Source organism: Elephas maximus, chromosome 13 (assembly GCF_024166365.1).
Source record: "Elephas maximus indicus isolate mEleMax1 chromosome 13, mEleMax1 primary haplotype, whole genome shotgun sequence".
NCBI classification, from domain to species: domain Eukaryota; kingdom Metazoa; phylum Chordata; class Mammalia; order Proboscidea; family Elephantidae; genus Elephas; species Elephas maximus.
In genome coordinates this window covers 65,041,003-65,185,181 of record NC_064831.1, presented here as the reverse complement: position 1 = coordinate 65,185,181, position 144,179 = coordinate 65,041,003, and the positions used below count along the sequence as shown (strand labels likewise).

Below are 144,179 nucleotides of genomic sequence, written 5' to 3'. Positions count from 1 at the left end.
AACCAGGATTCCCAATTTTTTCCTTTGTTGGCTCAATCTTTATACAAATATTTAACAGTCTCTGAGCCGGATTCATTCCAAATTGCACCAGAAGATCGAGAGGCCATAGTTCAATTAAAAGAAGCTTTAATGAACATGCCTGCTGTAGGTTTTCTTAATCACTACCTAGATTTTACCTTATTTGTACACGAAGTATCTGGAAATGTTTTAGGCGTACTCATTCAAAACCATGGAGGGCAACGCAGACCTATAGGTTATTACATCCTGCAGCTTGACCTGTAGCCAGAGGATACCTTCCCTGCCTTAGGGCTGTGTTTGCTACTGACAAACCAGCGGAAGCCATATCAGATGTGGTGCTGGGAAACTTTTTAGATGTCTATGTTCCCCATGGAAGCCCTGGTGGCATAGTGGTTAAGAGCTACAGGTGCTAACCAAAAGGTTGGCAGCTCAAATCCACCAGGCGCTCCTTGGAAGCTCTATGGAGCGGTTCTACTCCGTCCCATAGGGTTCCTAGGAGTTGGAATCAAATCGACAGCAGCGGATTTTTAAAATATTTTTTTTGGTTTATGTGCCCCATACTGTGTCTGCCTTGCTTAATTCTGCCTTGACACATCTTTCTGCCAGTGGGCTCACGTCCTTTAAAGTTCTCCTCCTTGCTGCATCTAACATTAGACTACACTGTGTAGCCTGTTTAAATCCAGCTACTTTTCTCTCCACAACTAATGAGAATAACTATCCTACACATTATTGTCTACACTTGACTGAGCAACTTTTAACCACCCGGGAAGACTTAAAAAAGGAGACCCCTTTAACTAATGCTGATTTAGTTTTATTTGTGTATAGTTCCTATTTAAAACATAATCACACTAGTCCTCACTATCAAGCTGGATACACTGTTATGACTTCTACTGAAGTCCTTGAAAGTCACATTCTCCCTGAAGCCACTTCAACCCAACTAGCCGAATTAATTGCCCTCACTAGAGCTTGTAGAATTGCTTCAGACAAATCTGTTAATATTTCTAAAGACAGTAGATATAGCCTTGGAATTGTACATGATTACATCACTCTATGAAAACAAAGAATTTTTAACCTCTTCTGGACATGCCATTAAAAAATGGAGCTTTAGTAGTGGACCTTCTAGAAACTCTATTACTCTCCTTTGAAACTGCTGTGATAGGTAGATAGGTAGATTAGATAGATAGATAGACAGACAGACAGACAGATAAACAGATAGATATAACCAAACCCATTGCCGTCGAGTCGATTCCAACTCATTGCAACCCTATAGGACAGAGCAGAACTGCCCCATAGGGTTTCCAAGAAGGACCTGGTGGATTAGAACTGCAAACCTTCTGGTTAGCAGTCAAACTCTTAACCACTACACCACCAGGGTTTCCACATATGTACATAGAGAGAGAGAGAGCACAAGAGAGATATATCTCAAGGAAATGGCTCACACTTTGTAGAGGCTGGTAAGTCCCAAGTCTGTGAGTCAGGCATCAGACTGGAGGTTTCTCCTGACTCATACAGCTGTAGGGTCTGAAGAACCCAAGATCAGCGGGTTAGGGGTAGGCTGCTGGTTCACAGGCTGCAGAGGATGACGAATCCCATGTTCAGCAGACAATACAGTTGGTTGCTGACTCAAGTCCCCAAAACCAGAGATCAGATAATGAACTGAATGCAGGATCCAGAGAAAGCAAGCAAACTTTTTCAGAACGTCCATATATATATTCGGTGCAGGCCACACCCCCGAGGAAACTTCCCTTACAACTAATTGGCTGATCATATCAGATTACAGCATGGAGGTGATTACATTATGTTACTCATAGTAGATTACAAAACAGATAATTACATCAGATCACAAAATGGAGGATAATTACATAATACCAAGAATGTGGCCTAGCCAAGTTGACACATAACATTAACTATCACAGTCTAGCCCTTGTCAACTTGGCACCTGTACACATCTCTTTAAACCACACATAATCTCTAAATAAAGATAAATTCATTCCCCCACGTCTGTCATAATGCTCCTTAGAAGCAAGGATGGCGAGACTGCGTCTTACATACTTCGGACATGTTGTCAGGAGGGATCAGTCCCTGGAAAAGAAGATTATGCTTGGTAAAGTATCGGGCCAGCAGAAAAGAGTAAGACCCTCTATGAGGTGGATTGACACAGTGGCTGCAACGATAAGCTCAAGCATAACAACGACTGTAATAATGGCGCAGGACCGGGCAGTGTTTTGTTCTGTTGTGCATGGGGTCACTATGAGTTGGAGCTGACTCAGTGGCACCTAACAACATAAGTTCATACTTCCACCTAACATGACACAATTAGCATGCGTAAAACTGAACATGCACTAGCCCCATTTACATCTTATACAGAGGGAAAGAAACAAAAAATATTTGAGCTATGTATACACACACACTATATATAATTATAGGCACACATACATGTATAAAAAATAATGAAGAAAGACTCATAACAATTACAGTCCTCCTTTCTCCAACATGGTCATAGCTGGTATTTAGAACTACCTTCTTCCACCACCCATTCTGTATTTCCTTTACCTTTAGCAAGCACCTCAGCTGGTTGTGGTTCTTTGCTTGGTGGAATAACCAAAACCTTAATTCCTGAAGGGTCTGGGCCATTAGTATTCATGTCAGAATTGGATTGCTGTAGTTTTCCACTGACTTTAATCACAGGTCATGGTAGTACTAGAAACATCCTTAGTGATCTCCTGTATTCCAGACATACTCTTCTTTACCTCCATTACGCAACACCAACCAGATTTCCCCTTGGTAATCAAGATCAATCACAATGGGCAATATGGTAACTCCCTTCTTTGCCTGTTGATCCAGAGGCATGAGGAGCTGAAAGTAGCCGGGAAGCATTATTAACCTCCAGTGCAATGAAATCCACATTGTGTCTCCAGGTAGAAGCATTCCTCCCTTTGGAACTAAGATCTCTAGACTCACAGAGCATTGGGTCGTGGAGATAGGATACAAAAATTTTGCAAGTGAGTCACTAGGGGTAATAGTGAGCGGTGCCACTCCTAATTCCACCCCTTGTTTCCTGGAACCATGAATTCTGGATATAGTAGAAACAGTACAATACATTAGACACTGGTTTAGAGCATATAGAGCCTCCTGGAGAACACGGCCACAACCCTGCAAAGTATTGACACCTAGTTGGTGCCACAATTGTGTCTTTAGAAGGCCAACGCATTGTTTTATCAAGCCAGCTGCTTCAGGATGATGGGGAACATGGTAAGACCACTGAATTAGATGACCATGGGCCCATTACCACATTTCATTTGCTGTGAAGTGAGTTCCTTTGTTGAGGCAGTGCTGTGTGGGATGCCATGAGGGTGGATAAAGGATTCTCTAAGTTCGCAGATGGTAGTTTGGCAGAACATTGCCTTCACGGAAGGTAAATCCATATCCCATATCCAAAATTGCTCTCCCAGTAAGAACAAAAAGCTGCACTTTCCATGATGGAAGTGGTCCAATGTAATCAACCTGCCACCAGGTTGTGGCTGAATGCCTTCAGGAATGGTGCCATATCAGGGAATCAGTGTTGGTCTCTGCCGCGGGCAGATTGGGCACTCAGCAGTGGCTGTAGCCAAGTCACCTTGGTGAGTGGGAGTCCATGTTGCCCAGTCCATGCATAATCTCCATCCCTGCCACCACAGCCACTTTGTCCTTGAGACTTCTACTTTACCAAGCATGATATCCTTCTCCAGGAACTGTACCTCCTGGTAACATGTCCAAAGTATGTGAGACAATGTCTTGCCATCCTTGCTTCAAGGAACACTCTGGCGGTATTTCTTTGAAGGCAGACTTGTTTCTTCTGGCAGCCCATGGTATATTCAATATTCTTCGCCAACACCGTGATTCAAAGGCATCAATTTTTCTTTGGTCTTCCTTATCCATTGTCCAGCTTTTGCATGCATATAAGGCAAGTAAAAATACCATAGCTTGGGTCAGGCACACCCTAGTCCTCGAAGTGACATCTTTGCTTTTTAACAGATTAAAAGCAATGTGTTGTTTGATTTCTTGAATGCTGCTTCCATAGGCATTGATTGTGGATCCAAGTGAAATGAAATCCTTGACAACTTCAATATTTTCTCCATTAATCATGATGCTGCTTATTGGTCCAGCAGTGAAGATTTTTGTTTTCTTTATGTTGAGGTATAATCCATAGTGGAGGCTGTGGTCTTGGATCTTCATCAGTAAGTGCTTCAAGTCCTCTTCAATTTCAGCAGGCAAGGTTGTGTCATCTGCATATCGCAGGTTGTTAATGAGTCTCCCACCAGTCCTGATGCCACATTCTTCTTCATATAGTCCAGCTTCTCAGATTATTTGCTTAGCATACAGACTGAATAGGTACTGAAAGGATACAATCCTGATGCATACTGTCTTAGTTATCTAGTGCTGCTATAACAGCAAAATCACAAGTGGATGGCTTTAACAATGAGAAATTTATTTTCTCACAGTCTAGTAGGTTACAAGTCCAAATTCAGGGTGTCAACTCCAGGGGACGGCTTTTTCTCTCTGTCAGCTCTGGAGGAAGATTCCTTGTCATCAATCTTCCCCTGGTCAAGGAGCTTCTCAGGCACAGGGACCCCAGATCCAAAGGACGCGCTCTGCTCCCCATGTTGCTTTCTTGGTGTTATGAGGTCCCCAACTCTCTGCTTGTTTCTCTTTCCCTTTATCTCTTGAGAGATAAAAGGTGATGCAGGCCACACCCCAGGGAAACTCCCTTTATGCTGGATCAGGGATGTGGCCTGAGCAAGGGTGCTACATCCCACCTTAATCCTCTTTAACCACAGGCAGAGGTTATGATTTAAAATCACAAAATGGAGGACAACCACAGAATACTGGGAATCATGGCCTAACCAAGTTGACACACATTTTTGGGGGGACATAATTCAATCCATGACACACACCTTTCTTGATTTTAAACCATGCAGTATCCTCTTGCTCTGTCCAAGTGACTGCCTCTTGGTGTGCACACAGGTTCTGCATGAGAACAATTCAGTGTTCTGGAATTTCCATTCTTTGCAATGTTATCTATAATTTGTTATGATCCACACAGTTGAATGCCTTTGCATAGTCAATAAAACACAGATAAACATCTTTCTGGTATTCTCTGCTTTCAGCCAGGACCCATCTGACATCAGCAACGATATCCCTCATTCCGCGCCCTCTTCCGAACCTGGCTTGAATTTCTGGCAGTTCCCTGTCAATGTACTGTTGAAGCTTCTTTTGAATGATCTTCAGCAAAATTTTACTTGATATTAATGATATTGTTTGATAATTTCCACACTCTGTTGGATCACTTTTCTTTGGAATGGGTATAAATATGGATTTCTTCCAGTTGGTTGGGCAAGTAGCTGTCTTCCAAATTTCTTCGTATACACGAGTGAGCACCTCCAGCACTACATCCACTTGTTTAAACATCTCAATTGCTATTCCATCAATTCCTGAAGCCTAGTTTTTCACCAATGCCTTCAGTGCAGGTTGGACTTCTTCCTTCATCTTGATCATATGCTACCTCCTGAAATGGTTGAACATCAACCAATGTTTTTTGGTATAGTGACTCTGTGTATTCCTTTGGTATGTATGTATGTGTGTATGTATGTATATATATATATATATATATAAACCCACTGCAATATATGTATATGTACATGTACATGTATATGTATATATAAAACCCATTGCCAAAAAGTTGATCCTGACTCATAGCGACCCTATAGGACAAGAGTAGAACTGCCCCATAGAGTTTCCAAGGAGCGGCTGGTGGATTCAAACCGCCAACCCTTTGGTTAGCAGCTGAGCTCTTAATCACTGCACCACCAGGACTCCATGTATATATATAGAGAGAGACAAAGGGAGGGAAGAAAATGGCTTATGAGGTTGTAGAGTCTGGCAAGTCCCAAGTCCTTGGGTCAGGTCAAGATTGAGACTTCTGACTCACATGGCTGCAGGGACTGACGAATCCAAAATCAGCAGGTAAAGACGGCAGACTGCTGGCTCACAGGCTGTGGGGGCTGATGAATCCCAAGATCAACAGACAATATGGCAGTCTGCCAGCTCAAATCCCAAGAACTGGAGGTCAGATGATGACGAGCTGGATGCAGCGAGCTCTTCCAGAACGTATATATAGATAGATACATACATACACATGCATACACACATAGTGGGTACAGGCCACACCCCTGAGGAAACTCCCCTTACAACTGATTGGCTGATCAAATCAGATGACATCATGGAGGTGATTACATTATGTTACTTATACAAACAAAAACAAAAAAACAAACCTATTGCTGTTGAGTCGATTTCGACTCATAGCAACCCTATAGGACAGAGTGGAACTTCCCTATAGGGTTTCCAAGGAGGAGCTGGTAGGTGGGCTCGAATTGTTCATCTTTTGGTTAGCAGCTGTAGCTCTTAACCACTGCGCCACCAGGGTTTCCCAAAGTTACTTACAGGAGATCACAAAATGGAGGATAATTACATAATACTGACAATCATGGCCTACCCAACATTAACCATCACACCAACCAAAAGGAGTATCCCAAACTGGAAAAATTTGGGGAAATAATCTTGCTGATAAAGCAGTCAAAGAAGCTCTTAAGTTATTTCTGCACTTACCATAAATAAAGGGTCTCCCCAAATTTGTCTATTGATAACTCTAACCTTCATGAGTTAAGAAAAACTTTTAAAACACCAACAATTAGCCCAAAGAGACAAAATTAAGGATGGAAAAAGGCCATCTGTTACCAAGGTTCTACCACTAAATTGTGGACTGGGCCTAAAAGGAAAACTGCCTTACCCAATTTCCTGCATGTTCCTATGATATGAGCCTTACATGAAGATTCCCATATGGGGCAAGATAAAATGATTGAGATCTTAAAAAGTCTTCGTGGAGAAAATTTTTCAAGGCTGCTGAACTTGTCACCTTTTGCCCTATTTGTCCTCACTACAATCCTGGAAAATACCTTAAAGTCCTACCTGGACAATACACTTTACCTTCTGAGCCTGTGCTTGAATGGCAGCTAGATTTTATTCAGCTTCCACCCTCGAATGGTTATATACATGTATTAGTAACGATTTGTAGATTTTCACATTGGGTACAAGAAGCCTTCCCCTGCCATTGTGCTACTGCAGCCTTTGTAGCAAAGAAACTTTTTGAAAAAAATCATACCCACCTGGGGAGCACCAAAAACTCTCTGTAGTGATCGGGGGATTCATTTCATCAGTCAAGTCATCCAAGAACTGTGTCGAGTTTTTCTCATTTATCAAAGACTACATTGTCCCTATCATCCTCAGTCTTCTTATCTAGTAGAAAGAACTAATGGAATAAAAAAAGACCCAAATAGCAAAGCTTTGTGAAACTTTAAATTTACCCTAGACTAAGGTTCTTCCCTTAGCTCTTTTAAATCTGAGGACCACACCATTTGGATCTCACAAACATATCCCTAGGAAATAATTACTGGAAGACCCATGGTCCTTCCTTATGTTACCTGCACTGACCCTAACATTGTTCAACCTGAATTACTGAAGTATTTGCTAGTCCTCAACCCAATATCCTAAAGAATATCTTTCACACGTTAGAGAAGCCTTTGATGAGCAGAAATTAGACTCCTGAAGTCTGCCTAAAATTGCCCCAAGAGAATATGTATATTGAAAGAGACATCAAATAAAAGACTCATTAGAACCTCACTGGAAGGGACTATACTTTGTCCTCCTCATCAATCCGCGTGCAGCCAAATTAGAGGGAATAAAACTTTGGATCCATCTGTCACAGTTAAAAAAGGCTAAGACTCCCCTCTGGATTAGCCAACCAACTGGAGAACTGAAGTTTACATTTAAACGTCCCTGTCTTTTAGTGGCTAGGAGCAGATGACATTTGAGGAAGATGGCTGACCCAAGACCCTGGACTAGGTCTGAAAATGTATTTCTTTATCTTTTTTTTTTTCTTTTTACCTTTGCTACAGTCATGCCTTTACTAATGTTTTCCTAGATTAGGCAGATGTTTATGGTCACCATTTCAAAAGGTTTAATCTTTTGACATGTGGTGCCCTCTCAACCTCAGACAGTCTAGCCTCTGGTGATGGGTCTCTCCACTACACGGATCTGATTGGATTGCTCTTGATCTATAGATACCAGAACAGAGAAATAGTTCAATTAGGAAATCACTATTACTAGATTTTCCACTGATAAATGGCCTCTTTTCAGATCGGAACAAAACCTAGGCCGTAACTTAACCTTCAGTCTTAACACAACCCTTACTTTACACTAAATAAAATAACCCAAGAAGAACTAGCTAAAAAAAAAAAAAAAAAAGGATCTTCCAAATCCACAAACAATACTCCTCATATTGTAGGTCCGTATCAATAAATGTGACACAGATTTATCTGGTTAACTCCCTAAGTGGGGAAGCTAAGTCAGGTTGCTCCCTTTTTGTGGGAACAATCTAACCACACCCATATGAATAACCCAGCTGAACCCAGCTGTCACAAGACCTATGGGATGGCTTCCAGTGTCTGAATGTGCATCAATTATAACCTTATAAGCTACTGACTGGTTTACCACCAACTGGATACGATGCTCAGGTATCTATTGGGTAGCCCCTACTGGCATTTTTTAGGTATGTGGAACCAACCTTTGACCCTGGCTCCTGCCAGGTTGGACTGGAAGATACACTCTTGGCCTGAGCTAGACTTAAGGTCGTATTTTAACAGAACTCCCTTTACTAGATAATGTACCCATATACTAAGAGCTTGATGGTCTCAATCAGTGTTTCACTGGCTTGATCATTTAGTGGCTGTATTTGTACCTCACTGTTGGAGCTGTGGTGAATGGTGGGGGTCCTTCCCATCAGTTCTGATTTATGATCAAGTCCCTCCAGCTTCTCCAGACCACCTTCTCTTAGCCCTTCTCCAGAGTCTGTTCTGTCTGTTTCACCTCATACTCTCTGGGAGGCAGCGAGCTCCCCACTACAGGAAGGGTACAAGCCAAAGCTAGAGGCCTGCCTATCAGGGGCACAGTAAGTGTAGGGGTGGAAGCAGTCCTAGAAGAGGTGGGAGGATAGATGGGGGAGGCAGCAGTTTGGGACCACCCCAAAGCCTGGGAGGTGAGGCTTGGAACCATCAGCCATGCTCTGTTGTCTGCTTTGTTTTTACCCTCTTCTGAAAAGAACTAAGGAAATGCTTCTTGAAAGTAATGTCCCGCCTGCCAGCTGCCAGAGTGGTATTTGCCCAGTAAGCTCAGTCCTCCCAGATATGCAGGGATGCGGAAGGCCTAGCCTAGCCTAGAATAATTGGAGAGTACCCCCCACAACACACACACACCCCAGTTCCGGTCCAGCATCATCCCAAACACACTTGATTTATCCCCCTCCTATCTACAATGACCTACACACGTACCTTCTCCCCCACTATCCCCACCCAATCTCTATAAGATATCAGTGGGCAGGGGCACGTTCTCCTTCAGCTAGACTTCCTGAGGACCACAAATAGTGACGGAGGCTGTCCAAGGATCAAGCATTGTCTTAGGCTAGGTTCTCTAGAGAAGCAAAATCACTAAAGTGTATAAATATAGATAGAGAGAGATTTACATCACGGAAATGGCTCATGCAGTTGTAGAGACTGGGATGTCCCAAGTCCATGGGTCAGGATAAAGGTGTCTCCTGATGCACGTAGCTGCAGTGGCTGATGAACCCAAGATCAGCAGGCTCTTGCTCATAGGCTGCAAAGATCGACAAATCCCAAGATAGGCAGGCAGGACCGCAGGTAAGCTGCTAGCTCAAGTCCCGAGAACCAAAGGTCAGATGAACAGGAGCCAGCTGCAGGATGTCAGAGTCAGCAAAAGCCCAGGAGCCTGGCCGGAATGTCCACTTACATTTGATACAAGCCACACACCCAAGGAAACTTCCTTGCAACTGACTGGCTACTCACAGCAGATCCCGTGGCAGAGGTGATCACATTATACCAAATCTCATTATGGCAGTGATCACAACATCATACTACTGCCAAACCACTGAGAATCATGGCCCAGCCAAGTTGACACACAACCTTAACCATCACAGGCATGATGAAGCTATCTGTAGAGTGAAGGGGCAGGCAGAGAGGACCCAAGACACAGGTTTAGATGGCTGAGATAAGGGGAAGGTCACTCCAGGCCCTACCAGGTACTGAAGCCTGATGCATGGAGATGGCAGAAAGAGGGCTCACTACCCCTCAACCCCTCAATACGTACACACACAGACACACAGATACACGCAGCTGCAGGGTCCTTTATCTGCTTTGTTTCTCTTGGTGCTCACAATAGCCTGTGAAGCAGGGATCATTGTTCCCTTTCATGACTAATTCCTATCAGAGCCTGGGGTTTAACTGCCCTGCCTTAGCCTGGTGTTTTATAGCCACCCAGAGTTCTCTGAGAAAGGCCAGGTAATTCCCCAGGGAGGCCATGGTGGGATGGAGTTCAACTCAGAATTATGAGTTTCACACTCTCATTTGGTCCCAATCATTTGATTTCTGTGGGAAGGCTACTCTGGGGTTCACCCAGAATGGCTTTCAGTTCCTCTGGAGAGCGAGGATCTCCAATTCTCATTCTGAGGGGTCAAAGGCCAGGGCAGGGGTAAGGCAGACATGGACCTGGCTTCCCAAGCTAGCTCAAGGATAGACTCAGGACCCATAGCTTTTGCGACATATTTGGTGAGATTTCAGACCCTGGAGGCCAGAACACCCCCAGTAGGGTTGGGGCTAGGATGAGGCCAGCCAGAGGCCTAGGGTGCAAACTTTAATGAGGCACTTACCCTCAGGGTCATGCAAGTGTATAGCTGGCACCTGACGGTGAGTGCCTTCTTAAACATTTTCCGCCCTGGGCCCCTTGCTGGCCTCAGCCTAGCCCTGTCCCTGTCCCTGGCTTCCCTGGAGAAACATTGAGGAAGCCAGTCCTCCCCTCCTGGCAGGCCTGCTGGAGTAGTGCTCCTTGGAGGCAGAATTCAGGAGTTCCCAATTGACCTAGTACAGAGAGGGGAGGCACCAAGCAAACACAAGCAAAATGTTATGCAAATCAGGCTGCGTGGGGTTTGCATGGGGTGTGGGTAGGGAAAGGAGCCCTGGTGGCGCAGTGGTTAAGTGTTTGGCTACTAAACCAGAGGCTGGTGATTCAAATCCACCATTGGCTCCAAAGGAGAAAGATGTGGCAGTCTGTTTTTCATAAAGATTACAGCCTTGGAAACTCTATGGGGTAGTTCTGCTCTCTCGTATAGGGTCACTACGAGTTGGAATCAACTAGACAGCAACGAGTTTTTTGGTTTTGGGGGTAGACAGGCAGCCAGACTGCAGGGTGGGGCACTCTGCACCCACTGACCTGCTGCACAAAGGGAAAACTGACTGTGGAAACTGCATGTATGTGTGTGTGTGTGTCCCAAAATGGACAGAGGATCCAGAACCTTCTGAGCAGGCTGATTTTGCTGATTGCTTGGGCCACCCACAGTGCCCCCTCCTGCCCTCCTTCCAGGCCAACCTAGTTTCTCTTTCAAGAAGCCCACAGTACTTTCCTCTCAAGTGATCTCTTGCCTTGGTCTCCACCATCAGAGGGGACTTTGGGGAACAGGATTGGGAGAAGTCAGAGAGGGGAGAGCTGTGTTGTCTTCTGCAATTCCTTTACCCCACGTGCTGGGAGTAATGTGGGCAAGACAGAGAAGCACTCTGGCCCCCAAGCCTCACTTCCAAAGGAAGTCTTCCCCGACTTACCCTCTCCATCCCCACCCCAACCCACCTAGATACTTAGCACATGCCCAGGGAAGATGGACCTGACTGGGTGTGGCCTGGGGCCTCCAGAGCTGTTTCTCTGGGTGATCCTAGCTGTCCTGCCTCTCCTATCAGAATGTCTCCCTAATCAGTGGCGATACCTTAGAATGTGTCCCCCATCAATCAGTGGCCCCCTCTAACCAGCCCTGAGAGACCAGGGCTGAGTCTCCCTCTCAGGCTGGGGCCCCAGGCCAGGGCTGAGGATCCTCTTTAGACCGGGTCCCCCTGCCCTCGCCCCCACCAGCCTGGGAGGAAGTTCATAGGGACCACATTAAGGGGGCCCACAGAAGACCTGTGGAGATATAACCCCACACACATACTCAAGTCTCCTCAGCCACAGCCACTCCCCACCCCGCCCCGCCCCCTCAGGACACCACAGGGGAAAGAAGAGTTAAGCATTTTTAAGAAGTATCCAGGAGGCCCTGAGAAAGACGATGGCCCGGTAGCTGTTGTCAGGGGCTCCAGGGAGCCTGGCCCAGACCTGTGGAGGGGGTGGGGGAGAAGCAGTACCAGTGACTGTCTCACAGGCCTCTGGGTCACGTGCTCTGAGTGCGAGTCCCCTTTCTTGAGGACATATATCTGAAACAAGGAAGCGGAATTCATTACTTGCACGAAAAAGGGAACTCTACTTACAGAGACGGAATCTGAGCAGCAGAAGTGGCTTATATAGGGCACGGAGAGCATGTGTTCAGCAATTGGCTGATTTTCAAAGTCGGCCTGATTGCAGATTGGCTGACTTTCAGAAGTGGAATCACTGGCGTAAGACTGATGCTGATTGGCTGACTTTCAGAAGCATGGTCACTTGGAATGAGGCGGTTGCTGATTGGCTAGCTTTCAGAAGTTGAGGGTACTGAAAGAAAGCTGCCAGTAGGCCAGGTTTCAACTATGTGCGTTAGTAACTTGTTCATGGCTTGGGATTTGGCCCTGAACAGTCTCTTCCTTTTTTGAATTTAGAGAATAGAAACGTTTTATTTCCACCTTCCCCCACCACGTCTGACCTCTTCCCCTCTCTGACCAACCAGGCACTGACCATCTGTGCCCTAACTCCAGTTCTGAATTGTCCAAAAGTCAGTCTGCCCCACCCTGGTCATTTGTTCCTTCAACCCTTTCTTGGGTGTCCACTATGGAGATCAAAACTCTGGAAGACAGAGCAGGGCCTTCCCTTCTGAGGCTGGACACAGCCTCCTCGGGTAACTCAGCCCAGAGCTGGAAACCCAGAGAATGTTCCAGAAATATGTGTTGGGGTCAGTGGTCCATTGTACCTCACACTGGTAGCTCCAAGGCACCCCAGCTGTGGATCTGACTTCCATTAGTGACTGGTCATGTGGAGCCCCAGACCCTGCTGCGTGAGCATTCAGCTGAGGAAGGAGAGATTTGAGGAGCCCTGGTGGTGCAATGGCTAAGCATTCGGCTGCTAACTGAAAGGTCAACGGTTCAAACCCACCAGCCACTATGTGGGAGAAAGATGTGGCAGTCTGCTTCCATATAGATTATGGCATTGGAAACCCTATGGGGCAGTTCTATTCTGTCCTATAGGGTCGCTATGAATCAGAATCGACTTGGCAGCAACGGGTTTGATTTGGTTGGGCCCCTGTAGGAGGGGTGACAGTTCACAGCACAGCACAGTATTACCTGTTGCACCCTCAGATCAACCAGTGGCCCTGAGGCCTGGGTCCCAGAGCCAATGAGGCGGCTGTCCAGAGGGTGCTCCTTTGGAATCTCAGTCTGACGCAGGAATCCAGGTGGGCACCAATGGTTTGCTTCCCCTGAATTTTTTATGGACTCTTTGCTTCATTCCAAAGAGGATTGGAACATAAGCATTATTGAAACATAAGACTGGAACCATGTCAGTCCTCCTCACGACCACATCTGCTGCTTGAATGGATGAATGAATGAGTGAATGAAAGGCTGTAAGAGATTGCATGGTGCATTTGACAGAACTGGTATAAGCTATACCCTGCCTTTCCTGGCCTCTGTAAAATCTGTCCTCAACACACACTCCTCAGGGTGTGGACTGCCCACAGCTCACCAGTCCCTCACCTCTGGGACCCACATGGCACTTGGTTGTTGTTGTGTGCCCTTGAGTTAATTCCAACGCACAGCGACCCTATATGACAGAGTAGAACTGCCCCATGGAGTCTCCTAGGCTGTAATCTTTATGGTAGTAGACTGCCAGGTCTTTTCTCCTGAGGAGCAACTGGTGGGCTCAAACCGCCAAACTTTCAGTTAGCAGCTGAGCGCTTAACCAGTTGTGCCACCTGTAAAAAAAACCCATTACCATGGAGTCCATTCTGACTCATAACGACCCTACAGGACAGAGTAGAACTGCCCCATAGGGTTTCCACAGAGCGGCTGATGAATTCGAACTGCCAACCTTTTGGCTAGCAGTCAAGCTCTTTAACCGCTGCGCCACCAGGGTTCCTTAAGACCCATTGCCATTGAGTTGATGCTGGCTTATAGTGACCCATAGGACAGAGTAAAACTGCCCCATAGGGTTTCCAAAGAGCAGCTGGTGGATTCAAACTGCCAACCTTTTGGCTAGCAGTCAAGCTCTTTAACTGCTGCGCCACCAGGGTTCCTTAAGACCCATTGCCATCGAGTTGATGCCGACTTATAGTGACCCACAGGACAGAGTAGAACTGCCCCATAGGGTTTCCACAGAGTGGCTGGTGAATTCGAACTGCCAACCTTTTGGCTAGCAGTCAAGCTCTTTAACCGCTGCGCCACCAGGGTTCCTTAAGACCCATTGCCATTGAGTTGATGCCGACTTATAGCGACCCACGGGACAGAGTAGAACTGCCCCATAGGGTTTCCAAGGGGGTAATCTTTACAGAAGTAGACTGCCACATCTTTCTTCTGCACCACCAGTGGCTAAGAGATCTGCTGCTAACTGAAAGGTCAGCGGTTTGAACCCACCCAGCAGCTCCACAGGAGAAAAGATCTGGTGACCTGCTCCAGTAAAGGTTTACAGCCTAGAAAACCCTATGGAGCAGTTGTACTCTGTTACATGGGGTACCTATGAGTCGAAAATAGACTCGATGGTACCCAACAATAACAACCTTTGGGAAAAACAAAATACATTGGTTTGGGCCTTAAGTCAGATAAACATATTTATATTTGGCTTTGGTCAGGCTGGTTTTGGCCTTTGGCCACTGGTCAGGAGAGTGGGGGTGGGGATGGAGAGACTGTCTTGGTCCCAAAGCATGAGAAATGGGTTGGAGCCCAGCTCTGGCCAGGATCATGTAGAGAATTGGGTCAGGCCTTCCTCCATCTGGCTGTTTATTTCAACACAGTTACTAGGCACCTGCTATGTGCTAAGCCCAGTCCTCAAGAGGCTCAGAGTCAAGTGGGGAGACAGATAAATGGGTAAACGCCCACAGTATCAAGTGATTAGGGATGTTAGGGAGGGAAGCACAGTGAGAGCCCAGGGTAGGCACCAGACTCAGCTTAGGGTGGAGGGTGACTTGGGGACAGGATTGGCTACTAAATTTGTACGGCCCAGTGCAAAATGAAAATGCAAGACCTCTTATTCAAATTTCAAGGCAGCAACAGCACAGCATTAAACCAAGGGCAGGGCCTTTCAGAGCACAGGGCCTATGGGACCACACAGGTCTCACACCAAGCTTGCCCTGTTGAAGGAGGCATGCCTGTGCTGAGTCTGAGGGCTGAGTGTGACTGTGCAGGGGAAGAGAAAGGGGAAATGGCCCGATGTGCGTGAGGACCTGGCAGCCCTGTGGAAGTCCCAGAGTCTCGGTTTCCTCAAGTTGGGGTCTTAATACCTGCCCAGGGGCTGATGCACCCAGGACGAAGTTGTCCCCAGTCCTCAGGGATCACAAGAAGCTGCCAACTCTCCTTTCTTGGCAGAGGGTAGGGGCAGGAATAGGGGCACACAATCATTTAAATCTGACCTTATAGCCTTCATACAGTCCTTGGGTGGTGCACTTAATGCACTTGGCTGCAAACTGAAAGGCTGAAGGTTTGAGTCCACCTAGAGGCACCTCGGAAGAAAGACCTGGCAACCTACTTCCCCAAAATCAGCCACTGAAAACCCTATGGAGCACAGTTCTACTCTGACACACATGCGGTCACCATGAGTCAGAGTCAACTTGATGGTAAATGCTTTGGTTTTCTGGTATAGCCTTCGTACTCATTGGGAGCCTAAACACCCTCTCTTTTTAAGAGATATGGAAGTTGCTTTTTTGTGATATAAATGGCAAAAAAAATAAACATAAAAGTGAGTGAATTGTACATTTTAAAACAGTAAATTTTATGTCATGTATGTTTCATCATAATTTATTTAAAAAAAAAGTTTATCATGGTTAAAAACAAAAAGTCTATGTTGGTTTTCCTGATTAAAAAGAAGAAAGTGGCTGCTCCATGAACTCCCCAAATCTAGGCTCCATAGGCCCTCCATGTTGATGTTATATGTCCCTGGAGAAGCCACGAGTGACACCCAGCCAGTCTGGCTGAGAGCCGAGGTGGGCACAGGGCAGGCAAGTTCCAGGACTTGGAAGGCCAAGGCCCTGTCTCAGCCTCTTTCCCCCTCCAGCTCTCTGGTCTCTGCAGGATGGGAGCCCCTGAACGGGCAGCTTTGAAACCCAGCAAGAAGATAACAGGAGACAGAGAAACTAAAGACTCCCTTGATAACCCACCGGGAAGCCAACACAGAACAAAACAGAGAGATAAGGAGCAGGCTGCCTCTCTCAAGGCCAGACAGTTTTAAAAGAGACTACTTGGGGTAGACATTGGGCTTAAAGACTGCGCAGCAGATAAAGAGATCCCTCGATGGGGAGCTAGAGAGATAAATGAGGCTCAGCAAGTTGGTTTGGTGGTCTCCAGCCAGACGGGGCTCCCAGGCTGGACACCTCCTGCCGTCTGAGTTCTGGCTCCATTTGTAGGGCCAAGGCTAGGCTCTCTTGTCTTCTGGCTCCCTGGGCTTGTGTCTGCTTCCCCAGTTAGCCTAAGAACTGGCTAAAGGACCAGGTTCACCATACAGCTTTATTTTAAATAAAGCTGTTTCACTTTTTTTTTTTTTTCCAACAAAGGTAAGCAGGCTATGTTTCTAGGAAACTCCCAATCATGTGTCTTTGAGCCAAGAAGGGCCTTTGAAGCAGTGTGGTATAACGGAAGCAGCCTGGCCTTGGCTTCAGATGACACTGGGCACAAATGTCAGCCATGGAACCCTGGCCAAGTGACTTACCTTCTGTGAGCCTCAGTGTTCTCATCTGGGCAATGAAGATAAAGAGCAGGGCTGGGTGAGGACCAAGAGATAATGGATATAAAGGGCTCAGCCTGTACCACCCTTAAACTGTGGCAACAGGGCCCCTGCCTGGGCCCTGATGCTGTAGAGAGGCTCACTCTGGTCGGCCTCTACCTGCTCCTCACCCCACTGGGTGAGGAGCCTACAGGACCAAGGGTTGAGCCCACTTGGAACCCATGCCCCCCTTCTAGACTACACTCTGGGTCCCTTGCCCACAAGGCCCTATGCCCACTTCCCCAACCTGAGATGGCCTCTGCCCCAAATTGTCTTCCTGAGGGCAGCAGGATGTGCACTTCTAGGTTCAAGGGGTGGCTGATGATGGTACTTTGTACAAGAGGACATGGTGACAATAGAGAGAGTTTGGACAGATGATCTGGGGTCTAGTCCACATGCATAAACACAAGGCCGCGTGTAGTGCAGAATGGAGCCCATGGCGGGAAAGGTTCCAGTTACCATTGCATAACAAACCACCTCAAAACTCAGTGGTGTAAAACAACAATTATTTTATTACTATCTCTCATAGTTTTGAGGATTGACTGAGATCAGCTGGGTGATTGTCTTTTGGAGTCTCGTACGTGGTTGTTGGAGCCTTGGCGGCGCAGTGGCTAAAAGCTTAGCTACTAACCAAAGCGTCGGCAGTTTGAATCCACCAGGCATTCCCTGGAAACCCTGTGGGACAGCTCTACTCTGTCCTATAGGGTTGCTATACATCAGAATCAACTCAACAGCAAGAGTTTTTGTTTTTTTTTTTCTTATGTGGTTGTAGTCAGATGGTGGTTAGGGTTAAAGTCAATCCGAAAGTTCCTCACCAAATGCCCTCTATGGACAGAACACTTCCACCTATGCTGCTGTCTTCGTGTGGCCTGGGATTTCTCATAGCATGGAGGCTGGGTTTCCAAGAGCAAGAGTGCCAAAAAGAATCAGGCAGAAGCTGCATTGCCTACTGAGACCCAGTCTCAGAAGTCATGTATCATCATTTCTGCTGTAGCCACAAAAAAAAAAAAAAAAAAAACCCACTGCCGTCGAGTCAATTCCAACTTATAGCGACCCTACAGGACAGAGTAGAACTGCCCGGTAGAGTTTCCAAGGAGCGGCTGGCCTGCCCAAATTAAAGGGAAGGCAACATAGACTCCAACCCTCAATGGAAAAGTGTGAACGTACATTGTAAGAAGAGTATCAAAAAACAAAACCAAACCCATTGCTGTCAAGTTGATCCCAACTCATAACAACCCTACAGATCAGAGTAGGGCAGCCCCATAGGGTTTCCAAGGAACGGCTGGTGGATTCAAACTTCTGACCTTTCGGTTAGCAGTCAAGCTCTTAAGCACTGTGCCACAGAAGGGTATAGGAGATGAGATATATTGTGGGGAAATATACAATCTGCCACAGAAGAGAAGGGGAGACCGCACATATGCATCCTTCTGAAGTCCTGCAAATGATAGGGGTATTAGTGGTCTTGTGACACCCAGTCCCCTCTAAGTATTCACACTGATGGGAAATCCTTCTGCTTAAAGCAGACGTCCAGCCCAGGAGGCTGTAGCCAGCCTCTGAACTGACCTAATAGCAAGGGCTAGAGCATGGGCTAGGATCACAGTGAGTAAGCCTGAGAGGGAAGGGATGTTTGAATTACCCCTGAGAGCTTTTTCTGGCACAGGGCTCACCAGGAAGCCCCAGTGTTTCCCCCTCCAGGGGGGAAATCTGCCACGTGGCCACAAGGCCTCCTTTCCTAATGGGGGCCCAAAGCTCTAGGTTCTACACTTGACTCAGTCATCGTGTGATCTTGGGAAAGTCACCTCTCTCTGGGTCTTAGTTTATCTGTGAATTGGGAGGATGGGGCTAGAAGGATTGGTCCTAAAACCTCTGCCTACTCCCCTATACCCAGCAAGAATAATTGCATTGCCTCAGATAAGCCCCAGCTCTCCAGTTACCTTCCTGGGAACACAGGGCCATTTTCAAATACTCCCATCCCTACCTCGCCTGGTCTGTATGCTTGATGGGGGCAAATTGGTTCTGGTTTTGATCTCCACTGTTTCCCCCAATGAAGGCCCAATAATGGGAGATGTTCAGGGCACCTGATTTCACAGTCTGGGATGGGGGACTAGGGAGGTTTTACCTGGGTCTTAGGTCTATCTCTACCCAGCCTCCCCTAGGGACTGCCCGACAGCTGGGGCCACCTCATCCAAACTGTCTCCCCTGTAGCCCCTTTCTCAGGGAGAAACCTGGGGTGTGGAGAAGGGGAGAGTAGATCTGACTCATTCAACCAGATGGTTCAGAAAGCGGCATCTTCAGTTTATGTGGGAATGCTGGGAATGCCAGCTGCGAAGGAGGGAAAGGTACCCAAAGTTATGGATAGTCAGCCTTGAAGTTGACTTTGCCTGGTATCCATCCCAGCCCAGTTTGTCTTTTCCCACTGACTCTATGTATGCAGCTTTGGTCTCCAGAGTCATTTCAGTGAGCTGTTTATGCTTCCCTGGAGGTAGTAAGGACTGGATCCACATAAGAAGCGAAAAGGGGCTTCCCTTGCTTAAGGCTGTAAATAGTAATGGCCTGCCTAGGGTTACTAGATTTAGCAAATGAAAATACAAGATTACCGGTTAAGTTTGAATTTCAGAATAAACAATGAATAGTTTTTTTAGTATAGTACTTCCCATGCAATATTTGGGGCATACCTACATAAAAAATTACTTGTTGTTTATCTGAAATTCAATTTTAACTAATCATCCTGTATTTTATCTGGCACCCCTAGGCCTACCCTATTACAGGACCAACCCCTGATTCCCCTACCCCAAAGTATAGAGAAAGCCAGGACCTTGGTAACAGAAGGGACTGGTATTCCTCTGTGTTACCTTCTTTCTCCCCAGTGCCTGCCTCCCATCCTCACTGCGACTGCTACCTGGAAATCCTATGGCAAATTCAGCCCCAGGAGGATGCTTGGCTGATTGTACCACATCCTATTTCACTTGTCAATCCTACAGCCAATCACTGAACACTGTGGTGCCAGCCTTGTCTTGGGAGTAGTCAGGGGAGATGACTGTGGGTCTGGGGCTTAAAGGAAGGGATGATTTAAAAGGATTTATTTGTTGGAGTAGATAAACAAAGAAGCAATACAGTACAGAAGATCAGCTGGTCTCAAAGGGTGGTCCATAGACCCTGGAAGCCCTCAAGATCCTTTCAGGAGATATGTGAGGTCAAAACTATTTTCACATTAACACAGACATTATTGGCCTTTTTTACTGTGTTACAATTTGACCAATTCTTCATAAGCAATGGTGGGTACAACTGTTGGTGTCTTAGCACAAATTAAGGCAATAACACCAAACTGTATGATCGTCATTGTAGTCTTCACTGCCGTGTACTTGCGGTTTAAAAAAATGTGACTTGAAAGTTGAAAATTTCTGAACTTAAAAATAGAAAAACAACCTTGAAGTTAACTTTGACCTTGTATGCCATCATTAAAAAAAATATTTACTTAATCTTTGTAAGCTAGCCTTGAGACATAAATCATAAATAATCTCCCTAATCTCTAACCTTGAATATGCACCATTCGACTAATCTCTAACCCTGGAGAGAAGATGTAACATACTAGTCTTTGATGTCACACTGGCCCTTATTGTGTGAGGCCAAGGTGAAAAATTCATATATGAGCATGGGCTGTCTACTCATTCGATGATTGAAGGCAGAAACAGAGTATGCGTGATTGCAAAAACTGGGGAAAAGGGAGTCTTGATGCCAAAAAGCTTGAGAATCACTGCAAAACAAAGTGCAAAGTAAGTCTCCATCCCACCCAAGAACCCTAGCCTATAGTTTGTTTCTCTCTAAAGACAACCACTGTGGCCAATGTCTTAACCTATCCTTCCAGAGCTATGCTACGCCTTTATACCCAAAAAGTATTAACTAGTCTGTATCTGTTTGTTTTTTTTTTTTCAGGTAATGCATCTTTTTTTTTTTTTTAATGCATCTTGGGAAATGGTCCATATTAGCACATATACAGCTGCTGCATTCTTTTTAATGGTTGCACTGTACGCCCACTATATGCATGCAATGTAACTTATTAAACCATTCCTCTTTTGCTGAACATTTGGGTCATTTCTAATTTTTTACTAATTCAAACAGCGATGTACTAAACATCCCTGAAAGAGTTTTAAGCAGGTAAATGATATAACCAGTTCTGCTTGTTCAACAAATCACTCTGACAACACTAAAAGCACAAAGACAAAATAGATAAATTGAACTTCATCAAAATAAAAAAACTTTGTTCAGCAAAGGGCTTTAACAGCAAAGTGAAGAGACAACCTACAGACTGGGAAAAAATTGGGGAACCATATATCAGACAAGGGTTTAATATCCAGAATATATAAAGAACTCCTACAACTTAACAACAAGAAGAAAAATAATTCAATCAAAAACTGGGCAAAGTATCTGAATATATATTTCACCAAAGATATCCAAATGACCAATAAGCACATGAAAAGGTGCTCAACATCATTAGCCATTTCCAAAACCAAAAAACCAAACCCATTGTCATCAAGTTGATTTTGAATCATAACGACTCTATAGGACAGAGTAGAACCGTCCCATAGGATTTCCAAGGCTGTAATCTTTACGGAAGCAGACTGCCACATCTGTCTCCCTTAGAGTAGTTGGTGGGTTGAAACCACTGACCTTTCAGTTAGAAGCCGAGCACTTAATCACTGCACCACTAGGGCTCCTTTCATTAGCCATTAAACCAAAAAAAAAAAACCAAACCCATTGCCATCGAGTGAATTCTGACTCATAGTGACCTTATAGGAAAAAGTAGAACTGCCCCATAGGGTTTCCAAGGTGTACCTGGTGGATTCGAACTGCCAACCTTTTGGTTAGCAGCTGTAGCTCTTAACCACTATGCCACCAGGGAGATACAAATCAAAAACACAATGAAATGCCAATTCATATTCACTAGGATGACAATTATGGTTTGAATTTTGTCCCCCCAAAATATGTGTTGGATTCTTAACCCCCATACATGTAGATAGGAGCCCTGGTGGCCCAATGGGTAAACGCTTGGCTGCTAACTGATAGGTTGATGGTTTGAACCCACCCAGTGGCTCTGAGGGAGAAAGACTTGGAGATCTGCTTCTGTAAAGATTACAGCCAAGAAAATCTTATGGGGGCAGTTCCAAGCTGTCAAATGTGGTCACTATGAGCCAAAATCTACTCAGCACCTAAAAACAATAACAACATACATTCGCTGTGATCCTATTTGAGAATAAGATTTTCTTTGTTATGTTAACAAGGCCATATCAGTACAGAGTAGGTCTTAAGCCAACCACTTTTGAGATATAAAAGGAGCATATTAGGCACAGAAGCAAGGACAAATGGGGGAAGATTGATGCCAGTAGACATCACCAAGGACCAGAGATAAGGGAAGCTGAAAAGAGACAAGATCTTCTCCCAGAGCCAACAGACAGAGAAAGCCTTCACCTAAAGCTGGAGCCCTGAATTTGGACTTCTAGCCTCCTAAACTGTGAGGAAATAAATTTTCTGTTGCTAAAGCCACCCACTTGTGGTATTACTATAAGTATGTCTGCTATAGCAGCACTAAGAAACTAAAGCAATGACTAAGATAAAAAACAAAACGAAACTGAAAACAACAAATGTTGGCAAGGATGTGGAGAAATTGGAACTGTTTTCCATCGCTGTTGGAAATGCAAAATGGTACAGTCAGTTTCCCCAGAAGTTAAACATGGAGTTACCACATGACAGAGCAATTCCACTCCTAGGTATACAGCCAAGAAGCTTGAAAGCAACAACATAAATAGGCACATACACACCAGTGTTCACTGCAGCACTATTAGCAATAACCAAAAGGTGGAAAAGACGGATAAACAAAATGTGGAACACTACTCAGCCAGAAAGAGAAGTGAAGCCCTGATACATGCTACAACATGGATGAAACCTGAAAACATTATACTGAGACAATCAATCACAAAAGGACATATGTTGTATGATTTCACTTATACGATATACAGTACCTAAGTTTTCCACTTTGATGAAGTCCAATTTGTCTATTTTCTCTTCTGTTACTTTGTGCTTTTGATGTCATATCTAAGAATCCATTGTCAAAAACAAGGTCTGTATGTTTTTTTCTAAGAGTTTTATAGGTTTAGTTCTTATATTTAGGTTATTGATCTATTTTGAGTTAATTTTTGTATATGGTGTGAGGTACAGCTCCAGCTTCATTCTTTTGCATGTAGACATAGAGCTGCTCTAGAACTATTTGTTAAAGAGGCTATTCTTTCCTCCACTGAATGGACTTGGTACCCTTGTCAAAAGTTAATTGGCCATGGATGTATGAGTTTATCTCTGGATTCTGAATTCTACTCCATTAGTCTATACATTTAACTTTATACCAGTACCAGACTGTGTTGATTATTGTAGCTTTATAGTACTTTTTAAAACCAGGAAGTGTGAGTCCTCCTACTTTGTTCTTTTTCAAGATTGTTTTGGCTGTTTGGGTTCCCTTGCAATTCCATATGAATTTAAGGATCGGCTTTTCTATTTCTGCAAACAAGGCTGTGGGAACTTCGGTAGGGGCTGCGTTGAATTTGTAGATTGCTTTTTTGGGTAGTTCCTGAGTCCTTTGACACAACCCTGGTAGTGTCTCATGGCATCCTGTTTTATGGTATAACAGGATGTTTTAGGACTCATCCACTATATTTTCTGTCCCAGACCTTGAGTTATACACTTTCCAGAGGCATTTTTGCATTAACAGCGCATGGTGGTGAATCGAATGTCATGGGTGGTGGGAGGTAGGGTGACTCCCAGTTTTATGACTTGCAGAGCCATTTGCTGAGAGAGAAGGAGCAGGTTTGGTGTTGACACTGAGGCTGAGACACCTGGTGAAGAGGCTCTGTAGTGCCACTTGTGACTCCTCCCCTCCATCCTGCTTTAGTTACACATTTATTGGTCTGTGATCATTAAAATGCCAGATCTGTAGGGGCCACAAGAGAAGTGATTCTTGCTTCTGAGAGCTCAAGGTCCAGGTGGAGAGATAAGCTTCCTTTTCCCTAAATGACAACGGCATGTTCCTGGAAGAACGAAGTGGTCACAAAAGACTTGGACAGTGCTAGGGTAGGATAGACGCCTCTGGCCATCCTGTGGTGCCTTGGGAATATTAGCGATTCAGCCCCAGTACACAGGAAGGATGGTGGTTGTCACTGCAGGTGGCCGTGGAGCAGCTGGGGGCAATGGTACTACCAAGGCCCCAGCCATATGGGTCAACACAAGTCAGCACATGGTTGACAACACAAGTCAACACAGCTATATGGGCCAATAAAGCCAGGGTCACTTTCCTCCCTTGGTGCCTGTGCATGAGAAAGCGCCTGCCTTTTCCAAACACAGGTTGGGCCTAAAGAGGAATGTGTGTCCTCTTGCTGTAGTCTGCTCGACCTGGTGATTTACCGCACTCCCCGCCACCCTCCTCCCCAGACATACACCTGTACATTCACTGAGGGAACACAAAGCACGTGTACTCAAATTAATAAACACATTTATACACATGATCATGCACAGGTGCCCATTAACATACACACACAGAAGTAGTGCAGAAGAGGAGAATTAGTCCCACACTGAGGGGGAGACCTCTGTTTGAATCTGGAGCCTTTTACTAGGCCACTGGTCTTTGGACCTTAATTCACTATCTGTTAAACAAGATGTTGGCTTTAATACCCCTGACTCCAAGGGCCTCGCCCACGATGTCAATAAGGGTCTATGGTTTTAAATGTACACACACACTCATAGGAACTCTGGGGACCTCTCCCCAAAAGCCAGAGGATTGTTCTAGCCATCCTCTAACTTCCCCAGAGTCTTCAAGGGCTTTACATTTTCCCCTGCACACATATTTCACCTAGATGGATGAATCCCCAACCCTCAGGTAGAAACTTGCTTTTTACCTTGACTATATCAGCTCAAGGGGGGCACTGGTGGTTCAGTGGTAGAATTCTCACCTTCCACGTGGGAGGCCCAGGTTCAATTTCCAGCCAATGAACCTCATGCGTGGCCACCACCTGTTAGTGGAGGCTTGTATGTTGTTATGATGCTGAACAGGTTCTGCTGGAGCTTCTAGACGAAGATGGATTAGGAAGAAAAGCCAGGAGATCTACTTCTGAAAATCAGCCAATGAAAATCCTATGGATCACAATGGTCCTATCCCCAACTGATCGTGGGGACGGTGCAAGTTGGGTAGCATTTCCTTCCATTGTGTATGGGGTCACCATGAGCTGGGGGTCTACTCACTGCAGCTACCAACAATATCAGCCCAAAGAGAGTGAAATGTTTACCGATGTGGGCCCTCAAGTGGGGTGTAGGGGCAGCTGGCTCTGTAACTCTTCCCCTAGGCCTGGATTCCCCACCACTTCTGCAGAGCTCCAGCATGGACAGTAACCAGTCTACAAGGCTGGTGGATTCACGATTTGCCTGTGGATTTGGGATTTTCCAGCCCTGGTCTTCAAAGGCGCATACAAGTTTCTTAGGTGGATAAGAATGGTCTGGGGTGCCATCTGGCTCCCTTGAGTTTAGCTTGCCTACACCCAGTCAGCTACCAAGGGACCTTGAAGCTTCTAGGGGCTAAGCTGTCCTCTAGCTTGAATGTATATTTTAGGAGAAGTACTAAAGGGAGAAGAAGAGGCTTTTTCATAGAGACACTGTGTAGCAAAGTTGGGGACTTATGGACTAAATCCTGGCTCAACAACTTTAATACCATGTGACTTTGGGCAACCTCTCTAGGCCTCAGTTTCCTCATCTGTAAAATGGGAACCAGAGTGACTACCCTTAGGATGGTTGTGAGGATTCACTGAGATAATGCCTATAAAGCACTCAGCACACTGCCTGATGCACAGTAGATACCTTAGTTTCCTAGTGCTACTCTAACAGAAATACCATAAGTGGGTAGCTTTAAAGAACAAAAAATTATTTTCTCACTGTTCAGGAGGCTAGAAATACGAATTCAGGATACCGGCTATAGGGGAAGACTCTCTCTGTTGGCTCTGAGGAAAGATTCTTGTCTCTTTCAGCTTCTGTTGCCTTGGCATTCCTTGGTGATCTTCAGGTGGCATCTGTCTCACCCCACCCCAGATCTGTTTGTGCTTGCCCCTGTGTGTCTAATCTGCTCTTTTTATAACCCAGAGGTGATTAGGTTTAGGACACACCCTACACTGATATGGCCTCATTAACATAACTAAGAAAACCCTACTCCCAAACAGGACTATATCCACAAGCACTAAAAAAAAACAAGCCAAACCCATTGCAGTCTAGTAGATTCCAACTCATAGAGACTCTAAAGGACAGAGTAGAACTGTTCCATAGGGTTTCCAAGGAGTAGGTGGTGGATTCTAACTGACGACCTTTTGGTTAGCAGCTGAACGATTATCCACTCCTCCACAGGTGTAGTGGTTGGGATTTCAACGTATATTTTGGAGGGACACGATTCAGTCCATAACGGTAGGTGTTCGAAAACTCATAGCTGTTGTTATTAACATCCTTGACTGAAAAGTTTTTCAAAATAGGGCACAAAGGTGAATTCTGGAAACTCCAGAATGGTATGCAACACTCAGCAAATTTTGAAAGTAACATTAAGTACACATATAAGCATTTTGAAAATAATGATCATTTACTTCTGTTTCTGGCAGTATGCAAACTAGTTGAGTAAAGAAATCCCTGCCAGTAGAGAGTACTTAAATGCTGAATAAAATATCAAAAACTTGTATATTAAAGTACAGGTGAGCTGGGGATAAGTAAGGGAAAGAGTCAGAAGCCAGAATAACAAGAGATCCCACTGAGTTAAGTCTGCCTTAGAGCTCACATTCCCCTGAGGGCCTGGGTTATAAAGGGTCAGGATGTCACATACCTCCTGGGCACCACTTCAGTCCTTTCAGCCCCACTTCTGATTTCAGTCACTGCTGAGATGACTGGTTTCCTGTGAACTTCAACCAGCCTCATGCAGATGCTTCCTTGTCTTGGACACCTCTTATTTCCTGTCTGAGAGATGGGATGCTCTCAGGAACTTCTTGAACCTTCACACGTATGTAATCCATAAGTTTAAGGGAGTCAATGTTTGTGTGACCACTCTTTTTTAAAAAAAAAAAATTATTTTATTTAAGAATATACAAATCGTATTTTTGAACAGGGTTTTCTTTGTTATGCTAATGAAGCCATGTCAGTGTATGGCGTGTCCTAAACCTAATCACCTCTGAGTTATAAAAAGAACAGATTAGACACAGGAGCAAGCACAAATGGGGGCCGGGGTGGAGTGAGATAGACGCCATGTGAAGATCACCACGTTGTATATTCTCAATATACAATATATTCTCAACAAGTTGTTGAGAATAGACACAACAGAACATACACCAATTGAACAATTTCTACACGTACAATTCAGTGACATCAATTACCATCTTCAAATTGTGCAACCCTTCTCACCCTCTTTTTCTGAATTGTTCCTCCCCCATTAATATAAACTCTTCGTCCTCTAAGTTCCCTATCTACTCTTGTGAGTTACTGTTGTCAATTTGATCCCAATATGGATAGTTATTTAAAAGAGCATCATGCTCAAGGGAGACATTATTTACTAATTAAGTTAAATTATTGTTTGATTTAAAAGACTTCAGGGGATAGTTTTGATTTAAGATTTAAAGATTATCTCAGGGCAATAGTTTCAGGGGTTCATCCAGCCTCAATGGCTCCAGAAAGTATGAATTCCATGAGAACTTAAAATTCTCTTCCCCATTTTCTGTGGGACCACTCTTGACCAACAAGTGACAGAAGAAAATAAATGCTTCTCCCTTTCATTTCCCAGCTTATAAGCCTCCTTAGAAAATCCTGTGAGAATCAGGCAACTATCAGACTTTCCCTTGATAAGGCAACTTTGTACTGGCTTTTCCTCTTTCTTTGTTTCACCCTTTGCATTCCTCAACACTGCTCCCTGGGATCACTTCCCAAATTAACTACTTACACATAACCCTTTCCAGAAGCTCTGCCTTTAGAGGAACCAAGACAAAACAAGAAAGAGGATAAAATGCCTGACACTTGGGCCTGGGAGGGAGGTTATAAACGAGATCCCATCACAGATCTGAGATTCCCCAAAAGGCAATACCCTAGGGAAGAAATTGGGCAGGGGGGGCGAACATCCTGCAGAAGACTTTCTTATATTAACTTAGCTGTTGGTGGAGTAGGAACACAGGAAAAAAGAAATCTCTGCTCGGATTCCTAACACAAGTCAATATTTATGCAGAGGAAAGCCCAAAATCATTGGAATTGAAAAAAACCTCAAGCCCAAATTTCATTTAAAAGTGGTTCTGAGTTTGAAGCGCCCCTAGGCACCTGACAGAGTAAAAGATAAATCTCTGGAAAAACATATACATATATATATTATTCATTTATTGAGCTTTAAATGAAAGTTTACAAATTGAGTCAGTCTCTCACACATAAATTTATATACACCTTGGTATATACTCCTAGTTGCTTTCCCCCTAATTAGACAGCACACTCCTCTCTGCTCTCTATTTTCGTGTCCATTCGGCCAGCTTCTGACCCCCTCTGCCCTCTCATTTCCCCTCCAGACAGGAGCTGCCCACATAGTCTCATGTGTCTGCTTGATCCAAGAAACTCACTTCTCACCAGTATCATTTTCTATCCCATAGTCCAATCCCTGTCTGAAGAGTTAACTTTGGGAACGGTTCCTGTCTTGGGCTAACAGAAGGTCTGGGAACCATGACCTCTGGGGTCCTTCCGGTCTCAGTCAGACCATTAAGTCTGGTGTTTTTACGAGAATCTGGGGTCTGCATCCCACTGCTCTCCTGCTCCCTTAGCGGTTCTCTGTTGTGTTTCCTGTCAGGGCAGTCATCAGTTGTAGCCAGGCACCATCTAGTTCTTATGGTCTCAGGATGATGCAGACTCTGGTTTATGTGGCCCTTTCTGTCTCTTGGGCTCATAATTACCTGGTGTCTTTGGTGTTCTTCATTCTCCTTTGCTCCAGGTGGGTTAAGACAAATTGATGCATCTTAGATGGCTGCTTGCTAGCATTTAAGACCCCAGACACCACTCTCCAAAGTGGGATGCAGAATCTTATTAGATTTTATTATGCCAATTGACCTAGATGTCCCCTGAAACCAAGGTCCCCAAACTCCCGCCCCTGCTACTCTGGGCTTCGAAGTGTTTGGTTTATTCAGGAAACTTCTTTGCTTTTGGTTTAGTCCAGTTGTGTGGAAGAACATATTTTAAACACAAATCTCAAAAGAATTCCCACAAAGAATTCCAAAGAACATGAGCTCCTAATAAAAAACAATGAGGACACAAACCACATATAGCATATGTTTACATATACCACAATCCATAAAAAAAAATCCCACAGACTCATGAGAACACAAACCACAATGAGCAAGAGTCAGTAGAAACAACAAATTGCAGGGTGAGACCCACAAATACTGCATAAAATGGAATTTTAAGACACAGAATAGGAAATGAGCATTTTATTATGTTTAAAGAAGTTAAGAAAAATATTGAAAACATGTTGACAGATTAAGAAACTAACAAAATGAACTAGACATATTTGAAGATGAACAAGCTAAAATTTCTAGAAAGTAAAACTGTAGTAATTAAAATTGAAAACTCAAAGGACAAGTTAAAAGGCAGAATAGACAAAGTTGAAGAAAGAATTAGTAAACTGAAATATAAAGTTTAAGAAATTACCAATAATTCAACAGAGTGTTAAAAGGATGTAAAATATGAAAGAAAAGTTAAGAGACATGAAAGAAATTCAACATTCATTTGTGATAAAACTCAGCAAATGAAGAATTAGAGGGGCTCCCTCAGTCCAATGGAGGACATCCACACCTACACAAAAAAACCTATAACTACTCTCATACTTTATGTAAAAGACGGTATGCTTTCCCTCTGAGTTCAGGAACAAGAAAGAACGGCTCCTGCTGCTCCTATTCAACATTTTACTGGAGGTCCTAACCAGTGCAATAAGTCAAGAAAAAGAAATAGAAGGCATACAGATTGCAAAGGAAGAAGTAAAATTGTTTCTATTAGGAGACAATATGTTTATGAAGAAAATTGCAAAGAATCTACAAAAAATGATATAAGTGAGGCCAAACAATATTATATATATTTCACTTATATAAAGAGAAAAAGGCAAAAAAAAAAAAAGATACTATATCTAATAACTGAGTTTAACATGGTTACAGGATACTAGGTCAATATACAAAAATAAATTGTATGCCTATATATTAGCAATGAACAATTATAATGTAAATTTAAAAAGTAGCACCACTTAAAATAGCATAAAAAACATGAAATACTTAGGTATAAATCTAACAAAATATGTGCAAGATAGGTATGCTGAAAACAACAAAACTTTGATGAGAAAAATCAAAGGCGAGCTAAAAAAATGTTTATGGATTTTAAAAATCAATATCATTAAGAGGTCAATTCTCCTCAAGTGGAGCTATGGATTTAATGCAATCCCAATCAAAATCCCAGAAGGATTTTCACAGAAATTAATAAACTGATTCTAAAATATTTACAGAAATGCAAAGGAACTCGAGTATCCAAAACAATTTTGGAAAAAAAAGAACAAAGTTGGAAAACTCACACTGTTTGATTTCAAGATTTACCACAAAGTTACAATATTCAAAGACAGTATAGTATTGACAAAAGGAGAGACATACAGATTATTAAAAGAACTGAGAGTCCAGAATTAGGCCCACACATTTTTTATTGATTTTTGACAAAGATGTCGAGTCAGCTCAATGAAGCAATAGTGTTTTCAACAAATTGTGCTGGAAAAATTGGACATTCATATTCAAAAAATGAACCTCAATCCATGTGTCACAACATATTAAAAAATTACCTCAAAATGGATCATAAGCAGAATTGTAAAAGCTAAAACTATAAAACTTCCAAAAGGAAACACAGGAGCAATATATTTTTTTTTTTATATTTATTTATTGTGCTTTAGGTGAAAGTTTACAAATCAAGTCAGTCTCCCATACAAAAAGCCATACACACCCTGCCGCACACTCCCAGATGCTCTCCCCTTAACAAGAAAGCAAATTCCTCCTCTCCACCCTGTATTCCCCATGTCCATTCAGCCAGCTCCTGTACCCCTCTTCCTTCACATCTTGCCACCAGACAGGAGTCGCCCGCATAGTCTCATGTGTCTACTTGAGCCATGAAGTTCACTCCTCACCAGCATCGTCTATCTTATAGGCCAGGTCAATCCCTGTCTGTAGAGTTGGTTTCAGGAATGGTTCCAATCTTGGGCTATCCAAGGGTTCGGGGGCCATGACTATCAGGGTCCCTCCAGTCTCAGTCAGACCATTAAGCCTGGTCTTTTTCCGAGAATTTAAGATCTGCATCCCACTGTTCTCCTGCTCCATCAGGGATTCTCTGTTGTGTTTCCTGTCAGGGCAGTGATCGGTGGTAGCCAGGCACCATCTAGTTCTTCGGGTCTCAGGCTGATGGAGTCTGTGGTTTATGTGGCCCTTTCTGTCTCTTGGGCTCGTATTTACCTTATGTCTTTGGTCTTCTTCATTTTCCTTTGCTCTAGGTGGGTTGAGTCCAATTGATGCATCTTAGATGGCTGCTTGCTAGTGTTTAAGACCCCAGATCCTGCTTACCAAAGTGGAATGCAGACCGTTTTCTTAACACATTTTGTTATGCCAATTGACCTAGATGTTCCCTGAAACCATGGTCTCCAGACCCCCATCCCTGTTACTCCGGCCTTCGAAGCTTTTGATTGTATTGAGGAAATTGCTTTTGGTTTAGTCCAGGTGTACTGACTATCCCTGTGTTATGTGTTGCCCTTCCCTGTACCTAAAAAAGTTTTTGTCTACTATCTAGCTAGTACATATCCCTCTCCCTCCCCCCCAACCCTCATAACATCAAAGAATATTTTCTTCTGCGTTTAAACTTATAATAGTGTCTTATAACAGTGTTATAATAGTTCTTATAATAGTGGTCTCATACAATATTTGTCCTTTTGCAATTGACTAATTTCACTCAGCATAATGCCTTCCAGATTCCATCATGTTATGAAATGTTTCACAGATTCATCATTGTTCTTAATCATTGTGTAGTATTCCATTGAGTGAACATACCATAATTTATTTATCCATTCATCTATTGATGGGCACCTTGGTTGCTTCCAACTTTTTGCTATTGTAAACAGTGCTGCAATGAACACGGGTGTGTGTATATCTATCTGTTCATGTGAAGGCTCTTATTTCTTTAGGGTATATTCCAAGGAGTGGAATTTCTGGGTCATATGCTACGGCTGCTAACCAAAAGGTTGGCAGTTCAAATTCACCAGGTGCTTCTTGGAAACTCTGTGGGGCAGTTCTACTCTGTCCTGTAGGGTCACTATGAGTCGAAATCAACTCGATGGCAGTGGATTTTTGGTTTTTTTGGTATGATGGTTCTATTTCTAGCTTTTTAGGGAAGCACCAAATCGATTTCCAAAGTGGCTGTGCTATTTTACATTCCCACCATCAGTGTATAAGTGTTCCAGTCTCTCCACAATCTTTCTAACATTTATTATTTTGTGCTTTTTGGATTAATGCCAGCCAGCCTTGTTGGGGTGAGATGGAATTTCATTGTAGGTTTGATTTGCATTTCTCTAATAGCTAATGATCGTTAGCCTGTTAGCAGCCTGAATGGCCTCTTTGGTAAAGTGTCCGTTCATATCCTTTGCCCACTTTTTAATTGGGTTATTTGCCTTTTGGTTGTTGAGTTTTTGCAGTATCATATAGATTTTAGAGATCAGACTCTGATCAGAAATGTCATAGCTAAAAACTGTTTCCCAATCTGTAGGTAATCTTTTTACTCTTTTGGTGAAGTCTTTGGATGAGCATAGGTGAGAAAAATCTTTTTCACTTGGAATTAGGCAAAGATTTTTTACATACAGCACAATCCATAAAAGAAAAAACCCATAAACTGTATTTTATAAAAATTTAAAAGTTTTATTCTTCAAAAGATTTACAAAACCAGTTCAGTTCTTCTGACCCAAACTACACAGAGTTAGATCAAGTTTCACAGATTAAGGGCACAAACCTCTACAGAACTATCCCCACTTCAAACACCAGACACAAGTTTGGGAGTTCCGAGCCCATCCATACTTCTGACCAATCTGGCTACAAATTTAGGGGTTCCTGCTACTCCTGCAGGTTCAATAATTTACTAGAACAACTCACAGAACTCAGGAGAGTGATAGATTTATAATCACAGTGGCATGGCAAAAGAGGATACAAATTAGAAGAGACATATAAGGCAAGGCCTGAGAGAATCCCAGACTCAAAGCTTCCAAGTCTTCTTCCTGTGAAGTCAGGATGGGTCACTCTCCTGGCACATCAATGTACTGTCAATCAAGGAAGCTCACTGGAGCTTCAGGGTCTAGAGTTTTTTTAGGATTTCATTATGTAGGCATAATTGATTGAATTATTGGCCACATGATTGAACTCAATCTCCAGCTACCTTCCCTCCTTAGAAATCAGGCTGATATCATGTAGTGGGGCTTTCTGGCATGGCCAGCCCCTACTCTGAGTCATACTGTTATGGATTAAATTATGTTCTTCAAAAAGACATGCTGAAGCTCTAACTCCTGTGCTTGTGAATGTGACCCTCTTTGGAAATACGGTATTTGAAGATGTTATCAGTAAGGTTAACACAAGGTCATACTGGAGTAGGGTGGGTCTTAATTGTTTATGATTGGTGTCCTTATAAAAGAGAAGATATAGAGAGAAGGAGACAGAGGAAGGATGTCATGTGACACTGTCACTGCAAGTCAAGGAGTGCCTGGAGATAAAAGAAGCTAGGAGAGCAGTATGGAACAGTTTCTCTCTCAGAGTCCTCAGCAGGAATCAACACAGCTGATACCCTGATTTGGACTTCTAGCCTCCGGACTGTGAGATAATAAATTCCTGTTCTTATAAGCCACCCCATGCGTGGAGTTTTGTTACACCAGTCCTAGAAAACTAATACATACCTCATTAGCATAAATTATCAGATGCGGTCTGGTGCATTCCATGAATAACAAAGATGCTCCAATCACTTGGGAAATTCCAAGGGTTTAGAGGGTACATTCCAGGAACCAGGCACAAAGGCCAAATTCTTTGAGTAAAGCTAATTCTTTCTCCTACAACACTGTTAAGGAGATGAAAAGGTAAGCCACAGCCTGGGAGAAAATATTTGCAATACAGGCAGTACTTGGTTAGGAACCAAATCTGTTCCTAAGTCCATCTTTAAGTCCAATTTGTAGGTAAATCAGAACAGGTACATACGGTTCTTATTTAGGATCAGTTGGTCAAATGTTTATCTTAGTATGTAGTATATATTTTACCTCTCTATGCATATAAAACATAGAAAATTCTTTTTTATGCATATAAAACACTTAAGAAACACTTCCAAATACACTAAAATATCTTAAACATAATAAAGTACATAATAATAATACAGTAATAATAAAAGTAAGCACATACGGTACTGTACTGAAGAGAATTTGTATGTGTATGTGTGTGGGTATACAGTACTGTAAAAAAAATAAACAGCCTTGAAAACAGTTTAGATAGAAAAAATAAAGACAAAAGATCATGATTAAATGTTAACACTCTTGTTCCACTGACGTCACCTTAAAAGGACTGAACCAACACCTACTCACAACAAATTCTTCATCACAATCACCTTCATTTGCTGCACATGCAGCTTTTAAATCAATGAAAAGCCTCCAATCCAAGTCTTTTCTTGCACTAAAGTAAGGCTAATAGTCATATTATGCTGATTTTGATCGTCTAACCAAATTATCAAGAGCCTTTCCATTTCAGTAATTAAACCACTGCATTGTTTAGTAATAATTGTTCAGTAATAATTGTAGCTTTCATGGCGGCAGAGCCTTTCACCTGCTCCATTATTCTCACTTTATCCTTTAAAACTGTCCCGAATGGTGTTGGACTGCAGCCTAAGGCTTTTCTAATGACTGATGGCGTTTCACCTCTTTCCGACTGCTTTATTATTTCCATTTTATTTTCAATCGTGATTGTTTTCCTTTTCTTGGATGAATCACCAGCACTTACATCAGACCTACACTTTAGAGCATGGTTACAATGGAAAATTTAAGCCAAATTCGAAGTGACACACTGAACACAGTGTTAATAGCAACGTGATCGGACTTAAAAGGCAGATGGTGTTGTTTCTTGAGATGAACCGCTGAAGCTGAGCAGTAATTTCATGAGCATCACAAAGTAGTGCATGCGTTCATTATTAAAAACCATTGTATTTAACTCAAAATTTTTATACAATGAGCTTTATGGCAGTCCATTCTTCGAGTCGCCTGTAAGTCGGATGTTCTTAACCCAGGGACTTACTGTACACATATCTGACAAAAGACTGGTATCCAGAATACATAAAGAGCTTTCAAAACAATAAGAGGAGGGGGGATCTCTGGCTGTAGTGGCATGAAGACATTGGTAAATTCTCTCCCCGAAAAATAAATTTTTCAAAAAACAACCTTTGTAGGGCTCTGGAAATTAACCAAAAGCAAACAACAAATTGAGAAGAATTTATTCGTGAAAAATGTCTAGAATTTCAGGTAAGAAAAGCGGAATTCTGCAGCCTTATTTACTAGGGCTGTACCCATTGACCCCAGCATGGTCATTGAGAATGACAGTTTTACCAAGGTTGGGGGCAGATGGCCATGAATAACAGAAGATTTGCTTCTAGAGGGGACATATTTGAATTGAGGTAGAGAGAGAAAATTTAAGCAGGCAGCATTGTCAGTAAAATTAGGAAACAAACAGGGAAAACCTGCAGCTTTGCTAGCATGGTTGGGTGAGCAGAATACCAGCTAGAAATATAATGGGGAAGAGTCAGGAAATTAGAGAATAATACAAGGGCTAGATCAGCTCTCCATACATGCCTGACTGACTAAGAAAGTATGCACATGCACAGGGGAGAGCCTGAGTGGAAAGTGAAAGCCAAGGTGGTCATGAGAACTAGATGAACTTTCAACGTGTGCTACAACACACATACACACACACATAAACACGTCAATCAAAACAGAGTGGAAACCTTCTTCACAAGTTCAAGGTGTTTGAGCACAACCTTCGTCCAAATCATTGGCTGACACTAAGCTATGCAGACTCAGGGGCAATCCTAGGAAGCCAGGATAAAAAATAAAAATAAGAAAAGAAGGAAGGGAGAAAGAAAAGAAGGAGGAGAGGGAGGAAAGAGCAGAGATCTCAGTGGATGTACGTCACAGGGGAGACAGAATCTGCAGTTTAAGTCCAGGCAAATTATAAAAATATAACAAAACAACAAAACTTCAGGAAAAATAAAATCAGAACCCAGAGTTTCTATAAATTATTATCAATTAAAAATTGTGAGATATCCAAACAAATAAGAAAGTGTGACCCATACTCAGAAAAAAAAAAAAAAAGAGTCAATCTATAGGCACTAGCTGATTTGGTGCAGACATTGGGTTTAAGCAGACAACAATTCAAAGCTGCTATTGTGAATATATTCAAATACTTAAAGGAAAATATGGCAATGATTCAACGGATAGAGAATGTCAATAGAGAAATAGAAATTAACAAAGAGAATGAAATGGAAAATCTAGAGTTGAATAGTACAATAACTGAAATGAAAATTCCACTACAAAGGCTTAACAGCAGATTTGAGATAGAAGAAGAAACAGTGAGCTTGAAAATAAATCAATAAATTATCCTATCTGAAAGACAGGAAAAAAAATTGAAGAAAAATGAATAGCTTCAGTGACTATGGGACATTCAGTGTATCAACATACATATAATGGAAGTTCCAGAAGGAAAGGAGTGACAGAAAGGGATAGAAAAAAATGCTTAAAGAAATAATGGCTTAAAATTTACTAAACTGGTCCTCATCTCACTGTGCCCACCTATCCAGAGCCATTATGTCATAAACCCTGACCAGTTCCAGCCCTTCCCCCACCTTCTAAGACCTACTTTATAACCTTCCAGCCCAGACCTGGTTGTTGTCAGGTGCCTTTGAGTCAATTTCAACTCATAGCAGCCCTATAGTAGAACTGCTCCATAGTGTTTCCTAGGCTGTAATCATATAGGAACAGATCGCCAGATCTTTTCTCCCACAGAGCTACTGGGTAGGTTCAAACTGCCAATCTTTCAGTTAGCAGCCGAGTACTTAAACATTGCACCACTTAAAACCTTATAAATATCAAAGGAGAATGAAGAAAACCAAAGACTAAGAAAGCGATTAATCCAAAGGACTAATGGCCCACATGAACCACAGCCTCCTCTAACCTGAAACTAGAAGAACTAGATGGTGCTTGGCTATCACTAGTGACTGCTCTGACCAGAAACACAATAGAAGGTTCCAGTTAGAGTGGGTGAAAAATGTAGAACAAAATTTTTTTTTTTAATAATTTTTATTAAGCTTTAAGTGAACGTTTACAAATCAAGTCAGTCTGCCACATGTAAGCTTATATACACCTTACTCCATACTCCCACTTACTCTCCCCCTAATGAGTCAACCCTTCCAGTCTCTCCTTTCGTGACAATTTTGCCAGTTTCTAACCCTCTCTATCCTCCCATCTCCCCTCCAGACAGGAGATGCCAACACAGTCTCAAGTGTTCACCTGATACAAGTAGCTCACTCAGAACAAAATTTAAATTCATAAAAAAAAAAAAAAAAGACCAGACTTACTGGCCTGATAGAGACTGGAGGAACCTCCGAGACTATTGCTCTAAGACAATCTTCTAACTTGGAACTGAAGCCATTCCCAGAGACTGCCTTTCAGCCAAATAAGAGACTGGCCTACTAAATAAACAATAACACCGTGACGAATGTGTTTCTTAGAACAATCAACTATATGAGACCAAAAGGGCAACAGTTGCCCAAAAGCAAAGATGAGAAGGCAGGGGTGGGCAAGGAAACCAGATGAATGGAAATGGGGAACTGAGGGTGGAAATGCGGAGAGTACCGACACATTGTGGGAAAAATTTTTATGAATTATTGAATGGAAAACTAATTTGCTGTGTAAACTTTCACCCAAAGCACAATAAAATGTTGGGGTGGGGGGGGGGGGACTTACCAAATTGGATAAAACACATTAATCTACAAATCCAAGAACTCAACAAACCCCAAGTAGGATAAACAGACAGAGATTCACACCAAGACACATCATAGTCAAACTGCTGAAAGCAGAAAATCTTAAAAGCAAGAAGAGAAAATGACTCATAGTGTACAGGAAAACAATACAAATAATGGGTGGCTTCTCAGAAACAATGGCGGTCAGAAGGTAGTGAGATGACATACTCAAAGTGCTGAGAGGGAAAAAATATCAATAAAAAATTCTATATCCAGCAAAATTTTTCTTAAAAAATGAAGCAAAAATATACATTCCGAGATAAACAACACACAGAGTTCATTGCTGGTAGCCCCAGCCTATAAAAAAGTCCTTCAGGCTAAAAGGAAATGACAGCAGATGGTAACTCATCCACAGGAAGAAATAAATAGCATTAAAAATACTGAATATTTTATTAAATATGACTGTAGTTATATTTTTCTTCTCTTCATTTCTTTTAAAAAGCAAAAAATTATATGAATCAATAATTATAACATATTGTTAGATTTATAATATCTATAAATGCAATATATATGATAATAACAGCACAAAAGAGGAAAGAGTAAATGGAGCTATATTGGCACAAATTTGCTATATTTTACCAGAATTTTTAGCATAAAAATAGACAGTAATTTAAAAAAAAAAAAAAAACCATTGCCATCAAGTCATAGCGATCCTATAGGACAGAGTAGAACTGCCCCACAGGGTTTCCAAAGAGCCTAGTGGATTTGAACTGCTGACCTTTTGGTTAGCAGCCAAACTCTTAACCACTGCAACACCAGGGTTTCCAGATACTAGTAAGTTAGGATTTTAATCCTTAAGCAACTGCTAAGAAGATAACTTTTGAAAAAATTTAAATAGAAGGTACAAATAAAAATGATTGAAATGACAAAGTTTTGTTTTATATAATTCACCACAATAAAAAAATTTTTTTTAAATCAATAGAGGAATTGAAATAGTTGTTATGAACTGAATTGCATCCAAAAATACTTATTGAAGTCCTGGCCCCTGTAATCTTGTTTGGAAATGGAGTTTTTCTTTTGTTATATTAATGAGGTCTGTCTTAGTTATCTAGTGCTGCTATAAAAAAAAATACCACAAGTTGACGGCCTTAACAAAGGGAAATTTATTCTCTCACAGTCCAGGAGGCTAGAAGTCAGAATTCAGAGTGCCAGCTCCAGAAGGCTTTCTCTCTCTGTCAGCTCTGGGGGAAGGGCCTTGTCATCAATCTTCCCCTGGTCTAGAAGCTTCACAGCACAGGAACCCCAAGTTCAAAGGACACGCTCCTCTCCTGGTTCTTCATTCTTTGTGGCATGAGGTCCCCTTGTCTCTCTGCTCACTTCTCTCTTAAATATTTCAAAAGAGATCAACTGAAGACACAATCTAATCTTGTAGATTGAGTTCTGCCTCATCAACATAACTGCCTCTACTCCTGCCTCATTAACATCATAGAGGTAGGATTTACAACACATAGGAAAATTACATCAGATGGCAAAATGGTGGACAATTACACAATACGGGAATCATGGTCTAGCCAAGTTGATACACATTTTTGGCAGACACAATTCAATACATAACAAGGTCATACCAGAGTAGGTGGGTCCTAAACCTAAATTACTTCTGAATTATAAAAAGAGCAGAATAGGCCCAGCGTGATGGTTATGTGTCAATTTGGCTAGGCCATCATTCTCAGTGGTTTAGCAGATATTATGTAATCATCCTGCATTTTGTAATCTGATGTGAGCAGCCAATCAGTTGAAAGTCTAATCAACTGAAAGCCAATCAGCTTCCTTGGGCGTGTGGCCTGCATCCAATGCCAGAATATGAATATTCTGGCAAAGCCCTCTCCAGATCCAACTCATCATCCTCTGGCCTCTGGTTCTTGGGACCTGAGCCAGCAGCCTGCCTCCTGACCTGCTGATTTTGGATTTCTCAGCCCCTGCAACCACATGAGTCAGGAGAAGCCTCCAGCCTGATCTATGGATTTGGGACTTGCCAGCCTTCACAACTGTATGAGACATTTCCTTGAGATAAATCTCTCTCTCTCTATTTATATACATACACTACACTGGTTTTGCTCCTCAGAACCCAGCCTACGACACCCACAGACACACACAGGGGGAAGACAGATACCATGTGAGGATCATCTACAAGCAAAGGAATGCCAAGAATTGCCAGCAGTCACCAGAAACTAAGAAAGAGGCCCATAGAAGGAATCAACACAGCTAAGATGCTGATTTGGACTTTTAGCCTCCAGAACTGTGAGAAAATAAATTTCTGTTCTTTAAAGCCACCAACTTGACCTAACTGACTTTCATAGAATACTTAATACAATAACAGCAGAATACATATTTTTCTAGACCGTATAGTAGGCCATACAATTAAAAGCATTCCAATCATACAAAGTATGTTCTCTCCATAGAGTCCCCGGGTAGTGCAAATGGTTAACACGTTTGGCTGCAAAGGCTGGTTGTTTGAGTGGATCCAGAGGCATCTTGGAAGAAAGGTCTGGTTATCTACTTCCAAAAAATCAGCTATAGAGCACAGTTCTACTCTGACATACATGGGGTCATCATGAATCAGAATCAACTCAATGCAACTGATAAACTGGTAAGGTTCTTCATATACAACAGAATACAATTAGAAATCAACAAGAGAAGAAAACTGGGAGATCTTCAAATACTTTCCAGGCACTTCTAAATAACCCATGTTGTTTTTGTTCTTGAGTCGGTTCTGACTCATAGGGACCCTATGAACAACAGAACGAAACACCACCTGGTCCTGCTTCATTCTCACAATTGTTGTCATGTTGAGCCCATTGCTGCAGTCACTGGGTTAATCCATCTCATCGAGGGTTTCCTCTTTTTCGATGACCCTCTACTTTACCAAGCATAATACCCTTCTCCAGGGACTGGTCCCTCCTATAACATGTCCAAAGTATGTGAGACGAAGTCTCACCATCCTTGCTTCTAAGGAGCATTCTGGCTGTACTTCTTCCAAGACAGTTTCCTTCATTCTTCTGGTAGTCCATGGTATGTTCAATATTGTTCGCCAACACCATAATTCAAAGGCGTCAACTGTTCTTCAGTCTTCCTTACTAACTGTCTAGCTTTCACTTGCATATGAAGCCACTGAAAACACTATGGCTTGGATCAGGCACACCTTATTCCTCAAACTGACATCTTTGCTTTTCAACACTTTAAAGAGGTCTTTTGCAGCAGATTTGCCCAATGCAATACATCATTTGATTCCTCGACTGCTGCTTCCACGAGCGTTGATTGTAGATCCAAGTAAAATGAAATTCTTGATAACTTCAGTATTTTCTCCGTTTATCATGATGTTGCTTATTGGTCCAGCTGTGAGGATTTTTGTTTTATGTTGAGGTACAATTCATACTGAAGGCTGCAATCTTTGATCTTCATCTGTAAGTGCTTCAAGTCCTCTACACTTTCGGCAACCAAGGCTGTGTTATCTGCATATTGCAGGTTGTTAATGAGTTTTCCTCCAATCCTGATAAGTATAAAATAACCTCTAAGTCCAAGAAATGGAAATTAGAGATAAACTTTCACCAAATGAATATTAAAACACAGCATATCAAAATGTACTGAATGCCATTAAAGCAATGCTTAGAGTGAAAATTATAGCTTTAAATGCTAACATTAGAATGTGAGAAAAATCTAAAATCAATAATCTATAGTTCCATCTCAAAGAGTTAGAAAAAGAAACAGAAATCAAACCCCAAGTAAGAAGGAGGAGAAAAAGAACAGAAATCAATGATCTAGGCAACAGAAAAACAATAGAGAAAATCAGTGAAACCAAAAGCTGGTTCTTTAAAAAGCTCAACAAAATTGAGAAAGCTAGCCAGGCCAAGGACAAAAGAAAGAAAGAAAGAATACACAAATTACCAAAATCAGGATGAAAAAGGGTACATCATGACAGGAATTAAAAGGACTGTGATACTATGAACAACTTATGCCAACAAATTAGGCAATATGGATAAGACAATTTGGAAAGTCCTAGAAAGGCATACACTACCAAAACAAACTCAAGAAGAAATAGAAAATCTGAACAGATCTATAACCAGTAATTTAGTAACTAATTAAAAATCTTCCCTACAAAGAGAGTCCAGCTCAGATAGCTTCTGTTATAAAGCCAACTGATGGCTTATATAATTTGCTGCCTGGGCATCTGTCACGGATTGAATTATGTCCCCCCAAAAATGTGTGTATCAGTTTGGCTGGGCCATGATTCCAGGTATTGTGTGATTTTCCTATATGTTGTAAATCCTGCCTCTATGATGTTAATGAGGGAGGATGGGTGACAGTTGTGTTAGTGAGGCAGGACTCAATCTAAAAGTTGGATCATGTCTTGAGGCAATCTCTTGGGATATAAAAGAGAGAAGCTAGCAGAAAGAGAGGGGGACCTCATACCACCAAGAAAGCAGTGCTGGGAGCAGAGTGCGTCCTTTGGACCCAGGGTCCCTGTGCAGAGAAGCTCCTAGTCTGGGGGAAGATTGATGAGAAGGCCGACAGAGCGTCTTCCCCTGGAGCTGACACCCTGAATTTGGACTTTTAGCATACTTTACTGTGCGAAAATAAACCTCTCTTTGTGAAAGCCATCCACTTGTGGTGTTTCTGTTATAGCAGCACTAGATGACTAAGACGGCATCCATCTTATTTCCTCTCTTCAGCTCCTTTTCTGCCCCGTCCTACACAAATAACTCCCTCTTCCAGCCACCCTTGCCCACAGTGGCTCGCTGAGATAACATGTTCCTCACACTATCCCTCAGTTTCCCAAGCCCCCAGAAAATTTGCACCATGCATGCTTCAAACCAACCATTCCCACACACTCGTGGGAAATGTACTGTGCAACACCCTAAATCCCAATAAAGGCTGTGGACCCTGGGTTACTCCTTGGCTTACTCCCCAACTGCTGGTTGAGCTCGCCCTCCTGGACAGCCTTCCCACTGGCCCTTGTCAGCACCCCTTTCTACTCATGAGCCTGGGAGTTATAAATCTCTGAGTGTTATTTATGCATCTCTTTGTCATTCTCTTCTGTGTCTAACCTGATCTACACTCCTGTATATGAACCTTTAATTTACTAAAGAACTGTGGTCATATATATACAAATAACATTAACATAGTGGGCAGGAGTCAGGCACTTAAGAGCCATCGGGCTGCCACTATAAATAAAAGTCTTCTCACAAGAGGATAAACTGGTCACTGGCTGAGCACAGATGACCTTAGGTCACTCACCAGCACAAACAAATACCCTGTGAAAGGCACACTGTAAAACAAAAGAGGACCCCAAACCCATCAAAATCCCTGCGGAATATAACGTGTATATTGACCAAAGACTCCTAACCTGCTAACCAAATTTACAACTTCAACGGTAAATTCTACAAATACTTAAAGAAGAAGTAATACCAAAGTTATTCAAACATTTTCAGAAAATAGAAGAGGGAATATTTCTCAGCTCATTTTATGAGTGCAGTACTATCCTTATACCAAAGTCAGACAAAGACATCACAAGAAAACTAAAGAGCAATGTCCTTACTAAATATAAAAAGTAAAATCCATTAAAAAAGTTGGCAAGCCAATTGTAACAAATGTATCACACTAATTCAAGCTGAGAATAAATAATAGGGGAAACTCTGCAGAGGGAGAGGAGATATGTGGAAACTCTCTGTACTTTCTGCTCAATTTTTCTGTAAACCTAAAGCTGCTCTAAAATAAAGTCTAATTTAAAAAATTAGCAAACCATATTCAAAACGATGTAAAAACAACTATATACCATCACCAAGTGGGATTTATCCCAGAATTCCAAGGTCAGTTTGTCATTTGAAAATCAGTTAACACACCATATTAATAGGATAAAGGACAAAACTACATGATAACCTCAATCAAAAAAAAGCATTTATCATAAAGCATTTGACAAAATTCAACATTTATTGATGACAAAGACATTCAGCGAAAAGGGAAAGCAGTGTCATCAATCTGATAAAGGACATCTACAAAAAACCTTACAGCTAACACGATAATGAAGAAAAAATTCAAGCCTCGAGCTGCAATAGTGAAGGATTCTATGGGGAAAATATTAAATGATGCAGGAAGCATCAAAAGAAGATGGAAGGAATACAGAGTCATTATACCAAAAAGAATTAGTCGATGTTCAACCGTTTCAAGAGGTAGCATATGATCAGGAACCGATGGTACTGAAGAAGAAGTCCAAGCTGCTCTGAAGGCATTGGCAAAAAACAAGGCTCCAGGAATTGATGGAATATCAATTGAGATGTTTCAACAAACAGATGCAGCACTGGAGGTTCTCACTCATCTACGCCAAGAAATACGGAAGACAGCTTCCTGGCCAACTGACTGGAAGAGATCCATATTTATTCCTATTCCCAAGAAAGGTGATCCAGCCGAATGTGGAAATTATAGAACAATATCATTAATATCACACGCAAGCAAAATTTTGCTGAAGATCATTCAAAAATGCCTGCAGCAGTATATGGACAGGAAACTGCCAGAAATTCAGGCTGGTTTTAGAAGAGGACGTAGAACCAGGAATATCATTGCTGATGTCAGATGGATCCTGGCTGAAAGCAGAGAATACCAGAAGGATGTTTACCTGTGTTTTATTGACTATGCAAAGGCATTCGACTGTGTGGATCATAACAAATTATGGATAACATTGCAAAGAATGGGAATTCCAGAACACTTAATTGTGCTCATGAGGAACCTTTACATAGATCAAGAGGCAGTTGTTCGGACAGAACAAGGGGATAGTGATTGGTTTAAAGTCAAGAAAGGTGTGCACCAGGGTTGTATTCTTTCACCATACCTATTTAGTCTGTATGCTGAGCAAATAATCCGAGAAGCTGGGCTGTATGAAGAAGAACAGGGCATCAGGATTGGAGGAAGACTCATTAACAACCTGTGTTATGCAGATCACACAACCTTGCTTGCTGAAAGTGAAGAGGACCTGAGGCACTTACTAATGAAGATCAAAAACACAGCCTTCAATATGGATTGCACCTCAACATAAAAAAAACAAAAATCCTCACAACTGGACCAATGAGCAACATCATGATAAACGGAGAAAAGACTGAAGTTGTCAAGGATTTCATTTTACTTGGATCCACAATCAACAGCCATGGAAGCAGCAGCCAAGAAATCAAAAGACACATTGCATTGGGCAAATCTGCTGCAAAGGACCTCTTCAAAGTGTTGAAGAGCAGAGATGTCACCTTGAAGACTAAGGTGTGCCTGACCCAAGCCATGGTACTTTCAATTGCATCATATGCATGTGAAAGCTGGACAATGAATAAGGAAGACTGAAGAAGAACTGATGCCTTTGAATTGTGGTGCTGGCAAAGAATATTGAATATACCATGGACTGCCAGAAGAACGAATAAATCTGTCTTGGAAGAAGTACAACCAGAATGCTCCTTAGAAGCAAGGATGGCGAGACTGTGTCTTACGTACTTTGGACATGTTGTCAGGAGGGATCAGTCTCTGGAGAAGGACATCATGCTTGGCAGAGGACAGGGTCAGCGAAAAAGAGGAAGACCCTCAACAAGGTGGATTGACACAGTGGCTGCAACAATGGGCTCAAGCATAACAATGATTGTAAGGATGGCACAGGACCGGGCAGTATTTCCTTCTGTTGTGCATGGGGTCGCTACGAGTTGGAACCCACTTGGCGGCACCTAACAACAACAACAACATGATAATGGTGAAGACTGAATGTTTTCCCCCTAAGATCAGGAAAAAGGCAAGGGATATTCTCTCTCCCTACTTCAATTCAACATTGTACTGGAGGTTCTGGCAAGTGCAATAAAGGAAAAAAAAAAAAAAAAGAAATAAATTAATGGCATAAAGATTGGAAGGTAAAAATTAAAACTGCCTTTAATTGCAGCAAACACAAGAACTAAAAATCAAGTTTAGCAAGGTCAACATATATAATAAAAAATTTTCCACAAAGAAAAGTCTAGACACAGATGGCTTCACTAGTGAATTCTATAAAATCACTTGAGGAATTAACACCAATTCTTCACGAATTCTCCCCCCAAAATAGAAAAGTAGCAGACACCCTCCAATTCATTCTATAAAGTCAGAATCATCCCATTACCAAAATCAGACAAAGGCATTACAAGACAAAAAAAAAAAACAAAAACCTACAAACCAATATCTCTTAAGAATATAGATGTAAAAATCCTCAACATTAAGCACACTTAATCCAGCAATATATTAAAAAGGATTATACACTATCATCAAGTGGGTTTTTTCCCAGGAATGCAAGGTTGGCCCCACATAGGAAAAACAATCAATGCAATATACCATATTAATAGAATAAAAAAAAACCACATGATAATCTTAATTGATACAGTTGACAAAATCCAAAACACTTACATGATTAAAAACACTCAGAAATCTTCCTCAACTTGATAAAATAGCTAATATCATACTAAAGGCAAAACACTAAAAATTTTCCCTAAGATCAGGAACAAGACAAGGATGTTTGCTCTCACTACTCATATTCAACACAGTAGTTTAGGTTCTATCCAGCAATTATGTAAGAAAAAGAAATATAAGGCAACCAAATTGGAAGAAAGAAGTAAAACTATCTCTGTTCTCAAGATACCACAATAACATGATCTTATATATATAACATCCTATGGAACACGTAGGAGCCCTGGTGCCACAGTAGTTAAAAGCTCTGCTGCTAACCACAAGATTGGCAGTTTGAATCCACCAGCTGTTCCTTGGAAACCCTATGGGGCAGTGCTATTCTGTCTTATATGGTCACTATGATTCGGAATTGACTCAACAGCAATGGTTTGGTATGGAACACACACAAAAAAAACTATTAAAGGTAATAAATGAGTCCAGCAACTTTGCAGGATACAAGATCAACATACAAAAATCAAATGTATTTCTATACACTAGCAATGAACAATTCAAAAATGAAATTAAGAAAACAATTCTTTACAAGGGTGCCAAGTCCATTCAATGGGGAAAGAGTAGTCTCTTCAACAAATTGTACTGGGACAACGGGATTTCTACAGGTAAAAGAATGAAGTTGGATCCCTACCTCTCTCCATACACAAAAAATTAACTCAAAACGAACCACAGGCCTAAACATAAGAGCTGAAACTATAAAATTTTTAGAAGAAAATATTTGCATAAATCTTCATGACCTTGGGTTAGGAAAAGCCTTCTTAGATCCAACACCAACACAAGCAACAAAAGAAAAATATATGTAAATTGGATTTCATCAAAATTAAAACTTCTGTGCTTCAAAGGACACCATAGTATCAAGAAGTTGAAATGAATGGTGCCTGGCTACCATTACTGAACAATTTGATCAAAGATTCCGTAGAAGAATCCTGATCAAAAGGGGAAATATGCAGAACAGAATTTCAAATTCTCTTGGACTTTAGACTTTCTGGAGCCATAGATGGTGGATGAGCCCCTGAAACTATTGCCCTGAGATAATCTTTAAACTGTAAACCAAAAATATTGGCATAATGTAGTTAATAAAGAAAATATTCTACATACTACTTTGATGAGTAGTGTCTGGGGTCTTAAAAGCTTGTGAGCAGCCATCTAAGACTTTCCACTGATCCCATTCTGTCTGGAGCGAGGGAGAATGAAGAAAACCAAAGGTACAAGGGAAAGATTAATCCAAAGGACTAATAGACCACAACTACCACAGACTCCACAAGATTGAGTCCAGCACAACTAGATGGTGCCCTGCTATCACCACCAACTACTCTGACAGGGATCACAATAGAGGGTCCTGGACAGAGCTGGTGAAAAATGTAGAACAAAATTCTAACTCACAAAAAAAAAGACCAAACTTACTGGTCTGACAGAGACTGGAGAAACCCTAAGAGTATGGCCCCTGTACATCCTTTTAACTCAGTACTGAAGTCACTCTTGAGGTTCACCCTTCAGCCAAAGATTAGACAGGCCCATAAAACAAAACAAGACTAAACGGGCACACGAGACAAGGTGCGAGGACGAGAAAGCTGGAGGGGACAGGAACGCTGGTAATGGGGACCCCAAGGTTGAGAAGGGGAGAGGGCTGACATGTTGTGGGGTTGGCAACCAATGTCAAAAAACAATATGTGTATTAATTGTTTAATGAGAAACTAATTTCCTCAGTAAACCTTATCTAAAGCACACACACACACAAAAGTCCCCTGAAGTCATCTTAAAACTGAAAAATAGCTTATCTAATAAAAAAGGTCTGTCTTAAGTATTATTCTCTTTTAAGAACTACCAATATGGGATCGAACTGACAATAACAACTGGAAAAATTAGATAGGAACCTCAGGGGACAGTGAGTTTGTATTAATGAGAAAGGAACAACTCAGAAAAGGAAGGTAAGAATGGTTGCACAACTCAAAAAATGAAAATCAATGTCACTAAACTGTACATATAGAAACTGAATTGGTGTATATTTTGCTGCACATATTCTCAACAACGACAAAAAGAAATTGAAAAGATAACCCAGACAACGGGAGAATATATTTGCAAATCATGTATCTGATAAGGGACTAGGAAGAAAGGTCTGGCAATCTATTTCTAAAAAATCAGCCAGTGAAAGCTGTATGGATCACAATGGCTGGATCCCATTGTTTATGGGGTTGCTATGAGCTGGGGGCCAACTCTACAGTAGCTAACAACAAAAACAACATCCAGAATATATAAAGAATTATTGCAACTGAAAAATAAAAAGACAAATTGCTCATTAAAAAAAAAAAAGGGCAAGGAATTTGAATAGACATTAATCCAAAGAGGAAACACAGGTGGCCAATAAGCACGTGAAAGATGTTCAACAGCATTAGTCATTAGGGAAATGCAAATCAAAACCATAATGAAATACCCCGCTAGGATGGCATAATAAAAAAGACGGACGATAACAAGTGTTGGTGAGGAGATGGGGAAATCTGAATCCTCACACATTGCCTGTAGAAATGTAAAATATAAAATTTAAACCATGCAAGAACCTTCCAACAGTTTAACTCCATTTAGTTCCCTCCCATCTTTGGTGCATAGTTGTCATGTATTTTATTTTTATACATGTTAGAAATCCTGTGAGACATTATTGTTTTAAATAATCAATATTCATTTATAATCATATACATTTTTACCCTTTCCTGTGCTCTTCATTTCTTCCTGCAATTCCATCAGGGATAATTTTCCTTCAAACTAAAGAACTCCCTTAAATATTTCTTGTAATGCAGAAGTACCAATGACAAATCAAATTCTTTCAGCAGCTTTTGTCTCTCTGAAACCATACTTATCTTGCCTTCATTTCTGAAGAATTTTTTGCTGGGCACAGAATTCCAGATGGTGGGCTTGTTGTGTTTTTTTTTTTTTTCTTTTAGCATTTTAAAGATGCGATTTCGTTGTCTTTTGGCTTCCCTATTCAGCCATCAACTATATCATTAGTTCTCTCTCTCTTTAATGGCGGCTTTCAGATTTTCTGTCTTTAATCTTCAGCAATTTAACTACAACGTGCCCAGGTACATTTTTCCTTACACTTATCCTCTTGCAGCTCATTAATACTGAATCTGCGGTTTGATAACTTCCTTCATATACGGCAAATTCTAAGCCACTATTTCTTCAAATATTGTTCTTGTTCTAGTATCTCTCTTCTCAACACGTAAGATTCCAAACATAGGTTAGACCTTTTTAGCGTGTCCCGTGTGTCTTTTATGCTTACTTTGGGGTTCTTTTTTTTTTCTATTCCTTTTCACTTCATGCTTCTATTTGGATAGTTCCTATTGACTGGTCTTTAAATTCACTAATCCTGTCTTCTGCTGTATCCAACTTTCTGTTAAATCCATCCAGTGAGTTCCTAATTTCAGATATCGTATTTTGCATTCTAGAATGCCAAATTTACTCATTTTTATAGATTCAAATTTTCTATTTAAATACTCAGTCTTTTCACCTGTTTTAGCCTTCTTTAGCTCTACTATCTTTAACACATAAATCTTACTTATTTTTACATCCTTGTTTTTGATAAATCCAATATCTCAGCATGTCTGAGTCCGCTTCTATTGTATCTATTTTTTTCATTGTCACTTTTTCCTGCTCTTCACTATTTAGTAATTTATTGTTATTAGGTAATATATTCTAGAGTCTCTGAATCATATTCTCTTCCTCTAAAGAGTGTTAGATTTTGTTCTGGTACACATTTAAATTACCAGCGGATCACCTTTATCTGTAGACACTTGGGTTTCAGCTTTGTTAGGATGGGTCATTTCAGTTTTGCCCTTTCTCCTAGAGTATAGTCTTTACTCCTAGGGTGTGGCCTTTCTGAAGTCCTGCCTGAAGGCTTGAGCTGTTCACCAAGATCTCTCCGCTCTGCCTGGACCCGAATTCCAAAGTCTCTTCAGCACTGTGTGGCCTTTGAAATCTCTGCCCAGCTCTCCAGTTTCTTAATGACTGTTCTCTGCTGGGCCTCCTGGAGTCTCACTCTGAACATGCTCAGGTTAGGAGTCAGCCAAGAGCCCAAGGGGAATTTTTACACAGATTTTTGTGTCCTGCCCTCCAAGGCCAATTGCAGATGTCTATTTCCTTGGCCCAGTGAGACTGTCACTCGCTTCTTGATTCAGCTCCACATCTCAGTTTGGAAAATGGCCTCAGGAACAAAGTTGAAGTAAATGTGGGTTTCTCCTCAAGTGTGTTCCTTCTCCTGATGTTCATAGCCCTACACTGGTTGCTGTCCAATGCCTGAAAATGGCTGTATGGGTAGTTCCTGACTTAGGACGGGGCTCCGTTCCCAAGACTCCGTTGTAAATTGTTTCTGACGTAAGTCGAATACCTCATTTTTTCTTTTAGTTTTCATTATTATTGCCTTTTATTATCAGTATCTTTATAAATCCAATCTTTATTTGTCTTTGAGGGTTGGAAATGTTACATATAAACTTACAGATATATTTTGATACATGCATACACACATTAAAAAAAATACACAAATCATAAAAATTTACTCCAAGGAATGAAGAAGAGCTGGATGACACTGGCATTTTGTCAGTTGTGGTAATAACTCCATTTGCGGAAGGTTCTGGATCATCTGGATTATCCCTGGGAATGAGGACGGCATTTGTAGTCAGAAAATTAATGACAGTCGTTTGTACGGTCATTTGCTTTTTTTCTTCATATATTTCACTGTAACATCTCACTGCTTCCCGAATTTGCCTGTTGACATTAGCAAATTGATCAGCATCTGGGTCCATGTTTTCTAGCAACAGAAGCCCCTGATTTAGTTTAGAAAAAAACTCCAGCTAATCTTTTCACTGTAAAAATTTTTTTTGACAACTTCTCTCCTTCTCCCTCCTCATTATTTCTTTCTTCTCCAACATCCATTAAGTCCTGATCTGTCAATTCCTCTTCTTTGTGACCATCAGCAATATCAAGTTCTCAATTCAGTGTTCTTGACATGTGGCCAATTTTTCCACCCATGTCTTCCATCATATTATCCTGATCAAATGCCTGAAGCATGTTCACATAACTCAGCAATTTTTTCCATATCTTCTGCATGCATTTTCCTGTAACTTCCTTCCAGGAAAACGTACTAATGATAAGATATACAAAAAAAAAAAAAAAAAAAAAAGGATGGTTATTAGTTTCTCGTAACTCAAATACATTATAAGTAAGGGACTATTTGTAAGAATCAATATTTTGTCCAGCATTTATGCTTGTTCACTATAGAAGGGGAGTCCCGAGGTGGTACAAATGGTTAACACACTCAGTTGCTAACCAAAAAGTTGAAGGTTTGAGTCCACCTAGAGGCACATCAGAAGAAAAGCCATTTGAAAAATCAGCCATTGAAAATCCTATTGAGCACAATTTTACTCTGATATGTGAGAGGTCACCATGAGTTGGATTTGACTCGACAGTAACTGGTTTACCATGGAAGATTAAGTCCAAAACCAATGACTCTGTCATGGCTGGAATCAGAAGTTCTTCCTGTAGGGATTTGAGAAGTTGGGATGGTTCTACCAAGGTGAATAGCCAGAAGGTCCCTTGCCTGCAGCAGGGATAGCAGAGTGGTCAGGCAGAGAGAAGGTCCTGCAGTGCCGAGCCTCAGGTCTCCAGTGGGCAAAAGGAGCCTCTGTAGGTGGTGGGAGAGGGAGCAAGGAAGGAAGAATAGCCTTTGGGCCTGGGTGGGCCATCTGTTAACAACAGGGGCTATGGGAGAGACCCTGGGAGAATAGGGCATCTCTCTCGGGACCACTCTTCACTCAGAAGGAGCCAGTATCCCCTGCCTACGAGGAACACCAGGACCCTCAGTGATGTCTGCACTTATGTTTATTTGCATCTTTTTTGCATGTCATTTGTCATTTGCATTGGGTCTCGTTTTACGTCAGTTTCACAGTCTCTAGTTATTCCTCCCCATTTGGGTTGGGGGAGAGATGGATCTTCAGCTACGCCCTCCTTGGGGAATTACATTTTAATTCTTGATATATCCTCAGGGTCCATTAGACTCAATTTAAATTTTTGAATTTCTGTTCGGAGCAGTTCTACTTATTGGTAAGAATCGATATGACTTTTATTCTTTCATAGAGAAGCCCTGGTGGCACAGTGCTTAAGTGCTCAGCTGCTAACCGAAAGGTTGACGGAAGTTCAAACCCACAAGCTGCTCTACGGGAGAAAAATGTGACAGTCTGCTTCCGTAAAGATTAAATTTTTTTTTTTTTAACCTTGGAAACCCCATAAAAAAAGAAAATAGGGCAGTTTTATTCTGTCCATAAGTGTCGCTACAAGCCAGAATCAACTCAACGGCAATGGGATTCTTTCATAGAGATCTCCCAAAAACCAAAGAGAAATTTTATTTATTATTATTGTTTTTTAATAGAATAAAGCTCATTTAGTCTCGCAACTACCATATGCATCCACTTTTATAAACTAAAATGCGTTATGGAATCTTAGTGATCTTATTTTTCCTATATGTTGAAACATTTTGCTATTTCATAATTGTTATGGATAGAATTGCGTCCCCCAAAGATATGTGTTGTTTAAATCCTAACCTGTGCCTGTGGTTATAATCCCATTTGTGAACGGGTTGTGTTCATTATGTTAATTAGGCAAGATTAGAGTGAATCTTGAGTCAGTCTCTTTTGAGATATAAAAGAGATTAAACAAGCAAGCGAGGCAAATAGAGAAGGAGGAAGAGAGATGCCAAGCCACATGAAGATCGCCCAGGAGCAGAAGCTCAGAAGAGACAAGGACCTTCCCCTAGAGCTGTCGCCCTAAATTCAGACTTGTAGCCTCCTAAACCGTGAGAGAACAAATTTCTGTTTGCTAAAGCCACCCACTTACTTCTGTCATAGCAGCACATCATTTGTTCTTGTGTTGTTAGGTGCTGTCGAGTCAGCTCCGACTCATAGTGACCCCGTGCACAACAAAACAAAACACCACCTGGTCCTGTGGCATCCCCACAATCATTGCCACGTTTGAGTCCACTGTTGCAGCCACTATGTCAACCTGTCTCGTTGAGGGGCTTCTTCTTTTTCACTGACCTTGTAATTTACCAAGCTTGATGCCCTGCTCCAGGGACTGGTCCCTCCTGATAACATATCCAAAGTAAGTGAGACAAAGTCTCTCTATCCTCACATCTAAAGAACATTCTGGCTATACTTTTTCCATGACTCTGGCTGTACTTCTTCCAGTGATTTCATCATTACTCTTCAATTACTCCCAGCCATGCTAAGAGAAAAAAAAAAAGACTAAAAAATAAGAAATGATGGAATCACCTAGAAGGATGATGCAATAGTGAGATGAATCATCACGATTACACCATCCTTTGGTTTTCTTATTGCTTTGTCCAAAGCATTAGAGTACTTTCCAAGAAGGCATAAAAGAAGTCTGGAGACATTATCCCTGTGCCTGTAATTTTTTTTTTTTTTTTTAGCTTTCACTGCACACAGTTGAAAATTCAGATGTTTTTCATATTCTTCTGATAATGGCAAAGAGAAGAAAACTGACAGAAGAAGACAATTCGTGGTTATTAGAGGAAACAGTGGATGAATAAAATGAAACAGCAGAACTCTAGACTCTGCTGATGATGCTTAAATTGATCATATAAGCAAAGTCAAACCCTGGTGGCATAGTGGTTAAGTGCTACGGCTGCTAACCAAAGGGTTGGCAGTTTGAGTCCGCCAGGCGCTCCCTGGAAACTCTATGGGGGCAGTTCTACTCTGTCCTATAGGGTCGCTATGAGTCGGAATTGACTCGACGGCACTGGGTTTGTTTTTTTTTTTTTTTGGTTTATGAGCAAAGTTACAAACTATGAGTCTTCAGATGATATCATAGATGGATTTTCTCAAACTCAAATTGTCCCCATTTCACTGGGGGCAGAGGGAGGAGAAAAGCCAGAGAAGAGTGGTTCCTTATTCAGGGCTTCCCAGCTGTTGCACAAAAATTTGTGACTGAGCCAGCATTTTCTGTGATATACAGTAGGCACTGCCCCGTGGGATGGGAGAGGGCTGGACCTTGAGGTGAGGAGGCTGTCAAATCCCCCCTCCTGAGTGCTATCTCTCAACCCAGCCTACCTGCCCCCCTTGCCTGGGTTATAGGGCACCCATAGCTGTGGTTTTCCTCTGGGTGGTGACTCAGTGACCATGGCCCACCCAGCATACAAACTTCCCCTCCCTGGGCGTCACTGACAGCCCTGAGCAAGAGGTGGCTGCGGTTTCCCCTCAAAGCAGCAGCCACGAACTGCCAAGCCCACCCCACCTACCCTCAGGTCCCCGCCCCACCCCCAGTGCCCTAACCCCAACCTCAGAGAGTCAACTGAAGGAGAACTGAGGAGGCTCCATGAACCTGATGTTTACAAGCTTTGCCTTCCGCAGCACCATTTAATAGATGGGGAGAGTGAGGTCAATACGTTTTAGGGGCCGCTAGCAAGCAGCCATCTAAGATGCAACAATTGGGCTCAACCCACATGGAGCAAAGAAGAATGAAAAACACTGAAGACACAAGAGTCAGAATGGGCCACATAAATCAGAGACTGCATCAGCCTGAGACCAGAAGAACCAGATGGTGCCCGGCTACAACTGATGACTGCCCTGAAAGGGAGCACAACAGAGAATCCCTGAAGGAGCAGAAGAGCAGTGGGATGCAGACTCCAAATTCTCATAAAAACACCCGACTTAATGGTCTGACTGAGACTAGAGGGACCCTGGAGGTGACCCAGACCTTCTGTTAGACCAAGACAGGAACCATTCCCAAAGCCAACTCTTTAGGCAGGGATTGGACTGGACCATAAGACAGAAAATGACACGGGTGAGCAGTGGGCTCCTTGGATCAAGTAGACACATGAGACTACAGGTGCAGCTCCTGTCTGGAGGGGAGATGTGACGGCCAAGGGAGACAGAAGCTGGCTCAATGGACACAGAAACACAGGGTGGAGAGAAGGAATGTGCTGTCTCATTAGGGGGAGGGCAACTAGGAGTATACAGCAAGGTGTATATAAGGTTTTGTATGAGAGACTGACTTGATTCGTAAACTTTCACTTAAAGCACAATAAAAATATAAAAAGAAAAAAATGTTTTAGGGGCTTCTTCAAGGTAATTTATTCTATTCTATTCATTCATTCATTCAACAAGCATTCCTCAAAAGCCCATTAAAACCCAGTACAGTAGACATAAGCCCAGATCTCCCCTTAAGGGAGGACTTGTTACTCTGCTTCGGGGAGTGCTGTGGGCACTCAACCTTCCCTCTCAGCCCCTCCAGGGACTGCCTCAGCTGCAGTGACTTGCCTTGCCCAAGGTCATGCCCTTCTCTTGGTGGTCTATATCCAAGGGCTAATCCACTTGGTGGCATAGAGGCCCAGATATTTCAGCCCAGTGCAGGGCTGCCATGGGCCATTCCTGCTCCAGAACTCCCAATGAGACAACTGAGGCTAGGGTTGGGCCTGCATTGCTCTACTTCTCCCTCTTCCCCTTCTGTTTCCTTTCACTCCCTTCTACTGGCATAGATCTCAAGAATTCTCCCTCAGAAACATTCTGCACCCTAAACTTAAGAGTCAGAGTCTGCTTCTCAGAGCACACATCCTGAGACACTCCACGCTCAGCTTTCAAAGAGCTGCCAGCTGAGTAGCAAAGAGACTGTAAACAACCACACTATTGTGGTTTTAATTTGCATTTTCTTAATGGCTGATGATGTTGAGCATCTTTTCCGTGTTTATTGGATATTTGTATATCTTCTTTGGAAAAATATTTGTTCAGATACTTTGACCATTTTTTAATTGGGTTATTTGTCTTTTTACTATTAAGAGTTCTTTATATATTTTACAAATACCTTATCAAATATGTGATTTACAAGTGCTTTCTCTCATTCTGTGGGTTGTTTTTTAATGTTCTTGATAGTGTTCATTGAAGCAAAAAGGCTTCTAATTTTGATGAAGTCCAATTTATCTATTACTTCTTTTGTTTCTTGTATTTTTGGTGTTATCTAAGAAGGCTTTGCTCGATTCAAGGTCATAAAGATTTACTCTTATATTTTCTCCTAAGAGTTTTATAGTTTTAGGTCTCTGATCCATTCTGAGTTAACTTTTGCACCTGGTATGAGATGTTGTTAGGTGCTATACAGTTGGATCTGACTCACAGAGACCCTATGGACAACAGAATGAAACACTGCCCAGTCCTGCACCATCTTCGGGACTGCTGCTATGTTTGAGTCCATTGTTGTAGCTACTGTGCCAGTCCATTTCATTGAGGGTCTTCCTGTTCGTCAATGACCCTCTGTTACCAATTGCCAATCTGACACAAAGGGTCCTTGTCTTTTCTTGAGTAAGAATACACGCAAAAGACAAACTTTATCTTCAGCAAGCTTTATTTTGCTTGAGTCAAGCAAAAGGAGTCAGCGAGGATCTAAGCCTCTCCAAAAGACTGACTGGAAAAGGGAAGCAAGGCTAGGGCTTATATGGGTTCAGTGGAGACAACAGAGTAATGAATATTTAGTGGGCTTCTTTCAAGGGGCAGGTACTTCTCAGAATGGCAGTGTATGCTAATTAAGTTGCGCACGCATCTGGAATCTAAGATGCAACCCATTGATATTCAAGATGGAGTCCTCTTGGTAGCCCTTGGCATCATTTATTATGGGATATAGCGCAAGCACACTTGATCTTCGGCACTACATCAACATCTTCAGAGGGCTAAGGAAAGTTAAACAGTGGTCACACTTTGTTTTGCGCATGCAGAGCCTGTAAAGGAGGAGGGGACTAGAAAAACACTAAGAAGGAGATAGTAATTCATGGGTTGTTTCAATCTTATTTCATGTTGACAGGGGGGTTCCTGTTCACCCAACTTCTAGATGGTAATCTTTTTACACCTCTTTTGTTCCGCCAGCACAGTTAACCCGATTTGTCTCACCTCTACTTTACCAAGCATGATGTCCTTCTCCAGTGACTCGTCCCTCCTCGTAACTTGTCCAAATTACATGAGACAAAGTCTCACCATCTTTGCTTCTGATTTAGAAAATAATATTGGAATCATTATTCCCTGTCCTTGAACATAGAGAATGTGACCCAGCTGGAGCTGAGCTCACAAGGGCTCACAAGAACTCACAAGGACTCATCAACTGGGCCCTGAAAAGACAATAGCTAGGATAATCTTGGAAAATATCTTTTAGGAAACCTTTCACATAAGCCAATCAAACAGAACACAAAATACTTTCCACTCTTACCTTTTTCTATTAGCATTTAGTCAATAGAAAATTTGCTGGACCAGTGAAGACTCTCCCTCTTGACTCTTACTGAAACCTGTACCAATGATTGTTAAGAAAGACGACTTAAAACATAGGATCAGTTTCTAGCCAATCTGTGAAAAGGTGAAGCTTTCAATGGTTTTGTCCATTTTGTAATGTTAATATGTGCTGATCATTTTGTAATAGTTCCTTGGATTGGGGCAGATATGGCTGTGGCAGCATGCTTGTCCTTTTTCCCATTCTTGCCTATTCTGTAACACTCCTCGAACTTGAGCAGACATGGCTCTGGCACCATGGTTGTCCGTTTTCCCATTCTTGCCTATTCTGTAATACCTGCTTAGGCTAGGGCAGACATGGCTGTGGCAGCATACTTAGCCGTTTTCCCACTCTTGCTTATTCTGTAATTCTTGGATTTGGGCAGACATTAGCTCTAGCAGCATTCCTGTCCACTTCTCACTTTTGCCTTTTTGAATATATGCCAAATAAAGCTTTATTTTTGCTTTATTAAACTTTGTGATGTCTTTACCCTACAATACTTCTGAGAAACATTCTCGCTGTACTTCCAAGACAGTTTTGTTCATTTTGACCTAAAAAATAATATTGGAATCATTATTCCATGTCCTTGACCATAAAGGATGTGACCCAGCTGAAGCTGGGCTCATCAGGACTCACAAGGAGACATCAACTGGGCCCTGAGGTATAAAGACAATAGTTAGGATAATCTTGGAAAATATCTTTTAGGGAACATTTCACATGAACCATTCAAAGAGAACACAAAAGACTTTCCACTCTTATCATTTTGTATTAGCGTTTAGTGAATAGAAAATTTGCTGGACCAATGAAGACCCTCCTGACTGTCATTACTGAAGCTGGTATCAATTATTGTTAAGAAAGACGATTCAAAACGTAGGATTAGTTTCCAGCCAATCTGTGAAAAGGTGAAGCTTTTAATGATTTTGCCCCTTTGTAATGTTGATATATATACTGGTGATTCTGTAACATTCCTAGGACTCAAACATGGCTGTGGCAGCACACTTGTCCGTTTTCTCACTCTTGCCTCTTCTGTAATATTCCTTGGACTTGGGCTGACACGGCTGTAGCAGCATGCTTGTCTGTCTTTCCACTTTTGTCTGTTCTATAGTATGTCCTTGGATTTGGGCAGACATTAGCTCTGGCAACATGCTTGTCCTCTTCCCACTTTTGCCTTTTTGAATATATGCTGAGTAAAATTTTCTTTTTGCTTTACTAAACTTTGTAGTACAACAATTCTTCCGACAGTCCATGGTATATTCAATATTCTTCACCAACATCGTAATTCAAAGGCATTAATTCTCCTTCAGTCTTCCTTATTCATTGTCCAGCTTTCACATGCATGTAAGGCAACTGAAAATACCATGGCTTTGGTCAGGCACACCTTAGTCCTCAAAGTGACATCTTTGCTTTTTAACATGTAAAAGAGGTCTTTTGGAGCAGATTCACTCAATGCAATACATTGTTGCATTTCTTGACTGCTGCTTCCATGGGTGTTGATTGTAGATCCAAGTAAAATGAAATCCTTGACAACTTCAATATTTTCTCCGTTTATCACGATGTTGTTTATTGGTCCAGTTGTGAGGATTTTTTAATTTATGTTGAGGTATAACCCATACTGAAGGCTGTAGACTTTGATCTTCATCAGTAAATGCTTCAAAACCTCTGCTTTCAGCAAGCAAAGTTGTGTCATCTGCATACTGCAGGTTGTTAATGAATCTTCCTTCGATCCTGATACCTTGTTCTTCCTCATATAGTCCAGCTTCTCAGATTATTTGCTCAGCATACAGATTGAAAGGATATAATCCTGACACACACTTTTCCTGATTTTAAACCATTCAGTATCCCCTTGTTCTGTTCAAACAACTGCCTCATTGGTTTCTGTACAGGTTCCGCGTGAGTACAATTAATTGTTCTGGAATTCCCATTTTTCCCAATGTCATCCATAATTTGTTATGATCCACACAGTTAAATACCTTTGCATAGTCAATAAAATAGAGGTAAACATCTTTCTGGTTTTCTCTGCTTTCAGCCAAGATCCATCTGACTTCAGCAATGCTATATCCCTTGTTCAACATCTTCTTCTGAAACCAGCTTGAATTTCTATAATCAAGATCATCAGTCTATGGCTGATTCCAATGAAGTTGGGGTCAAACATGCCTTCACCATCTAACCTTTTTACTAATTCTGACACCAACCATTCCTCCCACAGCACACTTTACTTCTCCATGGGGTTCGATAATTTGTTGCAATTGCCACACAGAACTCACAGACAATACTCATGATTATGGTGTTTATTAGAGAAGCAACAGGTTAAAATTCAAAATACAGTTCTTCAGTCAGAACAGCTTCTCAGCCATGCTAGCAAGCAGACCTCTCTCTCTCTCTCTCGGCCCCTTGGCCTGGCCTCTGCCCTGCTCATGCAAGTGTTACAATTAAGTGTCTGGAGGCACCCCACTCCACCAGAAAGCTTCCTGCCCAAAAGCTCTCCACTCTCTTGGTCCATGGGTCGGCACACCCACTGTAGCTGCCTTACTTCGTGGACCGGGGAGCTCACCTTGTCATCTCAAGCTGGTCTCCTGGTTCTGATGTTGTTTCTCTGCCAGTGCTTCTCACCATCTTGTGCTGCCCCTGGTGTTACAGTTCTCTCTGTCTCTTGGGTCTAGGAGGTTCTCAGCTCGGGGTCAAATTACGTGCTCTACTCCTGGCTCTTCTTTCTCGGTAGTAGTGAGGTCCCTTCTTTCTGCCTCTTGGATGGTTCATTTGAAGCCTAGCAGGATGGCAAAACTGACCAATCCCCTCATTAGAGTTCCATACACCTTGTTTGCATGGTCCCACACCCACAAGGGTGCCATGCATCTTGTTTGCATTATTAGCAAGCTGTCCAATCCCCCTGGTGGGCCACAAGCACCTTATTTGCATAGTCCCATTAATCATTTGGTGGGAGCTGCAAGATCATGTCAAGAAAAGCCACACAGAAGCAATCCACCCCATTGCAGGGTCCAACTTAATTTCTTTGCATGTGGACTTAGTAGTCTCAGCACCAGTTTTTGAAAGGCTATTTCTTTCCCTCATTGTTTTGACACCCTTGTTGAAAATCAATTGACCATAGATGTATGAGTTTATTTCTGCGCTCTCAATTCTATTCATTGATCTATATGTTTATCCTTATGCCAGTAGCACACAGTCTTGATTATTTTAGCTTTGTAGTAAGTTTTGAAATCAAGAAGTATGAGTCCTCCAACTTTGTTCTTCTTTTTCAAGTTTGTTTTGGCTATTCTGGATTCCTTAAATTTCCATATGAATTTTAGGATCAGCTTGTCAAGTCATGCAAAGAATTCAGCTGCAGTTTTGATAAGGATTGCACTGAATATATAGATTTGTTTCAGAAGTACTTCTATTTTAACAATATTAAGTGTTCTGATGTATAAACACGGGATGTCTTTCTATTTATTTAGGTCTTTTAATTTCTTTCAACAATGTTTGAGTTTTCAGAATATAAGTCTTGTACTTCTATTTAAAAATTTATCACTAAGATTTTATTCTTTTGATGTTATTGTAAATAGAATTTTCTTAATATAATTTTAGGATTACTCAATGCAAGTGTACAGAAATACAGTTAATTTTTGTATATTGATCTTGTACCCTGAAACCTTCCTTACCTTGTTTATTAATTCTAACATTTTCTGGCAAAGAACTTGTCTGAATTATGTTCAAATGTTTAGTGGAAAGAACTTGTAAGTGATGAACTTGGATATCTCGCTGATGAGATTTCTAAGCAAGATCTTCAACGAGCCGTGTCGTTTTTCCTTGCTGCTTATAGTAAAATGCAAGAGGAAAGAGATGGACTTAAAAATGAACTGTGCAAAATGAAAACATATCTTAAGATTGGGAAAAACATCTGTCCTAGAATTCTCACCAAGGATGTAGCTACACAACCTTTTGTTAAAGAGATTAAGCCTGTAACTGATGGATCTAACCAACTACCATAGCAGAAAACCCATCAGTTTAGACTAAAGGGAACAGAGAAAGACCCAAAGGAGAGAATGCTGCCTGCCTCTTGGAATTCCACAGGCAGGAAATAGGCCAAAGGAGCTACATCTGTTGTCTTTCAAGAAAAGAAAAAAAACATCCCTGGAGCAGCTTGGAGATCAGCAGAACTGTTGGAAGGAGCAAAGGAAGCTGGGCCTTCTTCGTTTCAAAGGGGGGGGGGGGCCTGGTGTCCTGGATCTCAAAGGGTGGGCCCACAGTCTCCTAGGTTTCAGAGTTGGATCTTTGCCAACTCAGTTCCAGAGTGTGGGGCTGGCATTAAGGTATCTCAAGGGGATAGGGCCACCACCCAAAACTTAGGAGTGTGGCTGCCACGTCCAAGGGGCAGAAGGGGTGGGGTCACCACTAAGATGGACTAGAAGAATGTGGCGGACCAAAGCCAAGGGAGCAGAGTGCCCATCCCAGTGGGCCTGGAAGGCAGAGCTAAAGTCCAGGGCCAAGGGGCTTCCACCCAGAATCCAGAGACCATGGCCAACACCCAGAGTCTGGAGGGCTGGGCCATTGCCTAGAGAGTCCCGAAGAACAGAGGATTATTTTCAAGCCTTGAGAGCTAATGTAAACTGTTATGCTGGGTTTTAGACTTGCTTGCTGCTCATTAACCCTTCTTTCCTCCAATTTCTCCCATTTGTAATGGAAATATCTAGTTTGTGCCTGTTCACCATTGTACTTTGGAAACAGATAACTTGTATTCTAGATTTCACAGGTTCACAGATGAAGAGGGAGTTTGCCCCAGGATGGAATATGCCTAACGTCTCACTCATATTTGATTTAGATGACTCAGGAGATGAAATTTTGGACTTGGAGTTGACTTAAGACTTCTGGGATGATGTGATGGGGTGAATGTATTTTGAACGTAGCAAGAACACGAATTTTGGGGGCCGAGGGCTAGAATGTCATGGAGTGAATTGTGCCCCCCAGAAATATGTGTTGTAAAACCTAACCTCCATGCCTGTGATTATAATCTCGTTTGAGGATGGGCTGTCTTTGTTATGTTAATGAGGTGGGATTAGTGTATGGTATATCCTGAGTCAATCTCTTTTGAGATATAAAACAGATTAAAGCAAGCAAGCAGGCAAGCAGAGTTGGGGAAAGAGAGATGCCAAACCACATGAAGACTGCCCAGGAGCAGACACTAAAAGAGTCAAGGACTTTCCTCCATAGCCAACAGAGAGTGAAAGCCTTCCACTACAGCCAGCACTCTGAATTCAGACTTCTCACCTCCTAAACTGAGAAAATAAATTTGTTTGTTAAAGCCAGCCATTTGTGGTATTTCTGTTACAGCAGGTTGAAATAACTAAGACAAATATGTTGGTGTACTTAATGGTGTCCCATATTTCTCTAAGATTCATTTATTTTTCATTCTTTTTCCTCTGTGTTTCAGATTGCATAATCCCTACCAATCTATCTTCAAGTTTGCTGATTCTTTCTTCTGCCAACTCAAATCTACTGTTGAACCCCTCTAATGAAATTTTCATTTCATTCGGTTCTTTTTTAAAATAATTTTTATCTCTTTATTGATTTTTTATCAGACATTGTCATAATTCCTTTGCTTACTTCTTTAAGCATGATTTTCTTTGGTTCCTTATGTATTTTGGACCCCTGTTGTTGAGTGTGTAAATGTTTATTATGGTTATGTCCTCCTGGTGTATTGACCCTTTAATCATTATTATAGTGTCCTTCCTTATTCCTTGTAGTGGATTTTGTTTTAAAGTCTATTTTGTCAGAGATTAATATTGCCACTCCTGCTGTTTTTTGATTGTTGTTTGCTTGATTTTTTCTATCCTTTGAGTTTTAGTCTGTGTCTTTAAGTCTGAAGTGTGTCTCTTGTAGGCAGCACATAGATGAATCTTTGTGTTTTTATTGGTTTTAGTCCATTTACATTCAGCATAATTATTGATATGTATGAGTTTAGTGCTGTCATTCTGATGTATTTTTTTGTGTTGGCAGTTTGTTTCACTTAATTTTCTGTGCTGAGTTGCTTTCCTTTATATATTTTCGTTTCATCTTTTTTCAATTGTTGATTTTGTACTTGCTGAGTTTTCATGTTTTTTATTTTGACTTGTAGGATTTTTAGTTTCCATTGTGGTTACCTTAACATTTACCTCTATTTTTCTAAGTTCAAACCAATCTTTTATTTCTTTATATCGCCTTGGCTTCCTCTCCATATGAAGGATCTATGACTACATTATTTAGTCCCTCTTTTTTGATTTGATGCTGTCATCTTTTACATATTGACATCTCTGTTTCTCTATTTTCAGCGTTTTAGCTTTGATTTATTTTTATGACTTCCCTATCTGGGTTGATATCTGATTGTTCTGTCCTGTGTTCTAGTCTTGGGCTGTTATCTGATGTTATTGATTTTCTAACCGGAGGACTCCCTTTAAGATCTCTTGTTGTTTTGATTTAGTTTTTAAAAATCCCCTTAACTTCTGTTTATCTGGAAATACCCTAACTTTGCCATCATATTTGAGAGACAGTTTTGCTGTTTGATTATTGGTACCTTGGAAGTTCTCACGTCCTCTCACCACGTGGTTAGAGCTGTTACTGGGTGTGTGAGCCTGGGAGTCCACTTACTTTTCTTGTGTGGGTTCAGCTCAGGTGTCCAGGTCCTTGGTCACCAAGTGTGTGGTGCAGGCTCCCACCCACAGTCCTAGATGGGTAAGGGTACATGGAGCAGGTACAGGGATCTGGCTGCAGTAGGGGGTCATGTGCTGAGCAAGGCAGGGGTTTGACAGCTGCCCCTGAGTATCTGGGTGGAAGGTGTGTTCCTGTTCCCTAGAGCGAGTAGGTGGGTGGGTTTTGCAGTTGGATTACGGGCACCCAGTGCTGTTGGCTGGAAGGACTGAGAGGCACCACTTATTCTTAGACCCATCTTGCAGGTGGTTAGGTGAAGTGGGTGGAGCCACCAGTCCTCAGGCACCTGATGTAGGTAGGTAGGTAAGGACCCTGCTTAATAGGCAGGGTGGTGTCAAATGTCATGAATCTGCCATTCCCCCTTATAGCCAATGCAGTTGAAAGCAGGCTTCATGTATATAGATAGCCATTGTACTCTGTTAATGAGGGTCTATGCTGTTGAAATGAGCCCACACAGGTCTATGCAGGGGTGAAAGGCATTCAAAGTTTGTGGACCCCTTATGCCTGTGCCTAGGCAAAAGGGCTGTGCTTGCCCTGAGTTCCTGGCTTAAGGGAGCTGGCAGATTATTTTTTCCTCTTTGTTCATTTGTTCCCTCTCCAAAGCTGGGAGAATGGCTCAGGGCATGTGCAAGGAGACCTACTTCAGCCCAGGGGTAACAATCACTTAAGCCAGACTGGGACCTGGAGCAGAGTAGGGAGGGGGAAAGTAAATGGGAGAGAGTTACTTCCCAAAGTTGGGGGGGGGGTTGATCTTTGTGGTAGGTTAGACAGCTGTACTTATCTTTCACCGACTTAGCGCTGCTTCTCACTGGCTCTGGAGGTTTGAGCAGACTCTGTGCCGCTTATTCTCTCCCGATGTGGAAAACGTGTCCCGAGTGCCACTCCTTCCCTCACCCCACACACACCACCCGATCCAGCCTGTAGGGTGCCGGTGCCAGCCAGGTCAGTTCTGGTAACTCCTCACTGCTTCTGAACCGTCTCTCCCACCCCCTACCACTCAGTCCGATTCCTCAATTTTGTCTTTGATGTTCAGGGCTCCTAGGTTGTCATATATAGTCGATTCACTTCTTTTTTCAGGTCTTTGTTGTAAAAGGGACCACAGGAAGCATATGACTACTCTCCCATCTTGGCCCCATCTCTCCTTTGGTTCTTTGAACATATTTATAACATGACTTTGAAGGCTTTGTTGGCTAAGTTTGACATCTGGGCCCTCTCAAAGGCAGCTCTGTTGCCTGCTTTTTTCCCCTGGGTATGGGTCACACTTTCCTATTTCTTTGCATGTAATTTTTTTCTCTTTTTAATTTTAGATAATATATTGTAGCAGCTGTGGAGCATTCTAAGCTCCCCATTGCCATAGCTTCTTGCTGTTGTTGTTTGCTTCTTTATTTATTTAGTGACTTGGATGGTCTATTTTAGTGCAGGATATTTCGCTTCCAGTGTGCAGTCTCTGCTGTCACTCCTAATAAGGCATAGCCTTAGACAGTGCGCTGTTATCCTGGGATGGCAGTGGTTTTAGCAGGGCTCTTTTTATCTATTTCCCTGATCTCTGTTACCTGTCTGTTGGTATCACAGCCAGCTCTTGTTGTTGGTGTTGTTAGGTGCCATTGAGTCGGTCCCAGCTCATAGCAACCCTATGCACAATAGAATGAAACACTGCCCGGTCCTGCGCCATCCTTACAATCATTGTTATGCTTGAGCCCATTGTTGCAGTCACTGTATCAATCTATCTCGTTGAGGGTCTTCCTCTTTTCCTCTGACCATGTACTTTACCAAGCATGATGTCCTACTCCAGAGACTGATCCCTCCTGACAACATGCCCAAAATATGTAAGACGCAGTCTCACCATCCTTGCTTCTAAGGTACATTCTGGTTGTGCTTCTTCCAAGACAGATCTGTTCGTTCTTTAGCAGTCCATGGTATATTCAGTATTCTTCACCAACACCTCAGTTCAAAGGTGTCAATTCTTCTTGGGTCTTCCTTATTCATTGTCCAGCTTTCACATGCATATGATGCGATTGTAAATACCATGGCTTGGGTCAGGCGCACCTTAGTCTTCAAGGTGACATCTTTGCTCTTCAACACTTAAAGAGGTCCTTTGCAGCAGATTTGCCCAATGCAACGCATCTTTTGACTTCTGGACTGCTGCTTCCATGCATGTTGATTGTGGATCCAAGTAAAATGAAATCCTTGACAATTTCAATCTTTTCTCCGCTTATCATGATGTTGCTTATTGGTCCAGTTGTGAGGGTTTTTGTTTTCTTTATGTTGAGGGGCAATCCATACTGAAGGCTGGGGTCTTTGATCTTCATTAGTAAGTGCTTCAAGTTTTCTTCTTTTTCAGCAAGTCCTCTTCACTTTCAGGTCTTAGCCTCCACTAATTGCCAATTGATTGTTCTATTGTTTTCAAGAGTGTCCCGGGCATAAGTTGCTCCACAGTCTGATCGTAAAAATGACATGGCAGGGGCATCTGACCTCCTCTAACTTCACAAGGAGGAAGGAGGATCAAGACCAACAGCCCAAGGCTGATTCCTATGCGGTCGAGGTCAGACATGCCTCCATCCTCCAACCTTTTTACCAGTTCTGACATCAACCATCCCTCCCATAACACTCTCTACTTCTCTGCTGAGTTTGAAAATTTGTTGCAATGGCCACACAAACTCACAGACAATACTTATGCTTATGGGTCAGACTTTGAGGTTTCTTCTTAGGGAAGCAACAGGTTATAATTCAGGTTCAGGAACACTCAGAATAGTTCTTCGATCAGGACAGCTTCTTTTCAGCTGTGCCTGCAGGCACATCTCTCTCTGGCCCCTCAGCCTCTGCCCTACTCGGGTAAAAAAATAAAGTAAGTGTTACAAAGTTCTTTCAGCTCTGCTGGTAAGTGCGCGGAGGCACCCCACACTGCTAGTAAGGTATTCAGCTCTCTCACTCCATGGGTCAGTGAGCCTAGCTCTGCCACCAAGTGCCCACAGGCATCCCACTGCACCCGGAAGCCTCCTGCCTGAAGGCACTCAGCTCTCTTGCTCCATGGATCGGCACACCCAGTGTGACCGCCTTGCTCCATGGAAATCCATCGTGTCATCTCCTGCCAGTGTCCTGGTTCGGCTGCCTCTGCTGCCGCCATTTCTCTGCCACCTCTTGCTGTCTCCAGTGTTACAGCTCTGTCTCTGTCTCCTTGATCTAGAAGGTCTCAGCACAGGAATCCTAGGTGCAATGGACATGCTCCACTCCTAGCTCTTCTTTCTTGGTGGTAGTAGGTACCCCTCTGCTCTGGGATTGACTGCTCTTTTAAGCCTCGCAGGATGGCAAAACCAGCCAATCCCATTGTTAGGGTTCCATACACCATATTTGCATGGTTCCAGCTCCACAAGAGTGCCATGCACCTTATTCACATAATTAGTAAGCTATTCAATCCATTTGGTGGGCTACAAGCATCTCATGTGCATAGTCCTCACCCAGTCACTTGGTGGGAGTTACAAAGACTATGGCTAGAAGGGCCATGTTAAGTAATTCACCGTACCACACTGATCCAATTAAATTCCAGTCCCTTTTCAGGAGAGTCTTTGAGGCCAGCCTTTGAGGTTTCTTCCAACTCAGCAGGGTTCTTATTTGCTGTCTCTTTCTCTGGTTTTCTCTGCTAAGCTTCTAGCTAGTTTAGCGTGTTGCTTTCATGGAACCACCAGTCTTCTCATAATTGTTCCATTAAATATTCCATTGTTTTTGAGAGCATTCTTAGACTTAAATTTCCCCATACACTATTTCAAATAAAGTCATTTCCTTTGGGGAGAGCTTTAGAGCTGTCTGTTCTAACGGCCTGTCTTCTCCCTTGACAAAACCTCTGTGCCACGTCTCTGAAGCTCTGGGGAGCCTGCTTCACTCAGAGTGACACCTCTCCCTTACAAGAGTGTTGGGTGGGGGCAGTAGCTTCTAGTCTTCTCAACTGGCCTCTCCTAGTGGGGAACTTTTTTTTTTTTTTAATTTTTATTGTGCTTTAAGTGAAAGTTTACAAATCAAGTCAGTCTGCCACATGTAAGCTTACATACACCTTACTACATACTCCCATTTACTCTCCCCCTAATGAGTCAGCCTGCTCCCTTCTTCCAGTCTCTCCTTTCATGACCCTTTTGCCAGTTTCTAACCCTCTCTACCCTCCTATCTCCCCTCCAGACAGGAGATGCAAATACAGTCTCAAGTGTCCACCTGATACAAGTAGCTCACTCTTCATCAGCATCTCTCTCCAGCCCATTGTCCAGTCCCTTCCATGTCTGATGAGTAGTCTTCGGGAATGGTTCCTGTCCTGGGCCAACAGAAGGTTTGGGGACCATGACTGCCGGGATTCTTCTAGTCTCAGTCAGACTGTTAAGTCTATTCTTTTTATGAGAATTTGGGGTCTGCATCCCACTGTTCTCCTGCTCCCTTGGGAGTTCTCTGTTGTGTTCCCTGGCAAGGCAGTCATCAGTTGTGGCCGGGCACCATCTAGTTCTTCTGGTCTCAGGATGATGTAAGTCTCTAGTTCATGTGGCCCTTTCTGTCTCGGGCTCATAGTTACCGTGTGACCTTGGTGTTCTTCATTCTCCTTTGATCCAGATGGATTGAGACCAATTGATGCATCTTAGATGGTCGCTTGTTAGCATTTAAGACCCCAGATGCCACACTTCTAAGTGGGATGCAGAATGTTATCATAACAGATTTTATTACGCCAATTGACTTAGAAGTCTCAGTGGGGAACTTTTGCCCTAAGATCAAACTAGGGCAATATCAATTAGGGCCCCAATAGTCTCAGCCTACTGCATCTGGGGAAGAACTTGCACCATATGAGTTGGGGCTGGGTGGAGAAAGAGAGCTCCAGGCCTCTCAGCCTGTCTTGTCTAAAATAGAACTTCTGCAACACAGCTGGGGGTGGACGGTGAGAAATGCTGGTGGCCTGCCCCTCCTGGAGAAGTACTGTAGCCCTTGACCAAGAGTCATGGAGGAGAGAAAACACTTTTCTTAACGTGGAGTTGGGAGCTTCTGCCACGCTGAGCTAGCAGAGAAAAGAGAAGGTGGAGGTCATAGCTCAAATGCGATAGACTCGCACTATTCTGAGATTTAGTAGATTTTCTTGAATGAATCTCTCTTCATTTTCTGTATGCCCTTTGGACAATTTCCAAAGGTTTTAAATCATTGAGTTCTTAAAATAATTTTCACCAGTTATGGTCGTTTTGCTGGGGAAAGAGTCTTCAGATCTCCTTACACCACTGTTCCAGAAGTCATCCACCTAGAATCTTCTCTTCAATTCTATTCTAACATTTTACATTTATGATCCTTGGTGGAAGGTTTTGCTTTGTTTTGTGTTCATTCACTTGTACTGGGCACTCAATGGACTTTTAATTAGATACTTTTGTCTTTCAGTTATGAAAAAATTTATTGTGTTATTTTAATAACCTTTTCCAAACTTTTGTCTCTGTTCTCTCAGGAAATTCAATCAGTCAGATGTGGAGTCTCAGATTGATCTTCTAATTTTCTTATCTTTTTAATCCTATTATCCATCTCCACGTTTTTCTGTTTAACTTTCTGGAAGGTTTCTTTTACTTTATCTTTATACCATCTTGTTATCACGCTTTTAATTTCCAGGAGTTCTTACTTGTTTTCCGACTGTTGTCCTTTTTATGGCATCTTGTTTCATGAATGCAATAACTCTTCCAAACTCTGAGACTGACAATCACAGTTTCTTTGACGCTTTCTTCTGCTCCTTGCATCATCTTTGTTTCCTCTGAGGTCCTTTTTTTTTTCTGTTGTGCTCCTGGCACTTGAAGAATACTCTTTGTCTTAGTCATCTAGTGCTGCTGTACAGAAATACCACAAGTGGATGGCTTTAACAAAGAGAAATTTATTTCCTCACAGTAAAGTAGGCTAAAAGTCCAATTTCAGGGTGTCAGCTGCAGGGGAAGGCTTTCTCTCTCTGTCGGCCTTCTCATCAATCCTTCCCCGGACCAGGAGCTTCTTTGCACAGGAACTCCAGGTCCAAAGAACACGCTCCGCTCCTGGCACTGCTTACTTGGTGGTATGTCTCTCTGCTCGATTCTTTTTTTTTATAGCTCAAGAGATTGCCTCAAGACACAAGCCAGTCTTGTAGATTGACACAACTGCTGCCCATCCTCCCTCATTAACATCATAGAGGAAGGATTTACAACATATAGGAAAATACACAATACCAGGAATCATGGCCCAGCCCAACAGATACACACATTTTTGGGGGGGGGGTCATAATTCAATCCCTGACACTTTTCATGGAGGAGAAAGAGATCCAGCCTTTGAGTCAGACACACTTAGCTCAAAACCCAGCTCTGCATCTTCCTGCTTTGTGACCCTGATTAAATAAATCTCCTGAGTGTAAGTTTCCTTCTTAGTAAAATGAGGACAATAACACAACCTTGAAGACCACACCTGGACAAGTGGTTGGCACAGAGTAGACGCTTGGGGATGTTAAAATCCCCATCTTCTGCTTTCAGAAGTTGATCTAAATACCTGAGTCCATGCTTGTCATCTGCATTGACCATTACTGATGTGCACTTCTCTTCCTTCTCCCTTTCCTTCCCTATTTTAGCTTCATGTGCTCACAGTCATGCTTCTACCTATCATGGAGGGAGAGGCCATCATTGACAATAAGACTTTGCCACCGTAGTGCCTTAAGCTGAGTGACTAACAAGACGTATTTTGGTGTCAGGTGGACCTGGGTTCTGAGATAACAGATATAATGTAAAAGTAAAGATTCACCCAGTTGCCTGGTATGAGAACTGTACTTACTATAATCAAAGAGATGAGAAGAGACAGGAATAATATGGTCTGAGAAACTCAGGGCACATCCAAAGGGAAGAACCCCCATGATAATTGGCATCTGGCCCCCCCCCCCAAAAAGGGTCCCTATTTGCTTCTCAAGAAGCTAGAGGGTTATGTCTTAGAGCAAACAGAACATTTTCAAGTCCTCCAATAGCCTGGAGACACAGTTTTCCAGGACAGGTGTTGGACTCTATGTACCACACACCCACACTGCCCTGCCTCCCTACCTCCCTCCAACTCCTACCTGCTGCCCTTATATTGCCGTCCAAGCCAGGTTGAGGCTCTGTTCCCTTGGGAGTACTATCACCCAGGCTGAGCCATGAACAAAGGCAAGGCAAGGGACAGGATCTCCCAGGTGGGGGCAGCCAGTGGGAGAGGTCTTGACCTCCAAGCTAGAATCTGTGCATTCTAGCCTCCCTCAGAGCATTCTGTACCAGGCACCTAACTTCAAAGGCTCTCTTGAGCCCAGCTTGTCCCTATTCTTTTAACTGTCTGAGCTTGCAGTGGTGGGCACACTCAAACCAAGTGTCTCTGGGCCTAGGATGGGAGCTCACCAAGCCCCACGCTACAGCTACAGCCAGTGCCCTCTGGGAACGGCGTCCATACACGAAGTTCCACATGCCTGAGCCTTCTGCTGAGAATGTCTGCCTCCAGGCCTACGCACAACATCCCAGGGATGGCAGGTCACTTGAGTAGAACCAGAAAACTCTGTGCTCAAGGCTCCTCTTGCACTCCAGTGACACCATCCTTTGTCATTGTCACCTCTCCCACATTCCTGAGGAGCAACAGGGCACATATTCTGGGACACACTCGGCAATCTCCACACCCCTCCATCTAATGGGATTCAAGGGCCTCTAATGGATGTTGCCCTGTGCTAGGTCAGGTGGGGCAAGGAAAAAACAGCAAGCGAGATGGGTCTCTGCCCTCCAACTAGTTGAAATGAAAGGCAACGCCTGCTAAATGCCCAATAATAAAGCTGTGGGAACTTAGAAGATGGAGCTATTTGAGAATGGACCTGGAAATGTTCTCTACTTTGATCTGGGTAGTGGTTACACAGGTGTATGCACATGCAAAAATCCATCAAGCTGTACACTTAAGATGTCTGCACTTTACTACATACATGTCATATTTTAATTAAAAAACAAAAACATGTGACTGGCCCTGGCCCCATAACTTAGCAGAGAGTAGACAGGCCAAGTGGAAAGCAGAGGCAAGTGGCAGGACCACTAGGGAGGCCAGGTATAGTGGTGGCAGTAGAAAGGAGTCAAGGGGACTAACAGAACATCAGAGATGGATGGGATCAAGAGTGAAAGTTCTGGGGTATGAGAACCAGGGAATCCCTGTGTAGGGAATAACCAGGGAGGACTGACACTCTCATGAGAAGTCCCTGTGTACATACACTTGATGGCAAAGCAGGGAAGGAATTTATTGGCTTCTCTTAGGTTCTGACCGGCTGGGGACTGACAGCTGGAGGGTCCAGGGTCCCAGGAAACACTCAAGATTCTGAAAGGCGTGCCCTGGTAAATGACCTCAGAGGGTGACCAACACCATCCAGCTCACGGGTCTGAGACTACCACCAGCCCTAATACCTGGTTTTCCCCAGGGCTGTCTGAGCAGAACAAACTCAGAGCCTGCCCCAGTCTAGACAGAGTAAGCCCAGCAATTTATGTGGCCCAAGGCCCTGTCTTTTGGGAGTATCTATGGTGAGTCTCCAGCTCAGAGTTGGAAGGGAGGGGGCGCAGAGTAGATGCTCAACCAATGGTGAGGACTAAATCTAGGCTACCCATTAAGCTAAGCAAGGGACCTTTCCATAACATCTCTAATAAGTGGCTCTCCAGCATCTGCTCAAACATCCCCAGGGCAGGAGGCTCACTACCTCACAATAGCTCACCCCATTTTCATGAGTCCTAGTGCCTCTTTTTTTTTTTTTTAGTGCCAGGATGTTTTTCCTTCTATGGGGTTGAACATTGTCTCTCTTGCTCAAGGACATTCCTCAGAAGTCTAGGACACACTCTTGTCTCCCAAAGCTGCTCGTCCCTGCTCATCCAGCCTGTTTTTAGTGCATACCTTCACCATGCTGGCTCTTCTCCTAAAGATAGATGCTGGCAGTGAGGGTCCAGAAAGAATCACAACCCCTTAGGGTATATAGCAAGGTGTATATAAATTTTTGTAGGAGAGACTGGCTTGATTTGTAAACTTTCACTTAAAGCACAATAAAAATTAAAAAAAAAAAAAAACTATCCATTGACACGTTTTGGTTTATTATCAAAGCAGAATATCCACAATTATTCAAAAAGGCTATTAAAATAACCTCTCTTTTCCAACTATGATACAAAAAAAAAAAAATCAAAACCTTTCAGGTGCAGTCTGAGCCAGAAGGAGGACCAGTCACCTCCTTTGACCTGTGTCCTGTGCCATTATTAATGCAGCCCAAACTTCTGGAGAAGCTACATGCATTGTTGCGGGTTTTCGTTTAGTTCTTGGGGAAGAGCTCATGGGGTGCTCTCATTTCACAGGCACCTGCCTTGGCTTCACAAAGCCACTTGCCAAGGTTCCCCAGGCCCTGCCCTGTCAGGTCCATGCCTATCTCTTCCTTGACCCATCACACTCTGACCCGCTCATGACCCTTCTTTCAGTACTCCCAGTCAGCCCTCCAATTCCCACCTCAGGGCCTTTGCACTTGCAGTAAACTCAGCCTGGAATGCTCTTGAGTAGAATAGCACTATAGGGTTTTACTGGACGTAATCTTTACAGAAGCAGATCACCTGTTTCTTTCGCAGTGCTGCTGAGTGGGTTTGAACTGCCAACCTTTTCGTTACCAGCCAAATACAAACTGTTTGGGCCACCCAGGGACCTTTACTCTTCTGTGTATTTGAGTAATTAGCTGATCAAAGCCCATCTCTCCAACTAGATGGTTGATTCCATGAGAGCAGGGAACATGACTGGTTCTGCTCATTGTACTCCCAGCACCAAGCACAGTGCCTGGTACACAGTATATGTACAGTGAAGATATTTTGAGTGAATAAATGAATGAAGCATCCTTGTTTATCTTATCTGGTCAGGCCTTGTTGGCAAGGCTGGGCTTTAGACCAGGACAGTGTCTGGAACATAGGTATTCTGGAAATGTATGCTGGAATCCTAACCCCTATAAAAAAAAAAAAAAAAATTTTTTTTTTTTTTTTTACCTGAGGATTATTCCCGTTTGGAAATAGGGATTTCTCTGTTATGTTAATGAGTCATAATCACTTCTGAGTCATAAAAAGAGCAAAGTAGACATAGGAGCAAGCACAAACGGTGGAAGATAGATGCCACATAAAGATAGCCAAGCTGAGAGAGACAAGGATCCTTCCCTGGAGTCAACAGAGAGAGAAAGCCTTCCCCTACAGCCAGTGCTCTGAATTCAGACTTCTAACTCCTAAACTGTGAGAAAATAAATCTCTGTTCTTTAAAGCCACCCACTTGTGGTATTTCTGTTACAGCAGCACTAGGAGAATAAGGCAACAGGGATTGAAAAAGTGAAAGAATGAACTAACAAATGAAGAAATAGAAATCAGCCCTCGATTATTGAGCAACAGTTCTCAGAGGCCTCAGGCTATTGTACTTGTATGAGGCACCCCCCTCTGCACCGCCCCCAGGCCGACTAGTCATCCTGAGGGCAGGGACTTCCCTTTACTTGTTGGCTTTGTCAGCCTTCGGCCTGCCCGGGACTGAGTGCACGTAGGTGGTACCATCCACCTGTCTGGCTGACCCGAGGCCAATTTCCTGCCCATCCCACCTTGTGATGCAATAGTCAAGAGGACTTCAAAGGCTGCCTGAGCCCTCCATTGTCTGTGCTGTGGCCGCTGAGTCACCCTGGAAGGTCAGGCTGACTGGTGAGCCTAGAAGAGACGAGCTGCGCATCAGGTTCTTCAAGGCTCACAAACTCTCCACATGTGGGTACTCGTGCATACTTTCTGCCCCAACCTGGATTATCCCCGCATCCCAGACCACCTTGGCCCTTTCTGGGGACCAGAAGGTTGGAGCTAGGACCATAGCAGGATCTGTAGGCCAGAGGGAACAGTCCTGGCTCCAGGATGGCAGCCATCCAATTTATCACTGTTCCTCTTCACCAATCTTAGAAATGGGGCGACTCACTGAATGACTTTTTCTTCTTAGAAAAACCCCAACCAAGCCTCAACCTTGGCCACCACCCTGCTGGAAGCCAAGGAAGATCAGAGAAGCCTGTAGAAGCCTTCAGGGTAGGTGGGGCCTCCACCTTGCCCCAGCCCCTCCACCTCACACCCACTTGCCTTCCCCAGACACTGATTGCATGCCAGTCCTAGGAGAGGCCACACAGACACTGCAGGGACAGTCTGGTAAATGGTCTGTCACACTCCAAGAACCAAGTCCTGTAGCCCCATTTTCTTCAGTTAACCTCATTCCTTCCAAAGGCCCTGGGCCCTAGGAGATGGCATGACCCCTAGAAAGAGCAAGGGCTTCGAGCCAGTCAGAGCTTCCCCTCCTACTAACTGTGCGACCTCGAGAAAATTAAATAGCTTCTTTGAGCCTCAGTTTCCTCATCTGTCAAATGGGGATAATAATAACCACCTAAGCGTTGCTGTGAGGATTCTGTTATAAATGGTGGCTGTTCCTTCACAGGGCATGGCTTCTGAGCAGTAACCCCCTCTAGGGTCCTGTATGTAGGGTGGCCATACATCCTGGCTTGCCAGAGACAGTCCCGATTGACGCCTGTTGCCCTGCGAGTTTATTAATAGTGTGACCTTCATTCTCAGAAGTGCCCAGTTTAGACAATAAAATACACGGTCAGCCTACCTGTAGCCTTTTCTACTCCCAGTTCAGGTCTAGCCTGTGTGAGCAGCACCACCCATTTTGACTCTCCTCTCTAAGAGGCCATGTCTTGGTTTGTGGTTTGGAGAATTTTTATACCCTTCTCTCCAAGCCTCAGGATCTCAGCTTTTAAATGAGGATAATAATACTTATCTTGAAGGATAGTTAGGAAGATTAAATGAGGTAAGGTGTGCAAAGCACAGTGTCCGGAACAGGCCAGATGTCAGATAAACATGAGCTCTCTCCCATGGCCTTCTCTTCCTTTCCCATCATGCCAATTTTCCCAGATAACCCCCACCTGAGAGTGTTACTCTGGAGCTCAACTTCACCCCTACTAGGAAAGCGATTTTCAGAAGTCAAGGGGACACAGCGGGGTTCCAGGTAATATATGAGCTCCCAAGCCAGGGCCTGCCCATGATCTCTCCTGAGAGCAAGAAATAATCTTCACCCCAACTCCCCAACTTCTACTGCAGGCCCTGAGGGGCATCTCAGCTCTCCTTGCCTGTTTACATCCATGAGTTTCTGTCTGTGCTGGATGCTTCCAAGTCCATCACTAGAGCTGGACACCCTTCAGCCCACACCTATTTTCCCAGACAAACAGAAGTCATCTTTGAGCTCTGCTTCATCTTCTAGGAATTCAGAGGCCTGAAAGGGAGTCTCCTGGGCCTCCAATCCTCAAGGACCTACTATCTGGGCCAGCAGGCAACGGGTAACCATGTATAGTAATCTCAGCAGATAAAGCCACCATGAGACTAGCCCACTGGAGCAACAAGACAACATGCTCACAGATCACACCTGAGTTAGCATCATGACCTCCAAAGGCCCCAAAGTTCAAATCTCCCATCTGCCTTGGGCCCTCTGCCCACCTACTCCTGACACTGCTTTGCTATTAGACAACTGGCAGCTCTTCTGGCCTGATCCTTCCCATTGTCTTGCCCCAGGTCATATCAAACCTGGCTTCTGTGTATGCTGTAGAATATTTGGTTCCACCAGGAAGCTCTTGGTGTAAACAACCTGTCCATCACTGGGTTCTGACTCCAGGGCTCTTTGTTCAGAAGCAGTTGCGTGACATTTCTGATTTTCGTGCTGCCCTAGAAACCACAATACATGTACGAAGGAAGCTATGGGAGGAAAAAGGTAATGAAGCAACTACTAAATGAGACTGAAAATACAGGTATCTGGTGGTGGTGGTGTGTGGGAGGAGGTGTTTCACTCAACTGATCACAGAGAGGTAAAGGCTAGTGAGGGTGGGGCCCTGACTTTGTGGTGGCAACAGCTTGTCTGGAGGTAGCTGTAGAGCAGAGAGAAAAGAGAAAACCCTGGCTCCAGGGTTGACACTGCACTGGTACATGGCACTCAATATTCCAGCCATAAAATAGAATTAAATATATTAGTCAACTCTGTCATGAAGCTGTTGTGGTAGGAGGGTAAAATGAGATCAAGGAAATAAAAACTCTTAGCAACATAGAGAACACGTATCACATACCCCTTTCCCAAATTTAATCTGGGGCTCCATGTGGCTCAATCTTGCAGTCATGCTCGGAGAAGTACACACTGGCAAACAAAAGGAATTTAAAAGGAACTCCAATCTTTACTTGGGTCTCTTGAAGAATATTAAAGTGTGTCTAGCCCACAACTCTAGGTAACATTCCTCAAGGCTCTTTATTTCCCACCCCAACCCCTGCCTGCCCACCATCTTATACGCTTAGCCCATCTAGAATCTCTATTAAGTCAACTCCCAAACTATACCCCAACTCCTGGCCAGTCCACAGGGCTTTGCTCCAGCCTCTCCACTCAGGCCACTGTCAGCTCCTTATTACGTAGTTGACCAAACCTCTTTGCTCCTTGCTTTAGTTTCTCTCCCACGTTACTCATTATTAGAATTTACCACAACAAAGAAAACTCTGGGACCAACCCAAAATATAAGACTCTTTCCCCCTTTCTTTCCATCTTCCCAGTTCTGAATCTCTATTCGTTTTTCTAATTCCACACCACAAAATGCCCAGGAACCATGAGGTCACACTGAACAATCCTACAAGGTCAGGAGAGAAAAGTTTGTGGTAAGCAAAGCAAAATTCTTTTTAGTGGGTTGGTCTGGGGACTGTTAATCTTGTGCCAACAAGCAGACAATTGTCAGTAAATTTCCCTTCCCCCATGAGCTATACAGACAGTGGCTTTTATAGTTTCCAATCATGCTGATTTTTCTTCAAACCGGTATTCACTTTCATAGCTCACCTCCCTTCCCAGGACCCGCCCCCCTCCCCCCCCAAGCAACAGAGGTTTCCCACCTCTGCATCCTGGCTTCCTCCCTGACTCCAGCCTCTCAATTCTCTGATCTGTCCTGCATATACCACCCAGCTAATGTGCACCACAGCCCACATTTACCACATGCTTCCTCTGCTCAAGCACCTTCAATAGCTCCCAACTTTTATAGCACATGGGAAACCCCATAGTGCCTATCTTAGGTATCCTGTATCAACCCCATGATACACCCTATATCATTCTTCATATCCAGTTTTAACTATATTGGTCCCCCGTAAACACCAACCTGAGTTCTGCTCCCTCCAAGAAGCCCACCCTGACTGCTTTTCACTTCTGAAGTATGGCACTTAAAGAGTCAATGCCACATAGTCATACCTTTGTTTTTGCTGTCAGTTGATGATCTTAATTGCTTTATATTCTTGAGTCTCTTTCCCATAAGACTGTAAGCTCCTTAAGGTCAGGGACCTCAAAGGCTTATAAGAAGCACATAAACCAAAATTAAAAACCAACTGCTGTCTAGTTGATTCTGACTCATGGCCACCTCATGTGTTTCACAGTAGAACTGTGCTCCAGGGTTTTCAATGGCTGTGATCCTTCAGAAGGAGATCTCCAGGACTTTCTTCCAAGGCACCTCTGAGTGGATTTAAACCACCAACCTTTTGGTTAATAACTGAGCCCTTAACCGTTTGTGCCACCCAGGGACACCAAGGAGCACACCAAACACCTGTTGCTGTAGAGTCAATTCCAACTCATATAGGACAGAGGAGAACTGCCCCGTAGGGTTCTAAGGCTGTAATCTTTAGAGAAGCAGAATGCCACATCTTCTCCTGGGTCCAACCGCCAACCTTTCAGTTAGCAGCCGAGCACTTAACCACTGCGCCACCAAGGATCCCTAAAGGAGTACACAGGGGCCCTCAAAAGTTATCTTCCTCTATTAACTCATGACAGGAAAAACAAGAGTTTCAACTCCACAGACCTTGATGACAATCTCTGGATGCCCCTGTCAAGTCATTTTTATGAACTTCTGGTTAAAAGGCAGACGGAATCCTTTTTAAAATTTATGTACTTATTTATTTCGTGGTAGATAACATATTCATCTGATTCAAAACTTAAAATGAAAAGTCTGCCCTACCTTTGTTCTTCGACCACTTAGTTCCCCTGCCAAGAGGCAAATAATGGACACTGTTGTTAGATGCCATCAAGTTGGTTCCGACTCATAGTGACCCTATGTACAAGAGAACGAAACAGTGCCCGATCTTGTGCCATCCTCACAGATGTTGCTTTGTTTGAGCCCACTGTTGCAGCCACTGTATCAGTCCATCTCGTTGAGGGTCTTTCTTTTTTTCACTGACCCTCCACTTTACCAAGCATGATGTCCTTACCCAGGGACTGGTTCCTCCTGGTAACATGTCCAAGGTATGTGAGACGAAGCCTTGCCATCCTCGCTTCTAAGAAGCATTCTGGCTGTACTTCTTCCAAGACAAATTTGTTCATTCTTCTGGCAGTCTATGGGTATATTCAATATTCTTTGCCAACAACATAATTCAAAGGCATCAATTCTTCTTCGGTCTTCCTTATTCATTGTCCAGCCTTTGCATGTATATGTGGTGACTGAAGATACCATGGCTTGGGTCAGGCACACCTTAGTCCTCAAGGTGACATCTTTGTTTTTTTTAACACTTTAAAAAATCAAACCGAACTCATTGCTGTCAAGTCAATTCAAACTCCCCGTGACCCTACAGAACAGAGTAGAACTACCCTGTAGTGTTTCCAAGGAGTGGCTGGGGGATTCAAAAAGCCTACCTTTTGGTTAGCAACCAAACTCTTAACCACTGTGCTACCAAGGCTCTTTTAATACTTTAAAGAGGTCTTTTGCAGCAGATTTGCCCAATGCAATATGTCATTCAATTTCCTGACTGCTGCTTCCATGGGCATTGATTGTGGATCCAAGTGAAATGAAATCCATGACAAATTCGATCTTTACTCCATTTATCATGAGGTTGATTATTGGCTCAGTTGTGAGGATTTCCATTTTCTTTATGTTGAGGTATAATCCATACTGAAGGCTATAGTCTTTGATCTTCATCAGTAAGTTCTTCAAGTCCTATTTGCTTTCAGCAAGTAAGGTTGTGTCATCGGCATATTGTAGGTTGTTAATGAGTCTTCCTTCAATCCTGATGTGCATTCTTCTTCATACAGTCCAGCTTCTCAGATTATTTGCTCAGCATACAGATTGAATAAATATGGTAAAAGAATACAACCCAGACGCACACCTTTCCTGATTTTAAACCATCCAGTATCTGCTTGTTCTGTCCAAACAACTGCCTCTTGATCTATACACAGGTTCTGAATTTCTCAAGCTGAAAGAACTGAAGAAAAAATTCAAGCTTCAAGTTGCAATACTGAAGGATGTTGTGGGCAAAAAATTGAACAATGCAGGAAGCATCAAAAGAAGATGGAAGAAATACACAGAGTCAACGTACCAAAAAAAATTGGCTGACATTCAATCATTTCAGGAGGTAGCACATATGATCAAGAAGGTATTGAAGGAAGAAGTCCAAGCTGCACTAAAGGCACTGGAAAAAAACAAGGTCCCAGGAATTGACAGAACAGCAATTGTCTTAGTTATCTAGTGCTGCTATAAAAGAAATACTACAGATGGATGGCTTTAACAAACAAATTTATTTTCTCACAGTTTAGAGTCTAGAAGTTTGCATTCAGGGCATCAGTCTTTGTCTCTTCCGCTTCTGTTTTCTGGTTCCTTGGAGATCTGCATGTGGCTTGGCATCAGTCTTCCCACATCTCTGCTTGCTTAATTTCCTCAATTTACATTTTGTAAGAGATTGACTCAAAACACACCCTACACTAATCCTGCCTCCTTAACATACCAAAGACAACCCATTCCCAAATAGGATTATAAACACAGGCATAGAGGTTAGGACTTACAACACGTATTTTTGGGGGGACACAATTCAATCCATCTAACACCAATTGAGATGTTTCAACAAATGGATATGACACTGGAAGCGCTCACTTGTCTATGCCAAGAAGTCTGGAAACAGCTACCTGGCCAACCGACTGGAAGAGATTCATACATGTGCCTATTCCAAAGGAAGGTGATCCAATGAAACATGGAAATTATCAAACAATATCATTAATATCACATGCAAGTAAAATTATGCTGAAGATAATTCAAAAATGGGTGCAGCAGTACATCGACAAGGAACTGCCAGAAATTCAAGCTGGATTCAGAAGAGGACGTAGAACCAGGAATATCACTGCTGATGTCAGATGGATCCTGGCTGAAAGCAGAGAACACCAGAAAGATGTTTACTTGTGTTTTATTGACTCTGCAAAGGCATTCAACTGTGTGGGTCACAACAAATTATGGATGACAATACAAAGAATGGAATTCCAGAACACTTAATTGTGTTTATGTGGAAACAATGGACTAGTTCCATGTTTATTTTTCAATAGATATTTGATGCACAAACAAGCCAGTAAGAATATATTCTTTTCTCCCCCTCCCCGCACCTTTTCTTTTAATACACAAGCTAACACACAATACATTGTTCTGCACCTGGGTTTTTTTTTTTCTTTTTGTTTTGTTTTTACCAATTTATCTCACTAATCATCTCATATCAGCATAGAAAGCTTCCTCATACTTTGTTTTGTGGCTGTGTAGTAGTCCAGTATATGAATGAATAGTAACTTACTTAACCAATCCCGTTGTCAGACAGTGAGGGCGTTTCCAGGTTTTTACTACCAGATACAGTGCTGCAATAAATAGTCTTGCTCATACACAATAGTGTCATACAGTGAGAATATTTGTGGGACAAATTTCCTAGAAGTAGAATTGCTGTTGTTGTTGTTGTTAGGTGTTGTCAATTCTGATTCATAGAAACCCCATGTGACACAGTAGAACTGCCCCACAGGGTTTTCTAAGTTGTAATCTTTACAAGAACAGATGGCCAGGTATCATAGATTGAATTGTGTCCCCCCAAAATATGTGTGAATTTGGCTAGGTCATGATTCCGAGTATTGTGTGGCGGTCTTCCATTTTGTAATTGTCTCATGTAATCATCCTATGTGTTGTAAATCCTAATCTCTGCCTGTGACTGATGAGGCGAGATTAGACTTTGTTAAAGAGGATTAGGGTGGGATACGACACCCTTAATCAGGTCACAGCTCTGATCTGATGTAAGGGGAGTTTCTCTGGGGTGTGACCTGCATCACCTTTTATCTTATAAGAGATAAAAGGAGAGAGAAGCGAGGGGGACCTCATACCACCAAGAAAAAAGAGCAGAGCACGTCCTTTGGATCCAGGGTCCTTGCGCTGAGAAACTCCTGGACCCTAGACCCAGGGGAAGATTGATGACAAGAACTTTCCCCCAGAGCAGAGAGAGAGAGAAAGCCTTCCCCTGAAGCTGGTGCCTGAATTTGGACTTCAACCCTCCTCAACTGTGAGAGAATACATTTCTGTTCGTTAAAGCTATCCACTTGAGGTATTTCTGTTACAGCAATACTAGACAACTAAGATACCACATCTTTCTACTGTGGAACCACTGGGTGAGTTTAAACCACCAACCTTTCAGTTAGCAGCCAAGCACTAACCATTGTACAACCAAATAGAATTGTTGAGTCAAACATGTAAGTTTGATGGATATTTCCAGATTGTTCTCCAAAGAGGTCATTATATCAATTTACACTCCTACCAGCAATGTAGGAGGAGCCCTAGTGGCACAGTGGTTAACAGCTCGGCAGCAAACAGAAAGGTCAGCAGTTCGAACCCACCAGTGGCTCCTCGGGAGAAGTATGTGGCAGTTTGCTTCCACAAAGATTGCAGGCTTGGAAATCCTATAGTTCTATTCTGTCCTACCAGGGTAATTATGAGTCAAAATCGACTTGGCGCCTATAGGCACCAGCAATGCATGACACAGCCAGTTCCCCACACCCTCAGCAATCTGATAGGTGAAGGCTTTCATTTCAGTACTTTGGCTTGCATTGCTCTCCTCATGAATGTGGCTGAGTGGCTTTTTAAGTTTTTTTTAATCTGTGAACTCTGTTTTTATCCTCTGCTCACTTTTCTTCTGTGTTCTTAAGTCTTTTTCTAATCAATATAGTAAAAAAAAATAACCCGATGCCACTGATTCCGACTCACAGCAACCCTGTTAAGACAGAGTAGAACTGCCCCACAGGGTTTCCAAGGAGCAGCTGGTGGTTTCAAAGTGCCAGCCTTTCTGGTTAGCAGCCAAACACTTAACCACTGTGCCATCAGGGCTCCTATCAATAATATAGGAGCTCTTTACATATTCAGGGAATTAGTCCTTTGCTATGCGGTGAAGATGTTGTCTCCAGTCTGTTTGTCTTTTGACCTTGTTTGTGAGCTACTGCTAGGCAGAACTGTTCATTTTTTGCGGCCAAATTTATCAATCTTTGCTTTCATGGCTCCTAGGTTTTGTGTTTTGCTCAGAAAGGAACAGGACACCCTGACACCCATTTTTGTCAGTACAACAAGCTTGGAATGGCTCGCTGGGTTGTGACAGGCACAGAGAGGAACAGAACAACTCCCGGCCTCCAGTAGATCCCAATTTTAGGGGGACACAAAGTAAACTGCCAATTACAATTCCATGTTATAATAAATAGCAGGAGGTACAATGGGAACCTGGCCAAGGGCCATCTAATCCAGCCAGAGGAGGCTTCCCACAGGCGGCAACACCCAGGTACATTAGGAGGCTGTGTGGAATCAGCCATGTGTCACCCTCCAGTAAAGGCAGCAGCATGTGCAGAGGCAGGAAGCAAGAAGTAATGTGGCTTCTTCAAGGCCGTTCAGTCTGGCAAGGGGAGGGAGCCCTGCAGGGTCAGCATCTGATAAAGGGAGGGGGAGCTTGAAAGGTAGGCCAGGGGCAGTGGCGGTTCAGCGGTAGAATTCTTGCCTTCTGTGGGGAAGACCCAGTTTTGATTCCCGGCCAGTGCACCTCAAGCGCAGCCACCACCCGTCTGTGGATAGAGGCTCACACGTTGCTATGGTGCTGAACAGGTTTCAGTGGAGCTTCCAGACCAAGACAGACTACAAGAAAGGCCTGGTGATCTACTTCCAAAAATTAGTCAGCGTAACCCTTTGGATCACAACAGTCAAATCCACGATTGATCGCGAGGATGGTGCAGGACTGGGCAGTGTTCGTTCTGTTGTACATGGGGTCACTATGAATTGGAAGCGGACTCAATAGCAGCTAACAACAGAAAGGTAGGAAACAGCCAGATCACAAAGGGCCTAGTGAGTACTGCCCAGGAGTTAGGACCTTACCCTGAGCTAGTGGGGAGGCAGCAAAGGGACATGGTGGGTCATGTGGAGGAAGAGTTGGAGGAGACAGCCTGGTGTGGAGGCAGGGCACCAGGTTGGGGGCATTCGCCAGCAGCCATGGCTGAAGAGAGATGCTCCAGGCTGCCAAACAAAAGGAACTACAGACTTCCTATTTTGTCAAAATGTCCTATTGTGTCATACTTTCAGAATTCCATAAAAATTGTCAGGGAAGCTAGTGCCTGAGAAACACGTCTATTCAAGATGATGACAACTTCAAAAGCTTTGACTCCTAGTGGGAACAGCCACGGTTAGCACCCCACCCCAGCACTCCATTAGCAAACGGGGCCAGGGAAATACAGTTCAGACTCTAGCAGCCATGTCCTCTTAGCTTCTGTCTGGCTCAGGGAACACCTGGGCTCTTCAGCCCTAGCCTATGTCTATTTACCCAACCCTTCCCCTACCATTCAAGGTGGGCAACACAGATGCAGGACCACGTGAGTGGGAGACACAGTGACAGACCCCCAGGGTTGGAGCCTCCAGCTCTAGAGACATTTTTCCTTCTAGCCAAGAGCCTCTATGTTGCTCTGAGTAGTACAGCTGTTTTCAAAGGTACCAACCTAGGGCCTGCAAATGTCTCTGTTCCCATGGCCCACCGAAGCCTTTTAAAATAAGAATCTTATAGCTGATCTCCCTGGGCAACTGTCCTCCCTAAAGTGCCCAGCAAAGAGCCTCGCCTGCAGAAAGCAACCAGGAAATGGTCACCCCACCATTCGTTAGCAGGTTGCTGAAGGACAGGAAGGGCAAAGAAGAGAGACGGCAAGTTTGAAACAATTTAAATGGAATTTGGGATTGTCTCTGGACTTCAGTTATCCAGACTCTCCCCATGCCCTCAACCCCCAAACCAGCCAGAGGTTGTTTTTTTTTTTTAAATTGTGCTTTAGGTGAAAGTTTACAAATCAAGTCAGTCTCTCATACAAAAAGTTATACATACCCCACTGTGTACTCCTAGCTGCTCTGCCTTAATGAGGCAACACATTCCTCCTCTCCACCCTGTATTTCCCGCGTCCATTTAACCAGCTCCTGTCCCCCTCTTTCTTCTCCTCTCACCACCAGACAGGAGTTGCCCACATAGTCTCAAGTGTCTACTTGTGCCAAGAAGCTCACTCCTCACCAGTATCATTGTCTATCTTATAGTCCAGGCCAATCCCGGTCAGTAGAGTTGGCTTCAGGAATGGTTCCAATCTTTGGCTAACAAAGGGTCCAGAGACCATGACTGTCAGGGTCCCTCCAGTCTCAGTCAGACCATATAGGCTGGTCTTTTTAAGAGAATTTGAGATCTGCATTCCACTGTTCTCCTGCTTCATCAGGGATTCTCTGTTGTGTTCCCAGAGGTTGGCTCTCGATGCTTCCATTTTAGTTGTAACTTCTTCAGTGTCCTAAGACAATTTTATCCCCAAAGGTCACTTGGTTAAGTCAAGTGCAGTTGAAATAAAGGTTCTTGGAGGCTGACAGGAGGCCTTGGTTCCAGCCAACACTGGTTCCCTCGAGGACACCTCTACTCAGTTCTCTCAGGGCATGTAAGGTGCCCACCAGGCCTACAAGGCAAGAGGGCAGGAAGCTAGCCCCAACCTCAGCTCCAAAATAGGCAAACAAGCCCCTCCCCACTGAGGCCACACCAAAAAGCCATTAGGCCAGAGGCAGGGCAGCTGCAGGGTTTCTAGGCCAGACAGCATGATCTCCCTGGAATCCTGATGGAGTCTACTTCCCCTGCTCTTGTGTGTTGTTAAAGGGGGTGGGGAATGCAGACACCCAGGGCCAGCCTCAGGCACAGCAAAGCAGGAAGGACAATGGAAGAAAACTGGAAAGAAAGGAGCCTGGACTCCAGGGTAGGGCCAGCCCCGCTGGCTCTGAGTATGTGTGCCTGTTACTCGTATCAAGGGCCATGTCGACTTAGGTCAAGGATTTTATTTGATTGTGGCTATAGCTCCCTGGTCTATACACATGTTCAACTTTAACTTCTATTTAACATTTATTAGGAAACCCTGGTGGAGTAATGGTTAAGAGCTACAGCTGCTAACCAAAAGGTCTGCAGTGCGAATCCACCAGGAGCTCCTTGGAAACGCTATGGGACAGTTCTACTCTGTCCCATAGGGTCGCTATGAGTCGGAATTGACTAGACGGCAATGGATTTGGTTTTTGGTTTATGGTGGCACAATGGTTAAAAGCTTGGCTGCTAACCAAAAGGTCAGCAGAATTTACCAGCTGCTCCTTAGAAACCCTATGGGGCAGTTCTACTCTGTCCTATAGGGTCATTATGAGTCAGAATCAACTAGATGGCAATGACTTTGGTTGGTTTATGTACGGTGGGTATTTTGCACACATTACCTCATTTAAAATCGCAGAAACTTAATGGGGGAAAGATTACAATGCAGATAAGAAAAAGTAAGGGTCAGAAAGGCTAAACCCAGAGCCAAAGCTCATACTGCTAGTAAGTGGCAGAGCTGGGATTTGAACTTGAGGCTGTCTGGCTTCAAAGCTCTGTGCCCTTAACCACCATGTTCTATGGGGACTAAGGGGTGCCAGCCAGTCATCAGCCCAGACCCTTCCCCAGCCACACTTAGCATTGGCCCTGATCTCTGAGACCACAGACAGGCTATAAAAGAAAGACAGAGTCTCCTAGAAGGTCATTTATTTCCCCAAGCCCCGATCTCATAGTCTGGTCTGTGGAAATCTCGCAGGCTTCCCTGACTACATGGCACCAAAGAGCTGAGGCTCCAAAGGCCCAGCCACGGGCCCACCATGTTGGGGAGCTCTAGCTGTGGCTGTTTATAAACGGGGTTCCTGGGCAAGGGGAAGCATCAAGGTTCCTCAGTCACTCAGTCGTCCTCCCAGGAGCACCAGGCCATGCCCAAGCACCCCGAAGTTTGCTCCCCCAGCTAGCTGCACTCACCCTAGGAGGTGGGGTAGGGCTCCAGACAGCAGGTGTCTTTTGGTTGAAAGAAGCTGGGACTTAGGTCTTCAATCCAGTTTAACCTGGGGCAGGCGAGACCCCGGGAGGCTCTGGAGCAGGTCCAGGTCAGAACCCTCCTCAGCAAACTAGGGCGTCTTCACTGTATCATGCCAACCTTCTTCACCAACATTGACTGCAAAGGGACACACGTGCCAGAAATCCTGGTTCAACTCTGCTGGAAGCCATCGTGCTGAGAGAGGATTTCTTTCACTTTGTCCACAATGGTTCCAACCTCAGCCATGGCCCCCAGACCTGGGGAGAAAGTTCTGCTGTGGCAGACAGCCCGCCAGAGGAGCAAACAGTACCTGCAGCCCCCAGAATGCTCCTCCAAGTGCTCCACCCAGAGCCATGGCATGAGACAGCCAGGACCATCTCTGCCTGACCCAGACCCATCAAACCCCTTCTGAGACACCCCCAGCACAGGCCCAGGGAAGAAGAGGTTGCCACCACAACTGTGTACAGCTGTGTGCAAGGGACTATGCCAAGTGCTTTACATAGTTACCGCATTTAATCCTAACAACTCTGAGAGGGAGGACTTATGAGTTCCATTTTCCAGATAAGAAAGCTGAGCTCAGAACCCTTTTGCCCAAGGTCACTACAGACCAGGATGGCAATGCAGATCTGACTCCAAAGCCAAGTACCCCCTCAGCCCTGGGCTGTGAGGATGGCCTGTGAGCCTGGCAAGGCACTCACCTTGGTCTCCACACACCAGCGTCTTGGCAACACAGGGGATCTCGACATAGCCGAAGGCCTTGAGCTGGCCCACCTGCTGTGCAGTGATGGGGTGCTCCCACATGGCGGTGTTCATGGCAGGACAGAAGAGCAGGGGCTTGCTGCGATCCCAGGCCCGGATGACACAGGTCTGTGAAGGAGGGCCAAGGCAGGTGTCCTGTGCTCTCTGCCAGCCACCCCATACCAGCCCTTCCAAATCCTACTCACCGCCCTGGGCCCCACAGCCAGCAGCCCCAGCCATGAACCTGGAATGCGGGAGCTGCCTCACATTCCCCTGGAGGTGGAGGCAGTGTCCCCTCGCCCCTCTCCACCTCCCCACAGGCACCACAGGAGATGGTCAACCAATACTGAATTATCCCCCTCTAAGAAGATCTTCCTCCTGGGCTGATAGGTCTCCTACTCCACAGTAGGCTTACACCTCTCGGGTAGAAGCAACCCTGGGGAGCAGAAGGTAGGCTCTGTGGTTCACCGAAACTAATAAAGAACCAGACTGTTCATCACCTGGGGGCCCATCTACCCAAACACCAGCTCTACTTCTAGGCCAAACAAGGCCTGACAATGACAACAACCGTTTCACATATATTACCTCATAAGCCCTCACTGGGACCCTGTAAAGAAGGTACTGTTCCCATGTCACAAATGGGGAAGCTGCAGCTCACCCAAGAGGCAAGTAGGTATCCAAGGTCACAGACAGACAATGGCGTAAGGCTGTGCTGGCTCCCTCCACCACACAGGCAGTCTCACTGCCTCCAGCTCTCCACATCATCACTCTGAGTCACAAATCAGAAAAGGGACTGACCATCCCACGGTCCTTGGTGCCATGGTTAAGAACCCAGGGCCCTGAAATCACACAGACTTGGGTTCAAACTCTGGCTGTGCTTTTTCTTACTAGTTGTGAGAACTTGGACAAGGTACTTAATGCCTGAAGCCTCGGCTTTCTCGCTGCACAAAACCCTCTCATGAGGTGGTTGTGAGAATGGGGGGAAAATGTTCATAAAGCCCTTAGCACAGGGCCTGGCAGAGAGTACTGGCTCAAGAAACGGTTGCTCTGGCTATTACTACAGGCATGAGCTCTCTGGGCTGGGGGCTGCCTGGGAAGAAATAAACTCTGGGCCCACGGGGGTAAGCACCCTGGGCTCTGCTGCTCCAGGCACCTCCTCCTGGGCCGTGAGTCCCTTGGGGAGGCAGGGGTTAGCACACCCTTCCTCTGAAGTGGAGCCCATCTGGGAAAAGACAGAGGGTGAATCCAGAGAACAATGCCACCAGCAGGCCAGAGCCAATACCTGCCACCCTCGGTGCTCCTGCCCTCTCTTTGGGACAGGAAGTGGGACAGCAAAGAGCCTCAGGATCTGGCTGCTTGCATCATCTCAGACACCAGCGCTTGTTTCCCACCAAGTCCTCTCAATACTGCAACCAGGCTATGAGTGTACGGTTTCAGTCACACTTCCTCTTGGCCACGTGTCACCTGCTGCTTCTGCAGAACTTATAAGCATACCTAGACGGCGTGTGGGGTTTCTAAGTACCCAGAGAGCAAAGCACATCAGCCAGACCAGAAACCCCAGCACCTCGCATCCCACAAAGATCAAGCTTTCCCCACCTCATCTCAGAGCTCAGGGCTTCCCGGCCTGACAATAGCCCCTTGGAACTGACCAGAAGCAGGAGGGATAAAGGAGGGTATTAGTTCCCATGGTCAGTTCTGTTTGGCCAATGCTGGGTCCAGTGCCTTAGGCTCTGCCCCTGGGAATCCACTTGGGCAGGGAAGAAGGCCTGGCTCCCTGTCAGGAGCCCAGCTTCCAGCCAGCCTGGGACCCAGGATAATCATCTCTTCTTTCTGGATCTGATTCCTATCTAGCCTATCAGGGCCAGGGCCTGAATGGGCCCAAGTGCACACAGAGATGGGCCTCACCCAGGCCAAGGGCCTGCAGGCCCACACCTAGCACACTGCTCTAATGCACCCCCAGTTCTGAGTACTGGAAAGGAAGACCTGAGGGAGGGAGGGAGGGAAGAAGCAGGGTGGCACCCTTTCAGGGATACAGGAACACACATCTACTGAGAGAGGACACAGCCACAGACCAAGGGTGACAGCAGTACAAACTTTATACAATTTGAGATTCCCTGAAACACTTGTGTCTTCAAATAAAACCCTTGAAGGCAAATGGCCTGTTGCTTGTCTTGGGAACATATCCCTCAGTCAACTCAGAGGAAGGAGCCCCAAAGGTTACAGGAAGTGGTGGCAGCTTTGAAGAACAAAGGGGAGCAGAGATTTTGGAAGAAAGGAAGGAGCCCTTGGAGAACTGGCCCAGATAGGGGCTCACCTCCCAGAGGTCCTGACCAGCCCATGGGAAGCCGGGAGATTTGGCAAGATGATGCTGGTCACACACAGCTCTGGCCCACGCAGATGACAGTGGCAAGGAGCCTCATCTGTTCCAGCCACCCTGTCAGGCTTGGCACAGCCCCACTGGGAAGCCCATCTCGATAACTCTGCCCTCCAGGCTCTCCCTCCTCTGCACTCCTGTAACACCCGCTCCTGGACTCACGACCTGTGTCTGGCTCTTCTTCTGGTCAAATGACGTGCACTTATTCAAATGATGCTCAAATCACTGTCAGGTTTTTGGAGAAGTGCCTTAAGAGCCCATTAACAAGCATATGAGGAGACTAATGTTTCAGGAGCCCTGGTAGCACAATGGTTAAATACTCAGCTGCTAACAAAAATGTTGGCGGTTCAAGTCTACCAGTGGCTCTGCAGGAAAAAAGACCTGGAGATCTGCTCCCATAAAGATTACAGCCTAGGAAACCTGATGGGGCGTTCTTCTCTGTTCTGTAGGGTCACTATGAGTCTGAATCAACTTGACGGCACCCAACAACAACAAATCTCATGTCTGACACCCCCAAAATATCCTGACCCAGTTTTTCATTATTCACCTTCTTCACCATATTAAACTCTGAAGAACTCCTGGCTGTTTGCAAAAGTAAAATTACTAATGACCTCATATATACAATATGGATTTGTTGAATGGCTATACCGTGCTTAGCACTGTATGAGGCACTAACTCCACTGCCAAAGGACCAAGAGGGCCTGCTCACTGTGGGCATTAAGACTGTATCACACACTAGAGCATATTCCTTTTCCGTAGTGCTTCCTGCCTGCACAGGTGATCTAACCTCTTTCCTTCCAGACTGAACAGCTCCCTGTGTGGGTATGTCCCTCAGTATGGGGCCCGGCACACAGTAGGTAAGAGTTTACCATATGGGGGACAGGGAGGGGAAGGAGGGATGAGAGCAATCCTGCCCAAAGCATCCCAGGATGATTATATAAATAAAGGTGGCTCCCCTGTAAGTGCAGCAGCTCCCTGAGGTCCCTTAGGCCTAAGACAATCCCCATTTTGCACAGCTGGACTTCTCCTTCTCTCCTCCACCATCATCAGCTCTCATCTCTCACCCTTTCTTTCTCCTCCAAGTTTTCCCTTAATCAAGGAGAACTGCATCTCAGCCTTGTGCCTAAAACTATGAGAGAGACACCTGTGGAGAAGGTTACTTCCTCAAGGAAGTAACACCCTTACCAGATTTCCCATGAGTATATCCAGACTCTGGGGAAAAGGCAGAGCTGCAGAGAGGGGAGACCATGGGGCCAGGCAGGGAGATCAGTGAAGGAAGGCAAAGGGAGAGGAGCAAGGGGCTCAGGGTGGGCATCTGGCTGAGCACTAAGGGGTAGGCAAGAAGTGGGTGCTCCCCAGACAGCACCGGCAGGTCAAGTCAACCCATCAGTACCAGGTATGTCGACCGTCTTGCCAAAGAACAGGTAAGGCTGGGTCTGGGAGAGGGGGATCAAAGGGAAACTGCCGCTCTCCCTGAGCAAAGCTGGGCCCCACTGTTATAGGTTTCCAAGGCAAGAACCCTGTCCAAGGAATTCAGCAGCCCAGCAAACTGGGAGTGAGGCCCAGGGAGGGATGAGGACACCAGGGAGTCACTCACAAGCAAGTTGTCACAGATACCACTGGCCACCTTCCCGAGAGTGTTGGCATCCAGAGGTGCTACTAGCATGAGGTCTGCCCACCTGCGCAGGTCAATGTGGAGAACTGGGTCAGAGCGGCACTTCCACATCTGGCAGAGGGAAGAAAACGGGGTCACAGTGTGGAGGAAAGAAGGGGAGGAGATAGGAGGGGCAAAGCAGACAAGGTACAATGAGTCAAGTACTCAAGGGAGAAACCACCTGACCTGCACCACTGCCCAAGTCCACTGCCATTCCCTCTCAAAGTGGAGCAGGCAGGCATTGGCTGCGGAGCCAACGGCCTGAGAGAAACCAGGCCTGAGGAAACAAACGGCCCTTGTCTCTCCACGCTATTCCCTTTATGGTTCAGTTTTCAAGAGAACTGACATCTGGCAGCAAGCTCCTGGCCTGTCTGCTTGGGGCGGATGCTTGGGTTGTCTAAGCCAATGGAAGCACTCGTGGTGGTGAGAAATGGAGGGGGTGGGGTGGGGAAGAGAGCCCAGCCAGAAATGTTCTAGGGCTGAGAATGTTTAAAAATGCCTGGCAGGGTACCCCTGTGAGGCCCACACTCAACGTCTGGTGAACTGGCTGGTGCCCGCCCCTCTGCGGGAGACCAGATGCAGAGCCGGGCGGCGTGGGAAGTGAGGCACTCCTGACAGCCCTGACACTGGGAGCCACGTGGACAAGGGTGGTGGGAACAGAGCTCCTCTGTGGTTTCATCAGCCCAGATAAGTACAAGGACATTCAACTTTGGGCATGGGGCCAAAGCTAAGTTCTGCCTCAGGTGGGAGGAGACTGTGGGACTCCCACAGGCCAGAAGCTAGACAGATGTTTTCCTCATTGCCTCTGGCCAAAGGGCCTTGACCGCTGACTTGAGCCCAGCCTGTCTGCTCTGGCCGTCAGAACCCTAGGCTGCAGGAAGGACAGTCCTGGCGGTAGAAATACAATGAACTCAGCCCTCGGGCCCCCAGCACTGACCTCCCATTCATCAGCGTCGCTGTAGAGGGTGACAGGAACATCCTGGGGGCTGTAGAAATGTTTGGCTCTCTCAGTTGTGACCACTGCTACTTCCAGCTGTCACCAAGAAAAGGCAGAAACTGTCACCATAGCCACAGGCGGGGAGACCACACGAGGGCCGGGTCAAGCCAGCGCTTGCTTCATGCTTGCTTCATCGCTGGCTGTGGAGAGGACTTCCCCCTCCTTGGCAGCAGCGAGCCCCACGTTTGCATAGCTACTTCCGCTGTCACCCAAAGTCAGGCCCTACCAGGTGCTGCGGTTTCACTTCCCCATCTACAAGGGACTGCTGGGGAATGAGTCACCAACTGCCCAGGGTATATAAAGCTGCAGGCTCCTGCACTCGGGCAGAGTGAGGCCGGAGGCAGAGGCAGGCAGTGACAGGAAGGGCCTCAAGGCAACAGGGCCGAAGAGGGCATGGCAGGCAGGAGGGGGCTTGGGGCTCAGGCCCACCCCAAGAGGCTCACAGGTCCTGAGCTCTGGGCCATACCACAGTCCTGCCCTCTGCAGGCCAAGGCACTGGGGGGCTAGGGCCTGTCACGTGTTGTCTGAGTCCATGCCTGGTGAGAAAGCAGAGACCCTTTGCTGAGTACTTCTAGGAACACAGCCTGTGGCCTCAGGCTGTAGATACATGCCAGGAAAACCAAATCTGTGTGCCCTATGTTCATGGGGTGAGAATAAAGTTTACCTTCACACCACTCGTGAGAGGTTTTACTTAGTAAATGAGTTACACAAACAAGGGGGATGTTTAACTTGCTGAGCAGAACAGACTGTGAGAAACAGCACCCTGCGTTGTGAAAGGTACTCAATGGCTTACTATCATTTCTAAAGCAAGATGTCGGACTAACATGCTGGCAAACTAAAGGGGCCCAGAAGAGGATAGCCAGGAGGAGAAGCATGTAGGAAATCACATCTTTGGGGGAACCGCTGAGTCAGAGGAGGACGTTAATCCAGGAGGGAAGGAAAGTCAGGGTGACAAGGACAGAATTGTAGAATAACCAGTGCAGAGGTCATGAGTGGCAGCGTTTGGGCCAGATCCAGCCTGCAGACATGCTTGGTTTGCCTGCATGGGGTTATAAACATTATTGAGCCAACATAGACAAATTGAGAGATTTCACACTAAAAAGCAGAAAATTCCTGCCTTCTTTTGCAAAACTGAAAGTTCAGGGGATGCTGGACCTACTTGACAAGGACTTGCTGGGGCCTGTCCATGCCATCTCAGCCCAGTGCCCACCCACCCAACTGTCTCACCAAGGCCCCCCTCCTCCTTTCTTTCCTGCCTATTGTGGGATGGTGTGGCAGTGGTGGTCTACACAGCACCTGAGAACAAAGCTGGGACCAGGGAGTAGGGAAAAAGGCCAACCAAGGAAGAATATTTTCTCAATTACAGCTCTCCTGGGAGATGTGTCAGAAGGTCTGGGGTCCCCAACTCTACTGGAGACATCTCTACTTGTCTATTCACCCTCTACCCTCCCCAAAATTTGCACAAAACCTAGGGATACTGGACTCAAGAAACCTGGAACATCACGTCCCTGACACTGAGTATCTTTCAGTGGAAACTGAGCCCACACCAGCTCTTCTGGCAGCCACATCCCCCTACTGATGTATGTGGGGTTTGCAATCAGCAAAAACTCAGAGAAGTCCTTTCCACCTATGCAGCTACTAAGCCACAAGCCCCGAGACTGTATCAGAGCAGTTACTTTTCTGGTCCCAAATGCAGTCCCTCACATTTCCCTGGTAAATTCCACCAGAGTTGGCCCATTGTTTGCTCAGTCTACAGAGAGCTCCTGAGGATCTCAACCCCATTATACTTCCTGGCCTGCTCTCAGCCCGTACCACCATCAATTGGCCCCTGAGACACTAGTCCAAATCACTAACAGAACAAGGTCAAGGGCAGAGGCCTTCCACGAGGCTGGGGGAGAGGGAAGAATGAACCCTTTCCAAGTAGGTTGTTCACAGGTTATAAACATACTGACATCATCAGCTGGTCCCCAAGGATATCCTAACATCTCATCAAAGCCTTTACCTAAATCCTCATATGCTTTTGTCTAATATCCAAACAATAAACTAAACTTGCCATGTCTTGTTCCTAATGAACCCAGTCTAATCCCAGTGACGAACGTTTTCGAAGAGTTCACGAGCCTTGTCTGTAGTAATTTGTGAAGCCCACCTTCTTCCCCTTTTGATAAAGGGATAATACTTAGCCCTCCAGCCCCAGCCCCTCTGCTGTTTGCCACGCCTCCTGGAAGGTCACCAACCAAAACTCACTGACCTCAGCACCCCAAGACAGAACTTGTCCAGATAAGGAGATGAATTACCTACCCTGGGTTCAAGTCCCTCCAACCACCGTTTGTCCTACTTTTTCAAGCTCAAAAGCGAAGTCGGAAACAAAATGAGGCTCAAGGAGTTCCCTCCCATTGCTCTTTATCCCCTGCTAACATCATACCACTGGCCTCCAGCGCCAGACAGTTTCATTTTTCTTTTTCCAAATACATGTACCAACTTTCTTGGTCATCCTGAGTTTTATCACAAGCTTCAGCTCACTCTGGGGATCTCTGGCCCATACTCTTGCTCTTTGGTTACATGAGCTCCTTGCATATAACTGCCTTCTAATCTTCCTTCTGAGCCCTGGTGGCACAGTGATTAAAAGCTCAGGCTGCTATCTAAAACTGTGGCAGTTCAAATCCTCAAGCTTGTTCCTTGGAAACCCTATGGGGTAGTTTTACTCTATCCTATAGGGTCGCTATGAGTTGGAATAGACTCAATGGCAAGAGGTTTGTTTTTTTTTTTTTAAATCTCCCTTCAGTAGAGGGCTTCCCAGGCAACCGTGTCAGTCTCTGGACACATACTGACTTCTTTTCCTCTGGGGCCATGTTCTTGCATTTCTAAGAGCTTCCCAGGCACCCTGAATTATTTTTAAGAACATCCTAGGTCAACCTCTCTATTCTGAAATTTAGAAAGCTGCTTCCCAAAGACCCTGTTCTTCCACTCCCTCCAACTCCCAAGCCTCTGCCAGTTCTCAAAGTGGAGGACAGTGCCTCCTGCCAGACCTCAGAAACAGTCTCAGTCCGTAATGGTCCTGTGCAGGGACTCTTCCTCCCTCTCAGCTCTACCCTTTCTTTCCCTTCCACCTAAGATCGCAGTGCCTTCTTACTGCCTCCCACCCCACTGGGCCCTAGGGACCTCTACCTGGGGGCCTCCCATTGTTGTCAATCATGCACTTGAGTCTCCCCTCCCATCTCTTCCCCAGCCTCTGGGTTGATCTTGCTCTCAGTCACCCTCCCAGGCTCACAGAGGCACATTGCCAGAGAACCTCCGAGGGCCAATGTCTTCACCTAAAGAGTGATGTGAAGAGTGTGTGATGGGCAGTCCTTGCTGGTGCTCCTCCCCTGAGCACACTGAAGCAACTACCTCTCCTTACAGGTGACCCTGACCCCAGTGCTGCCCGGCAGGCAGGCCCAGGCCAGTTTTTCTGGTTTTAGAGGATGTCACTTGCTCTGATTCATCAGCCTTCTGGGCTTTGTTCTTTCATTTTCATTCACTCAGCCAAAAAGGTCTTGGGAGCCCTGGGTTTCTACACGTAATAAAAAGAATGTTGTGTTACCTTCTGAGGTACTAAGCAATTCAGAACATTCACTCATTGGCCCTGACCTTGTCCCAGCAAATGCCAAGGAGCCCTGGCACGGCAGGAATCTTCTTGAGGTCAGGAACCTCCTAGGGTTTCTCTTATACCCTCCTGAGTCCTAGAAGAAGTAGGCTTGGCGTTAAAACAGCACTTCCCACATTACGGGATTCTTGAAAGGAACTCTGTGCACGGTCTTCTGCCCAGGTTCCTGTGAACAGTTTTTATATCAAGTATTTTTAACCTGAATATCCTCGTGCAATGGGACTGAGGCCTCGCCAGGCCCCATCACATGAGCTGCCTGCACTTTGTCCCGCATTTAGAGACTCCTTCCTCAAACCTCCAGGCAAGTCTGATTTCCTTTTCTCTGCTGAAGAGACATCGGCAACCCCGATCTGGAAACAGGGGCTCCTGGAGAGTCAGGAAGAGGAACTGGAAATAGAATTTGGGGTGATACTTTCACTGTTATTTTTAGGCCCTTGTCTGGGCCATGCTACTTCGGGGCAGACTATTAAAGAAAACTGTGGGGAAGCATTTTGCAGCCACAGGACAGACAAAGCCCTTGTCCTGAGCTTCCATCTGAAAGCCTGTCATGCAGCAGCTTTCCCATTCTCTCTTAGGAACCCTCTGTCCCCCTTCTCACGAGGCTCTGGGGGAGCACCTGCTCTCTCATCTCCTCCAGACAGGCCTCCTGGGCGGGGGGCTGTTATTTTGTCAGCTCCTCCTGCCATTCAAGCACAACCATGCTGTCAATCCTCTGTGCCCTTTCTCAGCTTGAGAAAATTCTCAAGAAAGGAGCCAGAGAGAGGCAATCTATAGACGCTCATCACGGAGATGAGGTTCTAGGGTAGCAGTGAAGGGCCCGGCGGGGGCAGGAACTCTAAGCCTGGGGCTGGGGGCTGGCTGCTTCTGACCAGCAACCTAGAGAAGCAGGTGAACGAGCTGCAAGAGAGGAAGGGGCCAGCCAAGCCTGGCAGAGGCATAAATAGACACCTCAGAGCCCTCTGGTCCCGAACAGACAGTTTCCACAGCCAGACCACAGAGCAGACAGGTGGCCCCGCCCAGAAAGAAATGAGAACCTCAAACCAGGTCCTTGTTTCTTCTGCTGTCTTCTTTCCTCAATGAGCACTTAAGAAAAAGCATAAAGTTACAAAGAAAACAAAAAGTAGGCCAGAATCTCCCTACCAAAAGCCTCACTGACTTTTAGAAAATAAATATACACATAAGGTTGCCGCTGCTGCTGCTGCTGTTAGCTGCCCTCGAATTGGCCTCTAATCACAGAGACCCCATGAGACTGGGCCGCTGTGCTGCTGCTGCTGCTGTTGGCTGCCCTCGAATTGGCCTCTAATTCACGGAGACCCCATGAGACTGGGCCGCTGTGATCCACAGAGTTCTCACCGGCTGAGTTTTGGAAGGAGATCACCAGGGCTTTCTTCCGACTGCATCTTAGTCTGGAAGCTCCACTGAAACCTGTTCGGCATCACAGCAACACGTGAGCCTCCACTGATAGATGGGTGGTGGCTGTGCACGAAGTGCCCTGGCCGGGAATTGAACCGGGGTCTCCCACATGAAAGGGGAGAGTCCTACCACTAAACTACCAATGCCTCATACCTATCAGGCTTTAAAAAAAAAATTCCTTTGCCATAGAGCCAATTCCAACTCATAGCAACCCTGCAGGACAGGGTAGAATGGCCCCATATGGTTTCCAAGGAGTGGCTAGTGGCTTCGAACTGTGACCTTTTGGTTAGCAGTCGAGCTCTTAACCACTGGGCCACCAGGGCTCCACCTATAAGTCTAGATACTTAAAACTGAACGGAATGATCCAAAGTTTAAAACAAAAGCCTCTCTTCCTGCCCGCATCTCCCTCCACAAAGGCAACTACTTCCAGGGGACAAAAACTGTAGGCACTAACTCAGATAGTGAACAGATAGATGTTATACAAAAGTAGTTGCCAAACTTGTCCTATAAAAGACCAGTTAGTAAATATTTCAGGCTTTGTCACAACTACTCAACTCCGTAGTAGCACAAACACAGACACAGACAGTATGTAAATGAGTAAGTGTGGCTGTTTTCCAATAAAACATGGACACTGAAATTCAAATTTTGTGTAATTTTTGTGTCACAAAATATTCTTCTCTTAATTTTAACTATTTTAAAATATAAAAATCTGGAGTCCCAGGGTGATGCAGAGTGTTAAGAACTAGACTCCTAACCAAAAGGTTGGTCATTTAAACCACCAGGGATGCCTTGGAAGTAAGGCCTGGCAATCTACTTCCAAAAGGTCACAGCCTTGAAAACTCTGTGAAGTGCGGTTGTACTCTGCATACTTGGGGTCACCATGAGTCAGAATAGACTCGACAGCAACTAACAACAACAACAATACTGATTACAGGGGGCCTAAGTCTTTTCATTGCTTACAGCTTTAATTTGCTGTTGTTGCCTATCAAGAAAAGAGCCCTGATGGTGCAATGGTTAAGCGGTTGGCTGCTAACCGAAAAGTTGGCAGTTTGAACCCACTCAGCAGCTCTGAGGAAAAAGACCTAGCGATCTGCTTCTCTAAAGATTACGGCCAAGAAAACCCTATGGCAGTTCTCTCCTGTCACATGGGGTCACTATGAGTTGGAATTGACCTGACAGCACTCAACAACAATAAGCCTATCAAGAAGGTCCTTCTTCCCTCTCCTCTCACCTGGTCCACTTCCCTTAGGTTTCTCTTTCAGTGATGGTAAACAATTACAATTCTTGGAAAGATACATTTATAAAAATATAAAAACCACTGTTAGCTTGCAGGCCACACAAAAACAGGCAACAGACCAGATTTGGCCCGTGGGCCATGGTCTGCCAGCCCCTGCTATATACAATAAATAGTTCTGCACCTGCTTTTTTCACTTGTATCTTAAGGACCATCGCACATCAGCACACAAATCCACCACTGGTCTAGTAATCCAAACTGCATTTAACCTACTCTCTACTGTTGGACATTTTGATTATTTCCAGTTATGTTTTTGTTTTGAAATTATAAACAATGCTATAGTCAACATCCTTATACATATGACGAGCTTTGTAAATATACCCTACAGCATTCAAGCCTACGGGTGAATTAAGGGCTGTGCACATTTTCAAGTTCTCTAGATACTGCCAAATGGTCCTCTAGAAAAGGAGAGTTTACTTCATACTGTGTTACAGGTTGAAACGTGTCTCCCCAAAAGTTGAAGTCCTAACCCATGTACCTGTAAATATAAACCTATTTGGCAATAGGGTGTTGTGGATTGAATTATGTCCCCCCAAAATATGTGTTGTAAATCCTAACCTCTATGATAGAAACCCTGGTGGCGTAGTGGTTATGTGCTTATAGCTGCTAACCAAAAGGTCGGCAGTCGGAATCCACCAGGTGCTCCTTGGAAACTCTATGGGGCAGTTCTACCCTGTCCTATAGGTCTCTATGAGTCGGAATCAACTGACAGCAATGGGTTTAGGTTTTATTTTATGCCTGTGGTTATAATCCCATTTGGGAATGGATTGCCTTTGTTATGTTAATGGACAAGATTAGTGTAGGGTGTATCTTGAGTCAATCTCTTTTGAGGTGTGTAAAAAGAGATACCAGCAAGCAGAGAGATGGGGTAAGAGAGATGCCAAGACACATAGAGATCTATAAGGAACCAGGAAGCAGAAACTGAAGAAACGAGGACCTTCCTCCACAGCAGATAGACAGAGAAAGCCTTCCCCTAGAGCAGTCACCCCGAATTTAGACTTCTAGCCTCCTAAACAGTGAGAAAACAAGCTTCTGTTTGTTAAAGCCATCCACTTATGGTATTTCTATTACAGCAGCACTAGATAACTAAGATACAGGGGATGTATTCTGTTATGATACTGAAATCATAGAATAAGGTGGGTCCTAAACCTAATCCCTTCTGAGTGGTATCTTACAAAAAGGGAAAACAGACACAGAGGAAGAGACCATGTGAGGAACCACCGCAAGCCAAAGAATGCCAAAGAACACCCGATGCTACCAACAAGGAAGGACTCTCCCCTAGAGCCGATGCCCTGATTTCTATTTTCTAGCCTCCAAAACTGTGAGACAATAAATTTCCGTTCTTTAAAACCACCCGCTTTGTGGCATTTTTACAGCAACCAATCTGTTGCCTGTTTTTGTGTGGCCTTCTTGTTACATTTTTAAGTTTGGCCTGTTGTATCTGGTTTCTGAAAACAGCTGGGCAATTAAGGTGCTCTTTGTCTTTCTAAAACAGCTAGGCAAGTAGGGGCTACACCAGCCCCACACTGGTGCACTAACTTCAGGAAGGGAGGGGGCATGAAGCAGTCATGCATATTCATTGATTGGGTCAATCCTAACTAAGCAGAAGGCCTCAGTCCAATGACTAGGGGACTTTGGACCTTGGAGCTTCCTCTTTGGAGCTTCCAGGATTGGTGAGAACATCCATGCATGGAAGAGGAAGCAGCAGTCCCTGGGGACAATGGAAACCTCATGTTGGGACCTCACCCAGAGCTTGCCTGATACATCTCTTCACTTGTATCCTTTCTGATTATGATAAATGGATAACAGTAAGTATAGGTGATAGTTTCTGTGAGTTCTGTAAGCCATTCCAGCGAATTATCAAATATACCGGGAGCAGTGAGAGCCAGCAGAGAGGCTAGTGTTTGCCTATTTGGCAGAGGCTGAAAGGACAGAGTCCTAACTTGTAGAGACCCAATTCTGGGTGATAAAGCACCACATGGGTGGCTGGTGTCAGGAAGATGAAGTGGGAAAGTGGGGATACGCGTTATTGTCACGTTTTGGAAATGAGCCTTATGTTGGCTATTATTCACACGCTGACATACGTTTATGAGCGAAGCCCTCTTTCCCTCACCCCTGACAGCACTGGAGGTCCTGAAAGGCATTTCAGAAACTCATCCTTCTTTAAACCCAAGGCCTGCCAACTCCCTGAGTGGGAGATTTTCTCCACCTCTAGAAATTCCCTTCCTGGCTCTCAGCCCTGCTGACACCTGTCCTGGCCAAGCTAGAGGGGTATCTTCTCCTCAAGTTAGAAGGGTGCCAGGCAAAGGGCAGAAACTGCCTGAGCTGACAGCTCAGACGTGACAGCTACCTAATAACATGACAATTACGGGGCTGCAAAACACTCTGAAGCTCTCTTGGAACCCATAACCTTCTCTCGGATTATCTTCCAGTCCTAGTCCTTTTTCTTCTCACACCTAATACCAGTGCCAAAAGAGCCCATGGATATAGTTCATTTGAGTTTCACTCCCCTCATTGTGGAGATAAGAAAACTAAGGCCATAAAGAAGAAATGACTCGCCCAAAGGTCCAGTCTCAAAATCCTCTACGCTCAGCTGCCTTTCTTAAGGTAAGGCTGTTCTCCGCTGTCCAACTCCTCTGACTCCACATAAAGGCTTGAGCCTTCTTTGCTGGTGGCTCTTCGCCCCACTGCTGGTATGTAAGTCTTCAGGCTAAGTCTACCCCTCTCCGTCACCCTCTCACAGGCTCCCTGTCTGGCTGTGGGTACCAGCACAGTGGCCTCTAGCTCTGTGGCTCTCAGGGACACACTGGGAGTCAGGGCTAGTTGGGAGCCAGGCGTGTAGAACTGCCCAGCTCCCCGCAGCCTATACCCAATTGCTAGTTTGACAGTCAAAATCTGGATATGCCTATGGGAGCTCAGGGAACTCAAGACTCAGGGACAAAGCACTGAGAATGACTGCTCCGAGGGACAAAGACTGTTCTGGCGGATGATCTAGAAAGCGGGCCATAGAGAGAGGGGTGCCATCACGGAGTACGGGGGAGTACTGAGGCAAGGCTGTTACCTCAACTACCTCAGGTCAACACAGGGCAAGCCATAGCTCACCTTTGGTTACCAACACCTCACAAGGACTCCACCAAACAAAGCCAGGCTCTTCAGGGAGCTACCTCCCTGCAGGGTGTCAGGGATGAGGGTGAGAGGGATGGGAGCACCTCCACATGTACAGATGGAAACTGGCTCCCATGGCTCTTCCTACATGAGGCTGTCTCACCAACTCCAACACTCCCACCACGTGGAGGGCCCAGAGGACATGATGACAAGGGGAAAGGAAGGGGTGAGGGCCAGGAAGCAAACGCTGCTGAGTGCTTCCTTGTGCCAAGTACCGCTCCTAGTTGTTGGCACATGATGACAAACGGTTTCATCTGTGTCCTCCTCCCCAGCCAACATCTCATGGAGCCTGACCAGAGGGGAGGGATGGGTGGCAGTAATCATCCCCATTTTAAAATGAGAAAGGCAGGCTACCAGAGCCTGTCAGTGGAGTCTTCCCTCCATTCAGTGCCCCCTGGCTGCCCAGCTTTGGCTTCAATTACAGCCAGAAGAGGGGGAGCCAAGTCCTATTCCAAACATGGTCTGGCCCCTCAGCAGGTCCAAGCTAAAGGCTTAGGGTAGGCTGAGAACCTTCCTGCTGTAGGCAACCCTTTTCTCACACCCCCATAAACACTGGCTGCATGGGACGGGAGGAAGCGGAGGAGTTACCATTTCCCTCCGCTCTGAGGCTGCCCATCTGTTTCCTGGGATAGGCTCCCCACCCCCATCCACCCCCAGTCCGGAAACTCACTTGCTCTGGGGCTATGGGAAAAGGGAACTACAGGGCTCCCTCCCTCTCCAGGGGGCAGAGGCTCTGGCTGCTTCAACCCCTTCCAGGCCTCCCGCCCCCACAGCTCTATCTGGCCAGCTCCCACCATCAGTTCTAGACACCAGGGGGAGGCAGGCCCCAGGTGGGTACTGCCCCAGCAGCACAATGCCCACCCTTAGAGGGGCCAAGAGACTGTCCTTCCTACCCCCTTCTGGCCTGGCTGGCATCCCGGCCTGGGGAACGGGTGGGGGAGGGACTCTGGGTAGAAGTTTGTGGAAAGTAAAAAAAAGTGAAACAAGCCTTTGCCTAGATCCCCACAGGATCATCGGTGGGTGAGCACCGCCCCCTGCTGGACAGGCTGGATACAGCACCTGTTCCATCCCGTGTTGGGTCCTGGGTGGGCATAGGAGCAAGGAAAAAGCACTACCTGGGCTCTAAGACTTCATGTCCCACAAAAACTAGTGTTTAGTAATGTAGACATCGTCAAAGGCAACCTATGGTTCTATGTCAAATGAGGAATTTAAAAGAAGAGAAGCAAAGTCACACAGGCTGGGGCTGACAGGGGAGGTTTTGGAGTGAAGGGTTTGCACAGAACTTGGAAAAGCAGAGAAGCAGGGAGAGCGGTACAGCCTGGCAGGGGCCTGGCCTAAGCAAAGGCCATCAGGTTAGGGTATGGGGGTGGCGGGAGATGAACCAGACCAACCAAGGGCCTTGATGCCACACTAGGAAGTGGGCCACCTGTTGGCTTTCACACTATTTAGAGCCATGGACCTTTTCCCTCAAAAGATTCTGCCCCAGAACCCCCACATACAACACTGATAAAAGCTGAGGTGGTCTGGCCAAGGGGAGGAGGCTGGAGCTCCCACTACCCACTCCACCAAACGCACTGTGGTGGCCCTGGGTATCCCTGAAAACCTAAAGAAGCGAAGTTTGAGACCACAGCTGAGGGCAATGGGGAGTCACTGAGGTTTCTGTGCACCTGACTGACAGGTCAGCCATGGTGTCTAACAAGGAGGGAGAACAGTGCCACCGTGCTCAGGACAGAGTAAAAGCAGGGCTGGGGGAGCCCAAGGCAGCAAAGGGGGGTTAAGAACTGGCTGCATTTCTCAAGTCAGCCCTCCTCCCACCCCAGGGAGCCTCAGGGTCAGTGTACGGAAACCGAAACCCTCCCTTCACCAACACGTCCTCGTCCACCTCCCCTCATGCTACCCACTGTCTAATCCAGCTGCTGGTTATCCTGTGACTCTGGTCTGTCTCCTGTGTCCTCTACATACCAACACACACAGAGGACTTGCACAAACACCATGATGAAGAAAAAAACCCCAGCCACTGCAAACAAGTGAGCATATCCCAGGGCAGAGGCTAAACCTAGATTACCTGGCCTGTCTATTGAGGATACTCACCCCAGGAATCTCCAAAAGGCCTGACACCAGAAGGGGCAACTTCAGGGCCGCGACACTCCCGGTGACACCCACAAGAACATGGAATTTCCTCTCCACCAATGGTGCAGCAGCTTGACATGAGGCTCCTGGCTCCATGTGGCTTCCAGTGGCTTTGAGTCCTGGGAGCCCACCAGTCCTAGCCTCTGTCAGGTTCTGTCAGGATTTAGCACCTAGAAGTAGAACAAGGGGTACCTCCATCATTCATACATTCAACCAAAGCACACTGCATCACGTGTCAGATCCTAGGCCAAATACCACTATCCTTGAGGTGTCCCTGGGTGGTGCAAACAGTTAACGCACTTGGCTGCTAACCAAAAAGGTTAGAGGTTTGAGTTCACCCAGAGACACTTCAGAAGGCCTGGCTGTTTCTGAAAATCAGCCACTGAAAACCCTATGGGGCACAGTTCTACTCTGACACACACGTGCTTGCCAGGAGTTGGAGTCGACTGGACAGCAAGTGCCTGGCTGAGCGGATCAGCAGTCCCAGCTTCTAGGAGCACAGTTTGATAAGAACATCAGACACCCCCTGACCACTCCGCACCCACAAGAACATGGAATTTCCTCTCCACCAATGGTGCAGCAGCTTGACATGAGGCTCCTGGCTCCATGTGGCTTCCAGTGGCTTTGAGTCCTGGGAGCCCACCAGATGTTACAACGTAATGTGACAAGAGCTGTGAGAAAGGCCTATCCAGGTCCTGTGGCTGCCCAGGAAGTGACAGTCTGAGGAATTCAGAGACCATTTCACAAAACAGATGACATTCAAGTTGAGTCCTCAAGGACGAGCAAAAGGAAATAACTCTGAAAGAAGGAAATAATTTTGAACGAAGGAGCAACTTTGTAAAGGCCTGAAACCCGGGGCGGGGGGTGGGGGTGTAAAAGGTAAGGTTTGAACATCAGGGCAAGGCCAGAGTGTGAAGTATGGTGAGGACCAGGGTAAGAGTTTTCATTTTAGCTAGACAGTGCTAGCCAGACCGAGTCCAGTACAACTAGATGGTGCCCAGCTACCACCACTGATGCTCTGATAGAGATCACAATAGAGGGTCCCAGTCAGAGCTGGAGAAAAATGTAGAACAAAATTCTAACTCAAAAGGAAAGACCAGACTTACTGGCCTGACAGAGACTGGAGAAACCCTGAGAGTATGGCCCCAGACACTGTTTCAGCTCAGCAATGAAGTCACTGCTGAGGTTCACCCTTCAACCAAAGACTGAACAGGCCCATAAAACAAAACGAGACTAAAGGGGCACACCAGCCCGGGGGCAAGGACTAGATGCCAGGAGGGGACAGGTAAGCTGGTAATAGGGAACCCAAGGCTGAGAAGGGAGACATGTCGTGGGGTTGTTAACCAATGTCATAAAACAATATGCGTACTGTTTAATGAGAAACTAGTTTGTTCTATAAACCTTCATCTAAAATACAATTAAAAAAAAAAAGGTGGTGCTGGTATTAGTGACAGCATGGAGGGGCCCTGATGGCAGAGGCTGGAGAGGGGACAGGAGCTACTGCAGAGGGCCTGCTGGCTGAACAAATGGCATGGCAGAAGATAAATTCCAAAGATGCTTGTGAGGTGGAACTCTAGGTAACAAGGGTTTCGGTGCTCCAGGGAGCTAAAGGATTTGCCTCTCTATCCAAGGGTAGATAAGACTGGACACCACCCTACAAATCAAAGTCCAGGAAGAACCAGGCATAAAGGGAATGTAGGCTACCCAGGAGACCAGCTGGTTGGTTCTTTTCTTTCCTCTCAGATGTTGCTAGAAGTGAACGACCACGACAAACGGTGGACACACCAAGACCTACACTCTGGCAGGCTGGGCCATGAAAATGCACTCACTCCATCAGCAACAGTCACTGAGAACCAATTATACCTAGAACTGGGCAAGGAATTGTGGAAGACACAGTTGCTGCCTTCAGGGAACCTGCAGATGTGTTGAGAAGCCAGGAGTCACCCCTGAAGCCATCTGAGATGGTCCTTCTCTGGGGTACGCCTTGTTTGTGATCACTGACTCCATTTGTACATCAGTTCCCTTATCTCACCCCCGCAAGCTCCTTGCAGTTGTAACTAGGCTAATCACCAACCCCCCACCCAGTTCAGCATCAGCCACATGGTGGGTCCTCAACATCTGCTGAGTGAGCAATAAATTGTATTCTCTGAGGCAGAGTAGGGCAGAGAACAGAAGCCTGGCCTACGAATCAGGAGCCCTGGGCCTTGTCCATGGCTGTGCTCCTGACTTGATGGGTGGCTTCATCTGAAATTGCAGAGGTAGAGCCTGGTGATCTCTGAAGCTCCTACCAGCAGAAACCTTCTAAGTCCATGCATGAAAGACAGCAGCAGTAAGGGGCTCTCTGTACAAGACAGGAAGTCCTGGAAGATATACTCAAAAGGGCAGAATCAGCAGGGAGAGGGAAGACCAAAGACCCCTAGGAAGAAGTGCCATGAGTCCCCCAGTGGCTACTTCCTTGGCTGGGCACCCACAGGGGCCACCTCTTCACCCCACAGGCCCTTTGGCTCCCTAGGGCCTCTCTGCCCCTCCAACACTCAGACACACACCCACATGAGCTGAGGATCATATTTGGGCTCTGTTATCTCCCTCCTACCTGGATGGGCCTCCCAGAGCTTTCTCAGCACGGGTTAAGCACAGGTGGGTTCCCTAGAGCAAGACTCCGCAAAGTTCCACTTGCCAGTGATCTCAATCTCTACTCTGCTTCAGGGCCTCAGCTAGGGCCACGTTTGTCCAGAGCTATAGAACTGATTTTACCTTAGGACCTACGGAGCCGTTAGCAAATGGCAAATTCCAGGGACCTACCTGCCAGCTTCTTCCCAGAACTACTAAACAGCACGCCGACCCACATTATGTGACAAAGGCGCATTCTTGGTTCTCCAGGGAAACCACCTGCCAGATCTCAAACCCTGACCCTGTCCTATACTAGGCAACACCTGCAACACCACAGAAGCTGAATTTCACTCTGCAGCCCCCTGGACTTCCTCCACATCAAGCTGATTCTCATTCCTAGGGAACATGTTACTGAAAGTAATCAGTTGAACTTGGGGCAGGAATCCACATTGGTGACTTCAACTGCCTCCCACAGCAAATAGTGAAGTCCAAGATGTACTTTGCCTACTGAGCAAGCTTTGCTGAGAACCAAAGCCTACCTAGCTTTCTAGAAAGTCCAGGCCAGGGTGGGGGTGGTGTTGGGGGGGAGGGGATAATACTCGAAAAACAGAAATCGGGTAATTTAAACATTTAGAGGCAAGGTCAAATCAGTTTAGCCTGACAGTCCCAGGGAAGGTGAGAGCTGGCAGGAGCCCTTTATGTTTACTCTCAAAGAGAAGCAAGTCCCAAACCAGTAAATCTGTTACTCCATCTAGATTCTGTTGGAGTCATCTATGTGCATAGCCAGAGCAGCTACAGACAGCATCTCACTGCCCTGGGCTCTGCTGGCCTCACAGGAACTCCTGAGCTGGCAGGCAGGCAGGAGGGCTATAGGGCTGGAGGCTGTTTATTGAACCTCAAACTCCCAGGGCACCAGCCATGCAGCTAGGCCACAGCCAGAAAGATGGAAGCGTTTCTGTTCTTTAGAGAGACAGAGCCAGAGAGAGTAAGGAGCTTTGCCTTGTGGCAGGCTTATGATATGTAAGAATCCTTCTCTGGATTAATTAATTACAGACAGAGTTTAGGTAAAGATTTCAGGGATACCTACCAATCACAATATGAGCAAGTATGGAGTCAGGGCAGAGCCAAAGCTAATAAAGGGAGCAAGGTAAGCAACGCCAGACAAATAGTGAGCCCTGACCAACACAAGGGTCTGGGGCCTAGGACAAAGCAGGACCAAACGTGGAGGGAGGTGGAGAGGGGGCAGGTGGTAACAGTCCCCCACCCAGGGACTCCAAGGTAAAGATGGCAGAGATCTCTGGCAGGATACAGCCTGAATCCTTTAGCCTAACATCAAACTGCTGGCTTCTGCTCTGGACTCATTTCCCACCACTCCTCAACACCTTGCCCCTCAAACCAAAGACATTTAAAAGGAATCCTGTGGCCACAGGAGCACTTTAAACCCCTTCTCCCCATCCAAGAAAAGGCAAAGGAACTCTTCAGGGAGAGCTCAAAGTACTGGAATTTTGCTAAGAACGAGCTTTCAAACCAGAAGCAGGCATGCTTGACTCTGCTGCTCCTGGAATCACGAGTAAACCACCTCCTCCTCAAGAGAGAGATATGTAATACATATACACATACATACTGCGCACATATATACATTATATATGTCTAAGCATTATGTATCTATATACCCCAACATATATATATATATATATATACACACGCACATACTATAGTAGAAACTGAGTACTGCCACCTCCCAGCCACTGAGAAAGATGTGGAAAATCCCTACTTACAAGACACCCATCGCTTCCTCAACTTGGGAATCTCTCCTGGCCATTATCGGACACAGGCCTCCGAATATTTCAAAGGACAGCAGGAAGTCTTTTCTAATAATATTTGGACTCACTTTAACTTAAATGACATTCATCACTTTTAGGTGGGTCTAGGGGATCCCTGGTGGCACAGTGGTTGAAAGCTAGGGGAGCTACAGCTGCTAATCAAAAGAGGGGTAATTCAAATCTAGCAGCTCCTTGGAAACCCTATGGGGGCAGTTCTACTCTGTCCTATAGGGTCACTGTGAGTCAGAATCAAATCCACGGCAACAGGTTTGGGTTTTTGTTTTTTTGGTTTAGGGGATAATGCCAACTTCTCATGGCTTTCTTTTTTATATTTTTACTAACTTTTAGAATACAGTTTGTACTAGGTCAGTCCCTAATCCTTTCTGGAAATAGGCTCATGATTTAAAAAGAAAAAAAACACACTGTAAGCCTGAGAAAATTGATAACCAGGTGTTATGGCGCCAATTCTGACTGACTCATGACCCAGCTACCTGTGTCAGAGTAGAACTGTGTTTCAAAGATTTTTCAATGGTTGATTTCACAGAAGTGGACTGCAAGATTTTTCTTTCGAGGCACCTCTGCGTGGACGTGAACATCCAACCTTTAGGTTAGCAGCCCAGAGTGTTAACCGTTTGCACCACCTAGGGACTTAAAGGAATTAATAGGGCCACTTTTTAAAGGCGATAAACTCCACTAAAAAATAACCACCGAGCAGCACAAAGCTGGAAAGGGAGGGCACAGATACACACACACACACACACACACACACACTAACACAAACACAGAGAGACACACAGAGACACACACACACACACGCACACGCCGCAAAGTCACTGCCGCCAGCAGAGCTCCACCCTCCCGCCAGCCCAGCAGCGAGATCCCAGCCTCGGAATCCCCTTAAGCGCCTCACCCGCGCCACGCTCGTCTCGAGGTAGCTCCCAAGTCTCGCGATATTTTAGCAGTCCCTCCTTGTACTTTTGGCTGGCGCGCAGCATCACGAGAGCACCTAGCGTGGTCGCGCTGCCTTCTGGGAGTTGTAGTCCACTTGTTTCCATTTGTTTCCTGGGAGTTGTAGTCCACATGAAGGAATCCTGAGGTGAAACTTGTCTCCCTGTGTTTTGGCATTTCTGATGCTCCCACCAGAGCCTGGCCTAATTGTCTGGCCTTCCCAACCACCTGAACCCCTCCCACACATACACACTGCTCATCACTGGGTCATTTAACACTGAATATTTACCAAGCCTCTTCCGTGCTCTAGGTGCACGGGACACATATAAATCAGGCGTGTCCCAGCTATCCAAACAAAGATACAGAAAATTACAGTTAAGGCCCTGAGTGGGGAAGGCAGGGAACTTGTAGACGCAACAACTCAGGGTAAAAGCCCTCTCAAAGGAGGAGTCACTTGAGGTGAATCTTGAAGGATGGCCAGTACATAGAAAGGGGGCCAGGGCAGCATTCCAAGTGGAGGGCACAACGCTGGCAAAGGGAACACACAGGAGAAAGCATGTTGGGAACACTTCCCCCTGCTTTCTTCATTCTCCAGCATTCACAGGCTCCCAGGGTCCCTTGTGTTTACTGAGGCTGCTCAACCAGCCACCTGTCTCCCAGGGTAAGAGCTGAGGTGGGGCCGTGTGCTCTACCCCTGCCCTTGCCCACAGTGAACCATCTGAACCACGGTACCCCAACCCACTAATCCAGCCTATTCCTTCTACTTCCTCCTCAGGGCTCTTGGGGAACACAGAACTTCCTCCAAACCAGCAGGAGGGGCTTTGTGGCAATTTCGAGGCCTACTCAAAGCCCCCCTGGAGAAAGAACCACACAAGGGAGTATGGATTTTGGCCCCAGGGAATGACAGGCCAGAGACTCATCCGACCCACCATACATCCATGTCCCACACCCAATAGTGAGGCTCCACACAGCTACTATGCAGACTCAGGTGAAAACACATGACACAGCAAGACACACAGGGTCAAATGTTCCCCTTTATTAAGGTTCACTCAGTTACCACAGACAGACACACTGGCTCAGGCAGGTCAGCTGCCAGCTAGGGAGTAGTCTGTCTCCCAGAAACAAGGGAGGCAGTGGACACCAGGAGAATGCAAAAGCAGGTCACTGGCTGGCCACAGACTTCAGGATCCTCAGAATGACCTGGGCCCTTCCCCACCCAACCCCACCCCCTAAGCCAGGCCATCCAGCAGTTGTGAATCTGTGCCCAGCCCTCATTTCTCATACTAGTCCCCTCCCCAGGAAAGTGCATAGTTGCCTGGAGATGCAGCACCCAGGGCCTGGGTAAGCTGGGCCACACACAGGTAATAGGCCTTCTCAAGGGCAGAGCCAGGCCATGGCCATACAGGTCTGAGCCAAGGCAAGAGGAAAGGCAGGTAGGACAGGAAATCAACTGGAGGTACCACCAAACAGGTCATGGATATCAGGCAGGCAGCTGGATCGCAGGCTTCCTGGGTCCACCAGAGAGACTTAGGGAAAAGGGAGTCAGAGGTTTGGAGTGGGGGAAAGGGAAAGGAAGAAAGGACCTGGACCTAGGGCCCCTTTTCAGGTACCAGGAGCTGTGACAGCTCCTTTCCAGAGAGAAAGTGGAAGTGGAAAGAACCAATCACACACTTTATGGCCCAAGCCCAAGGGACCACTAGGAAGAGAACTTTCCAGGGTCCCTGGCTTCCCTTACAGAGACCTGAAATACCAGAAGCTCAAAGGTCAGAGTGGCACCGGGAAGCCCAGGTATTGGGTTCTAAGCTGGAGTCAGCCCAGAGTAGCCAAGTGGGGTTTGGTTTTTCAGACCAAACATCCCAGGTGGGCTTCTGTTAGAAGGGGGCAGTGGGAAATGGGCAACTGCTCCTTGCATGAGAACCCACTCTCCTCCAGGTCTCAGACAAAGCCGGGGCCTCCACCAACAATGTTCTCACACTGTTTGGAACAGAACAGCCCCATGGGCCTGAATGGCTCTCCTGGAAGGGGAAGCAGATTCTGACAGGGTGAGGAAGAGCCAAGAACCAAGTTCAGGAGGCAGAGGGGAGCGAGTTATCTTGATTTAAAAAACAAACAAACATAGCCTCTCCCTCACCCCCACCTACCCTGAAATCCCATTCAGGCCATTGTGCTTACAGCTAGGATTGGGCCTGTGCTTCCTCCTGGGCCCTGAGTTCAAGTGTCCAAAACTGTCTTGCAACCAAGAGCAAGCTGGGGTGAGAGAGGCACGCTCCCGCTCACTGGGCCCTGCCTGCCTTCTCCTCTGACCTTCTCTTGAAGCCTAACCCTCTGAGCCCTGTTCCTTCTAACAGACCCAAGCAGACCACTGCTGCTCCCAGGAATCCAGTGGTCACTCAGATACCTAGAACCTGACCAGTGGGCTTGGGCCAGCCACAGGGACCAATAATTATTTACATGCCCTCTGCTTCAGCCGCATCTTTACGCCTAACAACTGCCTGGATGTGACCCAACCTTCAGGGAAGGCAGTGGAATCTGTTCTCATGGATGGCAATGCTACCTGGCACATGGCGGGGTAGGATAGAGCGATCTGGCCACAGCAGCTGGGGCGATGGGGAGGAAGGAGAGGAGCACATGTGAGGAGGGGCCCAAGGAGGCTCTAGGAAGAGAAGAAGAATAAGACAGGGGAGGAAAAAGAAGAGCCCGCCTGTGCAGGCCAAGCTCTCAGAGTTAAGGAGACTGAGCCTACATTTCCATTCCCTGGGAGTCAGGTGCCAGGTGGGCTCTTATCTCTAGCTGTGTGCCCCTGCCACACCAGAGCTAAGGTTCAGCTCCCATCAGCTTCCTTGATCTGGGAATGGGCTCAATCTCAGAAGCAGATACAACTGAGACACTCAGCCTTGGAGAAGAAAAAGAAAAGCTATGTGGGGAAAAGACAGACCCTGGGCAAGGGGAGATACCACAGGGAATTGGACAGCACGGAAGAGAGGAGGGGAGGAGGTTGAAGTGGGAAGAGACCCAACCCAGATGGATCAGAGGGAACATGGGAAGATCCCCTGCCTTTCCCCACCCTCCCACCTACCACCACCATGAATGCTAAATACTGTTGCTTTCCAGTAAGACCCAAAGTGGAAATAGTTTCAGCTCATAACCCTGGGAATGGGCTCTGGCTCTCTGCCATGCCTTCTCCTACCCCACACAGTCCTTGGGTCAGGGTCGAAGGGGGCAGCCTGGTAGAGGGCGGGGGGCTGGTTTAGTTCTAAACACACATCTAGCACCACAACAACAGAGACCTCCACTGCACATGATTTCACAAGGGAGTACATACACAGCTACCACTGCATGGACAGCTCCACGTGCAGTCCACAACTCTCATCATGTGAGAGCAGAATCCGAAGTAGGGAGAAAGGGACAGGCATATATATTCATATACATACATATATACATACGTGTATATATGTATATATATAATTCTGATTCTTTGTACAAAGTGGTGGAGAAGGAGAAAAGGGAAGGGGAAACCCTGCTTGGACACCACAATGATGTGGCTTGAGTCCCCTGTCCTCCTGGCCCCCAGCCCTGCCTCCCAGTAGGCTTGGCTGGCTCACATCTCATTCGAGTATGTGTAGTTGGGGGTGGCAGAATACTGGGTCTGCGGTTGATTCATGGCACCCTGGGCCGCCCCCATGGCTGCATTCTGGGCTGCCTGCTGGACGTGCGGGTTCTTCCATGCCCCTGTGGTCCACTCTTCCTGGGCTTTGCTGAAACTGCCCCCGCTGCCCCGGTAGAATTTATGAACCTGCAGGAGGAGGAGCATAAGCAAGGGTTAATCAGAGGGAAGAGGCAGTCCTCCAGGGAACAGATGGGGCCAAGGGCAAGTCACAATGAAAAAACAGTCTTCCCTCTCCACCCATGACCTATGCACTAGTGGGAAAATCCACCAGTTATTTCCAGAGTGAGTCCCTTAGAGGACCTCTGGATCCTCCTATAACTTGGAGGAGGGGTTGTCACAGATCACAGTCCTTCCCAAAGCTACCCTCTTGCCCTTGAGGTGGCCACATACCATGCTGAGGGCAATGAAGGAAAAGACGGCCATGACTGTGAACATGATGGTGGGAATGAGCATCACCACTGCTGAACCAACGTTTGTTCCGAAGAAGGAGATGGTGGCAATCCAGCCGCTAGAGGAAGAGGTAAACTGTGGGAGTGCCCAGGCATGGTGAGGGGTACCCAGGAGCCACCCTACTGGAGCAATGGACCACCTCACTGCCACATGTCAGTGACACGGAGGGGCCACGTTATTGGATGTAGAGGGATCATCTTACTGATAACCAACATCAGTAGTTCAGGAAGAATCCTTCCCCCATGGCTTGAGAGACATGTTCCTCAGACACAAGGCTTCCTTCCTCCAGCCTCTCCCACAATGCTGGGCACTCCCCTCTCCCCCGTCAAACTCCTCCCCACCCACCACAACCAATGCCAGGTTCTCATTCTCCTCTGATGCTATGGTTGTGTCTACCGCACTATCCCAAATCTCTCACTATTCCAATAACCAGTCACAAACTAGGCAACTTAGTACACAGAGGCCAGCAAAAGATACCCCTACCAACCCCAGGCGAGTCCCTTGCCTCTTACCAGACACCCCAGCCTGGGATGCCCACAGCCTGGATGATGCTGATGACCAGCTGGGCCATAAAGGTGAAGAAGAATGCCATGAAGCTGAAGGAACTGTCAGTCCTGCAACAGAGGAGATGGCTCCTATCACCTAGGCAGAGGGTCACGGCTTCCCTTCCTTCAAGGCCCTCAAGTCCTTCCAGGTCTAACTGAGGGTACAATGGACAGAAGGCACTTAAAGGTCTTCAATGAAGATCCAGGATGGGATATATTTTATCCATGGATCCTTGCAAATTTCCATGTGTTGGGCCTGCATTACAAAGGGAGGGATTTTCTCATGAATGGACCACCCACTACCACAGGGATGGATGGCCCCACTGGCACAGAAATACATGACTCCAACGTGGCAGGAACAAACAACCCATTGCCAAAGGTACGTACCGCCTCATTGGCACCAAGACAGCAAACTCTACTGGTATATGAGTGGATGGTCCCATAGACTCAGAGACTGAAGGCCCCGTTGGCATTAGGCTAGATACCCTATTGGCATCAAGATAGGGTCAGGTCCTAACGGGCACATAGATAGATGGTCCTATTAGCAAAGAGATTTAAGGCCCCATTGGCACTGAAATGGACATCCTATGAAATGGAGACAGCCTTGTTGATACATGGATGAACGGTTCCATTGGCACAAAGACTGAAAAACCCATTTGGCACAAGGAAGGATACTGATTGGCACCAGGACAGCTAGATCCACTGATACATGGATGGGTGGTCCCTTTGGCATAGAGTTGGATGACCTCATTAGCACATGAATAGTGTCAGTGGTATGTGGCAATTCCATTGACACATGGATAGATGCTCTCTTGGCACCAAATCAGCTAGCCCCATTGGTACAAGGATGGGCTTCAGGGCAGGTGGCCATTGTCAAAATTCAATATGCAGCTGCCTAGGGAAGATGATGGCAGAAGGCAAAAATAGGCCTCATCTCTATGCTGCCCCCAGCTAAAGGTAGGGTGAGGATAGAAAGCACTAAGAGGAAGACTTTGACTCCCAGCCCTCTCACCCCAGCCTGGAGGCCCCAGGAAACCCAAGCCCTTGGCAGTCTGAGCCAAGGGTGACCAAAAGAAAATGAGTTTGAAGGTGGCCAAAAAAAAAAAGGGTGAGAAAAATGTGGAGAAGGGACAGGGGAAATGGGCAAAGAGACAAGGCTAGGAGCTGGGGTCAGTGCCAACTACTTACTTGAAGGCCTTGTAAATGGGCCGAAACCAGCAGACGTAGGAGCAGGGTGTGAAGAGGATGAGCCAGAGAAAGGCGAGGCCAAAGTTGGTGGCTCCCCCGCCTCCGATCAGCCACGCGAGACAGCCCACCAGGTTCACGGCCAGCGTGACGCTGTTCACTGCAGACCCAGGAGCACATGCACACACACAGACAGACACCAGACACACACACAGACAGCCAGACCCATACAGAGATACAAGAACAGCCAGACATGGACACACACATCCATAAGTCAACACAGACCCACAATCAAACACACGCAAATAGACGCAGACAAGCGCAGAGAGGTAGACAGACATGAATAGACACACATAATCACAAATACACACCCACATGCCAACCACAACACGGATTCATATCCATACAGAAGACCCGCAAACCCACATCAATGAATACACACACAGTCCCATGCGTACACACACAGACACATGGGATACACACACAGACATACACACACAGGGAGTACAAATTGTAAGAGAGAAAGCCCCTGGCCCTCCCAGACCCATATCAATCACCAGGCCCAAGACACAGAAAACCACTCTTAGACCTTCTCTTGACAGGCAGGGGCATAAGAAGGGGGAAATAAAAGGCCTTATGGAAACATCTCTTCAAGCATTGTACCATCTGCCCTGCACTTAAATGGGGCAGGTGGTGCTGGCTGGGATCTCAGTCCTCATCTAATCCATTTCTTAGATACCTGTAATACCACCTCCTCCAGGAAGCCTTCCTTCACTACTGTAGCCATATTCACCTCCCATTCTTCTGACCCCCTGCAGACCTGGACTGCTCCCCTGGTTCCCTGAGTACAAATCCCAGCCCATCAACCAGACTAGAAGCTCCCCAAGAGCTGGATCTAGGCTCCACCTCCTCTGATCTCACATAATCTAGCTGAACCTAGGAATCAAAATATCACTGAGTCACAGCCAGCAAGGACATTCCAAGGCTCCTCATTTTACAGATGAGAAACCTGATCCTGGTACTAACACACACCCAGGTCACTGATACCAGGGAACTCCCTTCCTCAAACATTAGGCTGAGTCCTTTTCAGGCTCCACAAAGAACTGCGGGACAAATACATAAAGGAAGGCAGGCTCAATCTAGGCCTCAAATAGCCAAGCATTTATGGTCCTAGCTTCTGAATTGAACCTTTAAGCATCTCAAGAGCTTTATACATTTCCTTGGGAGCAAAGTATCTGGCTGGTGCCTGGTGAGGACTTAGGGAGATATTAATAGTCCTTAAATCCAGCTTCTGGATAAGAGCTTCTGCTCTCAGAGGCAGAGTTCCTGGAGCCCAGGGTCAGGCATAATGCTCCCCAAGTCTGACTGAACCTGACAACCCTGTCACCTGTGCAGGTAAACCCATCTCAGGGCCCCTCATAATGAGAGTGGGCATTTCTTCATTTGCGTTCCAAGTGTATTTCCTCCTCTGTGACTCATCTATCCCTGCTCATTGCTCCTAAAATTCCTGGAGCCTTGGTATTGTCACTGATTTTAGCTCTTTACATAGAAAAGGCATTAGCCCTTTATTATATTGGTGAACATCTCTCTTACCAGTCACACTTCTCTCTAGCTTACTTGCTCAGTGCCCTCTTCCTCCATCCATTACCTTTTTTTCTATCTTCACTTCTTGTCCAGCTTAGATTTCAAAATTCCTTACAATCATTTTTTTATTCCCTCATACCCTTTACTCTGGTCACACAAGCCCTGCATGAGCTCAACTCCCATCTATGCCTGAGCTGAGTGCTGCTAAATAAAAATGACACAACAGGAAAGCCTGGTAGAACTATGAAATCATGGCAGCCAATCTCACCTGGACCCAGATGAGGCCCAGTGTATCGCCCTGAAGTCTTACTAGGTTTCTCTGGAGGATTGTGTCTTAACCCTCTTCCACAAACATAATCTCATTCTAATCCCACTCTCTTCAAACCTCCCACTCCCACTTCTACATCATATTTGACGGAGAAAAATGGAAGCCATCAGAGGTAACCTCATTTTCTTCCTAACATCTATAGACCTACCCATACCTTCCCATTCCTTTCTCCTTCTCTCATGTTACCATGGGAGAGAGATTCCTTCTCTGCCCAAAGGCCAAGCCAGGCTTGAAGTCCAGTCTTTCTGTCTTCTGAGCCCATTTCTTCTACCAATGCATGAAGGACCCAGCTACAAAGACAGCATTCTTGACCACCTTCCTATATAATCAAATCCCTGGGTAAGCCACTATCTGCAGGCCTGACTCAAGACAACATTGCACACAGCAGACCCTGGCTGTGGTCATGCTACAGGTGTCTGGGGCTGCCTAGGGAAGGTACCCAGCACAAGACAGCCAGCCTGCCCTCCCTTTCTGTGCCCAAGAGGTACCTTCTGACAAGTCTGGGCACAGCCAAGTCCCATCTCCCCAAGATGACACCTTTCCCACCAACCTGCCACAGACCATCAGAACCTGAGAACTTTAAACTTTCCACTTCAAAACCTTAGAACGTTAAAACCCTAGACACCTAAAAGAATGGACCACATAACACTGAGCTACATGGAACCACAGAGATCACTGAGTCAATATTCCCTTTCTACAAATGAGGAACCTACTATCCTCACAGCAAAGTGGACTGTGGAGCGACCAGTCGAGCTTCACTCTATATCTCCCAATTCCCACTTGAACATTCTTCTTTTTGAGCAACTTTCTAGAGGAAACAAGAAAAATGGGGCTTTAAGGGAGGGATTACTCTCCAAAGCGGGAGTCCTGAAGTCGGGAGCTCACCAGAGGTTCCTGGAAAACTGGCCCAGTGGGAAAGGGAGTAGGGAGCAAGAAGAGAGGAATTGTGCTGCAAAAAGAGATCCCCATCCAGATATTCTGTGAATGGGAAATAGGGGAGGGAGGGGAGGTAAGACCTAGAAGGGGGGTTGAAAAAAACTGAGGCCTAGCTGGGGAGTTGGCCCATGCAGATGCTGCAAGCCGGGTTGAAGGATTGCTGGCCCTGCAGCCATTCCACCTCAATGCCTAGCACCCACAGTCTCCCTCCCTTCTGTGCCCTGCCCTGGCCCACTCCCATCCCCACAGCACTCACACATCCAGAGGTAGTAGAGGCGCTTGGTCATGCTGAGATGCTGGGGAGGGATGTCTGCCTCAAAGTCTTGGTAGAAACACGGCTTCAGTGGGATGAATTTGGGCAACGGAGGGAAGTTGTTCACTTTCCCTGTGGGAGAGGCGCATCACGTCAAAAACTACCAAACCCGCTGCCATCGAGTCGATTCTGACAAATGGCTACCCTATAGGACAGAGTAGAACTGACCTAAAGGGTTTCCAAGGAGCAGCTGGTAGATTCGAACTGCTGACCTTTTGGTTAGCAGCCGAACTCTTAACCACTGCACCACCAATATTCTCCTTCCCAACAATCCATGGACCTAATATGATTACCCTTTCCCTGGCCTGAGCTGCCCCCATGGCCCCTGTGGCCACAGGTCACCTTGCTATCCCTACCATTTGCTACCTGCCATGACAATTCCAAAGTAACCAAAGACCCTGATTCAGGGTCACTGTCCCTTAGAAAATTAAAAAATAATAATAAATGCTGTCTATCAGGGGTGCAGCACCCTCTTCAGTGGGGAGCCAGTTCCAGGCACAGAAGTGGGATGAGTGAGAGTCTGGAGACCTGGGCTTCAACCTCCACTCCAGTATTCATGCTCTTGGGCAAGTCATGGCGCCTCTCTAAACCTTAGTTTATACAGTGGGGAGGGGCGCCTGGGCTAGGTGGTCCTTAAACGTCCCTCCAGCTCTTACATTCTATACCTCTGAGCCTTTGGAAGCCAAAGGAAACTCAGAAACCAGAATGAAAAGGTCTCAAGAGTATTGGAAAGCAATGATGACAAGGGGGACAGGGGCTGAGCCACTCATGCCAGGCTAATCAATCAGATGAACAGTAAAACAAGGACACCAAGATACTCAATCCCTGGTTTCCAGGGCCAGAGATCTGGCAGAGGGCTAGATAGTGTCATGTTAGAGTTCTTGAATAGACAGGCCTCAGTTGGGGGGTGGGGGGGGCAGCTAGGAAAAATCTGGGAACAAGGTGGGGGAGCTAAGGGAACAAGGAAGAGGGCCTTTGTCATGGATTGAATTGTGTTCCCCCCAGAAATGTATCAACTGGGTTAGGCCATGATTCCCAGTATTCTGTGGTTGTCCTCCATTTTGTGATTGTTATTTTTTGTTAAAGAGGATTAGGGTGGGATTGTAATACCACCCTTACCCAGGTCATCTCCCTGATCCAAGGTATGGAGAGTTTTCCTGGGGTGTGGCCTTCACCACCTTTTATCTCTCAAGAAATAAAAGGAAAGGGAAGCAAGCAGAGAATAGGGACCTCATACCACCAAGAAAGCAATGCTGGGAGCAGAGTGTGTCATTTAGACCCAGGGTCCCTATGCGAAGAAGCTCCTAGTACGGGGGAACATTGATGAGAAGGTAGACAGAGAAAGCCTTCCCCTAGAGCTGACGCCCTGAATTTAGACTTTTAGCCTACTTTACTGTGAGAAAATAAACTTCTCTTTGTTAAAGCCATCCACTTGTGGTATCTCTGTTATAGCAGCACTAGATGACTAAGACAGCCATCCCGCCCTTTGCTCACCTTCGTGCCCTGCCCACAGGCCCAGCCCCATGCCTTACCCTCCATGATGGCACCAGCCAGCCCAGCAGCCTGCCCACACTTCTTTGTCCTGACCTGGGAAGAAGAGAAGCCAGAGAAGGATAAGGATCAGAGCCCTGCACATCCCAGTCCCTTTTTCATCTCCAGCTGGGCTGGATGCTTCCTGGGACAGGACCATGTTCAGACTTTGCTGGCTCCCCCAGTGAATTGAACTCATGGGGCAGCTTCTCACCTCAGAGCCACTATCCCGCCAGCCCCATCCTTCCAGGCACTCCTGCCCTTTACCTCAAAGTTTATCCTCAGAAAACCCCATCCAAGAGCAGGAAAGGAACCTGGGAGGGAACTATGTGGGGAAAGTCAAGTGACAGAAAAGGGCTGAGGGGACCAGAGACCTCTGAAAGAGGAAATTCTATTACCTGACCCCAGGACAAGTTGAACCCTGGCCTCGGTCACAGGCTGGGCTCCCCTCCTCCTGCTGTCCTGCCTTGGGTCATTCATTCATTTGTTGAGAGCTTATCACTTGCCAGGCACTGGGAAGCTATGAGTCGGAATCAACTCGACGGCCAACAGATTAGGGGAAACAGCAAACATAGACATGGTCCTTGCCCTCTGCATGCGACAGCCAATAACCTCTATAGAAAGTTCGACAAAAGGGAAGTATGGCTACTATAAAAACATACAAAGCACCTACCAAGGTGATCTAACCTGGTCTAGGGAGTCTGGGAAATTAAATGTAAGTGGAGACCTGAAGAATGAAGAGGAGTTACCCGGGGCAGGACAGACTTCTGAGCAGAAGCAAAAGCACTGCACAGACCCTGATGCAGGAAGGAGCTTAGTGCTTTTAAGTGAGGGAAAGAAGCCAATGTGGTTAACGCAAACTGGAAAGCAGCAGATAAGGCTGGAGAGGTGAAGTGGGCAGGGTGTGGGTCTTGAGACCCCTAAGAGGCAGAGACCGGGAGGTCACTGGATTTGAGGGTGGGGGAGAGGGAGGGAATCAGGAAAATCACCTGCCAACTGAAGCCACTGACTGGATAGGTGATGGGGCTGTTTCCTGAGATGGGAACAGGCATGAGAAGGGGCACAAGGTCCAGGGGAAGACGAAACACTGTGTTGTGAGCGTGCTGAGTATGTGGTGCCTGTGAGACTCCCACACAGGGATGTCTTGCAGACATTTGGATCACACAGGCCAAGAACTCAGCAGGAAGCCTGGGCTAAAACATACATTAAAAGATCACAGGTGAAACAGAACAGCCAGAAGGGAAATAACGAGTGTTCACATGTCGTAAAGGATGTAACCAATGTCACTGAACAAATTGTGTAGAATTGTTGAACAGGAATATAAACTGCAGTGCTAAGCTCTGAAAACACAATAAAATATTATTTAAAAAAAAAGTCATTGGCCAGTTAAGGTCAAGGAAGTAAATGAGCAATCACGTTGGAAGAATGATAACTTCAGTGGCATATAACCAAAAACACAAAATGGTCTACGACCAAGTGCTAAATCAGCGTAACACCGGGCAGAGTTATATCAAGTTTAAAAACAAGCAAAGCTAATGGATGGTGTTAGAAGTCAAGATAGTATATTAACCTTGAGGAGACAGTAAGATGCTGGTAATGGTCTGTTTCCTAATCTGGGTGCTGGTTACACAGATATGTTTGAAACTCTTCGATCGTACAACTACCACTTGTGCATTTTTCTGTGTTGCTGCTGTTGTTAGCTGCCATCAAGTCAACCCCCAACTCATGATGAGCCCATGAGCAACTGAACAAAACCCTTCCCCATCCTGTGCCAACTTCCCTTGATCAGTTGGGGATAAGACCGTTGTGCTTCATAGGGCTTTCACTGGCTGATATTTGAAAGTAGATTGCCAGGCTTTTTTCCTATTCTGTCTTAGTACAGAAGCTCCGCTGAAGTATGTTGAGCATCATGGTATGCAAGTCACCACTGACGATAGGCGGTGGCCACACATGAGGTGTACTGGCTGGAACTGAGCAGGCCTCCTACTTGGAAGGCAAGAATTCTACTACTGAGCCACCAAGGCCCCCCTTTCTGTGTGTTATATATACTTCAATAAAAAGTGTTCTTAAGAAAAAAAAACCCAAGACTATGGCTCCTGGATGCCCTACTGACTCAGAACTGAAGCCACCCGGAAGTCTACCTTTCAGCCAAAGATTAGACAAGCCTATAAGACAAACATTAACACACGTGAGGAATGTGCTTCTTAGTTCAATGGGGTATTGGAGACCTAATGGGTAACACCTGCCCAAAAGCAAATACAAAAAGGCACAAAGGCACAGGAAAACTGGACGAATGGACATGGGGAACCCGGGGTGTAAAGGAAAAGAGGGAAAGTGCTGACACATCGAGGTGATTGCAACCGATGTCACAAAACAATGTGTATAAATTTTTGAATGAGAAACTAATTTGCAACGTAAGCTTTCACCTAAAGCACAATTTAAAAAAGAAAAGCTGCTAGAATTCTAGTCAAATCCCTCTGGATCCAATTAAAAGTTTGGGCAATTATAATCTTTTGTATCCCTATATGATACGGAACCAAATACAGATCTAAAAACCTAATAAAAAAAATAGCACTTCCCAAAAAAGAAAGACAGGCTTGACAGAGATAGGCATAAACAATACCCATAGATAGTTGCATTAATTGTAGCATTGTTTTCAATAACAAGATTGAAAACAATCTCCATGCCCATCAATAGGAGACTGATTAAATAAATGGTACAGTCATAAAATGGACTACTCCGCAGCTATTTTTAAAAATGCTCTGTAGCTCTGAAAAAAAAAAAAGAAGTTATCTATGTGCTGATACGGAAAGATCTTAACGGTACTAAAAGTTAAAAAAAAAAAAAGCGAAGGACAGGAAAACTAGGTGAATAGAAACAGGGAAACCGGGGTGCAGAAGGGGAAGCGTTGACACATTGTGGGGTTGGCAACCAATGTCACAAAGCAATTTGTGTATTAATCATATTAATTGTTTCATGAAAAACGAATTTACTCTGCAAACTTTCACCTAAAGCATAATTAAAAAAAAAAAGCCCCCCCAAAAACAAGATGTAGAACATTCCATATATTATGTTACTTGTTTTTAATACATTTATTTTATCAAAGAACTCATTCAAGTTCACAAGGAAATTGATTAAGCCTGATATTAAACAAAATAAATACAAACACTCAACCTTGTTATGATAAAATAATTCAAAATAAAACAATGCATTGTCCTTATTAGTCTATAAAAATTACCAAAAAATTTGATGAACTAATGCCAGTGAAGGCAGAGTGAAGCAGGTGCTTTTGTAGGTTGCTAACGGTCAAATAAACCAGTAAAACCACTTTGGAAATCAATTTAGCAATATGAATCATGGCAAAAACATTCATTTCCTTTGACCCTGTCATCTCACTTCTAAGAAATAATTCAAAGTATAGAAAGGCTATGTGTAAGATGTTTGCATTATAGTGTTACCTATAGTGTTGATAAACTGAGAGGAACTTTAGATTCAACGGCAGATAATTCAACAAAATAAATTAAATCTACTGGATGAAATATTACGTAGTCGTTAAAAATGGCAGTTACACTAGAGAGTGATTATAAAACAATTAAATACTTTAATTTTTCAAAAGAAAATATTACAATTATATGAAGTAGCTGAATTCTTCAATATAGTTCAACATTTAGTGACAAGTTCTACCACACTGCCTAAGAAAAGGTTGAAGGTAAAAGTCTAAAAACCTAATAAAAGTATTTATAAAGCTGGGATATATTTTGCTTAATTATAGCTAAATGCCTTTTAAAAAGAAGAAAATGCTGTACTTATATTAAAATAGCCTGGTTTTTTAAATAATATTTTATTGCATTTTAGCTGAAAGTTTACACAGCAAATCAGGTTTCCATTTAACAATTTTTATACAAATTATTCCATGCCATTGGTTACAATGTTTACAATGTGCCAGCATTCTTATTATGTCCATTCTGTTTGTTCTGTTGCCACTTATCTAGCTTCCTTCTCCCCTCCTTGCCTTCTCATCTTTACTTTTTGGTAAATGTTGACCGTTTGGTCTCATATAGCTAATTGTTTAAGGGAACACATTACTCACAAGTGATATTGTTTATTTTATAAGCCAATCTATCGTTTGGCTGAAAGGTGACCTGCAGAAATAGCTTCAAATCCAAGTTCAAAGGTTATCTTAGGGTGATAGTCTTGCAGATTGCTCTACTTTCTATCTGTCTAGCAAGTCTGGCCTTTTTTAGGAATTTCAGTTTTGGAAACCCTGATGGCACAGTGGTTAAGTGCTATGGCTGCTAACCAAAAGGTCGGCAGTTTGAATCCGCCAGGTGCTCCTTGGAAACTCTATGCGGCAGTTCTACTCTGTCCTACAGGGTCGCTATGAGTTAGAATCAACTCGACGGCACTGGGTTTGGTTTTGGGGTTTTTTTTTTTAACTTTGTTCTACATTTTTCTCCCATTCTATCCGAGACCTTCCTTGTGTCCCTGGTCAGAACAGTCAGTAGTGGTAGCAGGGCACCATCTAGTTCTTCTGGTCTCAGGTTAGAGGAGACTGTGGTTTGTATGAGCTATTAGTCCCAGGGACTCGTTTCTTCTTTGAGCCTTTGATTTCCTTCATTCTATTTTGCTCCATACAAGCAGAGACCAGTAGTTGTATCTTAGATGGCCATTCTCAGGCTTTTAAGACCCCGGACGCTATTCACCAATCTAGGATATGAAACATTATCTTCGTGAACTGTTACGCCAATTGCCTAAGCTGTCCCCGGAGACTATGGTCCTAAGCCTTCTAACCCAGTAAACCAATCCCATGAGTTGTTTGGTTATGTCTAGGAAGCCTCTGTAACTGTGCCACCTGTGTGGTTATTTACGTTGGGGTATATATGCAGCACACACAAACGTGTATATACAGATACAACTAGATATGCACATGCATTTACTCACCTGTATCTTTCTATACTCATATATGCATCCATACCTACCCATGTAACCACAAACATATTTTTGGGATGTTTCTACTGTTGCTGTAAAATTGGGTATGTTATAGCATTTACTAAAATTGTCCCTTTTTCTTGTGTATTTCTTAGTGTCTTTATTTACCTTGGTCACGTTGTGCGGACTTCACCCATATTTGGTCTTGTCCTTCTCATTACCAAAAGTATCAAGTGTCTACTATCCAGAAAGTGATTCCCTCTCCCTCTCCCTCCCATCCCTGGTAACCATCAAAGAACTTTGTTTTCTGTGTGTATATCCATTCTTGATTTTTTATAATAGTGGGACCATATATTCATCTTTTTGTGATTGAATTATTTCATTCAGCATAATGTCCTCCAGATTCATCCATGTTAAAAGATGTTTCTCAGATTCTTTATTATTCTTTACAGTTCCATAGTATTCCATTGTATGTATGTACCACAGTTTGTTAATCCATTCATCTGCTGATGGGCACTTAGGTTGTTTCCATCTTTTTGCTATTGTGAATAATGCAACAACGAACATAAGTGTGCACATGTCTATTTGTGTCACTGCTCTAATATCTCTAGGATATACACCTAGGTGTGGGATTGTTGATCATAAGGTATTTCTATTTCTTGCTTTTTGAGGAGGTGCCATATTCTTTTCCATAGTGGCTGTACTATTTTACAAAAAAAAAAATTTTTTTACAATCCCACCAGAAATGTAAAAGAGTTCCAGCCCCCCATGACCTCACCAGCATTTGATGTTTTCTGTTTTTCTGGTCACTGCCATTTTTGCAGGCATAAGATGTTATCTCACTGTAGTTTTGATTTGCATCTGTCTAATGGCTAAAACCCTGGTGGCGTAGTGGTTAAGTGCTATGGCTGCTAACCAAAGGGTCGGCAGTTCGAATCTACCAGGTGCTCCTTGGAACCTCTATGGCGTAGTTCTACTCTGTCCTATAGGGTCGCTATGAGTTGGAATCGACTCAACAGCACTGGGGTTTTTTGGAAATGGCTAATGATCATAAGCATCTTTTCATGTATTTGTTGGCTGCCTGAATGTCCTCTTTGGTGAAGTGTCTATTCATGTCCTTTGCCCATTTTTTTACTAGATTATCTGTCTTTTTGTTGGAGAGTTGTTGAAGTTTTCTGTATATTTTAGAGATTAGACCCTTATCAGATGTGTTGTTACCAAAGATTTTTTCCCAGTCTGTAGGTTCTCTTTTACTCTCTTGGTAAAGTCTTTTGATGACCACAAGTATTTAATTGTTAGGAAGTCTCAGTCATCTAATTTATCTTCAGTTGTTCATGCATTTTTAGTTTTGTTTGATAGGCCATTTATGCCGAAAATTAGGTCCCCTACTTTTAAGCCTATGTTATCTTCCAGGAACTTTATAGTTTTAGCTTTAACATTTAGGTCTTTGATTCCTTTTGAGTTAGTTTCTGTGTATCGTGTGAGGTTCCTCCTGTTACATTTTTTTTGCATATGGCTATCCAATTTTGCCAGCACCATTTGTCAGAGAGACTGCTTCTTCCCCAATGAATGGACTTTGACCCTTTGCCAAAGATCAGCTGCCCATACATGGATGGATTTACTTCTGGGTTCTCAATTCTATCCCATTGATCTATGTGTCTGTCATTGAACCCAGGCTATTTTGATTACTATGGCTGTATAGTAAGTTTTGAGATCAGGAAGTGTAAGGCTTCCTACTTTGTTCTTCTTGAATATTGCTTTAGCTATTTGGGGACTTCTTCCCTTCCATATAAAGTTGGAAGTTAGATTTTCCATTTCATTAAAGAATGTTGTTGAGATTTGGATTGGGATCACATTATATCTATACATTGCTTTTGGTAGTATTGACATTTTCACAATATTAAGTCTTCCAATTCACAAGTATGGAATATTTTTCCATTTATGTAGATCTCTTTTAGTTGCTTGCAGTAGTGTTTTATAGTTTTCTTTGTATAAGTCTTTTATATCCCTAGGTGTTTTATCTTTTTGGAGGCTATTATAAACAGTATTGTTTTCTTGATTTCCTTTTCAGGATCCTCCTTGTTAGTGTAGAGGAACCCAACTGATTTTTGCGTGTTGATCTCGTACCCTGCCACTCTGCTGAATCCTTCTATTAGTTCCAGTAATTTTCTTGTTGAGTCTCTGGGATTTTCTATGTATAGGATCAAGTCATCTGTGAATAGAGATAGTTTTGCCTCCTCTTTTCCTATTTGGATTCCCTTTATTTCCCTTTCTAGCCTCATTGCTCTAGCTAGGACTTCCAGTACAACATTAAATAAGAGTAGTGATAAAGGGCATACTTGTCTTGTTTCCCATTCTCAGAAGGAATTGTCTCAATCCTTCTCTGTTGAGAATATTATGCTACTCTTTATATTTAAGAAAAAAGGATGGGAGAAAACAGAATAAAAATATATTTTCCTTTTTGACCCAACAATCCTACTTTTTTATTTACCCAAAATAGAAAGCAAGAAATACATATTATTCAACACGACACTATCTTGCAATAGTGACTATTTGAAAAAACTATGGTATACAATACAACAAAGTACTACACAGATATAAAAAAGAATGAGGAAGATATCTATGAACCGCTATGGAATAATTTCCAGGATATATTGTTAAGTGAAAAAAACAAAGTACAAAGATTATAGTATTCTTACCTTTTATGTAAGAAAGGGAAAATAAGACTATGCATATGAAACTACTTATTTTTACAAAAAGAAACACAGGAAGGATAAAACCAGAAGCATGATTACCTCCAGGGAATGGATGAGAATAGGATGGAAGGGCTAGGATGAATAGTGAGACTTCTCTGGGTATAGCCTTTTATATACTTTTGTACATATAATGTTTTACACATTCAAAAAACTTAAGCCAGAAAGAAAAGCAAACCCTAAAGTTGAAACAAACAAGAACAAATGAAGATAACAGTGCATTATATTGATAACTCAACCACACAGAAAAAAAAAAAAAAAAAAGAATTAGCCCAAGTAACTTTCGATCACAGTACTCTGTTCTCTTAAAAGGTTATATCTCAAGGACAAAAATAACTGGAAAGAAACCTTGAATTTTAGCAGGCTTACAGCTGGTGGGGATACTGGTGTGGTGATTCTAAAACTTTGTTGTATGTACTGTAGGAAAGAGCAAATGAGTAATGTGTTGATGTTGTTGGGAACCTCGGTTCTTACTGTTAAGAGTAGGGAAAATATGGCATGTGAGAAGGTGAGAAAGAGCCTTGTGATGTTGGGTTTAAATTGGAGGTTATCAGTATGAACTGATATGATTTGACAAATACAAATGGCCGGTTCTAACCTAGGGCAAGAGAACGCAAAGTTAGCCTGAAACATCTTTTGGTGCCAGAAACAAGCAAGTACTCAAGGACTCAAAGACTCAAAGGGGGACATGTCAAAAGGCCATGGGAACCAGTGTGAAGGAACAAATTTGAGACAATTAGAGTATCAAAAATAATAATCATGGTAATGGATTACAACCCATTGAATTTTTTTAAACTGATAAGCTCATAGTGATACTATTATTACTTTTAAAAAAGAGGGAGGAAAGAAGGAAAATCTCTTCTTTGCAGAAGAATGCTAGTTATAAATAGAGAAATGATAGAAAATCTTCTAATTTTGCAATTACTGACTGTTATGGATTGAATCATATCTCCCAAAAAATAGTCCTGATTGTTGGTCCCTGTGAACATGATCATGTTTGGAAATAGGATCTTTAAAGATATTATTAGTTAACATAAGGTCATATTGGATATACAGATACCAGCATGAGTGGTATCCTTATAAAAGAGAAGAGACACACAGAAGGAAGAATACCATGTGACAACTGAGTCAGAGAATATGGCAGCTGCAAGCCAAGAAATGCCTGGGGCTACAAGAGCTGGGAAAGGCAAGAAAGGATCTTCCCCTAGAGTTCAGAAATAGCGTGACCCAGCCAACACCCTGAATTTGAACTTCTAGCTTTCCAAACTGTGAGACAATAAATTTCTGTTGTTTTAAGCCATACACTTTGTGATATTTTGCTATGGCAGTCTTGGGAAACTAATGTACTGATATAATTGCTGATTCAGGCAAGGACCATGGGAAAAAAAAAAAGAAAACCCATTGCCATCTAGTCGATTCTGACTCATCATTGTGACCTCATAGGGTTTCCAAGGCTGTAAATCTCTACAGAAGCAGACTGCCACATCTTTCTCCCGCGGAGCCGCTAGTAGTTTCAAACCACCAACCTTGCAGTTAGTAGTCAATCATTTTAACCACTGGACCACCAGGGCTCCTAAAACCACTGAGTGAAAGATTGTTGGGGAAAGGGAGAGTTAGAAAGTCTTAAAGTACCAGCCCAAAGATGATTTAGTAATTGCAAAGGGGAAAAGGCGCTCTTATGGTAGAGAAATCTGGCAGATGCCAACTTAACCAAGCAAACTTAATGTTATGGATTAAATTATGTCTCCCCAAAATATGTGTTGGAATCTTAATCCTTATACCTGTGAATGTGATCCTGTTTGGAAATAGAGTTTTCTCTGTTATGTTAACTAGATCATACCCTAGTAGGCTGGGTTCTAAATCTAATCACATCAGATTTATAAAAACAGCAGATTAGACACAAAGATAGGAATACACAGGGAGGCGGGGTGAGGACGCCATGTGAGGATCCTCTACAAGCCAAGGGATCAAGGAACGCCCAGGACTACCTACAAGAAAGGAATTGGCATGACCAAGACCTTGATTTGAACTTTTGGTCTCCAGAACTGTGAGAAAACAAATTTCTGTTCTTTAAAGCCACCCCACTGTGGTATTTGTTACAGCCGTACTAGAAAACGAAGACACTTAACTTCATCAATAATGGGATAGACTGATATTATGGCCTCCCGACGTGACACACCAAGAAGGGTACAACATCACTGTGTAACATTCCTGCCAAAGAATGTTTAACCTGATTCTCGTAATGAGAAACAATCAAACAAATCCAAACTGTGAGGTGCTCTAAAAACAAAACTGGCCTGCAATATAAAAAATGCCAACATTCTAAAAGTCAAAAGACAGGGGACTTCTCTAAAGAAGACTAAAGACATATGACAATGAAAATGAATGTCTAAACCTTGATTGGATCCTGGTTCAGGAGGAAAAAAAAGCTATAAAGGACAGCACTGGGGTAATTGGGGAAACCTGAGTGGACTCTAAACTAGGTAATATTGTGTCAGTGCTACATTTCTTGGGTCTGATAATGGCATTGACGTCATGTAGGAAAATGTCCTTGTTCTTAGGAATGAATATGTCCTTAAGTATTTAGGGGTAAAGAGTCACTATGTCTGAAACTTATTCCAAATGATCCAGAAAAAAAGAAATGATGAATGCATACATAAAGATATAAACAAAGCAAATGTGACAAAATGTTAAAAATTGGTGAATCTCAGCGAAAACAGTATTCACTGTATTACTCTTTCAACTTTAGTGTAGGTATGAAATTTTCAAAACAAAAAGTCCTAGAAAATATGAATCGTGTCAGTGATGAATTATAATACACTGTGTGAAAAGAATGCACAAGTTTACAATGATACACAAAAGAAAGGGAGGGAAAGAAAGTTCTAAGCATTGTAGAAGAAATGACAGACTTTTTTAGAATTACCATTTTGAATCCCTACATAAGAATTGATATAGGCAAGGATCATCGATGGCTGCTAAAATCATTGGGTAAAAGGTTGTTGGGGAGAGGACAGTCACAGAGTCTGAGTGTCACCCCATTATTTTTACTAATCACAACAGAGAAAAAATACTTCTATAATGAGAGGATCTGGGAGACCAACTGATCAAACTTAACATTTCTGATAATGGGACAAAAAGACATTATGTGCCTCCTAAAGTGATGCACAGGAGTCCCTGGATGGCATAAATAGTTAAGCACTTGGCTACTAACAGAAACGCTGGTGGTTTGAATCCACCCATAGGTGCCTCAGAAGAAAGGTGTAGCAATCTACTTCCAAAAGGTCACAGCCATTGAAAACCCTATGGAACACAGTTCTATTCTGCAACCCATGGGGTCACCATTGACTTAGAATTGACCACAGCAACTGGTCTGGTTTGGTTTTAATGTGATACACGCAGGACACAAGATCATCTATACAGTATTGTTGCCAAAAGTGTTTAATCTGAAAATAATTATGACAAAACAACCTGACAAACTCAGACTATGGAACATTCTATAAGACAAATGTCAATGTCATGAAAGACAAAAATAGGTAAAGAAACAGATTTAAATTAAAAGAGATTAATGAGACATGAACCGAATGCAATGGGTGATCCCTTAGTGAATCCTGGATCTTAAAATCACATCTGTGAAGGAGATTTTTAGGAAAAATGGAGAAATTTGAATATAGACTGCAGAATAGATAACATCGTGGTACAATGAATCACTTTTACATGGCCTTTCTAGCCCTGGTCTTGTAACTTCCATGAAATGATTGGGTGGAACTACGCAAATAAAGTGCATGGAACCCTTGCAGGGATCGGACAGTCTGCTAATGTAAATTAGGAACATGGAACCCCTGTTAGGTGTTGGTCAGTTTTGGCACCCCACTAGGCTTAAAAAGAGTCAATCCCAGCGAGCCTCACTACCACCAAGAAGAAGAGCCAGGAGCAGCTTATGTCCTTTGGACCTGCTGTCCCTGTGCTGAGAACCTCCTAGACCCAGAAGACAGACAGAGCTGTAATGCTAAAGACAGCACCAGATGGCAAGAAGTGGTGACAAACGTATCAGAGTCCAGTGGCAGAGAAATGGCAGCAGAAGAACCAGGAGACTGGCACAAGACAGCACAGTGGGCTTTCTAGCCCACAGAGTGAGGCAGATACCGTGTGCTTGATGACCCATGGAGCAAGAAAGCTGAGTGCCTTCCAGCAGAAGGCTTGCTGGTGGAGTGGGGTACCTCTGGGCATTTATCAGCAGAGCTAAAGAGTTCTAACATTTGCCCAACAGGGCAGAGGCCAAGTTCATGCAGAGCCCAGAGGCACAGGCTTACCTGCAGGCACGGCTGAGAAGAAGCTGTCCTGATCAAAGAAGTGTATCCTCAGTTGTTACTGTTACCTGCAAGTTGATCTTGATCTTGAATTGTAACCTATTACTTCCCTAATAAATCCCATAATTGTGAGTATGGTCTGTGAGTTCTGTGTGGTCATTGCAATGAATTATCGAACTCAACAGAAAAGTAGAGAGTGCCATGAGAGGGATGGCTGGTTTCGGAATTGGTAAAAAGGCTGGAGAGTGGAGGTATGTCTGACCTCCACTCCAAAGGAATCAGCTTTGGGCTGATGCTGATCTTGATTCTCCTTCCCACCCCCTTGAAGTGAGATTAGGTCTGACATCACCATTTTACACATCATTGTTCAAGGTTAAATTTTGTGGGTATTGTGGTTTTGTTCTGAGGAGATATATAAGCAAATAATACAAAATGTTTAACAACTGGTGAAACTAGGTGAAGAGTATACAGGTGTTCTTTAAACTTCTTATGGCATCGAAAATTTTTTAAATAAGAAGTTGGGGAAATATATATATAAATATAATTTGTATTTGCTAATATATGCACAAAGAATCACTAGTAGAATATGAAGGAAAAAAAAAATTGTGGCTCCCTGGGAGGACCAAGGAACTGAATGGATATGGAGCAGGTGGGAGGGAGAATTTTTACTATATATCTTTATAACATTTTCATCTAATCTAAGACACATCAATTTTAAGATAGATCATTATTTTATCTACCCAAAGAACACCACCAAATTACAATCATAAAATCCCCAAAATTTTAAGACACAGACATTAAAATGTTTTCAGAAATATCAAAATGTTTATCTTAGAATTGATGAAATTTGGGACTTTTTTTGAATTTTGAATCTCATAAATGTGTAACCTGTTCAAAAAATGAAAAAGAAAAGTCAAGTAGAAGAACATGAGTTGACAAAGAATAAGAGGGAAGAGCCAATGAGGCAGAAGGAAAACCAGCAGGTGAGGGCGGAGTCTCTGAAGCCAAGAGTAGAGACTGTTTCAAGGACAGAGTGGACAAATATAACAAAGCCACTGAGAGGACCAGCATGAAAAAGACTGGCCTGAGAAGTGTTTATTACACTCAGCAACAGCAAGTCATCTGTGATCCCAGCAGGAGCTGTTTTGGTTGGGGGGGGGGCAATGGGGGTAACACACAAATTAGATCAAGCTAAACAGGTAAGCTCAGAGGAGGAGGTGTAAACAGCTTTTTGAAGAAGTCTTGCTAGGAAGAAAACAGAGATAGGGTGCTACCTGAGTGGGATATGGGATCCAGAGAGGGCTGGGGTTGAGGGTTGTTTAATAAATAAGCTGGAGATATGAAGGCTCTAGATAAAAGTTGCAATCGCAGTCGAGACAGAGGTTTACTGCAAGAGAAAGGCCTTGGACAAGGCTCTGTCATAACAGGTGAGAAGGAAAACAGGATGGAAGCAGATGTAGGCAGGTTTGAGGCCTTGGAAGGGACGCTGCGGGAGTTCCCGTATATAGGCTTCAATTTTCTCTGCAATACAGGAAACAAGTTGAGTGTTGAGAGGGAGGAGGAAAGAGTAGAGGATCCGGCCAAGTCAGTGGGCAATGACAATACAGCCTGAGAAGCACTCTAGGAGAGCAGGTACAGAAAGTTGTGGGAACACAGAAGGATACCACCCGGGTCTGTACCGGAGGACCCAGGGAGGGCTTCATGGAAGAGGTAATTTTGGAGCTGAGTCCTAAAGGATAAATAGGAGCTGTCCAGGGAAAGAGGGAGTCAGGGAAACATATGTGAAGTTCAGAAGAGGAACAGTATGGCACACTGAAAGAACAGAAAGAGGTGGAATGAGGGTTAAGCTCAAATATGTATAAAAATAATATCTGTAATTTTTTTTAATTCAAAGTGCATAATGTAGAAAGTGAAAGTCCTTCCAAAATCCACCTCAGAAGCCACCCCTTTAACAGAGAGAGAGAGGCAAATATAGGATTGAAAGGCGGGAAGCAGCTGGGTCATCCTGCCCTTCAAGGCTGTGGGCACAATTTGGGCTCTCTCCTCAGAGTAACAGAAGCCATTGAAGGATTCTATTCTTCTTCTTTTAAAAAATATAGCCTCTACTAAATGCCACTGAATTGTACAATTTAAATGGTTAAAATGGTAAATTTTTAGAAACAATCTAAATGTCCATCATTAAATGAATGGATAAACAAAATGTGGTACATACATACCATGGAATAGTATGTAGCCATAAAGAGAAATGAACTGAATACATGCTACAACATGGATAAACCTTGAAAATATTGTGCTGAGTGAAATAAGTCAGTCACAAAAGGACAAATATTATATGATCCCACTTATATAAAATAGCTAGCATACGCAAATACATACAGACCAAAGTTTACTAGTGGTTACAGAGATGGGAGGGAGGGGGAAGATGGCAGGGAAGTCATTAAAAAAGAAAAAAAAAGGCAATTTTATGTTTTGTTCATTTTACCACAATAATATATACATATGGAGTCCTAGTGGCACAGCGGTTAAAGCGCCTGATTGCTAACCGAAAGGTCAGCAGTTTGAAATCACCAGAGGCTCCAGTGGAGAACAATGTGGCAGTCTGCTTCTGTAGAGATTTACTGCCTTGGAAACTGCATGGGGTCGCTATGAGTCAGAACTGACCTCATGGTTTATATATATACATATGTACACACACACATATATACATATATGTATAGCCTCAATTTTTTCATAACATAAATGTCGCTTTTTACCTATGCATAAAAATAATGTCTGCAATTTTTTTTTTTTTTTAATTAAAACTGCATAGTGTAGAAAGTAAAAGTCCTTCCAAAATCCACCTTCTCAGAAGCCACCCTTGTAACAGTTTGGCATTTAGGGTTTTTTGTGGGGAGGCTGGAGAGCATTTGTTTTTTTGGTGTATATGAAAGTGCATACAACAAAAATGAGATCATTCTATGTGTGCTCTTTTGTAACTTATTTTTTTCCACAGAACAATATCTCATGAAAATTTTTCATGTCAGTGAATACAGATCTATCTCAATCTTTCTAATGACTGGTCAACTGTGTCAACAATCTCAGTGGCCATCAATGAAGCAGTCAGGTGTGACCCAGGCTGGTTCAGCAATGAGGAGACCACACATTCAGGGGAATGGTGGGGTAGAGGCCAGGCTGCCAAAAAATGAGGAAGAGGAAGAAGAGACAAACCTAATAGACTAGTCTTTCAAGAAGCTTGGCTGAAATTTAATACACACACAGAGAATATCAGTGATAACACTGAAATACTATATGCCAAAAGATTAACGGTAGTCATCTTCTCTTGACAGTGAGATTATAAATTATTTGTTTTCTTTTTATCTTTATATTCTAAAATTTCTCTAATGGACAAATACCACCTTTGTAATAAGACAAAGTCATAGGTTTAAAATGGCAGCAGCTAGAGGAGGACATAGGGTTAGAAAGATTTTTCCAGGTTAGGAGATTTGAGCATATTTATATACTAGGAAGAAGGTATTAAGGAAAACAAGGACAGGCTGAAGATACAGTAGATGAGGAAATAACCAATGGTCAAGGGTACCTCAGGGGACAGGAAGGGCTGGCATTCATAGCACTGAGTGGGGGGGTATTAGACTAGGAAAACTCCTCCTACTGGAATGTGAGAAAAGTGGGGAAATATGGGTGTAACCCACTTTCCCATACACATACACCAACTACCCTCTAAGGGGGTAAAAGGCTTTGGGAGGGTGGTCCAGTTCGGAATACCCCTGTTTATGGAATGAAATGGGGAGCTGGGTGGGAACACAGGGAAGGGTTTCTAGAAGTGATGGAGGTTAGAGACCAGCATGGAAGCAGAAGTCTGCCTTGGTATGTGATGGTCTCCCAAAGCTCTGCACACTCCAAGTGTAGAATTCAGAGCTGGGGGTCTGCTGCTGATGTAGGACACATAGGCCAAGTGACAAGGTAGCTGAGAGTACAGGCCAGAGAATAGTTAAAATCCTAGATCATGGGGTCCAAGAAGGACTGGGAAGGGGTGGCAATCCATGGAATAGAAAAAACGGAAGTGTCAGAGAACCAGAGGTCTCCCAGAGGAAAAGTATAAGTTAACTGTGATCGGAAAAGGGTCCTGGAGTTTACAATTTCGGAGGTGGCCACATGACAATGATGACCAGATGCAGGTGAGGCTGGTAGAAAGGGTGACTGAAGGAGGCACTGCCTCCCATGAGACAACGGGACCTAAAGAGGGAGACTATGGCCCAGCACAAAAGTTCTCCAGGAAAACAAGACAGGAGGGAGGGGAGTAATAACAGGAGTGCAGGAAGCTCAAAGGAGGGGGTTCCTTCCTAACCCTGGCTCCATCTTGACCCCTGCCCCTGGTCCCGCAGTTTCTGAAAGATGTGCCCATGGTTACAGAGAAGTCAGTGTAGCAAAGTATGGATGACTCATTGCAGGAGAAGCCAGAGCTCAGAGCCAAGGCTTCAAGCCAGTTTGTTCTGGTTCCAACCCCTGCTGAGAATTTTCATATCTAACAAGTTCCTGGGTGATGCTAATGCAGCTGGGTATGGACCAGTTCTGAGAACCCCCAGTAGAGCAGTGGTTCTCAAAATTTATTATATATAAAAATCACCTGAGGACCTTGTTAAAAATGTAGATTCTGATTCAGTATGTCTATGGGAGAAATACGAATTCTCAGAAGGGGTTTAAACCAGACTGAAGCCCTAGTATAAAGAATAGGGCTTGGGAGGTCCACAAGAGGCTGGGGACACGGTGATGGAAGGCCCCAGGCTCTTCTCTTATTTCAGGGCTAGGCTTTGTACTTCAGCATATGTGTTATATATCTGTATGTACGTGCATGTGTGCCTGTGTGAGTATGTGTGTGTGCACCTCAGGGAGGCAGCAATCACTGAGGAGAAGTAGCAGTTTGCTCCTCAATCAAGTCTTTCATAAGGTGAGGGGAGTCAGGGGCTACATCTGCCCCCAGAGGTGCAGACTTAAGGAAAACCAAACCAAATCCGTTGCCACTGAGTTGATTCCAACTCATAGACTTAAGGAAACACCTCCTTATTTATCAATAAGATAATAAACACCACCTGAATTTTGTTCAAGAAACTCAGACTGTAATTTATTCTATTTCTTGTGAAGCTAGGAGGACAGAAACTCCCATAATGGGGAAGAGAGGTTCACGGCAGAGAGAAGAAAGCCAAGATCACGCCAGAGACATGGGGCCAGTTCCAGGGCTCCCTGCTCACCAAGTCCTCCCTCCTCCAACCAGGAGCCCATCACCCTTAGCATAGAAATGGACATTTTCTTCCCGCCTACCCAGAGCCTATCTGCTAAGACGGAAGTTTCCCCCTCCTGGTCTACCTCTGGTTCCCTCATCCCACCCACTGCCCATATCCCCATCCCTGAAGTCCCAGAACTATGAATCATCCTCAGAAAATGGCAGTCTCCTGGCCATATCATCACTGTCTTACTGATGACTCTTCAGTAGCCCCCTACAGATCCTGTGCCTGGCATTCAGCTATAAACCACCCACCCCACCACCCTTTGTTTCTCTGCCACAGGCTGACCTTTTTCTTACACAATCCAGCTTCAGGCAGGTCATATCTAGCTACACTTTCTGCTTCAGGTGCCCCCAAACCGGCGGCCCTTTCAGCTCCTCTAAGGCCCATCATTTCCTCACATCCCACCTCTTCTGGAAAGCCTTTCCGGACATCACTGCTCTACAGCCCACTGCTTAAATACCGAGCCAGTGATTGGGTACTACGTGTTCACTCATTCTCATCCAATCTCTTCCTCACCCCCTCACTGCTGGTGGACTCAACACAGGGCCGGACTCAGAGCTCAGTCAATCCATATTGTTGACAAAGATTTGGACACACTCCCTAAGTGTGGGAGTGGGGCAACTGATGCCCTCCCCCTATCAGGCTAAGCCCAGGGCATGCTTTTATCCAGTTGCACCACACTTCTTCAGGAAACCTTCAGAGACTCCAGCTTGGCAGCAGGGAAGGAAGTGCAGCCTGTAGGGGAAATGCTGTGGGGGGAGGGGGGAGCAGGGAGAGTGAAGCAGGGGGAGGGGGGAGGAAAGGGAAAGGAAGAGGGAGAAGATCTGGAAGGGAAGCTCTAAATTAGAACAAGCAGCTTCCTCAAGGGAGGTCAGTACTTAGACCTATTATTTCATCCCTAGAGGAAGGTGCTGGCAAGGACACCCAGAGAGGGGAAGCAACTTGTTCAGAGGTGCCCAGGTAGCCAGAGAAAGGTTAAAGAAAGAGCCACAGATCCCAAGGCCTCAATCCAGAACACCCCTTCTAGGGCCTCACTAACTCTCCATGGGGTTTGCTAGACCTAAGACCCTCTTTCTGTAACCCATTCACAGAGAGAGCGCTTTTCTCAACTCTGAAGGCTTTACCCTCAGGATCATCTGCCCCAATGGCTAGCCCTAAACTAGCAAGACCTGTGTAGCTCCAGACAAAACTTCTCTCTGCCAATCATGCCCCTGCAAAAACCATCTCCTGCTTTCAGGGCACTGCACTGTGGAAGCAGAACGGGTAGGGCACAAGTTGCAAAATTCTCCATACTTCCCCATACCTGATACCTCGGCACAGTCACAGGCTAGGCTCACAGACCTGGCTCTTCCAAAGCAGTGCTTCATTCCCACCTTTATACCTTTCCCCTTATCATTACCCTGGAATGTCCTCTCTTGCCTCTTCTCTCATCCAAGTCTCATCTTCCTCCAGAAAGTCTCCTCTTTGGCTCTTGCCTCCCTTTATTCCTGTGTCCGTGGGCAAGTCGGCCTGGCCCTCGCGGATCTCCCCATCCAAAAGCTGGGGTATTACCGGTTTGAACCGCCTGAGATGGCAAGTACTCAACTCGAGTCTCTTCTCGGTTCCCCCAACCCCCAAACCAGAACTTCCTAGAGGCAGGGACAGGCGTCGGTTCCCAAACATCTCACCCCCATCCTCAAGACTGGCTCCTGCCAGCGCTAGAATGAGCTACATCCGGCGCCTCCAACTCACCACCCCGAAGCCCTGGTGGAGGCCAGGCTCAAGGCCAGTGTACCCATCCCCCCGCAACGCTGAGGTGGCTCAGACTCGGCGTCCAAAGGTCGTTCACTCCGGCGGGGGCGGGGGGGGGGGTGAGGATACAACCTGGGTCCACCTGCAGGCGTTTCTTGTGCGGAAGGGCCCAAAGAGGGTCACAGTTCCCCCCACCCCCATTCGCCCCCATTCCCAGCCGCGTGCGCCATCCCCAGGAGGAGGAGGCCAGTTTCCAGAGAACACCAGGTGGGGCTGGGAGGGATGGAGGGCCCGAGGCCCAGGCTCCAGAATCCAGAGGTCTGACGTCACCCAAGACCCCGGTTCCCTCTGAGGGATCTAGGGGTGAGAGAGTCTGGGGGCGCCGCAGGTGATCTTTCCCGGCCCCAGACAGGAAAGGTCACCCCGACTTCCCACCTCTCCAGCAGCGGAGCTTGCCCCCTGCATCCAAAGGTGGAGCGTAGTGGGTACAAGGCTGGAGCCAGCGATCCCTCTCGCCCCGCGCCCAGCTTACCTGCAAAACCCTCCTCCGGATTCCCAGGCCCGGGACTCACCCGCCGCGGCCGCTCGGCTGCCAAAAGGCCGCGGCACTGCGCTACCAGGCGGTGCACCGAACGATGCGGCGCGGAGCCGGCCGCGAGCCGCTCGGGGCTGGGGCCGGAGAGCGCGCGCGCGCCTCCGGCGGCCTCCTCGCGCACCCGCGCCGCCGCGGCCTGCCGCAGACGCTCTCGCGATACTCCTGCTGCAGCCATAGGGCCGCTCCTCTGGAGCTCGCGAGAAGGCCCCGCCGCCCCTACCTATCCCGGGAGCTGTCCGAAGTGCTAGTTCCCGGCCAGCGGCGGGATCAGGTGATCGGCAAGCACAACCTGGCCCGGAACACGGCGAGTGTGTGCAAGGAAGATACCCAGAGACGAGGGCCTGGCACCAGCAGCCGGCGCTTCAGCTTCCACATCTGTATACTGGGGAGTAAAACCCCACATGCCAACCCCAGGAGCCTCTGGGACGTACCGGAAAGGAAGGAGAAAGAGCTTTGCGAGCAGGAGAACCTGGTATGAGGAGGCTTATAATCCACAGGTCTAGGGTAAGGGAGAGGACAGAGGACGGAAGGTCAGAGATAAGACCTGGAGAGACAGAAGCGAGACTTAAAGAGATATGGACACACAGATCTATGGAAAGACAGACAGACAGACAAGAGAGAAGAGCCATGAACATAGAGACATAGGAACATGGAGAGACAAAGATAGAGAGGTATGGATACATCGAGACTTGAAGAGAAAAAAAAAAGACATGAGAAGAGTGTGATGAAGTGAGAAAGAGACAAAAATAGGGATAGACATGCTACACAAAGGAGTAGAAAGAAATAGGCTTAGAAAGAGACACAGAAAAAAAGAATGGAAGAGAGTGATATGCAGAGATAAAGATCTAAAGAGAACAGAGACCAGGGTAAATATTTAAAAATCCAGAATTATGGCGTGCTGAAAGAAATCCACTAGGAGAGATGGGGGTTGGGATGGAAGGCAGGTTTTTACTATGAGTGATGTTTACGTAGTAAACTGCCTTTGGGATTTCCACAGTCAGAGTCACTCTGTCCTGCCCACCAATGGCTTCTGCCCTCCACAGTGCCCCCCAACACAAGCACACCAATCTGGGCCTGGAAAGGGGCATCAGTGGGTGAGAGACACTGCAGGGATTCTTTGCCCAGAATAAGGGCTCATTGTCTGGCTCCGGCCTGCGCAGAGTGGGGCCTCACTCTCACAGCTGGGACAGAAAGGGGACAAGGGGTGAAGAAAGGCAGACAAGAACAAGTTCAGAGAGGGAGGGAGTCTCAGGGGCTTTGGGGAGCTTAGTAGAAAGCATAACCTGGCTGCCAGCCAACCACCCTGGAGGAAACAGTCCTGGGCTACAGGGCAGGACAACTGGATTCTGCTGTTGGCTCTGCCCCTGATTCACCCACATGCTTGCAAATAGTCATTGCAGGCCACCCTCATGGTAATGCAGGCCATGGCTGAATTACACAGCTGTGAGGAGGAGCCAATGAGATGACTAATGGGAAAGTCCTGTGGAGGTTATCAAGCATGGAGCCTATAGGAGAAATGTTGGGGTACATATGGGAAAGATATAGGGGTTCACATGGGGCCTTCAGAAGAGTGTCTGAAGTCCATGTAATGTTGGAGGTTCATGTGAAGATTCTGGGGAAATACAGGAATTTGCATGGGCCTTCAGGAGAGTGGTCTGAGGCCCCCATTGAGGACTACAGAGGAAATGTCTGGGATCCACATGGAATATAAAGAAATACCTTGTGGTTTGGGGACCATGGTTTCAGGGGACATCTAAGTCAACTGGCATAATAAAATCTGTTAAGAAAACGTTCTGCATCCCACTTTGAAAAGTTGCATCTGGGGTCTTAAATGCTACCGAGTAGAATCTAAGATGCACCGATGAGTCTCAACCCACCTGGATCAAAGGAGAATGAAGAGCACCAAGAACACAAGATAATAACGAGCCCAAGAGACAGAAAGGGCTACATGAACCAGAGACTACATCATCCTGAGACCAGAAGAAGTATATGGTGCCTGGCCACAACCGATGACTGCCCTGACAGGGAACACAACTGAGAACCCCTGAGGAAGCAGGAGAACAGTGGGATGCAGACCCCAAATTGTCATAAAAAGACCAGACTTAATGGCCTGACTGAGACTAGAAGGACCCCGGTTATCATGGCCCCCAGACCTTCTGTTGGCCCAAGACAGGAACCATTCCCGAAGCCTACTCATCAGACATGGGTTGGACTGGACAATAGGTTGGAAGGGATGCTGCTGAGGCATGAGCTACTTGGTTCAGGTGGACACTTGAGACTATGTTGGCATCTCCTGCCTGGAGGGGAGATGGGAGGGTAGAGAGGCTTAGAAGCTGGCAAAATGGTCACGAAAAGAGAGAAGTGGAAGGAGGGAGTGGGCTGTCTCGTGGGGGGGGGAAGAAATTGGGAATATGTAGCAAGGTGTATATAAGTTTTTATGTGAGAGACTGACTTGATTTTTAAACTTTCACTTAAAGCACAATAAAAATTATTTAAAAAAAAAAGAAATACTTTGTGGTTCATGTGGGTTGTTATTGTTAGGTGCCATCGAGTCTGTCCCAACTCATAGTGACCCAGTGTACAACAGAATGAAACACTACCCAGTCCTGTACCATCCACACAATTGTTGCTATGTTTAAGCCCATTGTTGCAGCCACTGTGTCAACCCATCTCATTGAGGGTCCTCCTCTTTTTTGCTGACCCTCTACATTACCAAGCATGATGTCCTTCTCCAGGGACTGGTCCCTCCTGACAACACGTCCGAAGTACATGAAGCGAAGTCTTGCCATCCTCGCTTCCAAGGAGCACTCTGGCTGTACTTCTTCCGAGACAGACATCTTCATTCTTCTGGCAGTCTATGGTATATGTAATGTTCTTTGCCAACACCGTAATTCCAAGGCATCAATTCTTCTTTGGTCTTCCTTATTCATTGTCCAGCTTTCACATGCAAAAGAGGCAATTGAGAATATCACAGCTCGAGCCAGGTGACATCTTTGCTTTTCAACACTTTAAAGAGGTCTTTTGCACAGATTTACCCAATGCAATATGTTATTTGATTTCACATGGGTACTACAGGAGAAATGTTCGAATTCCCATCTGATGACCACAAACCATTTTCCCCAGTCAAGAGAATCAGCAAGGCCTCCTATTTGGCAAACAACTGAGTCAGAGTGAGTGCTCAAGTCCAAAGCCACAAGCCTAGTTTTGTCCCAGTGAATTGGGCCTACTGTATTTAGCTAAATGGAAGGTGAACAATGCTGTCAGTAGTGACAACCATCCAGACAAACTCATATTCAACAAGTATTTCTGATTACCTACTACTGGGTTATTTTTTTTTTTTTACTATGAG

General features: G+C 44.8%; 2 protein-coding genes across 9 annotated transcripts; both read right to left on the bottom strand.

Annotated features, from left to right (window-relative positions):
- Positions 1-26,932: 26,932 nt before the first annotated feature.
- Positions 26,933-110,689, bottom strand: PPCDC (phosphopantothenoylcysteine decarboxylase). 8 transcript variants are annotated; one of them, XR_007519892.1, is made up of 7 exons: positions 110,658-110,689; positions 105,276-105,484; positions 93,610-93,705; positions 92,616-92,744; positions 88,605-88,773; positions 87,852-88,163; positions 26,933-27,108 (listed from the first exon to the last, which is right to left on the bottom strand). XR_007519892.1 is itself a non-coding variant. In XM_049905722.1 (6 exons), exons 2-6 carry the CDS (start codon positions 105,408-105,410, stop codon positions 88,078-88,080), a joined length of 615 nt encoding a protein of 204 aa, XP_049761679.1. In that variant the 5' UTR covers positions 105,411-105,484; positions 110,658-110,689; the 3' UTR covers positions 86,503-88,077. The 8 variants fall into 8 exon arrangements, 3 of the variants coding, with proteins under 3 accessions (XP_049761679.1, XP_049761681.1, XP_049761682.1); XR_007519893.1 differs by lacking the exon at positions 26,933-27,108 and adding an exon at positions 38,761-41,752; XR_007519891.1 differs by lacking the exon at positions 26,933-27,108 and adding an exon at positions 49,124-51,838.
- A 1,272-nt stretch (positions 110,690-111,961) lies between these two features.
- On the bottom strand, positions 111,962-140,909 carry SCAMP5 (secretory carrier membrane protein 5). Its single transcript, XM_049852626.1, has 7 exons — positions 140,768-140,909; positions 121,236-121,290; positions 119,647-119,775; positions 116,546-116,702; positions 115,325-115,426; positions 114,753-114,870; positions 111,962-114,488 (listed from the first exon to the last, which is right to left on the bottom strand). The coding sequence occupies exons 2-7, from the start codon at positions 121,240-121,242 to the stop codon at positions 114,294-114,296; spliced, it is 708 nt and encodes a 235-aa protein (XP_049708583.1). The 5' UTR covers positions 121,243-121,290; positions 140,768-140,909; the 3' UTR covers positions 111,962-114,293.
- Between the last annotated feature and the right edge of the window lie 3,270 nt (positions 140,910-144,179).

Bases quoted from the DNA above. Each gene is read 5' to 3' on its own strand.
- PPCDC (XM_049905722.1), bottom strand. From the start codon at position 105,410: ATGGAGCCAGGAGCCTCATGTCAAGCTGCTGCACCATTGGTGGAGAGG. The intron at 92,745-93,609 runs GTCAGTGCTGGG...TCCCTCTGCCAG, and splicing joins GCGACGCTGATGAATGGGAG to ATGTGGAAGTGCCGCTCTGA. The intron at 88,164-88,604 runs GTGAGTGCCTTG...CTTTCTCCCCAG, and splicing joins GCTGGTGTGTGGAGACCAAG to GTCTGGGGGCCATGGCTGAG.
- SCAMP5 (XM_049852626.1), bottom strand. The intron at 116,703-119,646 runs GTGAGTGCTGTG...CTGGGTCTGCAG, and splicing joins CCTCTACTACCTCTGGATGT to TGAACAGCGTCACGCTGGCC. The intron at 114,489-114,752 runs GTATGTGGCCAC...CTCCTCCTGCAG, and splicing joins CCTTCATTGCCCTCAGCATG to GTTCATAAATTCTACCGGGG.